The 144,179-nt window shown below is 46.8% G+C and overlaps 1 protein-coding gene across 2 annotated transcripts; it reads right to left on the minus strand.

Annotated features, from left to right (window-relative positions):
- Positions 1–8,988: 8,988 nt before the first annotated feature.
- Positions 8,989–116,185, minus strand: LOC132400003 (angiopoietin-4-like). 2 transcript variants are annotated; one of them, XM_059981045.1, is made up of 9 exons: positions 115,701–116,185; positions 84,330–84,485; positions 80,387–80,508; positions 67,638–67,867; positions 56,658–56,776; positions 55,155–55,256; positions 44,133–44,299; positions 36,654–36,784; positions 8,989–15,326 (listed from the first exon to the last, which is right to left on the minus strand). In XM_059981045.1, exons 1-9 carry the CDS (start codon positions 115,980–115,982, stop codon positions 15,235–15,237), a joined length of 1,401 nt encoding a protein of 466 aa, XP_059837028.1. In that variant the 5' UTR covers positions 115,983–116,185; the 3' UTR covers positions 8,989–15,234. The 2 variants fall into 2 exon arrangements, with proteins under 2 accessions (XP_059837028.1, XP_059837027.1); XM_059981044.1 differs by lacking the exon at positions 8,989–15,326 and adding an exon at positions 15,336–28,982.
- Between the last annotated feature and the right edge of the window lie 27,994 nt (positions 116,186–144,179).

Here is a 144,179-nt window from a genome sequence, read left to right on the forward strand (position 1 = left end):
ACCATCAAGGACACCCTCAAAAAGTGGACATCCATCAAGAAGGCGGCATCCAGTTCATGCCCTCTCTCACTGCTACCATTAGAGAGAAGGTACAGGAACGTTGAGACACACATTCAAGTGTTTTAGGAATAGTCTCTCCCTTCTGCCATCAGATTTCTGAACGGTCCATGAACCCCACCTCACAATTTTGCTCTCATTTTGTACTTTGAAACAGTATATTCTTATTTTAATGTATAGTAATTTTTTGGTATTACATTGCAAAACACCAAAATTCATGATGTAGAGCATGCCGGTGATAATGAACCTGATTCTGATTCTGCAGGTGCTGGAAATCCAGAGCAATACACACACAAAAATGCCGGAGGAACTCAGCAGGCCAGGCAGTGTCTATGGATGGAAATAAATAGTTAATGTTGAAGGCCAAGACTAGGAAGGAAAGGGGCAGAAGCCTGAATAAGAAGGTAAGGGAGGAGGGAAAAGAGTACAAGCTGGCAGGTGATAGTTGAAACCAGGTAAGGGGGTAAAGGTGGGTACGTGGGGGGGGGGAGGTGAAATAACAAGCTGGGATGTGGTAGGTGAAGAAGGAGGAATCTGATAGGAGAGGAGAGTGGACCATGGTAAAAGAGGAAGAAGGAGGGGTCCCAGAGGGAGGTGATAAATGGGCAAGGAGAAGAGAAGGGTTAAGAGGGTAACCAGAGTAAGGAATGAAAAAAGAGAGAAGGGGGAGTCGCGAGAAATGACCAGAAATTAGGGAATTCGATGTTCATGCCATCAGGTTGGAGGCTACCCAGACAGGTTATGAGGTGTTGCTTCTCCAACCTGAGTTAGGCCTCATCGTGGCAGTAGAGGAGGCCATGGACCAACATGTCAGAATGGGAGTGGGAAGTTGAATCGAAGTGAGTGGCTACTAGGTGATCCTGCTGTTTGTGGCGGACAGAGCAAAGGTCCTCAGCAAAGCAGTCCCTAATCTGCTTCGGGACTCGGGCCATTTACATCGGTGGCAGTGCACTGCCTTCTAAGCACTACTGGATTCTGTGATGTCAAGGACTTGGGAGGACCAGCAATTCTGATGTGCTGACAGTGCAGGAAAGGCTCAGGACAGCTCCAATAGCGGGCTTCCAAACTTTTTCTATGTCATGGACCAATACTGCTCAGCATGGGGTCTGTGAAGCCCAGGTTGAGAACCTCTGGACTAGAGTAATACACTTGTGTTAAGTATACTAAATTATGAGGGGTATAGACAGGGTTTTCAAACACAATCATGGTCAAAGACCATGATCACCCACATCATGGCACAAAATAATGATGATAGAGTAAGTGTATGTAGGCTTTTTTACATTGAAGTTGGATGACTCTAGAACTAGAGGTCATGAGTTAAGGGTGAAAGGTTAAAAGTTTAAGGGAACATGAGGGGGAGTTTCTTCACTCAGGGGTTGGCAAGAGTGTGGAACGAGCAGCCAGCAGAGTGGTGGATTTGGGTCTAATTGTAACATTTAAGAGGAGCTTTGATAAGTATCTGGATGGGAGGTTTATGGAGGGGTATGGCATGGGTGTAGGTCAATGGGAATAGGCAGATTAATAGTTCAGCATGGACTAGATGGGCCAAAGAGCCTGTTTCTGTGCTGTAGTGATCTATGACTATGACTCCCTATTGAGCCAAACACCTCTCTATTTTTATCTATGAGAAGAAAGCTGTAAATGACTTAATACATTTTGATGACAGAGAGAGTATGATTCTACCAGCTTTGATTTCACTCACAATGTGACTTTAGTATAACCACGCACTCTGTGGCCACTTTATTAGGTTCACCTATACATCTGCTCATTAATGTAAATATCTTATCAGCCAATCATGTGGCCAATATGGTCAAGAGGTTCAGTTGTTGTTCAGAATGGGGAAAAATGTGATCTAAGTGACTTTGACTGTGAATGATTGTTGGTGCCAGATGGGGTGGTCTGAGTATCTCAGAAGCTGCAGATCTCCTGGGATTTTCATGCACAACAGTCTCTAGAGTTTACAGAGAATGGTGCAGAAACAGTCTGGTGTCCTAGTTCTGATGAGCCTGTACCTCCTTCCCGAGACGGTAGTGAGTCAAAGCAACTGTGAGATGGGTGGTGGGATATCCTCAAATCTTTGGGCCCCTTACATTCCCGGTAAATGTCACAAATAGGTGGGAAGGGTGAACCCAGTGATCCTCTAGGTGGTTTTATTGTCCTCTGTCAGGTCTTGTGGTCTGATGCCTTGCAGCTTCTGTACCGCACAATGATGCAGGTAAGCAGGGCTCTCTCGATGGTGCTCTGTAGAAAATTGTTAGAATGGGGGCGGGAAGTCATGCGTGTCTCAGTCTCCTCAGAAAGTGTAGATGCTCAAATAACCACACGTTGCAACAGTGCAGAAGAACATTTCTGGAAATACAAAATCAAATCTTGAAATAGATGGGCCACAATCCACTTTGTTAGGACGTACCTAATAAAGTGGTCACTGTGTGAAGATTGTGTTTCCTTTTCAACTTCTCAGGGGAACCAATGAGGGTTAATTTCCCTTGAACCTCAGTCAGTCATGTTGGCACTGAGGGCTGTGACAGACACTGTGACCACCCACAGAAACTCGATGGGAGTCTGGTTCAAAGGAATGTGTTTCTAGAGCACCTCCCAGGCCCAGCATTTCTCCAAGCACTGCCAGGCCAGGGAACTCATCACCATTGTAGTGTGGGAAGCAGGAGGCAAGCCAGATAACTTGAGCACAACTAGCCTCCTACAAAGTGACGACGATCAGCTCACTGGAATCAGATTTCTTTGATATTGTGTAAAAGAAAAATTACTGGAGGAATTCAGCAGGTCAGGCAGCATCAGTGGAGGGAAATGAACAATCAACATTTTAGGTCAGGACATTTCGTTGAAGGGTCTGAGCCCAAATCATCATCTGTCCATTTTCCTCCACAATTCTGCCTGACCTGTTGAATTCCTTCAGCATTTAATTCAGACCATAAGACATAGGAGCAGAATTGGGCCATTTAGCCCATCGAGTCTGCTCCACCATTCCATCATGGCATGTTTATTATCCCTCTCAACCACATTCTCTTGTCTTCTCCCCGTAAGCTTTGACAACTTTACTATTCAAGAATCTAACAACCTCCGCTTTAAGTAAAACTAGTAACTTGGCATTAGCTGTCTGTGGCAATGAATTCCACAGGTACCTTATTCTCCTCATTTCTGCCATAAAGGGGCTTCCATCTATTCTTGGGTGTGCTGTTTGGTCCTAGACTCACCCACTATTGGAAAAATCACATCCACTCTATCTAGGCCTTTCAACATTCAATAGGTCCACCCCTCATTCTTCTAAACCACAATGAGTTCAGACCCAGAGCTATCAAATGCCTCTCATACATTAACCCTTTCATTCTCTGAATTATTCTTGTAAATCTCCCCTGGACCCTCTTGAAATGAATGCTAACACTGCATTTGCCTTCCTTATTACTGACTCAACTTGCCTTAGGGAATCCTGTGCGGGGTCTCCCAAGTCGCTCTCCTGCTAAGATAAAATGTGATCTTGACCTCACAATCTGCAGCATCATGACCTTGTACCTTATTTACTTACTTTTTCACTGAGATACAGCATGGAGTAGGTTCTTTTAGCCCTTGGACCAGTGCTGCCCAGCAATCCATCGATTTTAATCCTCACCTCGTCACGGGACAGTTTACAATGATCAATGAACCTACCATCCAGTACGCCTTCGGACCATGGCAGGAAAGTGGAGCTCACCGAGGAAACCCACGTGGTCACAGGGAGAAATACAAACTCCTTACAGGCAGCAGTGGGAATGGAACCTGGGTTGCCTGTACTGTAAAGCGTTGTGCTAACCACTAGGCTACCATGTCTCTCTGGTCTGCCTGCACTGAACTCTCACGGTGACAGTATCAATTTATTCTGTATTCTGTTCTGCTTTGTACTATCTCAATGCACTGATGTAAGGAATTGATCTGTGTGAACGGTGTGCCAGACAAGCTTTTAGAACTTAGAATGTAGAACAGTACCGCACAGGAACAGGCCCTTCAGCCCACAATGTTGTGCTGAGTAAATGCCTAACTAAACTACTGCTTACACAACGTCCATATCTTTCCATTTCCCTCACAGTAATACGCCTGTCTAAATGTCTCTTAAAAGTCTCTAATGCTTCTGTCTCTACCCCCAGCCCCAGGAGTGCACCCCGGACACCCACTGCTCTGTGTTTAAAAAAAAGACTTGTCCCTCACATATTCTTTAAAATAACTCCCCTCTCACCTTAATGCATGCTTTCTGGTACTGTATTAAACATTTAGACCCTGGAAAAAAAGATACTCCCTGTCTACTCTATCTATGCCTCTGATAAGCTTATAAACCTCTCATCAGATCTCCTCTCAGCCTCCACTGCTCCAGAGAAAACAACCCACGTTTGTTCAGCCTCTTGTTATAGCACATGCCCTCTAAACCTGGTAAACCTCGTCAGCATGTCCTTCATCTTCCAAAGACTCTTCAGCTAATGTTCCAGAAATTTATTGTTTATTTATTTATTATTTTTCTTTCTTTCTTTCTTTCTTTCTTTCTTTCTTTCTTTCTTTCTTTCTTTCTTTCTTTCTTTCTTTCTTTCTTTCTTTCTTTCTTTCTTTCTTTCTTTCTTTCTTTCTTTCTTTCTTTCTTTCTTTCCACAGTTTGGGTGATTGAACACCCAAGTTGGTACAGATTTTCATTCATTCTATTATGGTGACTATTCTATTATGGATGTGTTGAGTATTCTTGAGAGAAAATTAATCTCAAGGTTGTATATTGTGCTATATATATATATACACACACACACTTTGATAGTAAATTTAATTTGAGCACCCTCCCCAAAGTCTCAACAATCATCCTATAATTGGACGACCAGAAATGTATTTCAGTGTAATTTGTTACATATGACAATAATAAAACACTTCTCCAAATTTTCTATTTAATTGTTTATTATATGAGGAAGGGATTGTAAGTGCAAGGTGCTGTTACTTGCCATAAACAGCCTTGAGAACAGACTCGTGGCTTTCCAGCTGTCAACCAAAGTATTAAGTTGACAGGGAATGGGAACGATTTCGTTATGATCACCTGCACACTTTCTACACACGCACACTCTAGTGTTTATCCAAATAAGGCAAGTATTTAGTCACAGCAGAAGTAAAATTGAGCCTGAAGACTGATTCCTGGCAACAGGTGGGTAGTTTACATTGTGGGTGTCTCCGATCCAAGTACTTGCGTCAACGTCGCAGGGAGGTGATTGAGAGCTGACCTCTCTCTAGGGTTACGTAGTGTGTATGTTGTTAATTTATGAGACATGCATTCCACTGGTGATGAATGCTCTCAAAATAAAAACAAGATTTGGACAGCTTTGGATGGCTTTCAGTCCTCACTATCATTAGAATATGCAGTTAATGATGTTTGCCTTAGGGGTTCAGGAACATTTATTACCCCTCGACCATCAGGCTCCTGAACCAGAGTGGGTACATTCACTCACCACAACACTGAACTGATTCCACAACCTACAGACTCAGTGTCAAGGACTCAACAACTCACGTTCTCAGTATTACTATTTTTCTTTTTTTATTTGCAGTTTGTCTTCTGTTGCACATTGGTTGTTTGTCAGTCTTTATTTATGTACAGTTTTTTATGTCAAGTCTATTGTATTTCTTTATTTTTCTGTAAATCCCTGCAGGAAATTAATCTCAAGGTAGTATATGGGGACATATACAGTGCATACTTTGATAATAAATTTACTTTGAACTTTAACTTAAGAAAATTAATTGCATTCATTAGCTTTTACTTTTACTTTGTGCAATCAAAAACTGAGTTTTTTTTCCAGTGTGGAAGTAACCTTGGTTTCCAGGTTAATTAACAAACCTGAGCAGGTCTTGTTCCACAGTGTCCCACTTTCGATGTCCATGTCACTAATGCATGAGTATTCCCAGTGGTACAGGGGAGGTTGGAGCTGAATACGTGAGTCGGGAACTCCCAGGACAACAGGACAACAAAGACAGCATGATAGCATAGCAGTTAGTGTAAAACTTTCAAGTTCAAAAGAAGTCAAAGTAAATTTATTATCAAAAGTTCAAAGTTCAAAATAAATTTATTAGCAAAGTACACACATGTCTCCATATACTACCCTGAGATTCATTTTCTTGCAGACATACTCAGTAAACCTGCAATAGACTGGCAGCCATAATAGAATCAATAAAAGACCACACTAACTTGGGCGTTCAACCAGTGTGCAAAAGTCAACAAGTTATGCAAATACAAAAAGAAATTAATAATAATAATAATAATAATAATAATAATAATAATAATAATAATAATAATAATAATAATAATAATAATAATAATAATAATAATAATAATAATAATAAATACATAAGCAATAACTATGAAGAACATAAGATGAAGAATCCTTGAAAGTGAGTCCATAGGGTTGTGGAAACATTTCAATGATGGTGCGAGTGAAGTTAAGTGAAGGTTCGAGAGCCTGATGGTTGAGGGGTTATAACTGTTCCTGAACCTGGTGGTGGGAGTCCTGAGGCTCCTGTACCTTCTTCCTGACAGCATCAGTGAGAAGAGAGCACGACCTGTGTGGTGATATCACGTGCAATGATGTGCCAGTCCGTGATTGGGCAGACCACTGAGCGTGCGCAGGATTGCTAGAATGTTCCAGCACATTGCTGGGTTAAGGCGTGTTTGTTTATTACTGTAAATAAAAGTTCTCTAATTCTTCCAGAATTTGATTCTTCATTGTTAACCCATGGTACGTTTAAACAGAAGTAACATAACAACCTGTATGGTGAGGGTCCTTGATGATGGATACTGTGACAATGCTTCATGTAAATGTGCTCAAAAGTGGGGAGGGCTTTACCTGTGATGCATTGGGCTGTATCCATTACTTTATAGGGTCAATGATACATTTCAACTACATCTATCACATACAGTATGCATAAAAAACCTACAGTGAAATGCGTTGTTTATGTTATGTTAACAGTCAGCACAACCTAAAAGTAAACTGGATCAACCGAGACAGGCTGTTTGTAAGGAGTTTGTATGTTCTCCCCTTGATTGCATGGTTTTCCTCTGAGTGCTCTGGTTTCTTTGCACAGTCCAAAGATGTACGGGTTAGGATTAGTAAGTTGTGGACAAGCTATGGACACTTGCGAGCTGACCCCAGCACAATCTTCAGACTGTGTTGGTCATTGACACAAAAGATGCATTTCACTGTATGTTTCAATGTACAATTGACAAGTAAAGCTAAATCTTTCTTTCTCTTTTCTACATCGCTCCCCAGGGCCATACTTTTCATTGTGACAGACACCTACAGGTGTATAAGATGATGAGAGTCATTGATCGTGTGGATAATCAGAGGCTTTTTTCCAGGGCTGAAATGGTTGCCACAAGAGGACACATGTTTTAGGTGCTGGAGAGTAGGTACAGAGGAGATGTCAGGGGTATGTTTTTTACGCAGAGTGGTGAGTGTGTGGAATGGGCTGCCGGCATCAGTGGTGGAGGCGGATACGATAGGGTCTTTTGGATAGGTACATGGAGCTTAGAAAAATAGAGGGCTATGGGTAAGCCGAGTAATTTCTAAGGTAGGGACATGTTCGGCACAACTTTGTGGGCCAAAGGGCCTGTACAGTGCTGTAGGTTTACTATGTTTCTATGTTTACCCTGAATCATCTTCCCAAAGTTCAATAATTCACATTTATCAAAATTAAATTCCATTTGCCCTCTCTTGGCCCACTTAACCAGCTAATTAAGATCTCTCTGTAAATCCTGAAAGTCTTCTTCGCTGTCAATGACAGCACCCACTTCAGTGTCACCTGTGTTCTAATACCCCACTCTAAAGTCCTGAAACAGTATTTGGGATTCTCTGTCAAACTGGATCCTACTCCATCCCAGCAAGAAGAGTTCGAAGAGTGCGCAGAATCTCCCAGACCACAAAGATCAAAGATGATCTTTACATTCAATGTCCACTTTATTAGGTACATCTGTATGCCTGCTTATAAATGTAAATATCTAAACGACCAATCCGATGGCAGCAACTCATTGCGTAAAAGCCCTGGGCCCTAATGCGAACCATGACTTATGTTTGGACCATTGAAACACTACCCCAAATAGACTGGAGAGGCAGGGTTTTGGAACTGGAGGTGAGAGTCAGATCGATTTTGCTCACTTTCCCCTATATTTGCCCCTTTTGCCACTGCACTGAGGCTGTGAGGACACTTCAGCTGCTGTGCTTTGAGTCTGTGAGCTTTGGGCCTACTCTGGTTGCTCTGGTGACTTAGATCCAAGGACTCAATTTGGTTTAGAATGCTGTCGCTTGGTTTTGTTGTTTGTATAATTTGTGTTTTTTTTCTTTCTCTGCTCATTGGGTGTTGGTCTTTCTTTTTTTTAAACTGGGTTCATTTGGGTTTGCCTGTAAGCAGACAAATCTCGAGGCTGTATAATTTATACATATTTTGATAATAAATATACTTTGAATCTTTGAAAAGCATGCAGACATAGTCAAGAGGTTCAGTTGTTGCTCATCGGAATGGGGATGAAATGTGATCTACATGACTTTAATCGTGGAATGATTGTTGGTGCCAGATGGGGTGGTTTGAGTATCTCAGAAGCTACTGATCTCCTGGGATTTTTACACACAACAGTCTCTAGAGTTTACAGAGAATGGTGCAAAAAACAAAACAAAACAAAAATCCAGTGGGCAGCGGTTCTGTGGGTGAAAACGCCTTGTTAATGAGAGAGGTCAGAGGAGAATGGCCAGACTGGTTCAAGCTGACAGGAAGGCGATGGTATCTCAAATAACCACACGTTACAATGGTGGTGTTTAGAAGAGCACCTCTGAATGAAAAACACGTCAAACCTTGAAGTGGATGGGCTACAGTAGCAGAAGACTGTTAACATATGGTCAGTAAACACTTTATTTGGTACAGGAGGTTCCTAATAAATTGGCCACTGAGTGTATTTCAAACAAGAGAACATCTGCAGATGCTGGAAATCCAGAGCAATTCACACACGATGCTGGAGGTACTCAGCAGGTTGGGTAGCATCTATGGAAAAGAATAAACAGTTGACGTTTTGGGCTGAGACCCTTCATCAGGACTGAGTGCATTTGTCGCATCTACATCGAAGCATCAAAACATATAGTAAAATTCATTGCTTGCATCATGTCAGATCAGAAAGGATCGTGCTGAGGGCAGCCTGCAAGTTTCACCACGCCTCTGGCAGCAAAATTGCATGTCCACACCTTACTAACCCTCCCCCTGAACATACGTTAAAGTCAAAGTACATTTATCATCAAAACACTACTCTGAGATTCATTTTCTTCCAGGCATTTACAGGAAAATGAGCTCAAAGTTCAAAATAAATTTATTATCAAAGTACGTATCTGCCACCATATATTACCCTGAGATTCATTTTCTTGTGAGCATTCACTGTAGATACAAAAGAACACAAAAGTGTGAATGAAAAACTGCTCCAAAGATGGACAAACAACCAATGTGCAAAGGCAATAAGCTTCAAATACAAAAAGAAAAAAACAAATAAAATAATGATAACGATAAATACACCATAAATATCGAGAACATGAGATAAAGAGTGGTTGTGGGAGCACTTCATTGATGGGGTGAGTATAAGCTGAGTGAAGTTATAACCGCTGCTTCAGGAGCCTGATGTTTGAGGGGTAATAACTATTCCTGAATCTGGTGATGTGGGTCCTGAGGCTCTTGTACCTCTAGCAGAAAAGAGAGAGCATGGCCTGGATGGTGGGGGTGTTTGATGATGGACGCTGCTTTCCTACGACAACGCTCCTTGTAGATGTGCTCAACGGTGGGGAGGGCTTTACCTGTGATGCACTGGGCTGTATCCACTAATTTTAGACTTTTGTGTTTTGAATTGGGTTGACTATATTTCTTACATCCTTCACATACAAGGGGAGTAAAAATCTTTACATTTCATCTCCAATTAAATGTGCAATTTATAGTAATTTCTAATAAATAGTATGTACAACAGGACAGTTAATATAACATAGAAATACAATTGTACCAGCGTGAATTAATCAATCTGATGGCCTGGTGGAAGAAGCTGTCCCGGAATCTGTTGATCCTGGGTTTTGTGACTCGGGTCCCCAATGATTTTTTGGGACGTTTTTACGCATCTGTCTCTGTAAATGTCCTGAACAGTGGGAATAGTGGGAAGTTCACACCACTCTCTGAAGGGTCCTGCGATTAACGATGGTACAGTTCCCACACCAGGCAGTGATGCAGCCGGTCAGGATGGTCTCAATTGTACCCCTGTAGAAAGTCCTTGGGATTTGGGGACGCATGCTAAATTTCTTCAACCGTCTGAGGTGAAAGAGGTGCCGTTGTACTTTTTTCACCACACAGCCAGTATGTACAGACCATGTGAGATCCTCGGTGGTGTTTGTGCCGAGGAACTTAAACCCCTCATCCCCAGATCCATTGATGTCCACAGGGGTTAGTGTGTCTCCATCCCTCCTGTAGTCCACAACCAGCTCCTTTGTTTTTGCGACATTGAGGGAGAGGTTGTTTTCTTGACACTGCTGTGTCAGGGTGATGACTTCTTCTCTGTAGGCTGCCTCATTTTTATTTGAAGTAAGGCCAATCAGTGTAGTATTGTCAGCAAATTTAATTAGCAGATTGGAGATGTGGGTGGCAACACAGTCATGGATATACAGAGAGTAAAGGAGGGGGCTTAGGACACAGTCCTGAGGGGCACCTGTGTTGAAGGTCAGAGGGGTAGAGGTGAGGGAGTCCACTCTCACCACCTGCTGGTGATCTGCCAGGAAGTCCAGGATCCAGCTACTCAAGACAGGGCGAAGGCTGAGGTCTCTGAGCTTCTTGTTGAGCCTGGAGGGAATTGTGGTGTTGAATGCTGAACTGTAGTCCAAGAACAACATTCTCACATAAGCATCCTTCTTCTCCAGGTGTGTAAGAATGTTGTGTACAGGTGTGGCTATTGCGTCATCTGTTGATCGGTTGTGTCAGTAGGCGAGTTGTAGGGGGTCCAGTGTGGGTGGCAGTATGCTGCAGATGAAGTCCTTGACCAGCCTCTCAAAGCATTAGCTTATTATTGAGGTGAGTGTGACAGGACCCCAGTCGTTCAGACATGCTACTTGGTCTTTTTAGGTACAGAGACAATGGTGGATGTTTTGAAGTAGGAGAGCACTCTACACTGGGAGAGGGAGAGATTAAAACTGTCTGTAAACACACCTGCCAGTGTTGCTGCTCGCATCCTGAGGCCCACCCCGGGATGCTGTCCAGTTCTGCAGCCTTGTGACCGTCCACTCACTGGAAACACCTGTGTACTTCAGCCTCAGACATGACCAAGGTGCAGGTTTGCTTCAGCAGCTCTCCTCAGGGGCTCAGTGTTGGCAACATCCAACCAAGAGTAAAAAAAATTTAGCTTGTCTGGGAGAGAGGCTGTGATGTTGGAAACTCCACTGCATTTATCTTTGAAGTCTGCGATGGTGTGCAGCCTTAGCCGTAAGCTGCGTGTGTTGTTGGTGGAGAGTTGTGTCTGGATCTTGTCCCTGTATTGTCGTTTTGTTGCCTTGATGACCTTGTGCAGATCGAAGCTGCACTTCTTGAGTTCCTGTGGTTACCAGCAACATAAGCTCTGTCTCACATGGTAATTGCAGTACACACGGAATTATTGATCCAGGGTTTCTGGTTTGGATAGACCCTGACCGGTTTTTGGGGGACACTGACTTGATGCACTTTTGGATGAAGCTCGTGACCCCTCTGTGAACTCGGAGACATCCTCATCGCAAAAGATATTCTGGTTGATGTCATCAAATTCAAAAAATTTTTGAAATAGAATACAATTTATGAAAACTATAAATGACAAAGATTGGCAAACAATCAATGTGCAAGCATCTATGGGATGTGAGAGGACATGGAAACACTGTGAGGAAACTCACGCAGTCTCAAGGAGAACTCCTTGTGAACAGTGGCAGGAATCGAACCCTGGTTGCTGATTGTTGGTGCTGGTGGATCTGTGGAATTTGGTGCCACAGGCGGCTGTGGAGGTACTTAAGGCAGAGGTTGATATGTTCTTGATTGGTCGGGGCATGAGAAGATACGGAGGGAAGACAGGAAAATAAGGTCAAGGGGAAATAGATAAGCTGTGATGAAATGGGGGAGTAGACTCGATGGGCCGAATGGCCCAATTCTGCTCCTATATGTTATAGTCCAACAGGCACCTTTGATGGTGTCGCCTCACTATTTTACCTCCTGCATCCCTTCGATTCCAACCCCTCCCCCACTGAGTCTATGCTGTTTTTAAAATGCCAGTTTATTTATAATCTGCTGTGCTAGCAAGCAAAGGAAAGTCATTGGCATGGGACAGCTGAATAATTTGACAGGTGCCAGCGACTGGAAACAAAAAATGATAGCTCTTGATGTCAGAGATCGGATCATGGATACTGTTATATTTTCAAATCCTGTTCCTCCACAATAACGCATCTGGAAATGTACTCATCCAACTTACATTTCAACGTGCTGACTGGCTTATGATGTCGAGGTCAAGACAGGGGACGTGGTGTAGATTCACTGAACTCTGTATGTGGCAGGAAAGAAGGTGTTTGACCCATAGTCCATCTCCCGTGAGAGCTCCTTAGAAAAGCCGCACACTCCACACTCCCCGTCTCCTATCCGCAACCTACAGAGCCATCAGGCCCCTGATAACTTCACTCACCATAACTCTAAACCAATTCCACAACCTGCAGACTCAACGTCTCTACAGCCCAAGTTCTCACAATGGAGATGGGGAGGAATTTCTTTAACCAGTGTGATGAATCTGTGCAATTCATTGTCACAGGCAGCTGTGGAGGCCAAGTCATTGGGTGTACCTAGAGAAGAGGTTGATAGATCCTTGATTATTCAGGGCATGAAGGGATATGAGGAAAAGGGAGGAGACTGGGGCTGAGTGAGAAAATGGATCAGCCATGATGAAATGGTGGAGCAGACTCGATGGGCCAAATGGCCTAATTCTAGTCCTATATCTTATGTTCTTATTGTTTATTTGCATAATCTGTCTTCTTTTGCACATTGGTTGTTTGTCAGTCTTTGTCATTTATAGTTTTTCATGAATTCCATTGAATTTCTTTACTTTCCTGTAAATGTCTGCAGGAAAATGATTCTCAAGATAGTATATGGTAATGTATATGTACTTAGATAATATTTTTTAGATTGTTTAATTTTAATTTTTTATATCAAATAGCTATCTAATTTTCTAATTGTTAAATCTGCATCCATTGACTCTCCTGACCACTCATTCCAGAGAATAGCAGCTCAGCTGGGTGAAATTTCTTCTACTACTCTTGTTGCAAATGACACAAGTTCAAGTTTGTTGAACATGTTCATGTATACAGCAAAATGAAACAGTGTTCTTTCAGGGCCAAGGTATAAACCACGGTACCAACAGTCATACATCGTACACTGTTTGTTCATTATGTGCTGTGTTGTATGACAAGGATGATCATGGTCTCTTCGTGACCATCACTGTTTTGGCAAATTTTTCTGCAGAAGTGGTTTGCCATTGCCTTCTCCTGGGCAGTGTCTTTGCAAAATGGGTGACCTTAGCCATTATCAATACTCCTCAGGGATTTTCTTTTTTCCCAGCAGTTAGACACAACTGAATAGTTGTATTCAGAGAGCATTTAAGAGTCAACCACATTTCTGTGGGTCTGGAGTTACAAATTGGCCAGGTAAGGACGGCAGGATTTTCCTCTAAAGGACATTAGTCAACCAGATGGGTTTTTACAACAATCAACATGGTTTCATGGTCATCAGATATTTTTATTGAATTCAAATTCACCATCTGTCATGGTTGGATTTAAACTCATGTCCCCAGCGTATAACTGGGCCTCCAGGTTACTGATCCAGTGGTAATTACCACTACGCCAAATCTCCCCTCTGTTCCAGTACAGCTACAACACCAACATCCACCTGGCAATGTGGAAAATTGCCCAGGTATGTCCTGTACACACAAGAAACAGGACACCCAACCCAACTAATTACCGCCCTATCAGCCTACCCTCAATCATCAGCAAAGTAATGGAAGGGGTCATCAACAGTCTATCATGCAGCACCTACTTGACCAATAACCTGTTTACGATGCAGGTTCTGTCAAGGCCACTCAGCTCCTGACCTCATCACCTGCTTGGTCCAAACATGGACCAAAGAGCTAAATACCAGATGAAGTGAGTAAATACTTCAAGTTGATAGGGTGGTTAGGAAGGCATATGTGTGTTGGCCTTCATTAGTCTAGGGAAGGAGTTCAAGGTCTACAAGCTAACGTTGCAGCTCTGTAAAACTCTGGTTAAACCACACTTGGAGTATTGAGTTCAGTTCTGGTCACTTCATTATAGGAATGATGTGGAAGCTTTAGAGAGGATACAGAGGAGATTTACCAGGATGTTGCCTGGATTAGAAAGCACGTCTTATGAGGATATGTTGAGTGAGCCAGGAATTTTTTCTTTGGTACAATAGGTGATTTGAATAGACAAGATGACAAGAGACATACTGTGGACAGCCAGAGTCTTTTTCCCAGTGCACAAATGGCGAATATGAGGGGGTATAATTTTAAGCTGACTGGAGGAAAGCATAGGATGGATTGTCAGTTTTTTACACAGAGAGTGGTAAGTGCGTGGAACGTGCTGACAAGGGGTGATGATGGGGCAGATATATTAAGGACATTTAAAAGTCTTTTAATAGGCACATGAATGAAATAAAAATGGAGGGTTATCCAGAAGAGAATGGTTTGAATGATCTTGTGGTAGGTTAAAAGGTCAGCACAACATTGTGGGCCAAAGGGCCTATACTCTGTTCCATGTTCTATTTTAAATAGTGTATAACAGGTTGACCAGCAGATGGCAACGGAGTCGCAGCTACAAACAGCTTCATTTTAATTTTCTGGGAAACATCTTTAAAAGTGTGAGCAACCAATTGACATTAGCCCCTCTGAGTTTCTTTGGGACAATTCTTTAGATTAAGGTGCTAAGTAAACACACTTTATAGTGACTGTACTTTTCAATAGGACATACCATGCTCAGCAGGTTAGACATCTTGGGAGAGAGCAGCAGATTTAACATATGCAAACCTTTCTTAAGACCATAAGACCACAAAGCATAGAATTAGATTTAGGCCATTCAGCCCATCAAGTCTGCTCCATCATTCAATCATGGCTGCTTCATTGGAAGTCTGAATCTTGCGGGTTTTCTTCTGATGTCCACCACTGAATAACGAGCAGTCAGAAGAAGAAACTAAGAGGAAAAATTGTACTGTAGAGATCACTTGTATTAAACAGTTCAAAAATATGAGAAGAAATTAAGCACAGCAATGGGATGGAGGGATTGGAGGTGCATTCTGCTTCAACCAGCACCGTTCAGAGAACAGATCCAGAGACATCAAACTTTCTATCTAACCCTTTCATTCCCTGAATCATCCTTGTGAACCTCCTCTGCACACTCTTCAATGCCAGCACATCTTGTCTTAGATAAGGAGCCAAAAACTTTTCATAATTTTCAAGGTGAGGCCTTACCAGTGCCTTATAAAGCTTCAGCATCACATCCCTGCTCTTGTATTCTAGACTTCTTGAAATGAATGCTAACATGGCATTTGCCTTCCTCACCATCGACTCTACCTGCAAGTTAACCTTTAGGGTATTCTGCACAAGAACTCCAAAGTCCCTTTGCATCTCAGATCTTTGGATTTTCTCCCCGTTTAGAAAGTATTCTGCACATTTATTTCTACTACCAAAATGCATGACCTTGCATTTTCCAACATTGTATTTGATTTGCCACTTTTTTGCCCATTCTCCTAATTTGTCTAAGTCCTTCTGTAGCCTACCTGTTTCCTCAACATGACCTACCCCTCCACCAATCTTCATATCATCTACAAGCTTGGCAACAAAGCCGTCTATTCCATCATCTAAGTCATTGATATACATCATAAAAGAAGTGTCCCAACACCAACCCCTGTGAAACACAACTAGTCACTGGCAGCCAACCAGAAAAGGATTCTTCTATTTCCACTCGCTGCCTCCTTCCAATCGGCCAATGCTCTAAGTATACCACTACCTTTCCTATAATACCACGGGCTCTTTATTTGGTAAGCAGCATCATATGTAGCACCTTGTCAAAGACCCTCTGAAAGTCCAAATATACAACATTCACTGTATCCCCTTTATCTATCCTGCTTGTAAACTCCTCAAAGAATTCCAATAGGTTCATCAGGCAGGAATTTCCCTTCAGGAAACCTTGTTGACGTTGTCCTACCTTGTCCTGTCACCAAGTACTCTATAACCTCATCCTTAAAAACTGACTCCAACATCTTCCGAACCACTGAGGTCAGGCTAACTGGTCTATAATTTCCTTTCTGCTGCCTTTCTCCTTTCTTAAAGTGTGGAGTGACAATTACAATTTTCTAGTCCCCTGGCACCATGCTAGAGTCCAATAATTTTTGAAAGAACATTACTTATGCTCCCACAATCTCTAACGCTAGCATTCCTCTATCACACTCATCTCTCTTTTATTTTTTATATACTTGAAAAACTTTTACAATCCACTTTGATATTATTTGCTAGCTTGCTTTCATATTTCCCTCCTTTTCCCTCCTAATGATTCTTTTAGTTGCTCTCTGTGGATTTTTAAAGGCTCCCAGTCCCTTAACTATCTGCTAATTTTTGTTTTGTTGCATGCCCTCTCTTTTGCTTTTATATTAGCATAGACTTCTCTTGTCTGCCGTGGTTGTATTATTTTGCTATTTGAGTATTTCTTTGCTTTTAGAATACATCTGACCTGAACCTTCCTCATTTTTCCCAGAAACGCAAGCCATTGCTGCTCTGCTGACATCCCTGCCAGCAGCTCCTTCCAGTTTGCTTTGGCCAACTCCTCTCTCATACCACTGTAATTTCTCTTACTCCACTGAAATACTGCTACACCAGGCTTTACTTTCTCCCTATCAAATTTCAAGTTGAACTGAATCAAATCAAGATCATCAGGTCCTAAGGATTTTCTTTTTACCTTAAACTCCCTAATAGCCTCCAGTTCATTACGTCACACCCAACCTAGTATAACTGATCTCCTAGCAGGCTCAACGACAAACTGCTCTAAAAAGCCATCTCATAGGCATTCAACAAACTCACTCTCTTGAGATCCATTACCAACCTGATCTTCCCTTCTACCTGAATGATAAAATCTCCCACGACTATCATAACATTGCTCTTTTGGCATACCTTTTCTGTTCCCTGTTGTAATCTGTGGGCCACCTCCCAGCCACTGTTGGGAGGCCTGTATATAACTGCCATCAACGTCCTTTTACCCTTGCAGTTTCTTAACTCAACCCACAAGGATTCAACATCTTCCGATCCTATATCACAACTTTCTACTGATTTGATGCCAGTCTTTACCAGCAGAGCCACACCACCCCCTCTGCCTACTTTCCTATCCCTCCGATACAACACGTAACCTTGGGTATTCATCTCCCAGCTACAACCATCGTTCAACCACTCTTCAGTGATGGCAACAACATCATACCTGACAATCTGCAATAGTGCAACAAGATCATCCACTTTATTTCTTATACTCCGTGCATTGAGATATAACACTTTGAGTTCTGTAATTGCTACCCTTTTTGATTCTGCATCCCTAATGCACTGATACTCACCCTACTGGCTGCAATTTTGTCCTATCATCTGCCTGCCCTTCCTGACAATCTGACTGCACGCTATCTTTACTGTTTTACCATCCGCCCTATCCTGAGTCCCTTCATTCCAGTTCCCAACCCCCTGCCAAACTAGTTTAAACCCTCCCTAACAGCTCTAACAAACCTGCTCACAAGAATATTTGTCCTCCTCGGTTTCAGGTGTAACCCATCCCTTTCGTTCAGGTCATACCTCCCACAGAAGAGATCCCAATGAACCAGAAACCTGAAGCCCTTCCCCCTGCACCAGCTTCTCAGCCATGCTTTATCTGCCAAATCATCCTGTTTCTACTCTCATTAGCACGTGGCACAGGTAACAATCCAGAAATTTCTATCCTGGAGATCTTCCTTCTCAGCTTTCTGCCCAGCTGTCTAAATTATCTCTCCAGGACCACATGTCTTTTCCTTCCTATGGCATTGGTACCAATATGTACCAAGACATCTGGCTGCTCTCTCTCTCTCTCTAAAATGCTGTGGACACCGTCTGAGCCATCCCTGACCCCGACACCTGGGAGGCAACGTACCATCTGCATGTCCCGTTCACGCTCACAGAATCTCCTGTCTGTTCCTCTGACAATTGAGTCCCCTATCACTACTGCTCCCCTCTTCTCCCTCTTTCCCTTCTGCACCATGGACCCATGCTCAGTGCCTGTATCCTGGTCCCTGTGGCATTCCCCTGGGAGGACATCCTCCACAACACTATCCAAAGCAGTATACTTATCATTGAGGAGAATGGCCACGAGGGTGTTCTGCTGTAACTGCCATTCATATTTCCATTTCTCCTGACAATCACCCAGACACTTGCCTCCTGCAACTTGGGGGTGACTACTTCCCTGTAACTCTGATCGATTATCTCCTCTCTCTGCCGTACAAGCTGAAGGTCATCCAGCTGTGGTTCCAGATCCCTAACACGGTCTTCAGGGAGCTGCAGCTGGATGCACTTCATGCAGACGTAGTTCCCCGGGAGTCTCTAGGTCTCCCAGGACTCCAACATCTGACATGAAGAACACACAGCAGCCATTACCTCACTAAGCACAGTAAGAATTTTGAAAAATGGAAGCTTAACAGAAGTTTACCCAGGGCCAGTGCCTCTTCCAGGCCGAAGCCTCCTTTGCGCTAAAGCCTGACACTCCTACTCTCACCGTCATCTTCTCCCAACAATGGCTGCCCTGCTTGTCCCTTCTGTATTTTATTTAATTTACTGTGCTCCACTCCTGCTGCTGATTGAGCCTGCAGAATATCCAGACGCCTGCAAAGCTCTCCTTTTAAGCAAGCATCGCCGACCTGCGAGAAACCTCGTCGCTGCGCTCTGCTCCCGCCACTGACTGGGCCTCTGGAATATTTGAACATCCACAAATCCATAGGTTAATTTTAATATCAGAGAATGTAGACAGTAGACAACCTGAAATTCTTTCTCTTCGTATACATCCTCAAAGTAAGAAACCCCATAGATTGAATGATCGGAGTAATTGGAGTAAACGGAACTGTTTCATTTTATCAAAAGGATTTCTGTCTGTGTTTCTGTGCATCATGGGACAAAACCCAATTTTTTCTGGGGTGTTCTTATTACTTTCAGGACCTGGGTAAGAATCGCACAGGCCGATGCTGTCAACATCATCAGACCTACCAACCAAAATAAAATCAGTAACGCAAGAGCTTCTGCGGATGCTGGAAATCCAGAGCAACAAACACAAAAGGAGCTCAGCAGGTCAGGCAGCATCTATGGTGAGGAATAAACATTCAATGTTTTGGCTAGAAACGTGGGAGACACGGTAGCATGGAGTTTAGTGTAACACTAAACAGCACCAACAACCCAGGTCCAGTTCTGCTGCTGTCTGAATGGAGTTTGTATGTTCTCCTCAAGACCATGTGAGTTTCCTCTGGGTTCTCAGGTTTCTTCCCACATCCCAATACATACAGGTTAGGGTTAACGAGTTGTGGACAATACATACGGGTTAGGGTTAACGAGTTGTGGACAATACATACGGGTGAGGGTTAATGAGTTGTGGACAATATGTACGGGTTAGGGTTAATGAGTTGTGGACAATACGTATGGGTTAGGGTTAGGATTAATGAGTTGTGGACAATACGTATGGGTTAGGGTTAGGATTAATGAGTTGTGGACAATATGTACAGGCTAGGGTTAGGGTTAGTGAGTTGTGGACAATAAGTATGGGTTAGGGTTAGGATTAATGAGTTGTGGACAATACGTACAGGCTAGGGTTAGGGTTAGTGAGTTGTGGACAATAAGTATGGGTTAGGGTTAGGATTAATGAGTTGTGGACAATACGTACGGGTTAGGGTTAGGGTTAGGGTTAACGAGTTGTGGACAATATGTACAGGCTAGGGTTAGGGTTAGTGAGTTGTGGACAATTTTATGCTAACATCGGTTGCATGGTGATACTTGCGGGTTGCCTCGCCCAGCACGTCCTTGACTATGTTAGTTGTTAATGCAATCGACACAATTCACTGCTTCAATGTACATCGGACAAATAAATCTATTTTTTCTTTCTTTCTTTCTTTCGACCGACCATAAGACATAAGACATTAGGCCATTCATCGAGTCTGCTCTGCCATTCCGTCATGGCCAATCCCACTCACCCCCATACACCTGTCTTCTTGCCATAACCCATGGTGCCTTGACCAATCAGGAAATGATCAATCTTTGCTTTAAATATGCCCACGGTCTTCGCCTCCACAACTTCCTCTCTTTCTTTCTCAACCTATCCTCATAAGACATGCTCTCTGATCCAGACAGCATCCTAAGTAAATCTCCTTTGCCCCCTCTGTAAAGCTTCCACATCCTTCCTAAAATGAGCCAGCCAGAACTGAACACAATACTCCGAGTGTGGACTAACCAGAGTTTTATAGAGGAGCAACATTACCTCACGGCTCCTGAACTCAGTCCCCCGACTAATGAAAGCCAATCACACCATGTGTCTTCTTAACCACCCTATCAACTTTCTCAGTAACTTTGAGGGATCTATCAACATAGACCTGAAGGCCTGGTTCTATGCTCTAGTGCTCCATGACTCTGTTTCAGAACTCTATGCTCTATGACCATCGGGGAAGGAATGGATTGATCTTGGAGTGGGGTAAAAGGTCAGCACAGCAGCATGGGCTGAAGGGCCTCTACTGTGCTGTACTATGTTCTAAATCAGCTCACACTTGTCACTTGTTCTGGTAGAACTTTATCTCCTGAACCTGTGAGCCTTTCATCACCTGTCTGCACAAGTGCTTTTGGAATTCCTTCTGTAAAAATAGCAAATGCATTGAAAGTGCAGACAGGGGGCAGTGAACCTGTCTGTGCAGAATTATACATTTCCAGCTGTCAATGCACATTCCCTGAACCAGCTGCTTCTGCTGCTCTCCGGACTGATCAGGAACAACATGCAGATTCCCTCTCGATGGAGATGATAGATTGCTGAGCCAGGGGTTCGATCCAAGCTGGATGCTTAATCTGCCGGAGGATTTGGAGGTTACTGAGAGGGTACAAAAGAGACTTGATACAACTGATGTGGAAATTCAATGTTGGGCAGTAGGAAAGTGGGACAGCAAGCTTGTCAGACCAAATAGCCTTTCTCTCCTAGTTCTAAGGAAATTCTTTAATCATTGTACAGTGAGGAAGGCTATCAAAGCTTGCAGTGGGATCTGGAAAAATGGGCTGAGAAATGGCAGATGGAATTTAATGCAGCTAAGTGTGAGGGTCTCCACTTCGGGAGGACAAACCAGGGTAGGACTTACACAGAGAGCAGTAGGGCACTAAGATGTTTGGATGGACAGAGAGATCTGGGAATACAGGTCCATAGTTCCTTGAAAGTGGCTTCACAGGTATTTAGGGTCTTAAAGAAAGCTTTTTGGCCTTCATAAATGTACTGAGTACAGATGTTGACAGACAGACAGACAGACAGACAGACAGACATACTTTATTGATCCCGAGGGAAATTGGGTTTCGTTACAGTCGCACCAACCAAGAATAGTGTAGAAATATAGCAATATAAAACCATAAATAATTAAATAATAATAAGTAAATTATGATGAAATTGTATAAGATATTGGTGAGGCCCAGTTTGGAGTACTGTGTGCAGTTCTGGCCACCTACTGACAAGATATCAATAAGATTGAAAGAGTGCAGAGAAAATTTACAATGATGTTGCTGGGACTTGAGGACCTGAGTTATAGAGAATGGTGAATAGGTTCGGACTAGGAGGGCCGAGATGGCCTGTTTCCGTGCTGTGATTGTTCCGACTTCATTCCCTGGGCCGTAGGAGAATGAGGGGATATTTGACAGAGGTATACAAAATTACGAGGTCTATAGATTGTATAAATGCAGGAGGCTTTTTGAACTGAGGTTGTAGGAGTCTAGAACCAGTGATCATGGGTAAAGAGTGAAAGGTGAATTGTTTAAGGGGAACATGAGGGAGAACTTCACTCAGAGGGTGGTGAGAGTGTGGAACAAGCTGGAGGTGGTGGATGTGGGTTTGATTTCAACATCTGAGAGAGGTTTGGATAGGTACATGGATGGGAAGGGTAAGGAGGGCTATGGTCTGGGTGCAGGTAGATGAGATTAGGCAGCTTGAATGGTTCAGCTGGATGGGCCAAAGGGCCTGTTTCTGTGCTGTAGTGTTCTGCAACTCTATGACCCTGTGGTAGAACGTAGTGAGCAGTTCACTCAAATTGTTCATGTCATAGAGGGTTATCTAAGATTACCACCAAATGTAGACAAACTGGGAAGGAGACCAGGAATTGGCAGATGGAATTTAACTTGGATGTTGCATTTTGTCAAGTTAAACCAGGCCTTGGTCACACAGTAAAGTGTAGGACCCTGGAAAGTGTTGTCGAGCTGAGGAACTAGGAATGTGCGAGTACATGGCTCCCTAAAACTGGTGCTAGAGCTAGACGAGATGGGAAGTGCTTGCCTTCATCAATCAGGGCCATGAGTGTGAGAGTTGGGACGTCATGTTGTTGATGACACCATTCTGGCATGGTTCCGGAGCACTGGAAAATTGCAAATGTCACTCCATGCTTCAAGAAGGAAGGGTGACTGAAGAAAGGAAATTATCCGCCAGTGAAGTCTGACCTCATTATTAATAATGAGATCTCAGGGTACTTGCAGGCACATGATAAAAATTGGCATGGTTTCCTTAAGGGGAAATCTTGCCTGACAATTCTGTTGGAATTGTTTGAGAAAATATCAAGCAAGATAGACAAAGAGAATCGGTGGATATTGAGTACTTGGAGGATCAGAAGGCCTGTGACAAGGCGCTATTCATGAATCAGCTGAACAAGACAAGAGACCACGGTATTACAGGAAATATATGAGCATGGATAGAAGATTGGCTGATTAGCAGGAGGCAAAGGTGGGAATAAAGGGAGCCTTTTCTGGTTGGCTGCTGGTGATTAGCGGTGTTCTGCAGGGGTCGGTGTTGGGACCGCTTCTTTTTATGCTATATGTCAATGATTTGGATGATGGAATTGATGGCTTTGTGGCCAAGTTTGTAGACAATACGAAGATAAGTGGAGGAGCAGGTAGTGTTGAGGAAGCAGGAAGTCTGCAGAAGGACTTTGATAGATTAGGAGAAGTGGCAGATGGAATACAGTGTATGGTCATGCACTTTGGAAGAAGGAATAAAAGCGTAGACTATTTTCGAAATGGAGAAAATTTAAAAATACAAGGTGGAAAGAGACTTGGGAGTCCTTGTGCAGAATTCCCTAAAGGTTAATTTGCAGGTTGAGTCAGTGGTAAGGAAGTCAAATTCAATGCTGGCATTCATTGTGAGAGGATTAGAATATAAAAACAAGGATGTAATGCTGAGGCTTTATAAGGCACTGGTAAGGCCTCACTTGGAGGATTGTGAGAAGAAAGAGATGCACTGGAGGGGATTCAGTTGAAGTTCACGAGAATGACTCCAGGATTGACAGGGTTAATGTATGAGGAGCGTTTGATGGCTGTCGGCCTGCACTTGCAGGTGCTTAGAAAAGTAAGGGAGGGGGCAGGTGATCCCATTGAATATTGAAAGGCCTAGATAGAGTGGCTGTGGAGAGGAAGTTTCCTATAGTGGGTGAATCTAGCATCAGAGGGCACAGCCTCAGAATAGAGGGACAACCATTTAGAAAAGAGGTGAGGAAGAATTTCTTCAGCCAGAGGGTGATGAATCTGTGGAATTCATTGCTACAGAGGGCTGTGGATGCAGGTCATTGAGTGCATTTAAGGCAGAGGTTGGTAGGTTCTTGATTAGTCGGGGAAAGAACAGTTATGGCGAGCGAGCAGAAGGATGGGGTTGGGAGGAAAAATAGATCAGCTATGATGAAATGGCAGAGCAGACACAATGGGCTGAATGGCCTAATTTCTCTTATGTCCGATGGTCTTATGATCTTAAGCACAGGATGGACATCTTAGCCCGTATAGACTCAAAATCTTCCTGAATCTCTGTCTCCGCCCAGCTGTCTGGTCACTCATCCTCATATGGCTTGTTCTCGAGTGTTGCTGGGAACTGCCCACAGGAAGCAACTTCAGACCTTTTGCCACATGTAAAGTGCCCAAACAATAGTGATTGGCAGGGTTGGACTTTACCAGTTAGCAGCGTTGCACTTAAGCAGTTAGTAGCATTGTGTTTAACTAGTTAGAGGCTTTGGGCTTAACTGGTTAGAGGCATTGGGTTTAGTCAGTCTGCAGATTTAGGTTTAATTGGTTAGAGACACTGAGTTTATTTGAGTGACAGCACTGGATTTAACCAGTTAGCAGAATTCAGTTTGCAGCAGCATTGAGTTGCAATGCTGCAAACAGGTTAAAGGCACTGGATCTATCTGGATGACAGCATTGGATTTAATCGGTTAGCATCATTGGGTTTAACAGGCTTGTGACACCAGGCTTGACTGGTTAGAGGCATAGGGTTTATCCAGTTAGCAATATTGAGTTTAACTGATTAGAGGCACGGGGTTTATCCAGGCGACAGCACTGGGTTTAACTGGTTGATGTCCTGACTTGACGTTGAAAGAATGTTGCTCGTGTTTAGAGACCCACCCAACAGGAGCACACTGTTATCAATGTTTACACTTGTGCATCCAAATCAAAAGTTCAAAGTGCATTTTATTCTCAAAATATGTATCCTATATACACCCTTGAGATTCATCTCCTTACAGGCAGCCACAAAACAGATCGGCAGGTATGGTGTTGTAGGCATCACAGAATCATGGCTAAAAGAAGATTATAGCTGGGAGAGTAATGTCCAAACATACATGTATCAAAAGGACAGGCAGGAAGGCACAGGGGGTGGCGTGGCTTTGCTGGTAAAAAATGAAATCAAATCATTAGAAAGAGGTGACATAGAATCAGAAGGTATTGAATCATTGTGGATAGAGCTAAGGAACTGAAAGGGTAAAGCGACCCTGACGGGAGTTATATACAGACCTTCTAAACAGCAGTAAGAACGTGATCTACAAATTACAACAGGAGATAGAAAATGCATGCCAAAAGGGCAAAGTTACAATAGTCATGAGGGGTTTCAATCTGCAGGTAGATTGGGAAAATCAGGTTGGTGCTGGTTCCCAAAGAGGGGGAGTTTCTACAATGCCTACAGGAGGCTTTTTAGAGCAGCTCATGGTTAAGGCCACTAGGGGATCAGCTGTTCTGGATTGGGTACTGTGGAATGAACCAGAAATGATTAGACAGCTTAAGGACCCCTTAGGGGAAAGTGATCATAATATGATAAAATTCACGCTGCAATTTGAGAAGGAGAAGCTAAAGTCAGATGTATCAGTGTTACAGTGGAGTAAAGGGAATTACAGAGGCACGAGAGAGGAGCTGGCCAAAATTGATAGGGAAAGAATGCTGGCTGGAATGACAGCAGAGCAGCAATGACTGGAATTTCTGGAAGCAATTTGAAAGGTGCAGGTTATATACATCCCAAAGAGGAAAATGTATTTGAAAGGCAAGATGATAAACCATGGCTAACAAGAGAAGTCAAAACCAACATACAAGCCAAAGAGAGGGCATATAATAAAGCAAAAATTAGTGGGAAGTTAGATTGCGAAGCTTTTAAAGACCCACAGAAGGCAACTAAAAACTCATTAAGAATGAAAAGATGGAATATGAAGGTAAGCTAGACTTACAGATAACAAAAATTTCTTCAGATACTTAAAATGTGAAAGAGAGGTGAGAGTGGATATTGTACTGATGGAAGATGATACTGGAGAAGTAATTAGGTGGAACAACGAAATGGCAGATGAACTGAATAAGTATTTTGCATCAGTCTTCACCGTGGAAGACACGAGAAGTATGCCAGAAGTTCAAGAGTGTCAGGGAGCAGAAGTGAGTGAAATTGCCATTACTAGGGAGAAGGTTCTTGGGAAACTGAAAGGTCTGAAAGTAGATAAATCACATGTAGTAAATGGTCTACACCCTAGGGTTCTAAAAGACGTGGCTGAAGAGATTGTGGGGGCATTAGTAATGATCTTTCAAGAATCAATTGATTGGCAAGTTTCTGAATGGAATGTCAAATTGCAAATGTCACTCCACTTTTCAAGAAGGGAGAGAGGCAGAAGAAAGGAAATTATAGGCCAGTTAGCCTGATCTCAGTGGTTGGGAAGATGTTGGAGTTGATTATTAAGGATGAGGTCTCGGGTTACTTTGAGGCACATGATAAAAAAGGCCGTAGTCAGCATGGTTTCCTCAAGGGAAAATCTTGCCTGACTAATCTGTTGCAATTCTTTGAAGAAATAACAAGCAGGATAGACAAAGGAGAATTGGTTGATGTTGAGCACTTGGATTTTCAGAAGGTCTTTGACAAAGTGCCACACTTGAGGCTGCTTAACAAGCCAAGAGCCCGTGGTATTACAGGAAAGATTCTAGCATAGATAAAGCACTGGCTGATTGTCTGGAGGCAAAGAGAGGGACTAAGGGGCCTTTTCTGGTTGGCTGCTGGCAGCTAGTGGTGTTCCACAGGGATCTGTGCTGGGACCGTCTCATTTTACATTATATGTCAATGACTTAGATGATGGAATTGATAGCTTTGTGGCAAAGTTTGTGGATGATACAAAGATAGGTGGAGGGACAGATAGTTTTGAGGAAGTAGAGAGGCTACAGAAGGACTTAGACAGATTAGGAGAATGGGCAAAGAAGTGGCAGATGGAATACAATGTTGGGCATGTATGGTCATGCATTTTAGTAGAAGAAATAAAAGGGTAGTCTATTTTCCAAATGAAGAGAAAATTCAAAAATCTGAGGTGCAAAGGGATTTGGGAAACCTTGTGCAGGATTCCCCAAAGGTTGATTTGCAGATCTGAGTCGGTGGTGAGGAAGGCAAGAGTGATGTTTACATTTATTTCAAGAAGGCTAGAATATAAAAGCGAGGAGGTAATGTTCAGGCTTCATAAAGCACTGGTGAGACTTCACTTGGAGTATGGTGAGCAGTTTTGCTTCCCTTATTGGAGAAAGGGTGTGCTGACGTTGGAGAGGGTTCAAAGGAGGTTCACAAAAATGATTTCAGAATTGAAAGGCTCTGGGCCTATATTTATCAATGAAACCTATCGAATGTTGAAAGGCCTCAATAGAGTGGATGTGAAGAGAACGTTTTCAATGTGAGGGAGTCTAAGTCCAGAGGGCACAGCCTCAGGATACAAGGACATCCTCTTAGAATGGAGTTGAGGAGGAATTTCTTTAGTCAGAGAGTGGCGAGTCTGTGGAATTTGTTGCCACAGGGGGCTGTGAAGGCCAAGCCTTTACATGTATTTAAGGCAGAGGTTGATAGATTCTTGATTAGTCAGGGCATGAAGGGATAGAGGGAGAAGGCTGGAGAATGGGGCTGAGAGGAAAATTGGATCAGCCATGATGAAATGGCAGAGCAGACTTAAGGGGCCAAATGGCTTAATTCTGCCCCTTTGTCTTATGGTCTAAAACAAAGGAACTCAAAGAAACCCATTAAAAAAAAGACTGTCAAATGCCCAATGTGCAGAGAAAGGAAAACAAATAATGCAAACAATAAAAGTAAGCAAATGGCATTCAGAACTGAAGTTCACGACAGTGAGTCTGCAGACACAATGCCAGCAGCTGATTCAGGAGCCTGTTAGTTACCGGCCGCAGCCTTTCAGAGCTGTGAGCGGAACCGTCCGTCCCTCGCCTTCGACCCCAACACCCTGATACTTTCAATCTGGCCCAGCACTTAAATCGGCCAAACATTGGATTCGCCTCCAAGCCCACTCCAGCAATGCCAGACACAGCTGACATTTTAAATTGACAAGTGATTCATTGGTTGTGAATACCTAGTACACATTTGTATGATTAAGTGGATCTTAAAAGAAGAAAACACATGCTTAATGACGCTCATAACAGTTCAATAACAATCGTTCCTTTACAAGTCCTCCTGCAAATGCTAGTTCAACAGCACAGCACCCTCTGGAGGTAATTTGTAAAACCTTTACCACCTTTGAACTTCTAAGTACACCCCTTAATGAAAAGATCTGTCTGATATCTCCTTCCTCAAGTTGTCTCTGAACCATTACAAGATTAGATTGAAGTCTTTAAACAGAGGTGTGAAGAATTTCAAGGGGGTGGCAAGCTGCGATGTCCATTGAGGTTGGGGCTCAGACTTAGATTTTTTTTAACGTTCGTCCTGTTGGTTTTGGGGGCAGCACAGGGAGTCAGGGGGCAAGTTAGCGTTTAGGGACAGGGATGAGGGTGAGTTGGAGGCAGGGGCAATAAATGAAGAGTCTGGGACAGAAGCTGATGATCAGAGTCCAAGTCAACCAGAAATTAATGGACTTTGACCTTTGGAGTTTGCTGACTTCTGGGTATCGACTCCCGGAGTTACTGATCACAGGGCTTAGACCTCCAAGCCTCAACCTACAGACTCACCCAGGCTTTGACCCTGGGACTCACCGACCTGGTGGGTCACCAGCACTAAAGACAAATCCCCATGGACAAGGACTGGTGACCAGTTGCTCACACCCTTCCTCTACCTGCCATTGTTCCCCACCCATCGTCCCCATGCCCATGTCCAGAGAATATTGTCCTCAGGCACCCTTGACCTGGGCTCTGTGCCAGCCCCATACGTTCGATCAGAAGTCTGAGGGCCGGATCATCATGGTGCTGGCCCGCAGGGAGTAACTGGTGCTTCTGAAGTAATGCCACTTGATGCCGTTCAGCTTCCGTAAGTGATTGCGGGCTGGGTAGTACATCCCGTTGAGGTTGGACAGACCACAGGCGTCAAACCACCAGCCTGTTGGGGGGGGGGGAAGAGAGAGGCTCAAGATCAATGGTGATCCCAACTATCAAAGCATTGACTCAACCCCGAACCTCCTCCCTCATTGTTTAAATGGCTGAAGGAGATCTCACAGAGAGGGTATGACACATTGGGCTGATGACACAAAGGTTGGAGATGTTGTGGATAGTGTGGAGGGCTGTCAGAGGTTACAGCAGGACATTGATAGGTTGCAAAACTGAGCTATGAAGTGGCAGATGGAGTTCAGCCCAGATAAGTGTGAAGTGGTTCATTTTGGTAGGTCAATCATGATGGCAGAATATAGTATTAATGGTAAGACTCTTGGTAGTGTGGAGGATCAGAAGGATCTTGGGGTCCAATTCCATAGGACACTCAAAGCTGCTGCACAGATTGACTTTTTGGTTAAGAAGGCATACTGTGCATTGACCTTCATTAACCTTGGGACTGAGTTTAAGAGCTGAGAGGTAATGTTACAGTTTAATAGGACCCTGGTCAGACCCCACTTGGAGTATTGTGCTCAGTTCTAGTCACCTCATTACAGGAAGGATGTGGAAACTATAGCAAGGGTGCAGAGGAGACTTACAATGATGTTTCCTGGATTGGGGAGCATGCCTTATTAGAATAGGTTGAATGAACTCGGCCTTTTCTCCTTGGAGCGATGGAGGATGAGAGGTGACCTGATAGAGGCGTATAAGATGATGAGAGGCATTGATTGTGTGGATAGTCAGAGGCTTTTTCCCAGGCCTGAAATGGCTAACATGACAGGGCACAGTTTTAAGATGCTGGGGAGTAGGTACAGAGGAGATGCCGGGGGTAAGTTTTTTACACAGAGAGTGGTGAATGCGTGGAATGGGCTGCTGGCGATGGTGGTGGAGGTGGATACGATAGGGTCTTTTAAGAGCCTCCTGGATAAGTACATGGAGCTTAGAAAAGAAGAGGGCTATGGGAAGCCCCAGGTAATTTCTAAAGTAAGTACACATTCTGCACAGCATTGTGGGCCGAAGGGATTGTATTGTGCTGTGGGTTTTCTATGTGTCTATGTATCTACGTTTAGGGCCAGGAGAACACACAAAAGGTTGGAGGAACTCAACGGGTTAGGCAACATCTGTGAAGTGGAAAGAGCCGTTGATGCTTCAAGTCAAGTCACTTTTTATTGTCATTTTGACCATAACTGCTGGTACAGTACACAGTAAAAATGAGACAATGTTTTTCAGGACCATGGTGTTACATGAAACAGTACAAAAACTACACTGAACTACGTAAAAGCACCACAGAAGAAAAACTACACTAGACTGCAGACTTACCCAGGACTGCATAAAGTGCACAAAACAGTGCAGGCATTACAATACAGGCTTCCAGTCATGACGAGGGTATTAGGGTAACATAGTGGCACAGCATGTAGAACTGCCAACTCACAGCCCTGGAGACTTGGGTTCAATCACTGTCCGTGTGGAGTTTGCACGTTCTCTTTGTGACTGTGACAATTTCCTCTGGGCGCTCCAGTTCCTCCGGAATTCCAAATCCTGACCCAGAAGGTTAACAGACTCTAGCGATATTTAGAGCGGAGTTTGACAGGGTTTGTTTAGCAATGGAGTCAAAGCTTAGAGTGAGAATGGGGTTGAGAGGGATAATAAACAGCCATAATGGAACAAATGGCCTAATTCTCCTCCAGCATCTTATGGTCTTATGGTACGTTGCCCTTACTGTGTAGGTGGGTGGGAGGATCCAGGGAATTTAATAAAAAGATGGAACAATAAAATAGGATGAATGTTTAAATATTAAAGATTAGCTTTATTTATCACATGTGCATTGAAACTCTGGAACATACAGCAAAGCTGCAGTTTTCATCAAATCAAATCAGCAAGGATTGTGTTGGGCTGCCTATTATCAGACTTCCACCTCCCACAACTCACTAACCCTGACCTCTATGTCTTTAGAATGTCGGAAGAAACTGGAGCATGTGGAGGAAAGTCATGGGGAGAACGTACCAATTCTTTACAGACAGCAGTGGGATTTGAACCCTGAATGGTAACCACTGGCTTTGTAATAGTCAACACGTACAAACAAGCTGGATGAACTCAGCAGGTCGGGCAGCATCCGTTGAAAGGAGCAGTCAATGTTTCGGGTTGAGACCCTTCGTTAGGACTAAAGGGGGGGATGCAGGGGCCCTATAAAGAAGGTGGAGGAGGGTGGAAAACCAATCAGAGGAAAGATCAAGGGGTGGGGGAGGGGAAGCAGGGAGGGGATAGGCAGGAGAGGTGAAGAAGGAATCTAAGGGGAAAGCACTATGGATAGTAGAAGAAGGCAGAGTCATGAGAGGTGATAGGCAGCTAGAAGAGGAGGCAGAGTGAAGGTGGGATGGGGGAAGGGAGAAGGAGGGAATTACTGGAAGTTGGAGAATTCAATGCTCATACCAAGAGGCTGGAGACTACCCAGATGGTATATGAGATGTTCCTCCAGCCGAAGCTTGGTCTCATCATGGCAGTAGAGGAGGCCGTGTATGGACATATCCAAATGGATATCCTTTGTAATAGTGTTACATTAACCAGTACACTACCATGCTGCTTACATTGAGTGTTTGATTGTAGACCCAGTGTCATTTGGCTGAAGGGCTCATTTCTTTGCTGTAAGGTTCTCTGACACAGAGCTGATGATGTTTGGGCTGGGGTTAAACTGAAGTCCTGTCTACCCTCTCAAAAGTGTGTGGAAGGTCCCACTACACTGTTATGAAGAACAGGAGAGCTCCTCAGACTGTCTTCAGGCCGATAGTGATAGCATACCATCAACAGTTCAGATTACCTGGGTCACGATTCTGACTCCTATTCCCTTTCCTTTCCAGTCCTGATGAAGGGTCTTGGCCTGAAATGTCAGCTTGTTTATCTCCCTCCATAGAAGCTGCCTGACCTCCAGTTCCTCCAGTATTTCGTACATGTTACCTGGTCATTGGTACTTCTCTCCCCGTGGGATCTTGCTATGTACAAATTGGCCTCTGCATTTTCTACAAGAATGACTTCTCCTTATGGCCTGCCTCAGCAGCTGTTGCTATAGTTAGGGGTACAGTGACAGATGCGTAAGGTGCTACAGGAATGCAAGTCTTTCCTGTCCCAGATGAGCAGGATTGGAATGTAATTTGACACAGGTACTCTTAGTGACCACTTTATTAAGGAAGGCAAGTGCAATGTTAGCATTTATTTCGAGAAATTGAAAAAGCAAAGATGTAATACTGAGGCTTTATAAGGCATTGATCAGACTGCATTTGGAGTGTTGTGAGCGGTTTTGAGCTCCTTATCTAAGAAAAGATGTGATGGTATTGGAGAAGGTCCAGAGGAGGTTGACCAGAATGATTTTGGGAATGGAAGGGTTAATGTATGAGGAGTGTTTGATGGCGCTGGGATTGAACTCACTGGAGTTTAGAAGAATGGAGGGGATCTCATTGAAACCTACTGAATATTGAAAGGCCTAGATACAGTGGACATGGAGAGAATGTTTTGTACAGTGGGGGAGTCTAGGGCCCGGGTGGGGGGGGGGTGAGAGAAACAGCCTCAGATTAGTGGGTTGTCCATTTAAAACAGAGATGAAGAGGAGTTTCTTTAGTCAGAGAGTGGTGAATCTGTGGAATTTATTGCTTTGGATGGCTGTGGAGGCCAAGTCTTTGGGTATATTTAAAGTGGAGGTAGATAGGTTTTTGATTAGTCAGGGCATCAAGTTTTATGGAGTGGAATCAGGAAAATGGTGTTGAGAGGGATAATAAATCAGCCATGATGGACTGGTGGAGCAGACTCAATGGACTGATAAGCCAAATTCTGCTCCTATCTTTTATGGTTTTATTAGGTATGTAGCCGATTCACTTCAAGGTTCGATGTGTTGTGTGGTCAAAGATATTTTTCTGCACTTGTAACGTGTAGTTATTTAAGTTACTATCACCCTGCTGTCAGCTTGATCCAGGCTCCCCATTCTCCTCCGACCTCTCTCATTAACAAGGAGTTTTTGCCCACAGACCTGCCACTCTCACCATTCTCTGTAAACTCTAGAGATTGCTGTGCATGAAAATCCCAGGAAATCAGCGGGTTTCTGAGATATTTAAACCATCTGGTCTGGCACCAACAATCATTCCACTGTCAAATTCACTTAGATCACATTTCTCCACATTCTGATGTTTGGTCTGAACAACAACTGAGCCTCTTGACCATGTCCGCATGCTTTTGTGCATTGAGTTGCTGCCACATGATTGGCTGATTAGATATTTGCATTAATGAGCAAGAGCTAACCCTTCCCTCGCACATAGCCCTCCATTTTTCTATCATCCATGTGCCTATCTAAGAGTTTCTTAAACATCCCTAATGTTTTTGTCTCTTCCCCCACCCTGGCAGGACGTTCCAAGTGCGCACCATTCTCTGTGCAGGCCCTTTGCTCACAATGTTGTGCCAAACTTTTAACCCACGCTAGGATCAATCGAGTCCTTCCCTTCTACATCTCACATCACATGCCCTCCCCTGTGAAACTTGCAGCTTGTTTGATTAATTTCCTGGGCTCTCGTAACTGTCCGAGGAGCTGTACTGACCGCTGTTTAGAAGACCATAAGAGATGGCAGCAGATTAAGCCATTCTGCCCATCGAGTCTGCTCCACTGTTAAATCATGGCTGATTTATTATTCCTCTCAGCCCATTCTCTGCTTTCGCCCCGTAACTTTTGACAGACTTACTCACCAAGAACCGATTAACCTCCACTTTAAATATATCCAATGACTTGCCCTCCATCTGTGGCAAAGAATTCTACAGATTCACCACCCTCTGGCTAAAGAAATTCCTCCTCATCCCTGTTCTAAAAGAACACCTCTCTGTTCTGAGGCTGTTATCTACGGTCTTAGACTCTCCCACTATAGGAAACATCCTCTCCATCTCCACTCTATCTAGGTCTTTCAATATTCGATAGGTTTCAATGAGATCCCCCCCTGCATTCCTCTAAACTCCAGAGAGTACAGGCCCAGAGGCATCAAACACTCTTCATGTGTTAACCCTTTCATTCCTGGGATCATTCTCATGAACATCCTCCAGACCCTCTCCGATGCCCCCACATTCTTTGTTAGAAAAATAATATTTGGTTACCATTGCAGTTTTATTCCTAAATGTGCCATCTCCATGGCGACAGTAAATGATGTGCAGTACTCCGTTCAGTGTGAGCTGTGGACAGGGTTACAGGGTCACAGAGAGAAAGGCAACATGTGGAATTTAACTTGTACATTGCAAACTCCCACAAACGGCCCTGGATGCATGATAGAACTGAAGGGGAATTGAGAACGCAAGAATGGGATCAGGGTGAATGGGAGGATGATGGTTGGCAACGTACACAAAATGGTGGAGGAATTCAACAGCTCAGGCAGTATCTATGGAAATGAGTGAACAGTAGACAGTTTTGGGCCAAGAACCTTCTTCAGGAATAGAAAGGAAGGGGAAGGACGCCAAAATAAAACAGTGGGGGGGGGGAGGGGAAGGAGGATAGCTAGAAGGTGATAGGTGAAGCCAGGTGAGTGGGAAAAGTAAAGGACTGAAGATGAAGGAATCTAATAGGAGAAAAGAGTGGACCATAGGAGAAAGGGAAGGGAAGGGAGAGGTATAGGCAGCTGAGAGGAGGGAAGAAGTCTGAGTAGGGAATAGAAGAAGAGGGGAGGGGTGAGGGAATTTTTCTTTGCTGTAGGGAGAAATCAATATTCATACCATCAGGTTGGATGCTACCCATGTGAAATATAAGGCGCTGCTTCTCTACCATGAGGGTGGCCTCATCGTGGGTCAAGAGGAGGCCATGGACTGACATGTCGCAGTGGGAATGGGAATTAAAATGGTGGGCCACTGGGAAGTTCCACTTTTGGTAGATGGAGCAGTCCCCCAACTTCTGATGGGTCTCACCTTTGTAGATGAGGCTGCATCGGGAGCCTTGGATACAACAGATGACCCCAGCAGATCTGCCGGTGAAGTGTTGCCTCACCTGGAAGGACTGTTTGTGGTCCTGAGTTGTGGTGAGGGAGGAGGTGAATGGGCAGGTGTCACACTTGCTGGGAGGGAGATTAGTGAGCAGGGACGAATGGACAACGGATCACAAAGGGATCGATCCCTGCAGAAAGCAGAGAATGGGGGCAAAGTAAAGATGTGATGGGTGGTAGGATCCCTTTGGAGATGGTAGTAGTTGTGGAGAATGAGGTGCTGGATATGGAGTATCATGATGTGGTAGGTTAGGACAAGAGGAACTCTATCCCTGTTAAGGAGGCAAGAAGAAGCAGTGAGCGTGGATGCCTGGGAAATGGGGGAGATGTGGGTGAGGGCAGTATCAGTGTTGGAGGAAGGGAAACCCTGTACTTTGAAGAAGGAGGATACCTCTGATGTCTTGGAAAGGAAAGTCTCTTTCTGGAAAAAGATTGGCAGAGACACAGAAAAGGGAATAGCATTGATGGTTGGTGCAGATTAGATGGGTGATGGGCCTGTTTCCCTCTTGCACAAATATCCAAGGATAGGGTTAATTCAGTTTTTCCGTGGGTTATTGCCAAGAATTTCCTGGGTTTGGGAATGGTTCTCCTAGACTCTCCCACAATTAGAAGCATCCTATCCATGACTACTCTGTCTAGGCCTTTCAATATTCAATAATCTTTAACAAGATCCTTCCCTGTTCTTCTAAACTCCAGCGAGTACAGGCCCAGTGCTATCAAATGTGCCTCAAATGTTAACCCTTTTATTCCCAGCACCAAGCTCCTCTGGACCTTCTAGAATGCCAACACATCCTCTCTTAGATATGGTTTGGGTCAAGTGACCTGTTCCTGGAACTCGTGCCTGGTGGAACACAGTCAGTTAGAACTTTTGCAAGGGAATCGATAGGCAGAGGGAAAGACATGATGGAAAGGGGCTGATAGGATTGCTGTACTGATTGGTAAGTCCCCTATCTGTGGAGTATCTGGGTACTTTGTCATGATGATATCCCATTGAGGAAGTACCTGAGTGTATGGAACCAATTGCCCTCCCTGCAGCCCCCAAGGAAACGCTGACTGTGTTTCAATCCTCGTGGATGCAGCCTGACCTGCTGAGTATTTCCTGCAATTTGTTTAGATGTTTGTAGATCCCTCGGTTCTAGGGCATGGTAGCATAGCAGTTAGTGTTATGCTTTACAGTGCCAGTGATCAGAAGATCAGGGTTCAATACCCGCCGCTGTCTGTAAGGAGTTTGTATGTTCTCCCTGTGACCGTGTGGGTTTCCTCCGGATGTTCCAGTTTCCTCCCACATTCCCAAGATGTTTGAGTTAAGGTTAGTAAGTTGTGGGCATGTTATTTTGGCACCAGAAGTGTGGTGAGCTTTGCGGGCTGCCTCTCAGACTGTGTTGGTCATTGACACAAATGGCACATTTCACTGTATGTTTCAATGTACATGTGACAAATAAGGCTAATCTTTAAAAAAGAAGTATTTTACTTTATATTTTAGCTGAGAAAATGAACAAAGACAGGAGGAAGATGGAAAAGATACGAGACAAAGTGCCTCTTGGTAAGTATGTTTCAATATATGTGAACCAAATAAATCCAATCTTTAATGTCTATACGGTTAAGTGTACGGTGTTGGGCAGGTGTACTGGCACAGTGACTTGGCGGGAGGGTGCTCAGTGGAGGATTGGGTTCAAGCTCTCCCCACCTACCTCCGGTCAGCAGCCGCGCACACTTGCAGCGGCAGTTGTCGTTGTCGGCGTCGCTGGTGCTGAAGCGGACATCGTGCGCGGTCAGGCTGCTCTGCTCTCCCGCCGTCCCACTGTAGCCCCTTAGGTACAATCTGGAGGGAAGAAACGGCAAACCGTGAGATGCTCGAGGCGCTCGCTGAGGGAGAGGACCCTCGGCTGGGGAGGGTAGTCACTTGCAGCAAGCTGGCGGGCTAGCACTGTGTCAGATTGGCATACGATACAGATCTGGGCCTCTAGTACAACTCACCCATTCTGACCAAGGTGTCAGCCCCATTTGGCCCATATCCCTCTCCAGCTGAGTAGCTGTCCAAGCAACTTTTAAATGTTGATACTCAAGTCAAGTCAAATTCATTGTCATTTAACTACATACATGTATTAACGTATAGAACCATATAACGTATATAGAAATGAGAAAAAGTTTCTCTGAATCAGGGCATAAAGTACAGTAGTACACATAACACATGATAATGTATGAAGGTAAAGATAACATCTACAGAGGAATCACACATAAATTACAAACTGAAGTGCGTTAACATTAAACATTGTAAGGTATGGAACAGGTTAGCCAGTAACACTTTGAGTATGATGCAGCAGGGAGTTCAGAAGCCTAATGGCCTGGGGGATGTTTCTCATCCTGACCATTCTTGTCTTTATGCATTGCAGTCTCCTGCCTGATGGTAGAAAGTCAAAGAGGATGCTGGATGGATGGGTGGGATCCTGAATAATACTAAGGGCCCTGTATACACAACACTTCTGATATTGTACCTGTGTCAACCACTTCCTGTGACAGCTTGTTGCATATACCCACCAATCTTTGAGTGCTTGCCCCTCAAATCCTCTTTAAACCTTTCACCTCTCACCTTTAATCTGTGCCCTCTAGTTGTTGGTTCCCTTTCCCTGGGGAAAAGACTGAGTGCATTCACCCTGCGACCTTATACAACTCTACAAGGTCATAGAGTCATAGAGCACTTTGGCTGGTCCAGTTTGTGCTATACTATTATTCTGCCTAGTCCCATCGATCTTAACATGAACCATACCCCTCTAAAACCCTCCCATCCATGTACCTATCCAAACTTCTCCCTGGTCCCATCAACCCACACCCAGACCATAGACCCCATACCCCTCCCATCCATGTACCTATACAAACTGCTCTTAAATGCTGAAATTAAGCCTCCATTCTATCATTTCCATTGGCAGCTCATTCCACACTCTCACCACCCTCTGAGTGAAGAAGATCCCCCTCATGTTCCCCTTAAACTTCTCACCTTTCACCCTTAGCTCCTGACCTCTGGTTGTGGTTCCATTCAACTGCAGTGGAAAGAGCTTGCTTGCATTTACCCTATCTTTGCCCCTCATTATTTTGAAATCAAATATCTCCTCATATCACTACATTCCAAGGAATAAAGTACTAACCTATTCAACCTTTCCCTATAACTCAGTTCCTCAGATCCCAGCAACAGTTAATCACCTACATTCCAAAGATTAATGTCCTAGCCTGTCCAACCTTCCCCTATAACTCAGGCCCTCAAGTCCCGGCAATATTCTCGTAAATCTAATGGTAGAATTCCTGTGTTGTTAAGGATCCTGAGCTACTGACCTGCAGGCAAGATTTCAAATCCCATTACAGAAGCTGTCAAATTCAAATAAAACCAGGATTAGAGGTGACTGTGTTGTGTGAGTGAGAGAGAGGAAGGGCATGAGCCAGTGACTGAGACAGGTAGAGAGATTGGGCTTTGAGATTCTGACAAAGCTCTGAGAATTTTACAGCAGGGATCCTAAGGCAGATGAGGGAGGGTGACTAGAAGTGCTGGGGCGGGGGATGGCGGAGGCTTGAAACAAAGGCCATTGTCAGGAGAGTTTTAAGACCATAATACTGTAGGACAGCACCATAGCATGGTGGTTAGCATGATGTTTTACAGTACGGGTGATCTGGGTACAATTCCTGCCGCTGCCTGTAAGGAGTTTGTATGCTCTCCTCGTCATGGAGTGGGTTTCATTGGTGTGCTCCGGTTTCCTCCCACAGTCCAAAGACAAACCGGTTGGTATGTTTCAAGTCAAGACAAGTCAAGTCAACTTTTATTGTCGTCTCGACCGTAACTGCTGGTACAGTGCTAGTAAAAATGAGACAACGTTTTTCAGGACCATGGTGCTACATGACACAGTACAAAAACTAGACTGAGCTACGTAATTAAAAAAACAACACAGAGAAAGCTACACTAGACTACAGACCTACACTGGACTGCATAAAGTGTACAAAAACAGTGCAGACATTACAATAAATAATAAACAGGACAGTAGGGCAAGGTGTCAGTCCAGGCTTCGGATATTGAGGAGTCTGATAGCTTGGGGGAAGAAACTGTTGATTGGTCATTTTAAATTGTTGTGTGATTAGGCTATGATTAAATCGGGAGAACTGCTGGCCAGTGTGGCTCAGAGGGCCTATTCTGGGTTGTATCTCAATAATTGACTAAATAAATAAAAAGACAACAGGGAAGAATTATGCCATTTGGTCCATCGAGTCTGCTTTGCAATTGCTTCATAGCTGTTAAATCTCTTAACCCCATTATCCTGCGTATTCCCCATAACCTTTGACGCCCTGACTAATCAAGAACCTATCAATGTCTGCTTTAAATATAACTAATCACTTGGCCTCACAGCTGTCTATGGCAATGAACTCCACAGATTCAACACCCTCTGACTAAAGAAATTCCTCCTCATTTTGAGGAGTGTTTGGATGAATATTATTGGATAAACAGTTTGCTTGACTGGCCAGTGGGCCAATCACATTCAGTATGGTTACCTTAGTGACAGTACCACAGAGCTGAATGTCACATGCAGTTCAAAACCACGCTACTGTTTGCTTTGGCTCCAGCATCGAGGAAATGTTCTCCAAAATAACTCCCAGATTTATTTACCCTTGGCCTGTATGTGTTTTACATGTGGCAATGATTCTCCGAGTCACAATCACTGCCTTTGGTTCCATCTCTTTCAACTCTTCTCTAATTCCCTCTGCCTCTCCCTCTGTCTCCCACTCTCTCTCCCTTACTCAATGTTGCTACACCTCTGGTAATTATCTCACTGTTTCCCTCTCCATGTCACTCTCTCACACTCTGTGACCCTGTCTCACTCTCTGTGTCACTCTCTCACTCTCCATGACCCTCTCTCACTCTCTGTGACTCTCTCCATGACCCTCTCTCACTCTCTGTGACCCTCTCTCACTCTCAGTATCACTCTCTCACTCTCTGTGACCCTCTCCGTCACTCTCTCTCTTTCTGTGACCCTCTCTCACTCTCAGTATCACTCTCTCACTCTCTGTGACCCTCTCTATGTCACTCTCTCACTCTCTGTGACCCTCTCTCACTCTCTGTGACTCTCTCTGTGACCCTCTCTCACTCTCTGTGTCACTGTCTCATTCTCTGTGACCCTGTCTCACTCTCTGTGTAACTCTCTCACTCTCTGTGACCCTCTCTCACTCTCTGTGACTCTCTCTGTGACTCTCTCTGTGATCCTCTCTCACTCTCTGTGTCACTGTCTCATTCTCTGTGACCCTGTCTCACTCTCAGTATCACTCTCTCACTCTCTGTGACCCTCTCCATGTCACTCTCTCACTTTCTGTGACCCTCTCTATCTCATTGTTTCACTCCCTGTGACAATTTCTGTGACACTGTTTCACTCTCTGTGCCCATCTCTATCTGTCCATCTCAGTATTTCTGGCACTCACTGTTCCTCTCTCTGCCTGTGACTCAATTCCTGTAACTCATACAACAAGCTGGATGAATTCAGCAGGTCGGGCAGCATCCATGGATCCATCAATGTTTCGGGCCGAGACGGGCCGAGACGGGCCGAGACGTTTCGGGCCGGGAGGGGGCAGGGGCCCTAAAAAGAAGGTGGGGGGAGGGTGGGAAGGAGAAGGCTGGTAGGTGCCAGGTGAAAAACCAATCAGAGGAAAGATCAAGGGGAGGGGAGGCAGGGAGGGGATAGGCAGGAAAGGTGAAGAAGGAATGTAAGGGGAAAGCACTGTGTAGTAGAAGAAGGCAGAATCATGAGCGAGGTGATGGGCAGCTGGAGGAGGAGGCAGAGTGAAACTGGGATGGGGAAGGGAGAGGGAGGGAATTACTGGAAGTTGGAGGATTAAATTCTGCCTGTGCATCCCTACATGTTCTCTCTGCCTGTGTCTCACTTGTTGTACCTATCTCTGCTTGTCGTACATCTTGTTCCTCTCTCTGCCTGCATCTCTCTCCCTGTTCCTCTCTTTGTATGTCTCACTTGTTGTTCTTATCTCTTGTTGTCGCACACCCTGTTCTTCTCTCTGCCTGTATCTCACTCCCTGTTCCTCTCTTTGCCTGATTCACCCCTGTTCCTTTCTGCCTGTCACATACTCCCGGTTCTCCTGCCAGTGTCTCACTCAGTGAACCTCTTTCTGCCTGTGTCTCCCTCCTTTATCCTCTTTGCTATTGTCTCACCTCTTCTCTCTGCCTGTATCTCACTCCCTGTTCCTCTCTTTGCCTGATTCACCCCTGTTCCTTTCTGCCTGTCACATACTCCCGGTTCTCCTGCCAGTGTCTCACTCAGTGAACCTCTTTCTGCCTGTGTCTCCCTCCTTTATCCTCTTTGCTATTGTCTCACCTCTTCTCTCTGTCTGTGTCTCTCTCCCTGTACCTCTCTTTGCCTGTCTCTGAACCTTGTTCCTTCTCTGCCCTGTTCTACTCTCAGTTCCGCTCCTTCCTGTGTCTCACTCAGTGTTCCTCTTCCTGCTTGCGTCTCACTCCCTCTTCCACTCTCTGCCCGTGTCTCACTCTGTATTTCTCTGTCTGCCTGTGTCAGCATCCTATTTCCTCTTTCTGCCTGTCTCTCTCCCAGTTCCTCCCTCTGTCTGTATCTCACTCCCTGTTCCAATCTCTGCCTCTGTGTAACTCATTGTTCCACGCTTTGAGTGTGGGTCAATCCCTGTTACTCCCTCTGCCTGTATCTCACTCCCTGTTGCCATCTCTGTTTGTGTCTCAATCCTGGTTCCTCTCTCTGCCTGTATCTCACTCCCTGTTCCTCTCTCTCTCTCTCTCCCTGTATCTCACTCCCTGTTCCTCTCTCTCCCTGTATCTCACTCCCTGTCTCTCTCTCTCCCTGTCTCACTCCCTGTTCCTCTCTCTGCATGTATCTCACTCCCTGTTCCTCTCCCTGTATCTCATTCCCTGTTCCTCTCTCTGCCTGTGTCTCACTCCCTGTTCCTCTCCCTGTATCTCACCCCCTGTTCCTCTCTCTCCCTGTATCTCACTCCCTGTCCCTCTCTCTGCCTGTATCTCACTCCATGTTCCTCTCTCTCCCTGTGTCTCACTCCCTGTTCCTCTCTCTCCCTGTATCTCACTCCCTGTCTGTCTCTCCCTGTGTCTCACTCCCTGTTCCTCTCCCTGTATCTCACTCCCTGTTCCTCTTTCTGCCTGTATCTCACTCCCTGTTCCTCTCCCTGTATCTCACTCCCTGTTCCTCTCTCTGCCTGTGTCTCACTCCCTGTTCCTCTCCCTGTATCTCACTCCCTGTTCCTCTCTCTCCCTGTGTCTCACTCCCTGTTCCTCTCTCTCCCTGTGTCTCACTCCCTGTCCCTCTCTCTGTCTATATCTCACTCCCTGTTCCTCTCTCTCCCTGTATCTCACTCCCTGTCCCTCTCTCTCCCTGTATCTCACTCCCTGTTCCTCTCTCTCCCTGTGTCTCACTCCCTGTCTCTCTCTCCCTGTCTCTCTCTCTGTGTTCCTCTCTCGGCCTGTCTCACTCTGTTGCTTTTTCTGTCTGTCCTACTTCCTATTCATCTCTCTGCTTTTGTCTCAATCCATCTTCCTCTTTCTGCCTGTGTCTCGATCCCTGTTTCACTCCTTTCCTGTGTCTCACTATCTGTGCCCCTCTCTGTATTTGTCAGTCTTTGTGTCACTCTCTTTGTGACCATGCTTGAACAAGAACGGGCTTCACCTTCATTACACTGCCAGGATAGAGTTCATTTGGCCCCTCTGGTTTTTGCTAGCCCACTCCCACCTCAATCAGCATCACCTTCTCAGTCCTCCCTCACCCATCATACCATTGCTCTGTTAGTGACGTGAAGGAGCTGAAGGAACTCAGCAGGTCAGGCAGCATCTATGGAGGGGAATAAACAGTCAATGTTTCAGGTGGGGACTCTTCATCAGGACTGGAAAGGAAAGGACTAGAAGCCAGAATAGAAAGGTAGGAAGAGGGGAAGGAATACAAGCTGGCAGTTGATATGTGAAGCCAGGTGAGGGGATGGTGGGTGGGTGCAGGATGTGGATGAAGTAAGAAGCTGGGAGGTGATAGGTGGAAAAGGTAAAGCTGAAGAAGAAGAAGAAATCTGATAGGAGTAGAGAGGGGACCATAGAAGAAAAGGAAGGAGGAGGGGCTCCAGAGGGAGGTGATGGGCAGGCAAGGAAAATAGAAGGGAAGGGATGAGAGGGGAACCAGAATGAGGAATGGAAAGAGGGAGAAAGAGGCAAGGGGAGAAACCACTGGAAGTTAGAGAAATTGATGTCCATGCCATCAGGTTGGAGGCTCCCATGATTTCCATCATCTGCAGAATCTCTAGTGTTTAAGCTTTGTGTTAATTTGCTACAATTTATCTGGCTTCATTTGTCCCCATCTACCTAGAAGTTACATCAAGGTCATTCTGTGGAGAGATGTTTTACTAGACTTCCTCTTTGAATGGGCCTCCTAAAGGATTGTAACAAAGACAATAAATTGACTGGTTCCATCATTCACTGCTCCTAAGTTACACCGGCCACATTTGGAGAATGCCTGGCAATGGCTGACATGGGGAGTGTGCAGCCAAGTGCATTGTGATATCTCACAGCCTGAACCGTCCATTTCACTGTGGTAACTTTTACTGGGCCCTCACTGTCTGCTTCCAACCAAACCCACCACAGCACCTTCAATAAAAACAGAAAGCCTACAAAGGCCCAGTAGGTCAGGCAACATCTTTTAGGGGAAAGAGAGAGAAAGGGGAGTCAGAGAGAGAGTGAGAGTAAGAGAGTGAGAGTGAGAGTGATGCACCATCAATAACTCTCTCTGAGACGTAAAGGCGAGATATCGGCTTTTATTGACTGGAAGAAGGAACAAGCAGTGGTTGACCACCATACGACATCCTGGAGACAGAGAGGTTGGGCTCAGACCTCGATCTCCTTTATACAGGGGTCTGTGGGAGGAGCCACAGGAGCAGTCAGCAGGGGGCGTGTCCAGACAGACACACGTAGTTCACCACAGAGAGTGAGTGAGAGAGAGAGAGAGAGAGAGAGAGAGAGAGGGATAGAGAGAGATAAAGCGAGAGAGAGGGTGGGAAAAAACAAGAACGGAGGAGAGAGAGAATAGGAAGAGAAAAGGGGTGAGAGAGGAAGGAGAAGGGGAGAGGGAGATGGGGTTATTGTTTGGGGCTGGCAGACTCTGCAGTACCTGTATTTCTGCCTCTCACTGCTCAAGTGGAACTTCTCGTACAAGGCGTAGGCTTGGTTTTCATCCCAATCTCTCAGCTCAATCCGTAAGGAATGTGGCCGCTGATTAGTCAGCAGGTAGATGGCTTCGTTCCCCAGCCAGTGCTCAGCAGAGATGTCCCCGAAACCCTAGGAGTGAAACGGAACAGTGAGGCTGAGTGAGGGGCCACTAGGGTGCAATACTGGTGAAGAAATACAACGGAACTGATGTACAACACTGAACTGATTCCACAACCTACAGATTCACTGTCAAGGACTCGATAACTCGTCTTCTCAGTGTCATTTATTTGTCAGTTAGTTGTTTCTCACTCTTTGTGTGTGGTTTTTCATAAATTCTACTGTTTTTCTTTATTTCCTGTGAATGCCTGCAAGAAAGTGAATCTTGAGGTAGTATGTGGTGACATATATGTACAGTACTTTGATAACTTTTTACTTTGAGCTTTGAACAAGGAGGTAGTGGAGTGGCAGGTGAGATTAACACTGTCTCATGTTGATGGAGGTCTGGTCAGTTCTGACGCTGACTGCTGGGGTCTCGCAGTGTTAATAAACTGTGTATCTGTCCGAGAGCTGCTTTTGCTTTGCACAAGGCTTTCTGCTGGATTATAGACAATAGACAGTAGGTGCAGGAGTAGGCCATTCGGCCCTTCTAGCCAGCACCCCCATTCGCTGTGATCATGGCTGATCATACACAGTCAATACCCTGTTCCTGCCCTCTCCCCATATCCCGTGACCCCGCTATCTATAAGAGCTCCATCTAACTCTCTCTTGAATGCATCCAAAGACTTGGCCTCCACTGCCTTCTGGGCAGAGCATTCCACAGATCCACAACTCTCTGGGTGAAAAAGTTTTTTTCACATCTCTGTTCTAAATGGCCTACCCCTTATTCTTAAACTGTGGCCTCTAATTCTGGACTCACCCATCAGTGGGAACATGCTTCCTGCCTCCAGCGTGTCCAATCCCTTAATAATCTTATATGTTTCAATCAGATCCCCTCTCATCCTTTTGAATTCCGGTGTATACAAGCCCAGTTGCTCCAATCTTTAGATTGTTTTGGAACTTTATCAATATTGGCCCCCTGGAAAGGCCCAGGCTGTTTCTGAGCCAGGGAGAGAAGATCCCTCTTTCTGCTCCTCCTTCCCTCTGGCGCTGGGGAGAAGGGACGAGAGAGAAGATCAAGCAGGATGGTGGCTGAACGCAGATAAGTGGCTGCTACAAGTGAATAGCCAGGCAGAGTTTCTTCACATTCACTGAGGAATCCCGAGGGTTGACCCGGTTGTGGCCCTGTTTGGCGGAAGGCCTTATTTATTTATTTAGAGACACAGTAAACCATGCCCATCCACTGGCAAGCTAGGAAACCTTACATCAAATGCTCTGCTGGAGGAACTCAGTGTGTCAAACAGCACACTGCCGACCCGCTGAGCTCTCCCAGCAAATTGCTTGTTGCTTCACGTTTCAGCATGCATCTCCTCAGAAACCACAGTTTGCTCTCTCTGCCAAGTTATTGATGTAAATAGTAAACTATTGAGTGCCAAGAACTGATCCCTGAGGTACTCAAGTAGCAACATCCCTCCAGCCTTAAAAGGATCCATTTATTTCAACTCTCTATTTTCTACACGACGGCTGTTTTCAATCATCCCAACACACTTCCTCCAATTCCTTTGCCTCAATTGGTTTATTGAGATACAATGCAGAATAGGCCCTTCCGATTCTTCTAGCTGCCCCGCCCAGTAACCCCCAACTTAAACCTCGCCTAATCACAGGATATTTACAATGAATCTACCAACCCATTGGAATGTGGAGGAAACTGGAGCACCAGGAGGAAACCCGCGCATCATTGGAGAGGACATACAAATTCCTTGGAGATGACACCCAGAGCTGTAAATGCGTTGTGCTACTCTGGTGCCCCTTGTGGGTAAAACCAGAGCCAGAACCCCAAATGTCTCAAAAGCCACAAAGTAAAATCCCACAGCTGCAGAAAATCTGAGAATAAATATCACAAGTCAGAAGATTAACTGACCTCTGCAACTTACCAGTAGTGTAGGTGGGTGGCAGGGGAGTTGATGGTTGGATGAGAGAGGAGAGGATACAAGGGATGAGACTGATGGTTGCCCTCTATGGAGTTGCAGCTGGCATGAGGTCCATCTATGTTGACTTAGAAACACAGAAAACCTACAGCACAATACAGGCCCTTCGGCCCACAATGCTGTGCCGAACATGTACTTACTTTAGAAATTATCTCGGGTTACCCATAGCCCTCTATTTTTCTGAGCTCCATGTACCTATCCAGAAGTCTCTTAAAAGACCCTATCATATCTGCTTCCATCACCATCGCTGCACCATTCCATGCACTCACTACTCTCTGCGTAAAAAACTTACCCCTGACATCTCCTCTGTACCTACTTCCAAGCACCTTAAAACTGTGCCCTCTCGTGCTAGCCATTTCAGCCCTGGGAAAAAAGCCTCTGACTATCCACAGGATCAATGCCTCTCATCATCTGATGCTCCTCTATCAGGTCACCTCTCATCCTCCATCACTCCAAGGAGAAAAGGCCGAGTTCACTCAACCTATTCTCATAAGGTAAGCTCCCCAATTCAGGCAACATCCTTGTAAATCTTCTTTTTTATAGTTTCCACATCCTTCCTGTAGTGCGGTGACCAGCACTGAGTGGGGTCCTATAAATCTCGGCTCTTAAACTCAATCCCACGGTTGTTGAAGGCGAATGCACCATATGCCTTCTTAACCACACAGTGAAAATGGTTCTGTTCTGATCTACAATAAGAGGAACTCCACCACATATGTTCAGGAGCTCTCCCACTGGTTTCCATGTGTCATGTCACCTCATTCTCCTATCTCCCTTGAATGGCATTTGCAGCTGGCATTGGGACGATGGGCCAAGTCGCCTCTGTCAAAGTCGGGTAAGAATATTTGATAGGAATCAAGCTTACCCAAGCCCAGTTGGAAGATGATTGTACCCATTCCCAGCTCATTATTGAAAACGGAGGCAGCTGCCAGACTGAGAAGAAATCTTTAGCACATTACCAACATTTGGAGAGTAGTATAAGCTGGTCAGAAAGGATTACTTTAGTTAGCCATTCGATTACTAATTTAATTGGTTCAGCACAACATTGTGGGCTGAAGGGCCTGTTCTTGTGCTGTTCTGTTCTGAGTTCATTACACCCTATGGAGGGTCCAGGGCTGACAGAGTCAAAGGCCTTCGAGGGTATAAATGGAAATCCCAATCCAGCCCCAGAGGATGTAGGATGAATGAACTGAAACTTCACTGAAATTCCAAGAAGATTTTCCACAGCATATCCAGTCACACTGAGCTTAATGAAACTTTTAGCAGCTTATACAGGCATTCTTTTATTATTGTCACGGGTACCGAAATATTGTGAGAAGCTGGTCTTGCGCACTGTTCATACGGTTCCGATCACTGATCTGGAACAAAGAGCTTACTGGTTTCTGGGAAGATGCTTGGTAAAATCATTTGCCCCTTAAATGGCAACCACTCAGAGCCTCATCGTTCTGAGGCTTTTTATGGAAACCGATCCCATTGTTGAATTGAGATATGAAAAACTCACAGAACGAAGAACGCTACAGCAGAGTGCAGGCACTGTAGGCCACAATGTTGCAGCAACCTATCAACCTGCTCTAAATCAATCTTACCCTTCCCTCCCTCATTGCCTCCTTTTTTCCATCATTGTGGTAAACCATGTACCTGGGTTATCTGTCTGGACATGTCTGGACATGCCTCTCTGCTGACTGCTCCTGTGGCTCCTCCCACAGACCCCTGGATAAAGGTGATTGTGTCACTGCTCCTCCCACAGTCCAGGACGGACATACAGCATGGACGTGGATCCATTTTACTGCTAATAAAAGCCTTTCGGCATTTACTCTACTTCCAGTCTTTTGGAGTAATTGATAGTGCATCAATCATCTATGTGCCCTTCCTTTTTGTTGTTCCTGTTCCTTCCTTCCTTTCCTGTTTTCTACACCGTACACATCTTTTTACACACATTTTTATTACTTTTGTACTTGCACAGTTTGGTTGTTGCCCTGTTGGTGGGGTCTTCCACTGTTTCTATTGTAGTTCTGGGATTTACTGAGTATGCTCACAAGAAAATGAATCTTAGGTGTGCATATAGTGACATATATGTACTTTGATAATAAATTTACTTTTGAACTTTGAACTTTTAAAGTTAATTTCTCATTACCTCTCTCCCAAAACTTTCTACTTCTCCTTGCATCCAACACATCTGCACCCCAGTTTACAGTATCCCCTCCTCCTACCTGGACCAAACAACAGCCCTCACCCACCCAAATGACCTGGCTTTTGCCCACTCATATTTGCACACCTTCTCAATAATGCTCCCCTCCAAGACCAAGCCTCCTCAAGATCTCTGCCTCACACGTCCCTAATTGACCCAGACAGTGACCCTCATTGCTACATTCCTGAGAGCCCACACTGCATTCAATAAAACCCAGAGGTTGCTGTTATTTTTAAACTTGCTCTGACTCTCCTGGGCTGAAATCTGTCAGTGTAATTGGAGATCATTCCCACACAAGCACATCCAGTCACACGCTGTTTATCCCAGAACAGGGGCAGCGAGCTGGCCCAGTCATGGAGGGATGCTGTTTAAAAGCACGTCCAATCAAACCTCCCCATTGTCCCCAGCATTGGCCTCAGACTTCAAACTCTGAGAAACACAAGGACAAATCCTCACCTCCATATCACTGCTGCCAGGGGAGGTTATCCAGAGCTGGAGTCCCTAAGGCAGTCCTTTGTTGAGTTCATCACTGACTGGCAACTCCTGAGACACCACTGGTGCTAAACTGTATCTACCTCTGCCGATCCTCTGGATTCATCAGCCACATGGAGAGGGGAAGTTTAAAACATGGGCTACACCTTGCTCCCTGTATGATACTGCCCTGGCTTGCATGTCTAGACAGCTCGGATGCAACATCCATGGTCAACCCTGACCAGAGGAGGGGTCAAACGGAGATGATCTCAGCCCAAGGGCTGTTGGAACTGAATCCTTCTAAGGTGACAATGAGGGGAAGCTTGCAAAGGCAAGGCAAGTCTGAGTTAAATCTCCTCCCAATTGTATTCAGTCATGTTGAAAATCCAGAAATATAAAGCGATCATCAATAATTCCAACCAAGATTCTGTGAGAGATTTCTTTCCCTCGAGTTTCTGTGGATATATAAATGGGAAGAAAGTGGCTAAGGTAGATGTGGGACCTCTGGTGAATGAGATTGATGAACTAATATTAGGGGTGGTGGTAGAGACAGATGCATTAGGAACATTTAAGAGACTCTTAGATAGGCCCATGGGAAAGGAAGGGCTATGTGAGAGGGAAGCATTAGATTGATCTTAGAGTAAGTTAAGAGGTCAGCACAACATTGTAGGCTGAAGGGCCTGAACTGTGCTGTTATGTTTTTTAAAATTATTTATTGAGATAGAGCGTGGAACGGGCCCTTCCGGCCTTTCGAGCTGTGTTGCCTAGCAACTCCCAATTTATCTCTAGCCTAAACATGGGACAATTTACAATGACCAATTAACCTACCAACCAGTGCTTCTCTGGTCTATGGGAGGAAACTGGAGCACCTGGAGGAAATCCATGCATTCACAGGGAGAACTTCTTACTGACAGTAGCGGGATATGAAACAAAAAACTGGGCGATACGTCAAATCATTTTTTTGCATCAGTCTTCCTCATGGATGACTTAAGATGATAGAAGGCCCATGTTCAGATATCAGGGAGGAACTTGTCAATATTGCAATCACAAGAGATAAGGGTTTGGAGGCTGACAGGGGGCCAAAGATGCACAAATAGGTAAGATCCGATGGTCTACACCCAAAGGATTGGGTTGCAGACGTTCTCCTGGAATGCTCTGCCAAGGGTGGAGGAGGAATCCAATACAACAGAGCTGTTTAAGAGGCTCTTAGATAGAGAGGGAAGACGGAAGTGTGTGGGAAGAAGAGTGTTGTTTGGTAAGCTTTTAAGTGTCTACTTCGATTAGTTCAACAAAATATTGTAGGCCAAAGGTTCTGTTCCTGGGCTGTGTTTTTCTATATTCTATGTTCTACATATATAGACCCACTGATTAAAGTTTTTCAGAGTTTGCTAAATTCCAGGAGGGTCCCAGAGATTGAAAACAGCCAATGTGACTCCAAAGTTCATCAAGGGAGGAAGTCAGGAGGCAGGAATTATTTCGAGGCACAGTGGGGAAACAGGCCCTCCCAGCTCCATAAGCCCAAGCCACCCAATTACATCCATACGACCCATTAACCTACATGTCTTTAGAGGAAACCCACATGGTCACGGGGAGAATGTACGAGCAGAATGTACAGACAGTGTGGGTTTGAACCTTTGTCAGCGGTACTGTAAAATCATTATGCTAACCACCACACTACCATGCTGTCCTGACCGTAGGCCAATCAGTTTAATATCTATTGTTGACAAGATCCTAGAGTCCGATATAAAAGCTGAATATAATAAAACCTAGTCAACACCTTTTTATGAAATCATTTTTCATTAATTTGCCTGAATTCTCAGAAAGTAACTGGGAGGATTGACAGAGGGGAGCAGAATTAGACCATTTGGCCCATCGAGTCTGCTCTGTCATTTCATCATGTCTGATCCAGTTTCCCTCTTAGCCTCATTCTCCTGCCTTCTTCCTGTATCCCTTCATGCCCTGTCCAATCAAGAATCTATCAACCTCTGCCTACATATACCCAATGACTCAGCCTGCGGCAATGAATCCCACAGATCCACCGATCTCTGGCTAAAGAAATTCCTCCTCATCTCCCTTCTAAGAGGACCCTCCTCTACTCTGAGCCTGTGTCTTCTGGTCTTAGGCTCCCCCCACCGCAGGAAACATCCTTTCCACCGATGTAATATATTTATGTGTAAAGGGGGTTTCTTTTTTTTCTTTGTTACTGTTGGGAAAGGGTTTCCTTTTGTTAACTAGCAGGAATGCTAATTTACTGATAACGAGAATGGTATTCCTTTGTAAACCAAATGGGGATTAATGTTCTTTCTTCTGAGTCTGTAAGCTTTTGTTGACGGGCTTTTGGGCAGATCGGCGCGAGGGGGTCGAGAGAGAGGACGCAATGCTCTAAGCTGGGCGAGGATCGGACCCCAAAGGGGGGTCCGAGGCCGGGAGATTCTCCGGGGGGGGGGGGATGAAGCTAGATGTGCTTGGTTGACCACTCGGAGGGTCCTGAGCTGTTTGGAGAGTCGAGGAGTTCGGAGGGGATCGAATGGTGGCCAGAAGACTTCAGTAATTGAGCTCCAACGGCTGTGCACGAAGTGGTTTGGACTTTGATAAGTTTGGCGCCTTTTCTTTAATTTTCTCTTCATACATACTGTATCGTTATTAATCACTTAGTTATAGTAACCTTTATAAATTGTACTCATTTAATCGCATATGGTGTACTGTCTGTTTTTGGGCGAGGCGGGGACATCACACAGCATCCACACCAGTTGATTACCCAGTTTGGCGGGGCCGAAGGCTGCTCCCCCTAGACGAGAACGAGCTGAGCGAGCCTGAGGCGACCCAGGGGGTTACATATATTTTCAAAGTCATTTGACAAGGTGCAACGTAAGAGGTCAGTGCCATAATAGTGTAGAGTGTATTGTGCTGTAGGTTTTCTATGTTAGTACGGTGCTATTACTGCTTTGGACATTGGAGATTGGAGTTCAATTCTGATGTCACCTGTAAGGAGTTTCTATATCCTCTCCATGGAATGCATGGGTTTTGTCCAGGTGCTCTGATTTCCTTTGACAGTCCAAAGACATACCAGTAGGTTAATTGGTCATTGTAAATTGTGCCTGATTAGGCTAGGTTTAAATTGGGGGTTGCTGGGCGGCTCATCTCAAAGGGGTGGAAAGGCCTGTTCTGTGCTGTGTCTTAATTAATAAATAAACAAAATAAATAAATAAATAGCCAGCGATATTGGAGGAAGTGTGTTGGGATGATTGAAAACAGCCGTCGTGTAGAAAATAGAGAGTTGAAATAAATGGATCCTTTTAAGGCTGGAGGGATGTTGCTACTTGAGTACCTCAGGGACCAGTTCTTGGCACTCAATAGTTTACTATTTACATCAATAACTTGGCAGAGAGAGAAAACTGTGGTTTCCAAGGAGATGCATGCTGAAACGTGAAGCAACAATCAATCTGCTGGGGGAGCTTAGCGTGCTGTTTGACACACTGAGTTCCTCCAGTAGATCGTTTGATGTAAGGTTTCCAAATTTTCCAATGGTACAGAAATAGGTGGATTGACATGTTATGATGAGGGTAATCAACTCTGCAACGGGATATAGAGCGGGTGAAAAACATGTCAAATGTTTTTTAATATGGGGCAAATGTTAGGTCATGCGCTTCGGTACGGAAAATCAAAAGATGAATTATTATCTAAATGGGAAAGAGACAGACAGACAGATAGAGAGACAGAGAAGGAGAGAGGAGAGAGAGGCAGACAGAGAGGGAGAGAGAGAGAGTGACAGATAGAGAGACAGAGAAGGAGAGAGGAGAGAGAGGCAGACAGAGAGGGAGAGAGAGAGAGAGTGACAGATAGAGAGACAGAGAGGCAGACAGAGAGGGAGAGAGAGAGAGTGACAGATAGAGAGACAGAGAAGGAGAGAGGAGAGAGAGGCAGACAGAGAGGGAGAGAGAGACATTGAGAGAGCACAAACAAATGTTCAGTGGATCAAGTGCATGAATAACCAATCAGCAGGCAGGTCCTCCAGCTAGGTAACAAGGCAGGCAGCATCTTGAAGGGTCTCAGCCCGAAACGTTGACTGCTCATTTCAACGGATGCTACCCGACCTACTGAGTTCATCCAGTTTGTTTGTAAGCATTTTAGCCTAATGTATGGTTAATTTCCTCAGCCATTAACAACTGTAGGCATCTCCACCAACCTAGAAAGCCCATAACCTTTGACAAAACTGAAGACCAACCACAACCTCTGCCCAGACCACTAGCAAGCTTGCTTACCATAGTGACTGACTGGTTCCCTGACTTCATTGCATCATTATCAATGAAGCCAGACGTGGTCATTCTGTCTGAAACCTTGAAGTAGGTGGTCATGGTAGAACTGACAGTGCCTTGGAAAGAGCAATTGAGTAGGTATTCGAGTACAAGCTGGTAGATCAGTGCCAGAGACAGGGGCAGAGGGCATGTTGTAATCCTTTGGGGGGGATTGTAGAAGTTTTGCGGGCTGCTCACTCTGCACAACCTACTCTCTCCTTGGCATTATGGGGGCTGCAAAGAGATGAGCCACCAAGACCATCACAGACACAAAAGTACAGTGTAGACGCTGTGGTCAAAGCAACACGAGGCTGTTGAATGTGCCTCCAGATGACTATGGAATAGGAGGTCTGACCCATAGACTAACGCTGTTGGGACACAAGCTGAGACCTGACAGTCCTGGCTGGATCACCTGTGGTGGAGTGTCTGATGTTGAAAGACCCAAATCACCCGATGAGCCCAGGTCCCATCACTGATGATGTTTCCCAGCAAGCCAAGGAGGTATCTCAGCGTAATGGTAATTGAATTTGCTGTTAACTTTTATTTGTCATGTTGATAACGTTCTGTGCTGCTGCTGCAGGCAGCTAATTTCATGGTCTTTACACCCTGGGTATGTATGCCCACATCTGCAACAATATACTTGAACTATTGCACAGTGGCTGAAGCTTCAGAACAGGGTGGTTGTATTCCAGTTGTTCTGCGTGTGGATGAGGTCACACGTGGAATATTGGGAATAGGTTTGATCAGCTTACCTGTAAGAAAGGATGCACTAACTTCCAGAGGAGATTCGCTGGCTTAACTCCTGGGATGAGAGGGTTGTGTTATTTAGGGTGCCTCAGAAAGATGGTGTCCATGATTAAGGACCCTCTCCATCTGGGGCCTGCTCTCTTCTCATGACTACCATCAGAAAGGAGACACAAGAGCATGAAGACCCACACCCAATGTTTCAAAAACAGCTGCTTCCCTTCCACCATCAGATTTCTGAACGGTTCATGAACCCAAGAACACTACTTCACCAATCCTCTTGCTATTTTATTCTTATTGTAACTTAGAGTAATGTTTTTAGTCTTTCATTGTACTGCTGCCACAAAGCAACAAATTTCATAATGTATGTCAGTTATATTAAATCTGATCATGATTCTGAGAGGCCAGGCACTTTGGGTCTGTATTCCTTGCAGTCTAGGATGACTTTATTCAGAATCATAATCAAACATAAAATCCCAAGGTAAATGTTGAGATATTTTCACTAGAACATAGAACATGGAACAGATTTCTTAACCTGGCATCCACTGACCTCTCGGTTAATGGTAAGACTCCATGGCATAAAAGAGGTTGGGAATGCGTGGCACAGCACAGTATAGGCTCTTTGGCCTACAATGTTGTGCCAACCTTTTAATCTACTCTAAGATCAATCGAAAGTTTCCCTCCCACTCATACCCCTCCAGTTTTCTTTCATTCTTGTGCCTCTCTAAGAGAATCTTGAATGTATCTGATGAATGTAATTTTAAAAGATATAGATAAGATAGAAGCAGGAAAGTTGTTTCTACCGGCAGGTAAGACTGGGATGAGGAGATAGAGCCTCAGGATCTGGGAGAGTAGATTTAGGATGGAGGTGAGAAGATGCTTTTCTTAGAAAGTAGTGTATCTGTGGAATTCTCTGCCCAGGGAACTAGCGGAGGCTCCCACATTAAATATATTTAAGGCTCCCATTATTTTTGCAAAGCAGGGGAATTAAGGGTTTTGGGTAAAAAGGCAGGTGGGTGAAGCTGAGTCCAGGGCCAGATCAGCCATGGTCTTGTTGAATGGCGGAGCAGGCTCTGCGGGCCCGATGGCTGACAGCTGTTTTTGTTTCTAATGTTTTAATGTTCATTACTTACACCTGTCATGACATGCTTTAGGATGTCCTAAAAGGGCTGTAGAAATTGAAGTATTATGTCCTTTTTACTCACCAGTTTGTATTCCTTCCAGTTTCTCTGGAAGTTAAGGCTGCCATTAAATCTCCTCTGTATCACTGTCCACCCCCCTCCACTCGTCTCCATGTCACAGTAAACCTGCAGAGGATCGCAGAGAGAGGGTAGAACATTAGTGGGAATTGCACAAGGTAGCAGAGGATTGCAGAGAGAGGGTAGAACATTAGTGGGAATTGCACAAGGTAGCAGAGGAACCCATTGGTCCAGGCAGCATCTAAAAGAGAGAAGTGGACAGTCAACGTTTTGGGTCGAGAACCTTCTGCTGGACTGAAAGATCGAAGTGAATTAGCTGGTATAAAAAAGTGGATGAGTAAGAGCTGGCAGGTGATGGGTGGATCCAGGTGAGGAGGGATCATAGGCAGATGGACGAGGGGGGAATGGAAATAGTGACTGATACTGGGAGGTGATAGGATGAATTGATAAAGGACCGAAGGGTTGGTGAGGCTGCATTTGGAATCTGGGATGCTACTGACCCAGCATATTGTGAATAAGATGTGGAGGGTCTGCAGAGAGATATAGATAGGTTAAGTGAGTGGGCAAGATTCTGGTAAATGGAGTACAATGTTGGTAAATAAAGTGTCACCCACTTGGGAAGGGAAAATAAAATTTCAGATTATTATTTAAATGGTGAAAATTGCAGCATTGTGCTGTGCAGAGGGACTTGGGAGTGCTTGTGCATGAATCACAGAAGGTTGGTTCACAGGTGCAGCAGGCTGTCAAGAAGGCAAATGGAATGTTGGCCTTCGTTGCTCGAGGGATTGAATTTAAGAGCAGGAGCTGGAGTACTGTGTACATACAGTTCTGGCCTCTTAAGAAAAGATACAGTGACTTTGGAGGAGGTGAGGAAGAGGTTTAGCTGGTTGATTTCAGAGATGAGGAAATGAGTCTCTGAGGAAAGATAAGTCATCTGGGACTGTATTCATTGGAATTCAGAAGAATATATATATATATTTAAAGATTAGCTTTATTTGTCACATGTATGTTGAAACTGTGAAATGCATCGTTTACATCGATGACCAGCACAGTCCCAAGGATGTGCTAGGGACAGTCCACAAATATCAAGGCGCCCCCAGTGCCAACACAGCATGCCCACAACTCACTAACCCTAACCCATACATCACTGGAATGTGGGAGGAAACCAGAGCACCCAGAGGAGACCTACATGGTCACAGGGAGAACGTACGATCATTTTACAGACAACGGCAGGAATTGAACCTGGACCTTTTGATTCCTGGCGTTGAAAAATGTTACTCTCACCACTACACTACTAGGCTGCCCTGTGAACGAGAGGGATTTTATAGAAACATGTAAAGTTATGAAAGGCATAGATAATATAGAGGCAGGAGAGTTGTTTCCACTGGTAGTTGAGAGTAGAACGAGGGGACACAGCCTCAGGATTTGGGGAATAGATTTAGAACAGAGGTGAGGAAGAACTGCTTTTCCCCGAGAGTAGTGAATCTGTGGAATTCTCTGATACATTACCTTCCAGTGCTCTGTTGTATTCTCTATACGTATGGTATAAATGCCGCTCACACTGGCACCAGATGCTGAGGCCTCTGCACAGTCTCTGTAGATCTTCTCATCTTTCTTCTCGGCTGCTGCTTGATAAAGAGAAGGAGGAAAATGGGACAGGAGAAAAAGGAGGACAATAGGAGAAAAGGAAGGAGAGGACAAAGGGCATAGTAGAAGAAAAGGATGAAGAGAAGCAAGGATGTAGAGGAGAGAAGGAAGAAGAGAAGGTAGGAGAGGAGAAATAAGTGGAAGGAGAGGGAGATGAAAAGATAAAGGTAAAAAGGAAAGAGAAAGAAGGAAGAAGAAAAGGAAGGAGAAATGAAGGAAGTGGAGGGAGAGATGAAGGAGGTGGAAATAGAGAGGGAAGAAGAGAAGGAGAGGAAAGAAAGAAGGACATAGAAAGTGAGCATTGAGGTGGAAGGACAGAAGGAAGAAGAGGAAGGAGAGAAAGAAAGATGTAGAATGAGAGAAGGAAGAAGGAAGGAGAGAAGGAAAGAGGTGGAAGGAGAGGAAGATGAAAGGACAAAGGTTTGAAGGAAAGATGAAAGGAGTGGAGAGAAGGAATGAAGAGGGAAGAAAGAAAAGAATAAAAAGTCAATAATAAGCTGGCAAAACAAAAAGAGAATAGAAAAATGACGCAAGAAAATGGCTGAAAAAATACAAAGGTGGTTGAAGGGAAGGCAGTCATGGTCTGAGGCAGGTGTGTGAATAAGTCACCCCAGAATTTTCCTCCTGAATGGTCTGTTGTGCCATATGGAAGCTCGCATGAAGGGCAGACTCGTCATCATAGACTGGCTTTTTGCTCCCTGTTGTGGAGACAGAGGCTTACAGATAGCAGGACAGCTCAGTCAAGTTAAGAAGACCTACGGAATGCTTTCCTTTATAATATCTAGGTAAAGATTATAAAGGTTCTGCGTGTCATCGGCCTGAAATGTCAAATTGTTTCTCTTTCTACAGATGTGGCTTGGCTGGCTGAGTTCTTCTAGCTGATCTGTTTTGGTCAAAGATTAAACAAGTGGGGAAGTCAGGCAAATATTTTACATAAGGTAGATACTGTGGAAGACGGATTGAGATGGAAAGCGTGCAGAAGAGTTTCTGGTTTTGATTATTCCAGGACATAGAGTTAAAGAAACTTGTGGACAGATTAGAAGAAACTGAGGAAATTATTTTCATACAGGAGGAATGGGGGTCTGGAACTCAATGCCAGAAAGGGGGATAGATACAGGAATACCTCCCCAACCAGATTGAAATGTCACCCAGATTAGCACGCAAGGAAACGTAATGGACCAAAATCTGGAAAAAGAAATTGTCCAATTCAGAGTCAGCATTATGTCCCATGTTGTATGTGGTGGGTGATCATGGTCTGTGCTTGAACATGATGGCTGTTGGCAAATTTTTCCACAGAAGTGGGTTGTCATTGCCTTCTTCAAGGCAGTGCCTTTACAAGATGAGTGACCCAGCTATTATCAATATTTTTCAGAGATTGTCTGCCTGGTGTCAGTGGTCACATAACCAGGACTTGTGACATGCACCAGCTGCTCATACAACCATCCACCTCCTGCTCCCATGACTTCATGTGACCCCGATTGGGTGCTAAGCAGGTGTTACATCTTGCCCAAGGGTGACCTTCAGGCTAGCGGAGGGAAGGAGCATCTTACAGCTCCTTTGGTAGAGACGTATCTCCACCTCACCACCCCCATAGAGTAATACAGCACAGAAACAGACCCTTTGGCCCAACTGGTCCATGCTGCCCAAACTGCCTATATGAACTAGACCCATTTGCTTGCATTTGGTTATACCCCTCTAATCTTTTCCTCCCCGCCAAATGCTCTTTGTATATCAGAATTGTACCCCCCTCATCACTTCCTCTGGCAGCTCGATCCATATACCCCCACCTTCTGTGCAAAAATGTTGCCCCTCAAAGTGTCTTTTTAGATCTTTCCCCTCTCATCTTAAAGCTATGCCCACTGGTTTTGGATTCTCCTTCCTTGGGGAAAAATAATTAGCCAATTCACCTGAACTATACTCCTCATTTATTTTATAACCCTCTGTAAGCTCACCCCTCAGTCTCCTACAGTCCAGGGGAAAAAGTCTGAGCCTATCCAGCCTCTGGTTATAATACAAACCCTTCAATCCTGTAAACATCCACATAAATCTTCTTATCCTATACCGTTTCCAACACCATGAGGAGGAATTTCTTTAGCCAAAGGGTAGTGAAGCTATTGAATCCGTAGCCATAGACAGCTATGGAGGCCATCACTGGGTATATTTAAAGCAGAGGTTGACAGGTTCTTGATCATTCAGGGTGCCAGAGGTTACGTGGAGGAGGCAGGAGAGAGAAGTTGTGAGGGAAATTATATCAGCCATGAGGGATTGGCAGAACAGACTCGATGGGCCAAATGGCCCAATCCTGCTCCTATGACTTATGGTCTCATTACTACCATCAGGGAGGAGGTATAGAACCTCATTTTTTAGGAACAGTTTCTTCTCCTCTGCCATCAGCTTTCTGAATCTCCATGAACCTATGAACACTACCTCACTATTTTGCTCTCTTTTTGCACAAACTATTTTCAAAACATTTCTTACTATAACTTATAGTAATTTCTTTGACTTGCACTGTACTGCTGCCAAAAAACAACACATTTGAGTGTGTCAGTGACAATAAATCTGATTCTGATGGTCTTCCTATATCAGAGCAAACCTAAGTGTGTGCACATAGCTCTCGTAGTTGGCAGGAGACGTAGCAATCTGTGCCAAAGATTTCTAACGTTCTGTGATGTAATTTTCTAAGAAATTGGAGAAGGAAACGCAAAGCAAACAGGGAACAAATCCCCTCTGAACACTTAGGCCCCTGACCCTAGCTCTAGGAGCTGAAGGTTGCCAAGTTTTATTTGTGAAGATCTTCCAACAAAGGGAAACATAAATAGCTGATCTAAAAGAAACATTGATCATACAACAGTACAGCATTGGACTGGCCATTCAGTCCACAACGTCAGTGCCAATTTATACTGAATATCTCTCCATTCCTTCCTTGGACTCTGTCTACACTTCTCACTGCCTCAATAAATCAAAGACCCCATCCACCTTGGACATTCTCTCTTCTCCCCTTTCCCACTGGCCAGAAGATACAAAAGCCTACATACCCCCATTCTCAAGTATAGCTTCCACACTATTGTTATAAAACTATTGAATGGTCCCCCAGTACAATAATGGATCACAGTCTACCTTTTATTTCACTGTCTGCCTGCACTGCACTTTCTCTGTAACTGTTACACTTTATTCTGCATACTGTTACTGTTTTACCTTGTACTATCTGAACACTCTGATGTAATGGATTGATCTGTATGAATGTTTTATCAATAAACTTTTGTACATGTGACAATAAGAAACCCATTTTCAATATAGAACATAAGAAATTGGAGAGCAAGTAGGCCATCTGGCCCATAGAGCCTGCTCTGCCATTCAATAAGATCATGGCTGATCTGGCCATGGACTCATCTCCACCTACCTGCCTTTTCCCCATAACCCTTAATTCCCCTACTTCACAAAAACCTATCCAACCTTGTCTTAAATGTATTCACTGAACTAGCCTCTACTGCTTCATGGGCAGAGAATTCCACAGATTCACCACACTCTGGGAAAAGCCTTTCCTTCTCTTCTCCGTCCTAAATCTACTCACCTGAATCTTGAAGTTATGTCTCCTAGTTCTAGTCTCACCTACCAGTGGAAACAACTTTCCTGCCTCTACCTTATCTATCCCTTTCATCATTTGATTAACTTTTATAAGATCTCCTCTCATTCTTCCGAATTTCCGCAAGTACAGTCCTAAGGCGACTCAATGTCTCCTCATAGTCTGATCCCCTCATCTCAGGTTATATTTGTACGTCTATTGGGAAGCCTCTTAAATGCCACCAAACAATCATCTACCCTATCTCAATCGTTCGTTCATTATGTGCTGTGTCGTATGACGTGGGTGATCGTGCTCTTTCCATGACCATGATTATTCTTGACAACTACCCTATTTATGCCTCTCGTAATGTAACAACCTCTATCAGGTCTCCCCTCAGCCTCCAATGCTCTGTAGAGAGAAAAAAAACAAGTTTGTCCAACCTTCACTTATACTCTCTAATCAAGGCATACCTCTCCTGTACCCACTACACAGTCTCCACATCTCCATGCTTATCTGATGATGGGCATCTATCCTCGGCATTTATAAGACAAGGGAGCAGAATTAGGCCATTTGGCCCATCGAATCTGCTCCACGATTCAATCACGGCTGATCTTTTCCTCCCCTCCTCAACCCCACTCCCTGGCCTTCTCCCTGTAACCTTTGATGCCATATCCAATCAAGAAGCTGTCAATATAACCTTTCACCTGATCCTCCAGTCTTTCCCCGCACTGCTGGAAAGCTTGACAGCAACTCCAAGCTGGAGGGAAAGCAGCTGAACACACTCAGGGCAATATAGTTTGAAAGTGAGGGGAAAGTCTCAGAGCTGAGGGGCAACACTTTTACATGGAGGATGGTGCTTGTAAGGAATGAGCTGCCAGGGGAGGGTACCATGATGACATTTTACAGAGAACTCCATGCCTATAACAGATAAAGATGAGCTCTGTCGCGTACATTGAAAGGTGCAGTGAAATGCATCGTTTGTGTTAAATCAAACCAGCAAGGATTGTGCTGAGCAGCCCGTAAGTGTGGCCAGGGACTACGGGCATGAGAATCTGGAGCGCCATAGCGCAGCAGTTAGCGTAACACTAGTAGAGCGCCAGCGACACGATTTCAGTTCCTGCACTGCCCTTAAGGAGTCAGTAAGTTCTCGCTATGACTGTGTGAGTTTCCTCTGGGTGCCTCGGGTACTTCCCACATTCCAGAGACATATGGGTCAGGGTTACTGAGCTGGAGGCGTATTATGTTGGCATCAGAAGCATGGCGGTACTTGTGGGTTGCCCCCAGCACATCCACAAATGATGCATTTTATTATATGTTTTGATGCAGACATGACAAATAAACTTGAATCTTGACAGACTCAACTAGCCTGAACACCCGCAGCTCTGTAGTGAGGCTCCTTAAGGTGATGCCCTGCATGAGGGAGTCCTTAGATTTCATGTTAGCCCACTGGGACAGAACCATAGCCACATCTCAATAGCAGGCATGTTGCTGAAGTTTATATGTTCTGTTTATCTTTAACAAATCATTTGTTATGTGATGGTTGTGAAGAAATTCCTTGCAAACGACATCTCTCTCTTGAGCCAAACCCCGAGACATTTGCTGAGTGCATTGCTGGGCTTGACCCCTGACCAGATTAAACATTGTTGCTCAAGAAACCGCTGAGGCCTCAGTTCCATTTTTGGTAGAAAGCTAGGCATCTGGCCTCAAGTCTACAAAGGATTGTGAGCACTGCTGAGGGGACGTTCAACGTCTCTATTTGAGAGATACTGACCAGGAGCACTGCATATGCAGGGGCCTTTAGCATTGTCAAAGATCCCTCCCATCTAGATGGGAGGTCTCTTTGACCTCCTATCAGCAGGCAGAAGGTACCTCTGCAACAGGACATGAGTTGTTAGGATGGGAAACGGCTTCTTTCCCCAGGCTGTGAGACTACTGAACTCTCCGCCACCACCCAGATCTCATCCTGTATGAAGCACCAGTAGTGTTATACTGTTTATTTTTTTACTGTTACACTGTATATGCATCTTGTTATTTGATAATTTATTTGTGGTAAACTAGGAGAAGGAAAATGATGATCTCAAACATCTGCTGCCTTGCAGCTATACTTACTCATGGGAGGCTTCAGGCTAAACCCCCGAGGGAAAAATCCAGAGCTGGAGTCCCCGAGGCCGTCTTACGTTGAGCTCAACGCTGAGTGGCAATTCCTGTGATGCTGCTAGTGCCGAACTGTATCAGTCTCTGCCTTTCCTTTGGGTTCATCAGAAGCATGGAGAGGGGGAGCTTGCTCCATGGGCAACAGCTTCCTCTCCATATCGTACTGCCCTAGCTTGCATATCTAGACAGCTAGGATGCAACATCCATGGTTGACCCTGACCAACGGAGGCCTCAGATGTGTGTGGTAATATTATTTTATGTGTTGTGTGAGTTCTCTGTGCTGTGTTGTGCACCTTGGTCTGGAGGAATGTTGTTTTGTTTGGCAGTGTACATGTGAATGACAATGAACTGAAATTGAACTTGAACATTAAAGTGTTTCTGCACTTTTCCCCCATCAGCATTCTCTAGATGGAAGATGGGAGATGATGTAAACTTGAGCTGTCTCTCCTGTTGTAATAGGGTCATGGAGTTATTCCACACTTTATCAGGCCCTTTGGCCTAAATTGACTATCTCGAGCAAAATGCCTACCTCAGCTGGTCCCCTTTGCCCCTGTTAGGCCCGCTTCCCTGTGAGCAATTCCTGTTCGAATATCTTTTAGATGTAAATGTGTTTTTGTGCACAATGGTTGTTTGTCCATTTTTGTTTGAGGGAGTTTTTTTATTGATTCTATTGTGTTTCTTTTTATTTACTGCAGATGCCCATAAGAAAATGAATCTCAGGGTTGAATATGGTAACAAATATGTGCCTTGATAATAAATTCATTTAGAACTTTGCCACTTCCATCTCCTCTGGCAGCTCATTCCATATAGTTATCACCCACTGTCACATTTAAATCTTTCCCCTCTCACCTTAAACCTTTCCAATCCGGTTTTAGACTCAAAGAATGTGGAGAGATCTCACTGAGAAATTCAAAATTCAGAGGGGAACACTGAGATGTTTCCTTCATGGGGGCTTCTGAATACAGAGGCGCCCACTGCAGACAAAGGGGAGGAGAGTAGACTTCCTACCACGGAGAAGTCCTTGGAGAAATCCAAGTGCAAAGGGACTTGGGAGTCCTCGTGCAGGGTTTCCTAAAGGTTAACTTGCAGGTTGAGTTGTTGGTAGGAAGACAAATGCAGTGTTAGCATTCACTTGCAGAGGACTGGAATATAAAAGCAGTGCCGATGCTGAGGCTTCATAAGGCTTTGGTCAGACCACACTTTGAGTATTGAGAACAGTTTTGGGCCCCATCTGTGAAAGGATGTGCTAAAATGGGAGAGGGTTCAAAGGAAGTTTACAAGAATGTTACCTTGGAATGAAAGGATAAATGCCTCAGGACACTTGATAACTCAGGGCTTGTACTGGCTGGAGGTTAGAAGAATGAGGGGGGATTTTATTGAAACCTGCTGAATATTGAAAGGCCGAGATAGAGTGGACATGGAGAGGATGTTTCCTAATGTGCGGGAGTCTAGGGCCAGAGGGCAGAGCCTCAGAATAGAAACATGTCTTCTTAGAACAGAGATGAGGAGGAATTTCTTGAGACAGAGGGTAGTGAATCTGGGGAATTCATTGGCACCGATGGCTGCATAGGCCAAGTCACTGAGTATATTTAAAGCAGAGGTTGATAGATTTAGTAAACACATCAAAGGGTACGGGTAGAAAGCAGGAGAATGGGGTTGAGAGTGAAAAGAAATCAGCAATGATGGAATGGTGTAGCAGACAGACAGGCAGGCAGACAGACAGACAGACAGACATACTTTATTGATCCCGAGGGAAATTGGGTTTTGTTACAGCCGCACCAACCAAGAATAGTGAAGAAATATAGCAATATAAACCCATAAATAATTAAATAATAATAAGTTAATCATGCCAAGTGGAAATAAGTCCAGGACCAGCCTATTGGCTCAGGGTGTCTGACACTCTGAGGGAGGAGTTGTAAAGTTTGATGGCCACAGGCAGGAATGACTTCCTATGACGCTCAGTGTTACATCTCGGTGGAATGAGTCTCTGGCTGAATGTACTCCTGTGCCTAACCAGTACATTATGGAGTGGATGGGAGTCATTGTCCAAGATGGCATGCAACTTGGACAGCATCCTCTTTTCAGACACCACTGTCAGAGAGTCCAGTTCCACCCCCACAACATCACTGGCCTTACGAATGAGTTTGTTGATTCTGTTGGTGTCCGCTACCCTCAGCCTGCTGCCCCAGCACACAACAGCAAACGTGATAGCACTGGCCACCACAGCCTCGTAGAACATCCTCAGCATTGTCCGGCAGATGTTAAAGGATCTCAGTCTCCTCAGGAAATAGAGACAGCTCTGACCCTTCTTATAGACAGCCTCAGTGTTCTTTGATCAGTCCAGTTTATTGTCCATTCGTATCCCCAGGTATTTGTAATCCTCTACTATATCCACACTGACCCCTTGGATGGAAACAGGGGTCACCGGTGCCTTAGCCTTCCTCAGGTCCACTACCAGCTCCTTAGTCTTTTTCACATTAAGCTGCAGATGATTCTGCTCGCACCATGTGACAAAGTTTCCCACCGTAGCCCTGTACTCAGCCTCATCTCCCTTGCTGATGCATCCAACTATGGCAGAGTCATCAGAAAACTTCTGAAGATGACAAGACTCTGTGCAGTAGTTGAAGTCCGAGGTGTAGATGGTGAAGAGAAAGGGAGACAGGACAGTCCCCTGTGAAGCCCCAGTGCTGCTGACCACTCTGTCTGACACACAGTGTTGCAAGCGCACATACTGTGGTCTGCCAGACTTGATGGGCTAAATGGCCTAATTCAGCTCCTGTGGTCTAATGGTCTAACTGAAGCTGCTTAGTTATAGAGCGTATTCAAGTTTGAGATAAGACCATAAAACATAGGAGTAGGATTAGGTATTTGGCTCATCCAGTCTGTTCCACCATTCAATCATGGCTGATCCTTTTTCCCCTCCTCAGCCCCACTCCCTGGTCTTCTTCCCGTAACCTTTCATGCCATAACGAATCAAGAACTTAACAATTTCTACCTTAAATACACCCAACGACCTGAACTCCACAGCTGCCTGTGGTAATAAATTCTACAAATTCACCACCCTTTGGTTAAAGAAATTTCTCTGCATCTCTGTTTTAAATGGACACCCATCTATCCCGAGGCAGTGCCCTCTTGTCCTAGACTCTCCCACCATGGGAAACATACTTTTCACATCTACTAATTTCTAGGCCTTTCAATTATTCAAAAGGTTTCAACGAGATTCTCCCTCATCCTTCTAAACTCCAGTGAGTACAGACCCAGAGCAATCAAACATTCCTTGTATGATAACCTGGAATTCCTGGAATCATCCTTGTGAACCACCTCTGAACCCTCTCCAATGCCAGCACATCTTTTCCTAGATGAGGAGCCCAAAACTGTTCATGATGCTCAAGTTGAGGCCTCACCAGTGCCTTATAAAGCCTCAGCATCACATCTCTGCTCTTGTATTCTAGACCTCTTGAAATGAATGCCAACATTGCATTTGCCTTCCTCACCACTGACTCTGCCTGGTAAGCAGCCTCATGTATGGCACATTGTCAAAGGCCTTCTGAAAGTCCAAATGTACAACATCCACTGTATCCCCTTTATCTATCCTACATGTAATGTACTCAAAGAATTCCAACAGGTTTGTCAGGCAAGATTTTCCCTTAAGGAGACCATGTTGATTTTGTCCTATCTTGTCCTCTGTCACAAAGTAGTCCATAACTTTATCCTTAACAATTGACTCCAACAACTTCGCAACCACTGAGTTTAGGCTAACTGGTCTATACTTTCCTTTCTGCTGCCTTCCTCCTTTCTTAAGGAGTGGAGCGACATTTGCAATTTTCCAGTCCTCTGGTACCATGCCAGAGTCCAAAGATTTCTGAAAGATCTTTTCCAATACCTCCACAGTCTCTACTGCTACCTCTTTCAGAACCTTAGGGTGCAGTTAATTTTTTTCCTGGGTGGCTTCTGTACCCTTAGGTCTTTCAGCTTTTTGAGCACCTTCTCCCCTGTAACAGTAACTGCACTCACTTCTCTTTCCTCACACCCTTCAACATCTGGCACACAGTGTCTTCCACAGTGCAGACTGATGCAAGATACTCATTTAGTTCAGCTGCCATCTCCTTGTCTCCTGTTATTATTTCTCCTTTTTCATTTTCTAGCGGTCCTCTATCCACTCTCATCTCTTTTATATTTTACATACTTGAAAAAGCTTTTATTATCCACTTTGATATTGTTTGCTAGCTTGCTTTCATATTTCATCTTTTCCCTCCTAATGATTCTTTTACTTGCTCTCTGTAGGGTTCTAAAAGCTTTCCAGTCCTCCATCTTCCTGCTAATTTTTGCTTTGTTGCATGCTCTCTCTTTTGCTTTTACATTAATTTGACTTCCCTTGTACTATTTGAGTATTTCTTTATTTTTGGAATACATCTATCCTGAACCTTCCTCATTTTCCCCAGAAACACACGCCATTGCTGCTCTGCTGTCTTCCCTGCCAGCATCTCCTTCCAATTCACTTTGGCCAACTCCTCTCTCATGCCACTGTAATTTCCTTTACTGCACTGAAATACTGCTACATCAGATTTACTTTTTCTGTATTAAATTTCAAGTTGAACTATTGTGATCACTGGCTCCTAAGGGTTCTTAAGCTCTCTAATCGCCTCCGGATCATTACATTACACCCAATCCAGTGTAGCTGATCCCCTAGTAGGCTCAACAACAAACTGCTCTAAAAAGCCGTCTCTTCAGCATTCAACAAACTCACTCTTTGGGGATCTATTTCCAACCTGATTTTCCCAATCGACCTGCATGTTAAAATCTCCTATGATTATAATAACATTGCCCTTTTGACTTGACTTTTCTATTTCCTGTTGTAACCTGTGGTCTACATCCCAGCTACTGCTAGGAGGCCTGTATATACCTGCCATCAGGGTCCTTTTACCCTTGCAGTTTGTTAACTCAGCTCACAAGGATTCAACATCTTCTGAGATGGGGAGATACTCTGGGAAGGATGGAGGGGAAAGTGCTTGAGGAACATGATCAGGTCTGAGAGACTCCCTTGCCTATTTCAAACGAGTTGCCATAGCAACCAGCTGCCCTCTCCTCCTCAGCCTCAGTGGACAACCCCAGTACTGGTCCCTTACCTTTGCCCTGGGAGACCAGGGTGACGAGGTGCTGTATGTTGTCCTTGAGTAGCAGCTGCTGGTGCTGGAGGTCACTGGTGCTGCTGCTGGCCTCCTGCAGCCGTAACTCCAGCTCCCGTACGGCGCTGACCTGCTGGGCTAGGAACTGCTGAAGAAGCTCCCTCTCCCTCTTGATAGAGCTCACATTCCGATACCTGGCCTCCAGGTTGAACACCTTCCTCTCTAAAAGGCTGAAGTGGGTGAGGGAAGAGGGAAGATTTAGAAATCAATGGATGGCTGGAGATTACAGAAGGACTAAGGTGTTAGCACAGTGCGAATGTGAATGGATCTTGGCCTGAGTTAGTGGAGTTTTGATTGAGTGCAGAGTTTATAAAGATTGACAATTGGCGGAGGGGTATTTTGATTTGTGCTGGAATAGCTGAGTGTGGGACTGGGTTTCTCTGGGTTATAGAACATAGAAAATAGGACAGGACAGTACAGCACAGGAACAGGCTATTCAGCCCACAAACCAACTCAATATGCAATGAAATGGCCAACTAAACTTATCTCTGCTATCAACACTATGTCCACATCCTGACATTTCACTCAAATTCATGTGCCTATCTAAACATCTCTTAAAAGTCCTTACTATCTCTGCCTCTACCATACCCCCAGGCTGTGCATTCCAGGCACCCACCTCTCACATCTCGTCTGAAATTATCCCCTCTCATTTTAACCCAGGGAAAAAGGCTGTCTGCTCTGTCTATGCCTCTCATAATCTGATAAACCTTGATCAGATCTCCCCCTCAGTCTCTGCTGCTGAGATTTATGTCCAAAAAAATCTATCTGAACTCATATCTACCTTTTTCCCAGGGTGGAAATAGCTAACATGGGGGGGGGGCATACTTTTAGTGTGATTGGAGGAAAATATAGAGGTGATGTCAGAGATAGGTTTTTTTACACACAGAGTGGTGGATGTGTGGAATGCTCTGTCAGGGTTGATGGTTGAGGCAGATACATTAGGAACATTTAAGAGACTCTTAGATAGCCACATGGATGAAAGAAAAATGGAGGGTAATGTGGGAAGAATTGATCTTCGACTAGGTTAAAAGGTCAGCACAACATTGTGGGCTGAAGGGCCTGTACTATCCTGTGTTCTGTGCTCTTTGTCCAGGCACTCCAGTTAAAGTCAGCACGCCTCTGGACTCTTATTAAGTTTAACAGCATATAATACAAATATCATCATCATTATGTGCCGTTTGTATGATGTGGGTGATCGTGGTCTTGACCATGATTGTTCTTGGCAAATTTTTCTACGGAAGTGGTTTGCCATTGCCTTCTTCTGGGCAGTGTCTTTACAAGATGGGTGACCCCAGTCATTATCAATACTCTTCAGAGATTGCCTGCCTGGTGTCAGTGATATGCACCAGTTGTTCATATGACCATCCACCACCTGCTCCTGTGGCTTAAAGTGACCTTGATCAGGGCACTAACAGGTGCTGCACCTTGCCCAAGGGTGGCCTACAGGCTAGTGGAGAGAAGGTGCACCTCTCATCTCCTTTGGTAGAGAAACCCTGCCACCCACAATATCATTTAAGATCTTCCATTAGATAAATGGAAGAGATTCTGCACATGCTAGAAATTCTAAGCAAATCCTAATGCTGGAGGAACTCTGCAGGTCAGGCAGCACCTATGGAGGCTGAGACCCTTCATCAGGACAGAAGATCATCTTCCATTTAGATAGCACCCTTAACCTGCTATGAGTTGTCAGATCTCAAGGACAAGCTCCTACCCTACTGTTATTAAAAGGTACCCTAGTATGATAAGATGGATCTTGACCTCACAATCTATGATCTTATTTACCTCACTGCACTTTCTCTGTAGCTGTTACACTTCATTCTGCATTGTTGGTGTTTAACCTAGTTCTACCTCAATGCACTGTATAATGATCTGACCTGCATTATCAACTATGCATGACAAGATTTTCACTGCATCCCTGTGCATAGGACAATAATAATCCAATCCAAAATGGTCCTGTGGGCATATTTATCATCCATTGGATATTTTCTCAACTAATACATTACCATATGCTTAATTCACATTGCTTTCAACATTACACAACACAGGTCAGAATCAGAATCAGAACCAGGTTTAATATCAATGGAATATGTTGTGAAATTTGTTGTCTTTACAGCAGCAATTAAGTAGTGCAAAAAGTGGAAATAAAAATGTAGTGAGGTAGTATTCACGGGTTCAATGTCCATTCAGAAATCTGATGGCAGAGGGGAAGAAGCTGTTCCTGAATCTCGAGCCTGTGCCTTCAGGCTCCTGTCCCTCCTCCCTCCCTGATGGTAGCAATGAAAAGGGGGAATAACTTGGGAGATGGGGGCCCTTAATGATAGATGCTGACTTTTTGAGGCATCACTCCTTGCAGATGTCCTGGATACTGTGGCTAGTGACCATGATGGAGATGACTAAGTTTACAACTCTCTGCAGCTTATTTTGATCCTGTGCAGTAGGCACCCCCCCACCCCCCAACTTGCCAGATGGTGATGCAGCCAGTTAGAATGCTCTTCATGATACATCAGTAGAAATTTGAGCATTTCTTTGGTGACATACCAAATCTCCTCAAACTCCTAATGAAATCTAGCCACTGTCTTGCCTTCTTTGTGGTTGCATCGATATGTTGGGTCCAGGATAGATCCTAAGAGACATTGACACCGAAGAACTTGAAATTGCTCACCCTTTGATCCCTCTGTGAGGATTGGTGTGTGTTCCAACGTCTTACCCTTTCAGAAGTCCACAATCAGTCCTTTGGTCTTAGTGGCGTTGAATGGTGCAGTACTGCAGCAGTTAGCGTAACCCTTTACAGAGAGGGAATCAATTCCCACCACTGTTTGTAAGGAATTTGTATGTTCTCTCTGTGTGCTCAGGTTTCCTCCCACATTCCAAAGACGTATGGGTTAGGGTTAGTGAGTTAGTATTTTGGCACCAGAAACATGGTGACGTTTGCAGGGATCCTCCCAGTACATCCGCAATGCAAACTATGCATTTCACTGTATATTTCAATGTTTCAGTCTACAGGTACAGTGAAGGAAACTTCCTCAACAACCAGGTGACTTTGAAGGGATCTTGGGAAGTGAGAACTCAATAGGTCAGGCAGCATCTATAGAGAGGAATAATGAGTCAATTTTTCAACACTTTATTCCACTCCTGCTGAAGGGTCTTGGCCTGAAACGTTGACGGTTTATTCCCCTCCATAGATACAGCCTGGCCTGCAGGGTTCCTCCAGCACTTTGTGTGTGTTACTCTGCATTTCCAGTGTTGGCAGAATCTCTTGAGTTTGGGAAATGATGTCTTGGTGTGCGAAAGGAGAAGTGGGAATGGGGCCTGATGCATAGAGAGAGGTGGACTGGGGTGGGAGCTCAGTAGTCAGCATCCACTGAGTCAGTTGTCAAACCATTAGGATTTCCGGACTGTTGGATAGGAGACAACAAGAGCAGAATTAGGCAATTTGGCCCATCAAATGTGCTCTGCCATTTCATCATGGCTGGCTTATTGCCATTCTCAACCCCATTCTCCTGCCTTCTCCCTGTAATCTTTGACATGCTTGCTAATCAAGAACTTATCAATCTCTGCTTTAAATATACACAAAGACTTGGCCTGTGCAGATGATTTGATCAGGATTGTCAGAGTTTTACTGCATTGTACTTGGGCAAGCTTGGTCACACAGCAAGGTATTAAATAAACCTCACAGAGGGTCAGTAAAGACTTTTTCTAAATTATTCATTTTTCAGGATCAGGATATCACTCGTAACACCAGCATTTATTGTCCATTCCTACTCTCCTCTTTACATCTAACTGGCTTGCTTGGCCATATCCGAGGGCAACTAAGAGGGCACTTTTTTGTATTTCTCTTATTGTAGTTTATAGTTTTTTATGTGTTGCAATGTACTGCTGCTGTAAAACACCAATTTCAGGACAATAAACCTGATTCTGATCCTGATTTAGAATACGATGACTACTTCTATGCGACAAGAGAGGAGGTGTGGGGGAAAGGGACTAATTGGTCTTTCATTGAGCCGGCACAAATGCAATGAGCTGAATGGTCTCCAGTTCTGTGTCACTCAGCAGTTCTGTGTTGGTTCACTGCCTTCCACCATGCTTTCTCTGCATGTGAGTGGCTTTAATTCTACGCATGGGAAACAATTGAGGGTTTGGGAGATTGGCAGATGGATTACATTACAGCCTCAGGTCACAGGTCAACGATACAATCAGTGACCCAGCAGTTCCTGTGAGATGCTGGCCTGTGTCCCATTCTGCTGAATGGGTTCTGACTCCTTGGTCCTGACTGATCCCTCACACAGCTCCCCCATTAATCAGACCCCTTTCCCTCCCTCAGCTCAGTCAACGCATCTCTGCTGGAGCTTAAGGTCATGCAAATATTCAGGGAGTTCATGCATGTCAAGTTGATGGATGGATTTTCACCTTTGCTCCACCAGCTCTTGTATACAGAGCCCCAGTCTGAAACCTGCAGTTTTCATAAGATCTTATCAGATGTTCAACAAATTGAACCATTTGGATCACTGGTTATTCTATCTCTGTTGTGCTCAGAGCCAAAACAGGCACAGAGAGTCCTGTGAGTGTGCAGGACAGAGAAATGGGCCTTGCAGAACTGGTATTCAGGCCAAAAAAGGCACAGAGAGTCATGTGAGTGTGCAGGATAGAGAAGTGGGCCTTGTAGAACTGGCATTCAGGCCAAAAAAAGCAAACCAACTAGCTAATCTAAATTTTGAGCAAAATAGCACTGATTACTGATGACCCAGTTGTGACTTAGTGCCTTAAATTGCCCACATGTACAAATACATTTCTCCATGCACAAACACATCCAAGCTTACATAAGTACATACACATTAGAATGTACACAAGTCTCCATGCACACATTAAAGTACACATATACAAACATATGCACACAGCTACATCATACACATTGAAGCACCCACACATTTACATACTCATGTATACACACAGACTCAAGCACTCATAAAAACACGCACACATTCAATAGTCAAAGAGCACTACAGAGCAGAAACAGTCCTTCAGCCCATCTAGTCTAGTTATTCTGCCCTGTCCCTTTAACCCACGCCTGGATCATAGCCCTTCATACCCTCCCACCCAGGTATCTACTGTATCTAAACTTCTTTTGTGGGCAGCTGCCAGCCCATCCTCAGGCTGAGTTCTTTTGTGAGGCAAATGACGTATTTCACTGTGTATTCCGATGCACGTGTGACAAATAATGAATCTGAATCAGTGTCAATGGTTCTCGTTGTTCTTCCCTGGGAGGATCCGGCCTCTGAGACAGAGGGTAGTGGGTCCGAGATCCACTGCAGACTCCTGAGCACAGATGCACCATTCTGGTACTGAGGAGAATGTTTTGATGGTGCTGCCCCGTAGAGGTAAAACATCCCACAGTGTTTACTCACGAAGAGCAGTGAAGTTCTTTATTAAAGGCAGGAGTGAAGAAACCTTCAGCATGTTTAAAATGTCCTTAGATGTGTACTTGAAGGCTGTCACTGTGGGTCCAGTACCTCTTTTTTAGACGTTTGTGCAGATTTGGCACGTCACCTAAAACTTTATGTCTTTACTATTACAGTAATATTTGAATAATACTGTAAATTTATTGTTTGATTAAGCACTCATTGTTGGTTACATATTACATTGTGCATTATATGTAAAAGCATGTAAATGGCATACAATATCACGCCACCACACCACACATCCACGCTTAAAGTAAAAATGAGGTTAGACTCACATTCTGGACTTTCCATGTTTTTCTTTTAAATTGTTTTTATGTTTTGTAGTTACAAAATGTGACTGAGAATATCCTAACTGTTTGCATCATGGCCTGGTATGGAAACACCAATGCCCAGAAATGGAAAAGAAATGGTACAAAGTGGTGGGCACAGCCCAGTCCATTGCAGGCAAAGCCTTCTCCACTATATTTACATGAAGTGCTGCCACAAGAAAGCAGCATCCATCATCCAGGCCATGCTCTCTTCTCACTACTACCAGCAGGCAGGAGGTACTGGAGCCTTAGGTCCCACTCCACCAGGCTTGGGAACTGTTATTACCCTACAGCCATCAGGCTTCTGAACCTTAAGACTGAACTGATTCCCCAACCTACAGGATCACTTTTAATAACTCTGCAACTTATGTTCTCAGCATTATTTATATTTTTATTTACACAATTTGTCTTCTTTCTCAGTCTTTTTTATAAATTCTATTGTATTGCCTGATTTTCTGCAAGAGAATGAGTCTCATCGTGAAGGATCCCTCCTAGCCTGCTCATGGACTAGATTAAATACAATGACCAATAACCTACTAATTGGTCCGTCTTTGTCCCACTCCCATCAGGGAGGAGGCTACTTGGCATCCACGCCAGGATCACCAGACTCAAGAACAGTTATTTTCCCCAAGCAGTGAGGCTGATCAACACCTCCACCCACTAATCCACTCCTCCACTACTTTATCATTTCCTGTCAGTCACCTTATGTACAGACACTCCTGTACATTGTCGCTTTATGGACATACAATCAATCTATGTATACAAACTATCTTATTTACTTGTATTTATTGTGCTTTTTTGTGCTGCATTGGATCTGTAGTAGCAACTATTTAGTTCTCCTTTACACTTGTATACTGGAAATGATGGTAAGCAATCTTGAACCTTGAATCTCGGGATAGTATATAGAGATCTATATGGAGGCCACCGGAACTGAAATCTGAACTCTGAACTCTGATGCTCCAAGCTGTAATAGTGTTGCACTAACCTTGGTGCCCAGGGTATCTGGTTAATTGCACATTTTGGGAGTTTGCTTTGCCAAGAATGGCTATAAGAAAACTTGCCCTCAGAGGGGAGGTTGAGAATCGAGGGTATTTATTATGAGAAATACTTGAGTGATTAACCAAAATGAATCAAAGTAAACTCGTTCCATTTGTACTGCACAGTGTCTGTACTGAGTCACATCATTCAGCACATTTGCTGTCTTTATTATCTCGGTAAAGTGAGAGCTGTTTCTAAGTCCAGATCTCAGTGTGTATTATAGCCAGGGCTTTGCAGTGGATATTTCAGCTGGTTTTTGCTTGTTTAACTAATGGCTATTTTTATCCACTAAGCTGGACTGATACTCCCACTGCCAATTGACTAATGATTTACAGGATGGCTGGAATAAACAGTGCAGATTAGAGATCTTGCTGGATCCCTAAGAGTGTGTCTGCCAGGGCAAGGCTGAGTTCAATGTGAATTGCTAAAAGACCATACCTGTGTGGCGCTGTCTAAACAGATTCAAGATTGTTTAATAATGGGTTGAAGTGGCAGATGGAGTTCAACCCAGATAAGTGTGAAGCGGTTCATTTTGGTAGGTCAAATATGATGGCAAAATATAGCATTAATGGTAAGACTCTTGGCAGTGTGGAGGATCAGAGGGATCTTGGGGTCCGAGTCCATAGGACGCTCAAAGCAGCTGTGCAGGTTGACTCTGTGGTTAAGAAGGCATACACTATATTGGCCTTCATCAATCGTGGAATTGAATTTAGGAGCCAAGAGATAATGTTGCAGCTATATAGAACCCTGGTCAGACCCCACTTGGAGTACTGTGCTCAGTTCTGGTCGCCTCACTACAGGAAGGATGTGGAAGTCATAGAAAGGGTGCAGAGGAGATTTACAAGGATGTTGCCTGGATTGGGGAGCATGCCTTATGAGAATAGGTCGAGTGTACTTGGCCTTTTCTCCTTGGAGCGACGGAGGATGAGAGGTGACCTGATAGAGTTGTATAAGATGATGAGAGGCATTGATTGTGTGGATAGTCAGAGGCTTTTTCCTAGGGCTGAAATGGTTGCCACAAGAGGACACAGGTTTAAGGTACTGGGGAGTAAGTACAGAGGAGATGTCAAGGGTAAATGTTTTACGCAGAGAGTAGTGAGTGCGTGGAATGGGATGCTGGCAATGGTGGTGGAGGTGGAAACTATAGGGTCTTTTAAAAGACTTTTGGATAGGTACATGGATCTTAGAAAAATAGAGGGCTATAGGTAAGCCTAGTAATTTCTAAGGTAGGGACGTGTTTGGCACAGCTTTGTGGGCTGAAGGGCTTGTATTGTGCTGTAGGTTTTCTCTGTTTCTATGTTTGTAATAACATTTCCTGTACACAAGTGTAAAGGAGAACAGAAAAACACAATAAGGAACGTGATAATAATGAAAAAAAATGCAACACAAGTAAGTACGTAGTTAAATTGATTGTATTGATGCTAGGTAGGGGAGTGTCAGTTCATTAGTGTGACTGAAAGGAAATGATAAAGTAGGAGTGGTGGAGGTGTGTAGGGGTGGGTTAGTGGCTGGAGGTGTTGATCAGCCTCACTGCTTGGGGAGAGGAACTGATTTTGAGTCTGGTGGTCCTGGCGTGGATGCTGCATGGCCTCCTTCCTGATGTTGGACTAGTGACAAGATCTTAGGCAGGCAGTGCTCACTCGATGGACCAGTCTCTCCGACTTCCAGGTGACGTTACTGGCACGGAGCTCAGAACTCCAGAAACATCCTGCCCTCTCGTGCTGACTATGTGACGTTTACCTGTTTTCCTTCTGACCATCCTCCGGGTGCTCTGCTTTCTTCCACATCCCAAAAGCAGAGGGCAGTGAACCTGTGGAATTTGTTGCCACAGGCCATAAGACCATAAGATGTAGGAGCAGAATTAGGCCATTCGGCCCATCGACTCTGCTCTGCCACTCCATAATGGCTGATTTATTATCTCTCTCAGCCCCATTCTCTGGCCTTCTCCCTGTAACCCTTGAAGCCCTTACTAATCAAGAACTTGTGAACCTCTGCTTTAAGAATACCCAATGACTTCACCTCCACAGTTGCCTGTGGCAATAAATTCTACAGATTCACCACTCTCTGGCTGAAAGGATTCCTCCTCATCTCTGTTATAGAAGGACATACCTCTACACTCCTCTGGAACTAGACTCTCCTCCCATAGGAAACATCCTCTGCACAGACGCCAAATCATTGGATGTGTTTAAAGTGGAAGGTGTAGACGGTGTAATGCTATTATGTCGTCTGTGTTCTGTGTCAGTTCCGTTGCTGTCTGTAAGGAGTTTGTACATTCTCTATGTGACTGGATTGCTTTTCTTGGGTGCTCCAGTTTCCTCCCACATTCCAAAGATGTACCGTTATGGTTCATAAGCTGTGGGCATGCTGGTTTGGCATCGGAAGTGCAGTGACATTTGTGGGCTGACTCCAGCACAATCTTGCTCGTTGATACAAACGACTGCTTGTTGTTTTTTCACTGTATGGTTTGATGTTTCAATGTACGTGTGACAAATAAAGCTAATCCTTCTTTTTAATCTTTGATAGGTTCTTGATTAGCAAGGGCATCAAAAGCTACAGTGAGAAGGCAGGAGAATGGGGCTGAGAGGGAGAAAATCAGCCATGGCCGAATGGTAGAACAGACTCAAGGGTCTACATTCTGCTCCTATCTCTTGTGGTCTCACAGCCGTATGAGCTGGGAGGAGAATTGGCCTCTGCAGTATAATGAGTCTCCAGTTAGGTGTGTGACAGGAGAATAAGTGGGGGAAGGACAGTTGACGGGGATTTGAGAGTAACATTGAGAGATCAGTGTAAAATTTGTGTTTGAAGATTAGCTTTATTTGTCACGTGTTTCAAAACATTGAAACGTACAGTGAAACACGTCATTGGGTCAACAGCCAACATGGTCCAAGGATGTGGTGGGGGCAGCCCACAAGTGTCGCCATGCTTCTGGCACCAATGTAGCAGGCCCACAACTCACGAACCCTAATCGGCACATCTTTGGAATGTGGGAGGAAACCAGAGCACCCGGAAGAAACCCATGCGGTCATGGAGAGAATGTACAAACTCCTCACAGGCAGAGGTGGGAATCAAACCCATTGTCACTAGTACTGTAATAGCGTTGTACTAACCGCTGTGTTACTATGCCACCCCCGTAGCAGTAACAAAAAAAAAACAGCTGAAGGTGCTCAGCAAGTCGGGCAGCATCTGTGGGGGTGGCAGGGAATAGTCAGTCAACATTTAGGGTACACACAAGGTACACTGCAGATGCTGTGGTCAAATCAAGATGTACAAAAAAGCTGGATGAACTCAGCAGGTCGGGCAGCATCCGTTGAAAGGAGCAGTCAACCTTTTGGGTCGAGACCCATCGTCAGGACTAAAGAAGGAGGGGGCAGGGGCCCTATAAAGAAGGTGGGGGGAGGGTGGAAAACCAATCAGAGGAAAGATCAAGGGGTGGGGGAGGGGAGGCAGGGAGGGGATAGGCAGGAAAGGAATCTAAGGGGAAAGCACTATGTGTAGTAGAAGAAGGCAGAGTCATGAGAGGTGATAGGCAGCTGGAAGAGGAGACAGAGTGAAGGTGAGATGGGGGAAGGGAGAGGGAGGGAATTACCAGAAGTTGGAGAATTCGATGTTCATACCAAGGGGCCGGAGACTACCCAGATAGTATATGAGATGTTGTTCCTCCAGCCGAAGTTTGGTCTCATCATGGCAGTAGACTCACAAGTGAAGTGTTGCCTCACCTGGAAGGACTGTTTGGGACCTTGAATGGTGGTAAGAGAGGAGGTGTAGGGACAGGTGTAGCACTTACGCTTGCAGGGATAAGTGGCAGGTGGGGGATCTGTGGGGAGGGACGTGTGGACCAGGCAGTCGTGGAGGGAATGATCCCTGCGAAAAGCAGAGAGGGGTAGAGGGGGAAAGATGTCCTTAGTGGTGGGGTCCTGTTGAAGGTGGCAGAAGTTGCGGAGAATAATATGCTGGATCCGGAGGCTGGTGGGGTGATAGGTGAGGACAAGGGGGACACAGTCCCTGTTGTGGTGACGGGAGGACGGGGTGAGGCCTGAAGTGCAGGAAATGGAGGAGATGCAGGTGAGGGCATCATTGATGACGGCAGAAGGGAAACCACGATTCTTAAAGAAAGAGGCCATTTGGGATGTCCTGGAATGGAAAGCCTCATCCTTGGAGCAGATGCGGCGGAGACGGAGGAACTGGGAATAGGAAATAGAATTTTTGCATTTGGCAGGGTGGGAATTAAAATTTAAAAAATTTAATTAAATGTAAATGTAATTTACACTTAGGGTAAAGTAACTGCTTCAGTTCAGTTGCTGGTCACTGGGGTGAGGTGGAAAGTTTGAAGATTCTGAGATTATGTGAAAATCTTCTCATCCAAGTAAAATTTATTATCAAAGTACATGTATGTCACCATATACGATCCCATTCATTTTCATGCAGACAATCACAGGAATATAAAGAAATACAGTAGAATTATGAAAAAAACTATACATAAACTGTTTGGGTTGTTAAGAAGGTGGATAGTGTTGGTGTTCATTAGTTAGGGGATTGAGCTCTGGAGCCACAAGGTAATGTTACAGCACTATAAAACTCCAGTCAGACCACACTTGGAATATTAAACCATAAGACATAGGAGCAGAATTAGTCCATTTGGCCCATCGAGTTCACTCCACCGTTCAATCATGGCTGATCCTTTTTCCCCTCCTCAGCCCCACTCCCCGTCCTTCTCCCCATAACTTCTGATGCTGTGTCCAATCAAGGACCTATCAAGGTAATGTTACAGCTATATAGGACCCTGGTCAGATCCCATTTGGAGTACTGTGCTCAGTTCTGGTCGCCTCACTACAGGAAGGATGTGGAAACCATAGAAATGGTGCAGAGGAGATTTACAAGGATGTTGCCTGGATTGGGGAGCATGCCTTATGAAAACAGGTTGAGTGAACTCGGCCTTTTCTCCTTGGAGCGACGGCGGATGAGGGGTGACCTGATAGAGGTGTATAAGATGATGAGAGGCATTGATCGTGTGGATAGTCAGAGCCTTTCTCCCAGAGCTGAAATGCCTAACACGAGAGGGCACAGTTTTAAGGTGCTTGGAAGTAGGCACAGAGGAGATGTCAGGGGTAAGTTTTTTACGCAGAGAGTGGTGAGTGCGTGGAACGGGCTGCTGGCAACATTGGTGGAGATGGATATGATAGGGCCTTTTGAGAGACTCCTGGGTAGGTACATGGAGCTTAGAAGGATAGAGGACTATGGGTAACCCTAGGTAATTTCTAAAGTAAGTACATGTTCGGCACAGCATTGTGGGCTGAAGGGCCTGTATTGTGTTGTAGGTTTTCTATGTTTTTATGTTTCTGCATTGCATTTGCCTTCCTCACCATTGGCTCTACCTGCAAGTTAACCTTTAGAGTGTCTGCACAAGGACTCCCAAGTCCCTTTGCATCTCAGATTTTTGGATTTTCTCCCCACTAGAAAATAGTCTGCACATTTATTTTCTATTTAGTTCTATGTTTTATGTAAACATCATGCATTTGTGCACGGACACCCTCCCAAACAGCTCAGCAGGGTTTCTACCAACACAAGTGGCCAGCCCAGCAAAGGCAGTGTATGAACAAAAACCCCTGCTGAAAGATGCCCGATAGAGACTTGGGGATGTCGTGGGTCGTGGCAGGTGAAGAGCGCAAACTCATTGGGGATCCTGTGGACTGCAGCAGGTGATGGAACAGGAACCCACCAGGGATCCCAAGGATCACAGCAGGTGAAGGAGTGGGACTCATTGGGATCTCACGGACTACAGCAGGTGAAGGAGTGGGACTCATTGGGATCTCACGGACTACAGCAGGTGAAGGAATGGGAACTGATTGGGATCTCACGGACTACAGCAGGAGAAAGAATGGGCTCTCACCGATTACACTCTTGCATTTTGCTGATCTCGTTGGTTTGGACTATCAGCTGTTTCTGCAGCTTGTTGGTGAAAAGGGAGTTCTCCCAGAGCCGAATCTCCATGCTTGACGTCTGGTTCAAAACCTGTGGAGCAGAGGACATGGGTCAAGACTCAGCTCTGTGGATGGGGAGGGCAGGGGAGGGGAATGGTGTTTGTGGGAGCTGAGGGAGCAGTGAGACAGAGAACATGGAAAGGGTGGGATGTGGTGGGTATGAGGGTTGAGATGGTAGGGAGGGGCAAATGAGGACATTAAAGACATGCAATATTGGCGCCAGAAGCAAGACAATACTTGTGGGCTGCCCCCAGAATATCCTTGGACTGTGTTGGTCATTAATTCAAATGATCCATTTCACTAACATGAGAGGTTCTGTAAATACTGGAATTCCAAAGCAATACACACAAAATGTTGGAGGAACTCAGCAGGTCTGGTATCATCTATGGAGATGAACAATTCAAGCTGAGACTCTTCATCAGGTCTTGGCCTGAAACATCAACTGTCTATTTACTCCTCTCCATAGATGCCACCTGACCTGTTGAGTTCTCCAGCATTCTGTGTTTGTATGTTGCTATAAATTGCAGGAATGGGTTCATGGACCATCAGAAGTCTGACAGCGGAGGTACCTTTCTCGTTATGTTAGCAATTACACTACTGTGCCACCTTTCGTCCCACCTCTCCCCAAATCCCTCTTCCGCCATGCAAATATCCCTGGACATTTCCTGAAATGCTGGTTCCCCCTCCACCCCTTTACAGGAATGTAGGTGGAATTGGAGCCCAGAGAACCAGCAGGGTCAGGGAGCATTGCTGTTCTTTGGCTGGAATTCACCGAATTCCCACAAGGTCCCGTTGGACCCATCTCAGCAGAACGCGAAGGCTGGAATGATTAAAGCAGTCACACTAAAGGCCATTGGCTGATAGTGAACTGCAGCAGGGTCCTGTCCCCAATGAATGTAACAGCCTCCATACCTGCAGACACAGCAAGGACAGTGTCCCAGCGTGGACCGGGTTGGTGCTGTTTGATGGTCTGGGCCTGTACTCGCTGGAGTTTAGAAGAATGAGGGTGGATCTCTGTTGCATATTTAAAAGCCCTAGTTAGACTGGATGTGGAGAGAATGTTTCCTATAGTGGGCCCGAGGACACAGACAGACTGGATGTGGAGAGAATGTTTCCTATAGTAGGAGAGTCTAGGACCCGAGGACACAGCCTTAGAATAGAAGAACATTCATTTAGCTCAGAGCAGAGGAGGAATTTCTTTAGCCAGATGGCTGTGGAGGCCAGGTCATTGAGAATATTTAAAGCAGAAGTTGATAGGTTATTGATTAAACAGGGTGCCTAAGGTTTCAGGGAGAAGGCAGGAGAACCGGGTTGAGAGGGAAAATAAATAAGCCATAATTGAATGGCAGAGCAGACTTGATGGGCTGAATGGCCTAATTCTGCTCCTGTGTCTTAGGAGTCTTGTATTGTGACTGTCATTTACTCTCACTAACGACACAGCAGGGAGAATCTCCCAACCCATATAGAAGGGGGAGGTTGTAGATTTGGCCTCAATTCGGCAGATAATGGAGAGGCTACTCGATGCCTCTGGGAGGTTTCTTGGACATCTTGTATCTAAAGTCCATTTACCCACGACTTCTTTAAATTCAACAGCCAATAAAATTCTGTCCACCCCATTTTCACTACTATCTGTCCTCCAGCCTTCTGGGGGCTAGCAAATTCCTGACTTGCATAACCTCTCGTATGCTCCCTGCACGGATCTCCCTACAACATGGCAATGCTCACTTATTCTGAACTCCTGCCAATTAAGAAAATAGTGTCCATCTCCTCAACTCTACTTACAGATCCCCTCTTCTACCTGCCCCTCCTCGAACATCTTCACCTCCCCCTCCCATACATCCACACACTCTTAATGGTTGTCCGAGTTACTGTCACCTTCCTGTCAGCTTGAACCAGTCTGGCCACTCTCCTCTGACCCTCTCTCATTAACAAGGCAGTTTCAACCACAGAACTGCCACTTACTGAATGTTTTTGTTTTTCACACAATTCTCTGTAAACTCTAGAGACTGTTGTGCATGAAAATCCCAGGAGATCAGCAGTTTCTGAAATACTCAAACCACTCTTTCTAGCACCACCAATCATTCCACAATCAAAGTCACTTAGATCACATTTCCTCCCCATTCTGATGTTTGGTCTGAACAAGATCTGAACCTCTTGACCATGTCTGCAAGCTTTCATACATTGAGTTGCTGCCACATGATTGGCTGATTAGCTATTTGCATTAACGAGCAGGAGCACATTTGTACCTAATAAAGTGGTCAGTGAGTGTAGATCAGCATGTCGAGAGGTGGTGAGGTTTGCGGAGACTTCAGGGCCTTGAGCCCAGATGGCTGTCAGTAACCGGAGCATTCAAAAGGCTAGAACTGGAAGTTCACAGAGATCTCAGTGGAAGTCATGAAACGAGGGAGAAATAAGATCAAGAAAGGCGTTCTATGCCAAGAAACTGTCAGGCCACAGCCTAAACTTGTCTTGAAAATGGGAAGAAGTCTGAAACTCTCTCTCAGTTAAAGCTGTGGATGCTGGGCTGAGTTAGACCATAAGCCCATAAGACATAGGAGCAGAATTAGACACTTACTAATCCTATCAATCTCTGCTTTAAATATACTCAATGATTTGGGCTCCATAGCCGTCTATGGTGATGAATTCCACAGATTCATTACCCTCTGGTTAAAGAAATTCCTCCCCATCTCCGTTCTAAATGGATGTCCCCCTATTCTGAGGCTGTGCCCTTTGGTCCAAAACTCCCCCACCATAGGAAACGTCCTCTCCATGTCCACTCTATCTCAGCCTTTTAAAATGTGATGGGTTTCAATAAGATCCCCCCACCTGCATTCTTCAGCTTTTTTCAAGAAATGACCAGGAGTCATGAAACGCTGCTCATACATTAACCTTTTCATTTCTGGGATGATTCGTGTGAACCTCCTCTGTCCCTAACCACATCTAGAGTTGAAATGTTAAGGAGTGAGATTATTCTTTTATCAGTGGTGGTGGGTAGGGGTGAATGATAAAGCCGGGCCTGGAGCCAATGGGTGGCAATGGGTGTGGGTTGGGACATTGGTGCAGTATGGTACAGTCAGGTGGTATGGTAGCATAGGGGCTAGTGTAATGCTTTACAGCGCCTGTCATATAATCAGGGTTCAATTCCCTCCGCTGCCTGTAAGGAGTTTTGTATGTTCTCCCCATGACTGTGGGTTTCCTCCAGGTGTTCTGGTTTCCTCCAAAGATGTATGGGTTAGTTAACAGGAGTTGTGGGCATGCTATGTTGGCACTGGAAACGTGGTGATACACGTGGAAAGCCCCCAGCATATTTGTGACACAAACAATGCATTTCACTGGTTGCTTCAATGTTTAGATGCACGTGACAAATAAAGCTAATCTTTAAGTCTGCAGATGCCGGCAACCTTGGGCAACGCACACAAAATGCCCCAGGTCAGGCAGAGTCGGTGCTGGGGAAAAACAGTTGATGTTTCGGTCTTAGATGGAAAGGAAGTGGGCAGAAGCCAGATTAAGAAGGTGGGGGGAAGGGGAAGAAGTATAAGATGACAGTGAGAGTTGAGAGCAGGTGAGGGGGAAGATGGGTGGATGGGTGGGGGAATGCAGGGAGCAAATTAAGTGAGAAGCTGGGAGGGGAATGGTGGAAAAGTTAAAGGGCTGAAGAAGAAGAAGATAATGAGAGGACAGTGGACCATGGAGGAAGGAAAAGGAGGAGGGGAATCAAAGAGAGGTGATGAGCAGGTGAGCAGGGAACCAGACTGGAAAGAGAGAGAACAGGGAAGGGGGAAAATTTACCATGTCTTTCTCTTTCTCGTTCGGAGATCTGAAGGCAGCGGGCAGAACATACACACACCTCACCTGTGCTTCAATGTCAGTCAGCCTGCGGGTCTGCTGCACCGTCCGGCTCAGCAGGTCGGAACTAATCTCCAGCATGGTCACTGTGTGGTTCCGTACCACGCTCTGTTGTAGCTGGACCATCTCCAGCTGGATGCTGTCCTGCAGGTAGCTTTCAAGCTGCAAGAGAGTTAAAACAAGGGTGACTGAAGTGGTGACCAATGGTGTGCCGCAGGGATCGGCGCTGGGTCAGTCGTGACGTCATCTACAGTGCATCGATGATAATGTGGTAAACTAGATCTGCAAATTTGTGAGCGACACCAGGATTGGGGGTGTAGTGGATAGACGTGGACTAAGTATAGTCAGCATGGTCTCATGCATGGTAAGTAGTGTCTAACCAATCTTGTAGAGTTTTGTGAGGAAGTTACCAGGAAAATTGATGAAGACAAGGCAGTGGATGTTGATAACACGGACTTTAGTAAGGCACTTGACAAGATCCTGTATGGCAGGTAGGCGAAGAAGCGTCAGTTGATCGGCATTCAAAATGAGGTAGTAAATTGGATTAGATATTGGCTTTGTGGGAGAAGCCAGAGAGTGGTAGTGATGGCTGCCTCTCTGACCGGAGGCCAGTGACTCTGACTGCAGCTGTTTACAATATACGTTAATGATTTAGATGAAGGGATTAAAAAACACTGCCACCCAGCTTAGTATCATCAGCAAACTTGCTGATGTTATTCTCAATGCCTTCATCTAAATCGTTGATGTAAATTGTAAACAGCTGTGGTCCCAATACCGAGCCCTGTGGCACCCCACTAGTCACCACCTGCCATTCCGAGAAACACCCATTCACCGTTACCCTTTGCTTTCTATCTGCCAACCAATTTTCTATCCATGTCAATATCTTCCCTCCAATGCCATGAGCTCTGATTTTACCCACCAATCTCCTATGTGGAACCTTATCAAATGCCTTCTGAAAATCGAGGTACACTACATCCACTGGATCTCCCTTGTCTAACTTCCTGGTTACATCCTCGAAAACCTCCAATAAATTAGTCAAGCATGATTTGCCCTTGATAAATCCATGCTGGCTTGGCTCAATCCTATCACTGCTATCTAGATATACCACTATTTCATCTTTAATAATGGACTCTAGCATCTTCCCCACTACTGATGTTAGGCTGACAGGACGATAGTTCTCTGTTTTCTCCCTCCCTCCTTTCTTAAAAAGTGGGATAACATTAGCCATTCTCCAATCCTCAGGAACTGATCCTGAATCTAAGGAACATTGGAAAATGATTACCAATGCATCCACAATTTCCAGGGCCACCTCCTTTAGTACCCTAGGATGCAGACCATCTGGACCTGGGGATTTGACAGCCTTCAGTCCCATCAGTCTACTCATCACTGTTTCCTTCCTAAGGTCAATCTGTTTCATTTCCTCTGTTACCCTATGTCCTTGGCCCATCCATACATCTGGGAGATTGCTTGTGTCTTCCCTAGTGAAGACAGATCTAAAGTACCTATTAAATTCTTCTGCCATTTCTCTTTCCCATAACAATTTCACCCAATTCATTCTTCAAGGGCCCAACATTGTTCTTAACTATCTTCTTTCTCTTCACATACCTAAAAAAGCTTTTGCTACCCTCCTTTATATTCCTGGCTAGCTTGCATTCGTACCTCATTTTTTCTCCCCGTATTGCCTTTTTAGTTAAGTTCTGTTGTTCCTTAAAAATTTCCCAATCATCTGTCCTCCCACTCACCTTAGCTCTGTCATACTTCCTTTTTTTTTAATGCTATGCAAACTCTGACTTCCTTTGTCAACCACTGTGACCCCTTTCCCCCCCTTTGAATCCTTCCTTCTCCGGGGGATGAACTGATTTTGCACCTTGTGCATTATTCCCAAGAATACCTGCCATTGCTGTTCCACTGTCTTTTCTGCTAGGATATCCATCCAGTTAACTTTGGCCAGCTCCTCCCTCATGGCTCCATAGTCTCCTTTGTTCAACTGCAACACTGACACCTCCGAGCTGCCCTTATCCTTCTCAAATTGCAGATAAAAACTTATCATATTATGATCACTACCTCCTAATGGCTCCTTTACTTCAGGATCGCTTATCAAATCCTGTTCATTACACAAGACTAAATCCAGAATAGTCTTGTCTCTGGTCGGCTCTCGTACAAGCTGTTCCAAGAATGCATCCCTTAGGCACTCTACAAACTCCCTATCCTGGGGTACAGCACCAACCTGATTCTCCCAATTCACCTGCATGTTGAAATCCCCCATAACTACTGTGACATTACCTTTGCCACATGCCAATGCTAACTCCCTATTTAACTTGCACCCAATATCCATGCTACTGTTTGGTAGCCTGTAGACAACACCCATTTGGGTCCTTTTGCCCTTACTGTTCCTCAGTTCTATCCACACAGACTCTACTTCTCCTGATCCTATGTCCCCCCTTGCAAAGGACTGAATCTCATTCCTCACCAACAGGGCCACCCCACCCCCTCTGCCCACATTTCTGTCCCTACGATAGCACGTATACCCTTGTACATTCATTTCCCAGGTCTGATCTCCCTGCAGCCATGTCTCCATTATCCCAACAACATCATAGTTACCCATTCGCACCTGAGCTTCAAGCTCATCTGCCTTATTTCTGACACTTCGTGCATTCAGATATAGAATTTTTTGCCCATTTCTCCTCTCTCTGTTTAAATCGCTGCCTATTGTGCTTAACCCAGCTCCCCAAACTCCCATCGGGCTATACACCCCTTGAATTTTGTTGTCCTTCCTAAATTTACTTATTCTTTCTGCACATTTAACTTCATGTTCTGTCAGACCATCCCTCTGTACATGTGTCCTCCTTATCACTTGTTCCGCCTCACCTTTCTCTACTGCACACTTAATATTCCGGAACCGTGTAGTCCCCACCTGTCCTTTATTCTTCATCTCGCTATCCTCTCTCGCATTCTGGATCCCTGCTCTCTGCAAATTTAGTTTAAACCCTCCCCCCCCCGAGAAGCACTAGCGAACTTTCCTGCAAGAATGTTAGTACCAGTCCAGTTCAGGTGTAAACCGTCCCTTCGGAACAGATCCCACCTTCCCTGGAACAAAGCCCAATTATCTAAAAACCTGAAGCCCTCTCTCCTGCACCATCCTCTCAGCCACATATTAATCTGTATAAACCTTCTGTTCCTTGCCTCACTCGTTCGTGGCACAGGTAGCAATCCTGAGATTGTTACCCTGGAGGTCCTGCCCTTCAGCTTCGCACCTAACTCCCTGAACTCCCCACGCAGGACCCCCTTACTCATCCTACCCACGTTGTTGGTCCCGACATGGACCACAACATCTGGGTTCTTGCCCTCCCTCTCGAGAATAACCTGCACCCGATCTGAGATGTCCCGGACCCCGGCACCAGGGGGGCAACATACCATCCGAGACTCCCGATCTTCCCCACAAAATCTCCTATCCACCCCCCGACTATAGAATTCCCTATCACTACCACTCTCTTCTCTTCCCTCCTCCCCTTCCTAGTCGAGGGTCCAACCTCAGTGCCAGAGACAGGACCACAGCAACTTGTTCCTGGTAGGTCATCCCCACCAACAGTATCCAAAATGGTATACTTATTGTTGATGGGAACGGACACAGGGGTGCTCTGCTGTCTCTGTCTGCCTCCCCTGCCTCTCTTGACTGTCACCCATTTGTCTACCTCCTGTCTTTTCGGTGTGACTACCTCCCGATAACTCTTATCTATCTCTGCCTCTGCCTCCTGAATGATCTATTTCAAGGATGTGCCATTATCCTGGCCAACCCAGCAGATGAAGCATTGTTCTGTATCAACCTAGTGAGTAACTTTATTGTTTACTCATAACTGCAGAACAGCACAATCTCCAGAGTGAGCTGAAGAATGAGCCCAACACTGGGAACCGGATAAACCCCTTCTCATGGTCTAATAACCTCGAGTTAACAACGGGACATTTGAAGAAATACTTGTAGGTCTGTGCTTTCGATTGATATCAGGCCCTATAACTGTAACCAGATGGTAGGTGCACTTCCAATCAAAACCACCATCACTAACTCTCCCAAGTCAATTCTAACAGTTCACTGAACTGTCTGATAACATAGAGAGGCAGTCAGCCAATGATTGAGGAAGTCAGTAGATCCAGCAACTTGAGACGCCAGTAATAAGCGGCCAAACTGATAAAAGTTTGGAATTCCTTACAAAGTTCTGGAACTCCACTATGGACAGTGCCAAGCCTGCCTGCGAAAGGAGGAGGGTTGGCTATGGGGCTAGCAGCCCCATCCCTTAAAAAGCCAGAGCTACAGAAACACCACAGGGTCTCTAAGGGCATCACCCTTGCGAGGGCGGAGGAATCTTTGACTGATTGGGCTACATCAGGGCCACTGGTAAGGTGCTGTCAGAGGCTTGTGCCTTAATATGGATGTTGAGCTTAAGAAGAAGATAAAATTCTAGAGCTAGGGGTTAGGGATTCAGATTCAGGCTCAATTATTTATCACAGGTACATCAAAAGAGTTTTTCATCATAGAGTCATAAGAGAAGAAACAGGCCCTTCAGACCATCTAGTCCATGCCAAAACCATTGAAGCTGCCTACTTCCATCGACCTGCACCGGGACACAGCCCTCCATAGCCCTACCATCCACGTGCCCATCCAAACCTCTCTTAAGCATTGAAATCGACCTCGCGTGCATCATCTGCACTGGGAGCTCGTTCCACACTCTCATGCCAATCTGACTGAAGATGTTTCTAGAAACTTCTCAGTTTCCAGCAGCAGGTGTCACATCGTTTGAATCTGTCTATTTTATAGATTAATTGTTATCACTGGGATGTTGTTATCTCTAGTCTGAGTATGAGATGACCACAACTGCTTTTTCCTTTGTCTTTGTTCTTTGTTCATGTAATACTTAATAAAATTGCTGGCAATAAGTTTTGTGTCTCATCCTTGACTTCTGAATCGCAGAAGCATCAGTATCCAACACTAACTTCAAACTTCAGTCCACCTTAATCCTTCAGCTTTCAGTTGTTCAGATTTTCCCAACAGGTACATACTCAGTGACACCATTGCCCACCCGCTTCTTCTCCATTCCTTTCCAGTCCTGATGCAGAGTCTCAGCCCAGAAAACATCGACTGTTTCCAGACACTGGCAAATTTCTACAGAAGTACCAAGGGGAGCATTCTAACCAGCTGCCTCACCATCTGGTATGGGGACAGGGGGGCACTGCACAGAATCAAAATAAACTGCAGAGATTTGTAAATTCAGACAGCTCCATCATTCCCAGCATCCAGGACACCTTCAAGGAGCAATGCCTCAAAAAGGCAACAGCCATCGTTAACACCCATCACCCAGGATATGTCTTCTTCTTCTTGCTACCAACAGGGAGGAGGTACAGGAGCCTGAAGACACACACTCAGTGGTTCAGGAAAAGCTTCTTCCCCTCTGCCAGTAGAATTTTCAATGGACATTGAACCCATGAAGACTACCTCACTATGTTTTTGCACTATTTATTTAATGTGTGTGTATATATAGTCATTTACAGTTTTTATATTATGTATTGCATTGTACTGCTGTTGCATAACACCAAATTTCACGTCATATGCTGGTGATATTAAACTGATTCTTATTCTTTATTCCTCTCTTTGTACTGCCCTTGTAGCCAAAGTATTGTATGGGATATCTACAAACACAAGGGCTTCTCACATTGTAAAACGGGACATTCAATATAAATTTATTGGAGTGGAAATTTGTGAATTTCAGCAGAAGCATTTCAGTACCTATGTTGCCTGATCATTTATCTCAGGGCTGTTTGTTGGAGTTTGCATGTACAACCTACTGTCGATAGCACACTTCATCTTTCTCTTGGTAACCCTATCCACAGCTCAGACTGAACAGAGCATAGCGCATCATTTACTGTCACCATGGAGATGGCCGTTTTGGAATAAACTGGATTGGTAACCAATAGTAACCGTTATGTATTTAAGTACTGGGCATTTATCTGTCAGAAACCCCCAGGGAAGCAGGAGTGGTGAGAAAGAGTTCATAACTGTGCCGAAATGCAAACTAAAGGGAAAAGTTGAATAGTTTAGGACTTTATTCCCTGGGGTGTAGAAGATTGAGGGGGGTTTGATAGAGGTACACACAATTATGAGGGGTATAGATAGAGTAAATGTAAGCTGGCTTTTTCCACTGTGGTTGCGTGAGACTAGATCTAGAGGTCATAAGTTAAGGGTGAAAAGTGAAATATTTAAGGGGAACCTGAGGGGGAAGTTCTTTACTCAGAGGGAGGTGAGAGTGTGGGATGAGCTGCCAGTGGAAGTGGGTTTGATTTCAACGCTTAAGTGAAGTTTGGATAAGAACATATATGGGGAGGTAGGAAGGACTATAGTCCACGTGCAGGTCAATGGGACTAGCCAGATAACTGTTTGGCACAGACTAGATGGGCCAAAGGGCCTATTTCTATGCCGTAATGCACTATGACTCTATGATTCTATAACTGAAAGTGGCAGGGTGATATTATCGTGACTCCCCCACGATAAGAAACGTCCTCTCTATGTCCACTCAATCTAGGCTTTTCAATATTCAGTAAGTTGGAATGAGATTCTCCCTCATTCTTCTAAACTTCAGTGAGTACAGGCCCAGAGCCATCAAACGTTCCTTAAATATTAACCCTTCCATTCCCAGACTCATTCCTGTGAACCTCCTCTGGACCCTCTCCAATGCCAGCACATCTTCTCTTAGATAAAGGACCCAAAACTGACCAATGTCTTATAAAACCTCAGCATTACATCCTTGCTTTTATATTCCAGTCCTCTTGAAATGTATGCTAACATTGCAGTTACTTTCCTTACCACTGATTCAACCTGCAAGTGAACCTTTGGGAATTCCTGCAGAAGGACTCCCAAGTCCCTTTGCACCTCTGATTTCAGAATCTGCTCCCCATTTAGAAAATAGTCTACCACCAAAGTGTATGACCATACACTTCCCTATACTGTATTCCATCTGTCACTTCTTTGCCCATTCTTCTAATCTGTCTAAGACCTTCTAGACTCTGTTTCCTCAACACTTTCGGCCCCTCCAGCTATCCTTGTGACATCCAGAAACCCTACCACAAAGCCATCAGCTCCACCATCCAGATGACATTGGAAATGACCTCTGAACTCTGATGCCTGAGCTGTAATATGCGTTGTGCTAACCGCTACACCACCATAGCGTGATTTGTTTTAGTGATGACTGGATGTGGTGGTGGAGATGGACTCTGGTGACAACTGTCTGACTCTTCTTGGAGGAACACAACATCATTTACATCCACCTGAGAGAGAAGATAGGCCTTCCATTTAACATTGGTGGTACCTCTGACAGAGTGACTGTCCTTCACGCTAACCCAGAGTGTTGTCCTGCACTCAGTTTCTAGATCAAAGAAAACATAGCACAGTAAAGCACAGTACGGGCTCTTTGGCTCACAATGTTGTGCTAACATGTTAACCTCCTCTAAGGTCAATCTAACCCTTCCCTCCTACATAGTTCTCCATTTTTCTATCATCCACATTATAGAGTCATAGAAAAGTACAACACAGAAACAGGCCCTTTGGCCCATCTAGTCTGTGGAAACCATGTACCTAGCGAAGAGTCTCTTAAATGCTCCTAATAAATCTGCCTCTACCACCAACCCAGGCAGGGTGTTCCATGCACCCACCACTCTGTGTAAAAAATCTAGCTCTAACATTCCCCCCCCCCCCATACTCTGCTCCAATCACCTTAATATGATGCCCCCTTATATTAACTGTTTCTGGTCTGGGAAAGATTCTCTGGCTATCCACTCTGTCTATGCTGCCAGAAGATGATGACACATCACAATGGCGGAGAAGGGAGGAAGACTGCAGCAGTGAAGTGTCCCCAGTCATCTTGCACTCCATGCCACTGGGCCCTGAATCTGATATGTCAAGGACTGCGTAGTGACTGCCTCCCCATGTGAAACAAAGTCACACACATTAAGAGAATCCACCCTAAATGAACAACCAGAAGACCCAAGCACTAACCACAGCCTCCTCTTATCCTTGCCCACACTGCAAGAGAACATGTGGATCCCAGTATGGCCTCTACAGTCAGCAAAGGACCCACCTTTAGACAACCCCTTACAATTGAATTGAATTGACTTTATTTCTTACATCCTTCACATACATGAGGAGTAAAAATCTTTACATTACGTCTCCCTCTAAATGTGCAATCATAGTAATTTATAATAAATAAAGCAGTCAATGTAACATAGAAATACACTCAAATCAACATGAGTTAATCAGTCTGATGGCCTGGTGGAGAAGCTGTCCTGGAGTCTGTTGGTCCTGGGTTTTATGCTGCGGTACCATTTCCCAGATAGTAGCAGTTGGAATAGATTGTGGTTGGGTCCCCAATGATCATACGGGATCTTTGTAAGTGTCCTGAATCATGGGAAGTTCACAACTACAGATGCGCTGGGCTGTCCGTACCACTCTCTGCAGAGTCCTGTGATTGAGGGAAGTACAGTTCCCATACCAGGCAGTGATGTAGTCAGTCAGGATGCTCTCAATTGTGCTGCTGTAGAAAGTTCTTAGGATTTGGGTACCCACACCAAACTTTTTCAACCGTCTGAGGTGAAAGAGACGCTGTTGTGCCTTTTTCACCACACAACCGGTGTGTACAGACCACGTGAGATCCTCGGTGATGTTTATGCTGAGGAACTTAAAGCTGTTCACCCTCTCAACCCCAGATCCATTGATGTCAATAGTGGTTAGTGTGTCTCCATCCTCCTGTAATCTACAACCAGCTCCTTTGTTTTTTGCAACATTGAGGGAGAGGTTGTTCTCTTGACACCACTGTGTCAGGGTGATGACTTCTTCCCTGTTGGAGGACACCAGATCGAGTGATCGCACAACTTTTACTATTACTGCTATTACTATGCTTCTTATCATCTTCTACACCTCTGTCAAATCACCTCTCATCCTCCTTTGCTACAAAGAGAAAAGCTCAATCTATTCTTATAAAGCACCCTCTCTAATCCAGGCAGCATCCTGGTAAATCTCCTCTGCACCCTCTCTAATCCAGGCAGCACCCTGGTAAATCTCCTCTGCACCCTCTCTAATCCAGGCAGCATCCTGGCAAATCTCCTCCGCACCCTCTCTAATCCAGGCAGCACCCTGGTAAATCTCCTCTGCACCCTCTCTAATCCAGGCAGCATCCTGGTAAATCTCCTCCGCACCCTCTCTAATCCAGGCAGCATCCTGGTAAATCTCCTCCGCACCCTCTCTAATCCAGGCAGCAACATGGTAAATCTCCTCTGCGCCCTCTCTAATCCAGGCAGCAACATGGTAAATCTCCTCTGCACCCTCTCTAATCCAGGCAGCATCCTGGTAAATCTCCTCTGCACCCTCTCTAATCCAGGCAGCATCCTGGTAAATCTCCTCTGCGCCCTCTCTAATCCAGGCAGCAACATGGTAAATCTCCTCTGCACCCTCTCTAATCCAGGCAGCATCCTGGTAAATCTCCTCTGCACCCTCTCTAATCCAGGCAGCATCCTGGTAAATCTCCTCGGCACCCTCTCTAATCCAGACAGCAACATGGTAAATCTCCTCGGCACCCTCTCTAATCCAGACAGCATCCTGGTAAATCTCCTCCGCACCCTCTCTAATCCAGGCAACAACATGGTGAATCTCCTCTGCGCCCTCTCTAACGCTTGGGATTATTCACAATGTTCGAGGAGGGCTGGGTAGCCTTCCTGGAGATCTTGCTAGCAGTTCTTACAACCTCCAAGAGTCAGGACAATACCACAGTCATGTAAACTGCATCCAAAAATAGACCTTTATATGGATTGAGTGTGTCAGTGTGGAGCCAATGGTCCCCGTTAAACAGTGACAATGCAATGCAAGTTAAGATGAATGCTGCTTGCTTATTGTGTGTACATTCCTCCTGCTTCTCCTCACCCTGTGCCCCACAGATCTGCTTCCCATGTGGCCGATGTCCTTAACAACCACAGCAGAATTCAATCAAGCACAAACGAGTCAGCACGACTGATTCAAAGTGCTGTGGAAATAAAACCCTACATTTACCAATCACACGAGGAAATCTGCAGATGCTGGAAATTCAAACAACACACACAGAATGATGGAGGAACTCAGCAGTGCAGGCAGCATCTAAGGAAAAGGGTAAAGTTGAAGTTTTGGGCCAAGACCCTTCATCAGGACTCTTTCCCATAGATGCTGCCTGGCCCACTGAGTTCCTCCAGAATTCTGTGTGTATTACTTCAGCTTCCAGCATCTTCTCTTGCTTTAGATTAGATTATCTTTACTTGCCACAGATATATTGAAACATACAGTGAAATGTGTCATTTGCATTAATGACTAATATAGTTGTGCTGGGGGCAGCACGCAAGTTTTGGCATGCTTCCTATATAGCGTGCCCAAGACCTAATAACCCTTACTAACCCACACAAACTGCTGGTGGAACACAGCAGGCCAGGCAGCATCTATAAGGAGAAGCACTGCCGACGTTTCGGGCCGACACCCTTCGTCAGGACTAACTGAAAGGAAAGATAGTAAGAGATTTGAAAGTAGTGGGGGGAGGAGGAAATGCGAAATGATAGGAGAAGACCGGAGGGGGTGGGATGAAGCTAAGAGCTAGAAAGGTGATTGGCGAAAGTGATACAGAGCTGGAGAAGAGAAAGGATCATGGGATGGGAGGCCTTGGGAGAAAGAAAGGGGGGGAAGCGCTAGAGGGAGATGGAGAACAGGCAAACAACAGAATGGGAATGGGACGTGGTGCCACCATTCAGAGCCCCAGACAGTCCTTCCAGGTGAGGCGACACTTCACCTGTGAGTCGACTGGTGTGGTATACTGCGTCCGGTGCTCCCGGTGTGGCCTTTTATATATTGGTGAGACTCGATGAAGACTGGGAGATCATTTCGCTGAACACCTACGCTCTGTCCATCAGAGAAAACAGGATCTCCCAGTGGCCACACATTTTAATTCCACATCCCATTCCCATTCTGATATGTCTATCCATGGCCTCCTCTACTGTCAAAATGAAGCCACACTCAGGTTGGAGGAACAACACCTTATATACCAGCTGGGTAACCTCCAACCTGATGGCATGAACATTGACTTCTCTAACTTCCGTTAATGCCCCTCCTCCCCTTAACCCATCCCTAACATATTTAGTTGTTTGCCTGTTCTCCATCTCCCTCTAGTGCTCCCCCACCTCCTTTCTTTCTCCCGAGGCCTCCCATCCCATGATCCTTTCTCTTCTCCAGCTCTGTATCCCTTTTGCCTATCACCTTTCCAGCTCTTAGCTTCATCCAACCCCCTCCGGTCTTCTCCTATCATTTCGCATTTCCCCCTCCCCCCACTACTTTCAAATCTCTTACTATCTTTCCTTTCGGTTAGTCCTGATGAAGGGTCTCAGCCCGAAAACATTGACAGTGCTTCTCCCTATAGATGCTGCCTGGCCTGCTGTGTTCCGTCAGCATTTTGTGTGTGTTGTTTACCAATCACAACCTGGTCCATTATATTGCCGCAGAATATAAAGTTCCTCCCAGTGCCAGGGAATCCAGCATCATTACAGAGCCTTGCCATCCAACAAATTCTCTCTTTTTATTACTACCATCATATGGTGCACATCTGAACATCTGGACACACACACTCAACAAATTAGTAACAGTTTCTTCCCTCTGCCATTGGATTTCAAACAGACCACAAACCCATACAAAAGAGTAGTACAGAACTTTATTGTCATTGCTCAAGACAATGTGATTTGTGCTAAACAGATGTTTATAATTCATGTAGTATGGCTTAATTTTTTTAAAAATTCCATGTTACAAGTGGCTTCAATAGTCCACAACACTCCAAGGCCATTGGCAAGCCGGGGTGTGGCATTATTCAGCTGCACAACAGCCCTCAGCAAGAAGCTGTTTTTCACTCTTACTGTCTTGGCCAAGATGCTTCTGTATCTCCTGCCAGAGGCAGGAGACTGAATGGACAGTGTCCAGGATGGGATGGGTCTTTATCAATGTTGCGAGAATGCTGTAGGCATTGAGAGGTGTAGATCGTCTCCAGGTCAGGTAATTGAGTTTCAACAATGTGCTAAGCTGTCCTGATCACCTATTGGAGAGCTTTGTGATCTGAATAACTACAACTTGAGCCCCACACTGTCATCCTGTATGTCAGTATGCTCTCTATCACAAATCAGTGAATGTTGGCCTGCAATTTTTGAGGCAGATTAGCTTGTCAATCATCTCAGGTGGTATAATCGCTGTTGTGCCTTCCCTACTATCGAGGTTGTGTTGGCAGACCAAGAGAGCTCCTCAGTGATGTTCATCCCCAAAAACCACTTCCCTTTTTGCTCTCCCTTTGCAGTGCTTTTTTCATATTTCTTATTGTAACTTGGCATACTTTCCACATATTGCACTGTACTGATGCTACAAAACAAGTTTCACAACATATGATCCTGATTCTGGATTTAGAGGTAATGCCAAACCCTTGCCATGTTTGATATATCCCCTTTGACCCTCACTAATTGTTATTGATGCACTCCAGAATGCCTCCTATCTGGACGCACCATGGCTTGTTATGACCATATAACAATTACAGCACAGTAACAGGCCATCTCGGCCCTTCTAGTCCATGCTGAACGCTTACTCTCACCTAGTCCCACTGACCTGCACTCAGTCCATAACTGTTGTAATTGTTGTAGCAACTGCCCTGTCACATGACAATAGAATGCAGAAATCATAACCACAAGAGATTCTGCAGATGCTGGAAACCCGAAGGTACTCAAAGTGCTGGAGGAACTCAGCAAGTCAGGCAGCATCTATGGGGAGGAATAAACAGTCAATATTTCAGGCCAAGACCAGTCATCAGAACTGGAAAGGAAGGGGGAATAAGCCAGAGAGTTGTGGGCACAGCTCAGCATATCATGGAAACAGCCTCCCCTCCATGGACTCTATGTACACTTCCACCGCCTCAGTAAATACATCACCCACTCCAGATATCCCCTCTTCTGCCCTCCCATATCAGGCAGGAGATACAAAAGCCTGAAAGCCAATACCATCAGGCTGAAAGATGGCTTCTATCTGATGGTTATAAAACCATAAGACTATTCAACAATCCCTTTGAATGATAGGATAGACTCCTGACCTCACAATCTACCTTGCCATGGAGCTTGAATCTTATGGCCTGCCTGCACCACACTGTCTCTGTCACTGTAACGCTTCATTCTACATTCGGTTATCGTTTCCCCTCATACTACCTAAGTGACCTGTGAGAGTGAAATGTGAAACACAGTTTTTCACCTCGTGTGACAACGTTAACCCGATTTCCCAATTTGCTGCCTGTAAGGAGCTAGTACATTCTCCCTGTGACTGCTTGGGTTTCCTCTGGGTGCTCCTGTTCACTCCCACATCCCAAAGACATACCGGCTGGTTGGCTAACTGGTCATTGAAAATTACCCCGTAATTAGGCTAGGGTTAAATCGGAGGCTGCTGGGCAGCAAGACTCAGAAAACTGGAAGGGCCCATTACATACTATATCTCAAATAATAAATAAATACCCTTAGAGTAGGGCTTCCCAAACTTGTTGGTGTCATGGACGATTAAGCAAGGAGTCCGTAGACCCAGGTTGGGTACCCTGCCGAAGAGGTTACACCAGTCTGTGGGGTAGCAACCAGTTGATTTTTATCCTTTCTTCTCCAGTAATGTTCCAGGCAATTTCTATTTGTAGATTATTGTTGTTGTGATTGCTAAACTGAAAAGCAGAGTGGTCCAAAATTAATTGAACATGAATTGCCAGGGGGCTGGTATGATTGAGCACATTGATTTAGTGAATGGATAGCAGTTACCATTTAAAGGTTTGTTTTAACAATTGATTTAAATGCATATGGTTACACTTAGTACTAATGACAACACCCATTTTGTCCTAAAGTTTTATAAACATAACAATTATCCCAAGGGCCCACTCAGAAACAATTATCCAACAGAAAAATTTGAAAAGATTAGTGAAGAAAGAGAGCCGTGTTTATGGGTTTGTTTATTTAGGTAGAGCGTGAAACAGGCCCTTGGAGCTGCGCTACCCAGCAACCCCCAATTTAACCCCAGTCTAATCATGGGACAATTCACAACGACCAACCAAGCAACCGGTCGGTACGTCTTTGGACAGTGGGAGAAAACTGGAGCACCCGCAGGAAAGCTGCACGTTGATGGGAGTTCAATTCCTCCCGATGGCTGTACTGTAAAGCATTGTGCTAACCACCATGCTACCTGCTGCCTGTTCATCGGCTGTTCAGAAATCTGATGGCGGAGGGGAAGAAGCTGATCCTGGATCATTGAGTGTGTGTCTTCAGGCTCCCTCATGGTAGTAATGAGAAGAAATTTCGAAGCGGGCAGGAAATTCCAAGTTGGAATGGGAATGGGGAGTAGAATTAAAGAAATACTGCATGTTAAGGATGTTGCAAAGTGGGGGAGGGGAGAGAGAGGGGGGAGAGAGAGTGGGGAAGGAGCGAGAGAGGGGGGAGAGAAGGAGAGTGGGGAGAGAGAATGGGGAGAGAGAAAGGGGAGGGGGAGAGAAGGAGAGAGAGACAGAGAGAGAGAGGGGAGGGGGAGAGAGAGAGGGGAGAGAAGGAGAGAGGGGAATTGAGAGTGGGGAGAGTGAGACAGAGAGAGAGGGGGAAGGGGCAGAGAGGGGGGGAGAGAGAGGGGGCAGAGAGAGAGAGAGAGAGAGAGAGGGAGAGAGATACCATGCCTGGTTAACTGTTCTGGTGGCAACAAGGGCTTCACCATGGTGACAACAACAACTGAGGGTGGGGCTGAGTTGTAAATCAGTGAGTTGGTTTATTACTGTCACATGTACCAAGATACAGAGAAAAGTTGTACCTTGTATACATAGAGAATGGGGACTGGAATTAAGATAATAAGCCATCAGGAAATCTTGTTGGTGTGGATGGAGCGAAGGTGTTCGACAGAAGTCACCCAGTCTATGCTAGCTCCCACTGATGTAGAGTGGCCACACTGGAACACCAGATACAGTAGATGACCCACCAGGCTCACAGAAGAAGTATTTCCTCCCCTGGAAGGACTGTTTGGGGGTGTGGGTTCTGAATGGAAGGAGGTGTATGGACAGGGCAGGTGCCAGGAGGGAGATTAGTGGACAAAGGCTTCACTGAGAGAGCAATCCTTGTAGAAATTTGAGAGTGGGAAGTTGGATGGGAAGGCGTTTGGTGGTGGGGTTCTTTTGGAGACGGCAGACATCGTGGAGAATGAGGTAGTGGATATGCTTTATTCTACTTCATTTCATTTAACACTCACTGGACAATACAGACAGCACAGCGGCACCAGTATTAGAGTCGCTAGTTCAATCCTGACCTTGGGTTCTGTCTGTGTGGAGCTTGAATGCTTTGCTGTGACCGTGTGGCAGGCCAGGGCTCTGATGTGTACCTGGCAGGTCATCAGAAACCTGTGCCAACCAGCTGGCTGGAGTGTTCAAACACTTCTTTAATCTCTCACTGCTGCGGGCAGAGATTCCCACCTGCTTCAAATATTCCTCTCACTGTCGAGGTAAAGGAGCCTCGCTGATTGGAGTACTGCGTGGATGTAACAGGAGCGCTCCTGCACAGGTCCGACAAAGATTTTTGATGGGAAACCCAGTCTCTGGATGCACGGAGTAAAAGAAATAAAGTGGATAAGCTTGAGGCTCAGTTGGAAATTGGCAAGTATGATGTTGTAGGAATAACAGAGACATGGCTGCAAGAGGACCAGGGCTGGGAAATGAACATTCAAGGGTATACATCCTATCGAAAGGATAGACAGGTGGGCAGAGGGGGTGGAGTGGCTCTGCTGGTGAGGAATGAAATTCAGTCCCTTGCGAGGAGTGACATAGAATCAGGAGATGTAGAGTCAGTATGGATAGAACTGAGAAATTGTAAGGGCAAAGAGACCCTAATGGAAATTATCTACAGGCCCCCAAATAGTAGCCTGGATATAGGGTGCAAGTTGAATCAAGAGCTAAAATTAGCTTGTCGTAAATGTAATACTGCAGTTGTAATGGGGGATTTCAACATGCAGGTAGACGGGGAAAATCAGGTTGGTACTGGACCCCAAGAAAGGGAGTTTGTGGAGTGCCTCCGAGATGATTCTTAGAACAGCTTGTACTGGAGCCTACCAGGGAGAAGGCAATTCTGGATCTAGTGTTGTGTAATGAACCAGATTTGATAAGGGAACTCGAGGTAAAGGAGCCATTAGGAGGTAGTGACCATAATATGATAACTTTTAAACTACAATTTGAGAAGGAGAAGGGAAAATCAGAAGTGTCAGTATTACAGTTGAACAAAGGGAACTATGGAGCCATGAGGGAGGAACTAGCCAAAGTTGACTAGAAGGATACCCTAGCAAGGATGACAGTGGAACAACAATGGCAGGTATTTCTGGGAATAATGCAGAAGGTGCAGGATCATTTCATTCCAAAAGAGGTAGAAAGATTCTAAAGGGGAGTAAGGGGCGACTGTGGCTGACAAGAGAAGTCAAGGACAGTAGAAAAATAAAAAAGAAGTATAACATAGCAAAGAGGAGCAGGAAGCCAGAGGATTGGGAAACATTTAAAGAGCAACAGAAGATAACTAAAAAGGCAATGCGGGGAGAAAAGATGAGGTACGAAGGTAAGCTAGCTAAAAATATAAAAGAGACTAGTAAAAGCTTCTTTAGGTATGTGAAGAGGAAAAAATTAGTTGAGACCAAAGGGAAGAAGGAAGAAACAGGTGAATTTATTATGGGGAACAAGGAAATGGCAGATGAGTTGAACAGATACTTTGAATCTGTCTTCACTAGGGAAGACACAAACAATCTCCCAGATGTAATAGTGGCCAGAGGACCTAGCGTAATGGAGGAACTGAAGGAAATTCACATTCGGCGGAAAATGGTGTTGATGGGACTGTTGGGTCTGAAGGTTGATAAGTCCCCAGGACCTGATGGTCTGCATCCCAGGGCACTTAAGGAGGTGGCTCTAGAAATCATGGACGCATTGGTAATTATTTTCCAATGTTCTATAGATTCAGAATCAGTTCCTGAGGATTGGAAGATAGCTAATGTTATCACACTTTTCAAGAAAGGAGGGAGAGAGAAAACAGGGAATTATAGATCAGTTAGCCTGACATCAGTGGTGGGGAAGGTGCTGGAGTCAATTATGAAAGATGAAATAGCGGCACATTTGGATAGCAGTAACAGGATCGGTCTGAGTCAGAATGAATTTACGAAGCGGAAATCATGCTTGACTAATCTTCTGGAATTTTTTGAGGATGTAACTATGAAAATGGACAAGGGAGAGCCAGTGGATGTAGTGTACCTGGACTTCCAGAAAGCCTTTGATAAGGTCCCATATAGGAGATCAGTGGGCAAAATTAGAGCACATGGTATTGGGGGTAGGGTACTGACATGGATAGAAAATTGGTTGGCAGACAGGAAACAAAGAGTAGGGATTAACGGGTCCTTTTCAGAATGGCAGGCAGTGACTAGTGGGGTACCGCAAGGCTCGGTGCTGGGACCGCAGCTATTTACAATATACATTAATGATTTAGATGAAGGGATTAAAAGCAACATTAGCAAATTTGCAGATGATACATAGCAGTGTGGCAGTGTGAAATATGAGGAGGATGTTAGGAGAATGCAGGGTGACTTGGACAGGTTGGGTGAGTGGGCAGATGCAGTTTAATGTGGATAAATGTGAGGTTATCCACTTTGGTGGCAAGAACGGGAAGGCAGATTACTATCTGAATGGTGTCAAGTTAGGAAAAGGGGAAGTACAATGAGATCTAGGTGTCCTTCTTCATCAGTCACTGAAAGTAAGCATGCAGGTACAGCAGGCAGTGAAGAAAACTAATGGCATATTGGCCTTCATAACAAGGGGAGTTGAGTATAGGAGCAAAGAGGTCCTTCTGCAGTTGTACAGGGCCCTGGTGAGACCACGCCTGGAGTATTGTGTTCAGATTTGGTCTCCAAATTTGAGGAAGGACATTCTTGCTATTGAGGGAGTGCAGTGTAGGTTCACGAGGTTGATTCCCGGGATGGCGGGACTATCATATGTTGAAAGATTGGAGCGACTGGGCTTGTATACACTGGTATTTAGAAGGATGAGAGGGGATCTGATTGAAACATATAAGATTATTAAGGGATTGGACACGCTAGAGGCAGGAAACATGTTCCCAATGTTGGGGGAGTCCAGAACTAGAGGCCACAGTTTAAGAATAAGGGGTGGGCCATTTAGAACGGAGTTCAGGAAGAACTTTTTCACCCAGAGAGTTGTGGATCTATGGAATGCTCTGCCCCAGAAGGCAGTGGAGGCCAATTCTCTGGATGCTTTCAAGAAAGAGTTAGATAGACCTCAAAGATAGCGGAGTCAAGGGATATGGGGAGAAGACAGGAATGGGGTACTGATTGTGGATGATCAGCCATGATCACAGTGAATGGTGGTGCTGGCTCGAAGGGCCAAATGGCCTACTCCTGCACCTATTGTCTATTGTCTATAAAAGAGGGATGCCACCTGGCAGATCAGTCATCGTGGGAGCATTCGGAGTAGTCTGAGGCAGAGTATGAAGACATTGTCTCAAACAGGACTTTGGCGAGAATAGGCAGAGGCTAGGTAAATTCATTCCTTATTTCCTTTGCTAGCGTTCTGCAATGTGGGATTTTCAGACTACCAGCCTCCCCGATGGCCACACCTGCACCAAGTGCATCGAGCTGCAGCTCGCTGATCTTTGGCTTGTTAAGGAAAGTGAGGAGGTGATAAACTGGAGCTACAAAGCTACAGGAGAAAGATAAATAGGTGACTGTCAGGAGAAGGAAGGGGGAACATAGTGGAAAGCATCCCCGTGGCCGTCCCACTCAACAATAAGTACTCCACTTTGAGTATTGTTGGGGGGGAGATCTTACCTGGGGGAAGCAACAGTGGTCATACCTCTAGCATTGAGTCTGACACTGCAGCTCAGAAAGGTAGGGAACTAAAGAGGATGGCAGCAGTAATCAGAGACTCTATAGTCAGGAGGACAGATAGAGGATCTGTGGATGCCAAAAGGAAACACGGATGGTAGTTTGCCAGGGTCTGAGATGTTTCTGGACGTGTCCACAATATCCTGCAAAGGAACGGTGAGCTGCCAGGAGTCATGATATGTATTGGCACAAATGACATAGGAAGAAAGAGGCAGGAGGTGCTGATAAAAGAATGTAGGGAGTTAGGAAGAAAGCTGAGAAGCAGAACCTCAAAGATAGTAGTCTCGGGATTACTGCCTGTGCTACGTGACAGTGAGGATAGGAATACAATGAGGTTGTGGATAAATAGATGACTGAAGAATTGGAGCAGGGGCCAGGGATTCCGATTTCTGGATAATCGGGACCTCTTCTGGGGCGGGTGTACAAAAGGAACAGGTTGCCCTTGAGTCCGAGGGGGACCAATATTCTTGCAGACAGGTTTACTAGAGCAGCTGGGAGTGGTTTAAACTAATATGGCAGGGGGATGGGAACCAGGATGATAGAGCTGAGGATCAGCCAGCAGGTTTACAAGTAGATGATGGGTGTAACATGAATGTAAGCAGGGACAAGCCAATGACTGGGAGCAAATGCAGACAGAGTAAGGAGTGAAATTGTACCATGGGGTAAAATTCAAAAGGGTGAAGAATGCAGGACTGAAGGTGCTCTATTTAAATGTACTTGGCATTTGGAATAAGGTGGATGAACTCGTGGTGCAATTAAAGATTGGTTTGTATGTGGGCTTCACTGAGTCGAGGCTGAAAGAAGGTCATAGTTGGGAGCTTAACATCAAAGGATATATTTTGTACTGAAAGGACAGGCTGGAAGGCATAGGTGGTGGTGTGGCTCTGTTGGTAAGAGATGGAATTACATCTTTAGAAACAGGTAACATAGGGTCAGAGAATGTTGAACCTTTGTGGGTGGAGTTAGGAAATTGCAAGGGTAAAATAAAGCATTATAGGCCTCCAAATAGTAGCTATGATGTGGGGTTAAGATTGCAAAGGGAGCTGGAATGATGTGTAATAAGGGTAATAGCACAATTGTAATGGAGGACACTAATATGCAGGGGCATTGGGAAAATCAGGTTGGTGTCGGATCGCAAAAGAGGGAAATTGTTGAATGCCTACAAGATGGCTGTTTAGAGCAGTTTGTGTTTGAGCCTACGTGGGGAAAAGCCATCTTAGATTGGGTGTTGTGTAATAACCTAGATCTTATTAGGGAGCTTAATGTAAAGGAACACTTAGGAGACAGCGATCATAATATGATTGAATTCATACTGCAATTTGAGAGGAAGGAGTGTAACTCATATGTATCAGTATTATAATGAAATAAAGGGAATTACAGAGGCATGAGAGAGGAGCTTGACCAGGTGGATTGAGTGAACTCGGCCGTTTCTCCCTGGAGCGACGGAGGATGAGAGGTGACCTGATAAAAGTGTATAAGATGATGAGGGGCATCGATTGTTTGGATAACCAGAGGCTTTTCCCAAGGCTGAAATGGCTAACATGAGGGGGATTAGTTTTAAGATGCTTGGAAATAGGTACCGATGGACTGTCAGGGGTAAGTTTTTCACATAGAGAGTGGTGGGTGCGTGGAATGCACTGCCGGTGGTGGTGGTGGTGTAAGTGGATACAATAGGGTCTTTTAAGAGCCTCTTAGATAGGGCGGTAGGGAAATTCTAGGCGGATTCTAGAGTCGGTCACATGGTCGGCACAACATTGTGGGCTGAAGGGTCTGTAATATGCTGTAGATTTCTATGTTCAATGTTCTATGGATTGGAGGGGGATCCTGGTGGGGATGATGGCAGAGCAGAGATGGCTGAAGTTTCTGGAAATAGTTCATCAAGCACAGGATAGATATGTCCCACAGAGGAATAAGTTCTCAAATGGCAGGGGTCGGCAACTGCGGCTGACAAGGGAAGTTAAAGACTGCATAAAAGCCAAAGGAAGGGCATGTAAGTTGGCAAAAAGTGAATGAGAAGTTGGATGATTGGGAAGTTTTTAAAATCCAACAAAAGATAACTAAAAAAGCTATAAGAATGGAAAAGATGAGATATGAGGACAAACTGGCCAATAATATAAAGCAAGATACCAAAAGATTTTTCAGTTATATAAAGAGTAAAAGGCAGGTGAGAATTGATATTGGATCACTGGAAAATGCTGCTGGTGAGGTTGTAATGGGAGACAAAGAAATGGCAGATTAACTTAATGAGTACTTTTCATCTGTCTTCACTGTGGAAGACTCTAGCAGTGTGCCAGAGGTCCATGAAGTTTCAGGGATCAGGAGTGAGTGCCATTGCTATTATACAGGAAAAAGTGCTGGGCAAACTGAAAGGTCTTAAGGTGGATCAGTCACCTGGACCCGATGGACGACATGCCAGAGTCCTGAGAGAGGTTGCTGAAGAGATAACAGACGCATTGGTCATGATCTTTCAAGAATCACTTGATTCTGGCATGGTCCCGGAGGACTGAAAGATTGCAAATGTCACTCCACTCTTTAAGAAGGGAGGAAGGCAAAAGAAAGGAAATTATAGGCCAGTTAGCCCAACCTCATGGTGGGGAAGGTTTTAGGGTCTATTATTAAGTATGAGGTTTCAGGGGACTCGGAGAGTAATGATAAAGTAAGTCAAAGTCAGCATGATTTCTGTGAAGGGAAATCTTGCCTGAGAAATCTTTTAGAGTTCTTTGAAGAAGTAACAAGCAGGGTGGACAAAGGAGAGGTAGTGGATGTCATTTACTTGGATTTTCAGAAGGCGTTTGATGAGCCTCACATATGAGGCTGCTCAACAAGATGAGTTACAGGAAAGGTGCTACAGGAAAGATACTGGCATGGGTAGGGGAATGGCTGACAGGCGGGAGGCAGTGAGTGGGAATAAAAGGGGCCTTTTCTGGTTGGCTGCCTGTGACTAGTGGTGTTCCTCAGGGGTCAGTATTGGGATCACTACTTTTCACATTGCTTGTCAGTGATTTGGATTATGGAACTGATGGCTTTGTGGCAAAGTTTGTGGATGATACAAAGATTGGTGGAGAGGAAGGTAGTGCTGAGGAAGCAATGCGATTGCAGCAGGACTTAGACAAACTAACAGAAGGACTTGGGCAAAAGAAAGGTGGCAGATGGAATACAGTGTTGGGAAATGTATGATGATGCATTTTGGTAAAAGGATCAATAGTGCAGATTATTATCTAAATGGGGAGAAGGTTCAAACATCAGAGGTACAGAGGGACTTAGGAGTTCTGGTGCAATACTCCCAGAAGGTTAATTTACAAGTTGATTCAGTGGTGAAGAAGGCAAATGCAATGTTGCTATTTATTTCAAGGAGTATAGAATATAAAAGCAGGAAGGTAACACTGAGCCTTTATGAGACACCAGTCAGGCCGCACTTGGAGTATTGTCAACAGTTTTGGGCCCCATATCTCAGAAAGGATGTGTTGTCATTAGAGAGAGTCCAGAGGTTCACGAGGATGATTCCAGGAATGAAGTGGTCAACATATGTGGCAGCTTTGGGTCTGTACTCGCTGGAATTTAGAAGAATGCACAGGGATCTCATTGCAACCTACCAAATATTGAAAGGATTAGATAGGGTGGATGTGGAGAAAATGTCTCCTATGGCGGGGGGTATCCAGAACTAGAGGGCACAGCCTCAAAACTGAGGGATGACCTTTCAGAACAGAGGTGAGGAGGAATTTTTTAGCCAGTGAGTAGTGAATCTGTGGAATGCTCTGCCACAGACTGTGACGGAGGCCAAGACCGTGGGTATATTTAAGGTGGAAGTTGATTGTTTCCTTATCAGTCAGGGCATCAAAGGATATGGCAAGAAGGCAGGTGTATGGGGTTGAGTGGGATCCCGGATCGGCCATGATGGAATGGCAGAGCAGACTCGATAGGGTAAAGGGCCTAATTCTGCTCCTATGTCTTATGGTCTTATGACACACTCAACATTTCAGGAACAGCTTCTTCCCCACTACCATTGGATCTCTGGACAGACCACCTCATGATTTGTTCTCTTTTTGCACTATTTGTTTATTTATTTTATATTTTTATTGTAATATATACAGTGATATTCTGTATTCCACTATACTCCTCCTATATCTGTTGGCTTTATGGAACTCCGAAAATAACCAACAGCAGACCCAACCTAATTCAATAAACCCCATCATTGGAAAGACATGCTCAAGCTGGAGAGGGATCTACAAGGCGGCTGCCTAGGCTGGAGGATTTGAGCTATAGGGAGAGGTTGGCCACATCGGATCTGTATTTCTTGGAGTGTCAGAGAATGCGGAGTCACCTCATAGAAGTTGATAAAATCATGAGGGGTATTGATAAGGTGAACAGTCACAGTCTTTTTCCCCAGGGTGGGAGTCAAAATGCACAGACGCAAGATAAAAGGGGAGAAATTTAAAAGAGACCAGAGAAGTAACTTCATTACTCTAAGCATGGTTAGCATCTGGAACGAACTGCCAGAGGAAGTGGTTGAGGTGGGTACATTTGCAACATTTAAGAGGCATTTGGAGAGGTACATGGAGGGGAGAGGCTTGGAGGGTTATGGGTTGATCATGGGCAACTGGGACTCGCAAGGAGGATGCTGTGGGCAGCATGGACCAGTTGGGCCGAAGGCCCTGTTTCCATGCTGTATTACTCTATGGGGGTGGTGGGGGGAGATACATCTCTACAAAGTAGGTGTAAGGTGCTCCTTCCCTCCACTAGCCTGCAGGTCACCCTTGGGCAAGGTGCAGCCCCTGCTTAGACCCCAAACTGGGGCACATGAAGCCACGGGAGTAGGTGGTGGATGGTCGTTTGAGAAGCTGGTGCAGATCACAAATCCTGGTCATGCGACCACTGATGCCAGGCAGACAATCTCTGAAGAGTATTGATAATGGCTGGGGCCACCCGCCTTGTAAAGACACTGCCCGAAAGAAGGCAATGGCAAACGACTTTGATTACTCTATGACTTTATAATTCAGGATAACTTCTCATGCCTCTCTCTCTTAATACCCCCAGAAATCCCCCTCTGTGATTGATTGGCCACTGTGGTACTGAACTCCAAAACTCCATTCACGTCCATGTCACTCCATTTCCTCCTTAAGTTCAATTTCAAGTTTAATTGTCATTCAACCATAACCATGAATACAGCCCAATGAAATAGCGTTCCTTCAACACAGCACAACACAGCACCCAGCAGACACTCATATAGTACATATAATTATAAGAGCAGAGGTGACTTAAGTTACACCTTAAAATGTTTCTCTTTGAGCAAACTTTTGGTCACCAATCCTATCAACTCATCAGAAAACATTGCTGAGGAGCAATTGATGATGTGAGACAATAAGTCAGTTTCCTCCTCTGCAGATGCTGTCTGACCTGCTCTATGCCACTACCATTTTATGTCTTTATCTCAGATTCACAGCATCTGCAATATTTTAATATCGTGCAGATAGAGTTCAACCCAGAAAAAATGTGAAATACTTCTCTTTGAACGGTCAAACTTGAAGGCATAGTATAAGGTGAGTGACAGGACTCTTAACAGTGTTGAGGAGCAAAGGGATCTGGATGTTTACATCCATAGAGCTCTCAAAATTGCCAGGCAAGTTGATAGAGTGGTTAAGAAGGTGTGTGGTTTATTGTCCTTCATTAGTTGGGGGACTGCGTTCGAGAGCCACAAGGTAATATTGCAACTTTATAAAACCCTGGTTAGACCACACTTGGGAAATTGTGTTTCAGTTTAGGAAGGATGTGGAGGCTCTAGAGGGGGTGCAGAGGAGATTTACCAGGATGCTGCCCAGATTAGAGAGTGTGTTTTATGAGGAGATGTTGACTGAGTAATGGCTTTTCCATTTGGAGCGAAAGAGGATGAGAGGTGACTTAACACAGGTGTATGTGATGCTAAGAGGCACAGATCGTGTGGAGAGAGAAACGTTTTCCCAGAATGTCAATGGCAAATATGAGAAGGTGTAATTTTAAGGTCATTAGAGGAATGTATAAGGTGAATCTCAGAGGTAGGTTGTTACACAGAGAGTGGTGGGAATACACTGCCATGGATATTGGCAGAGGCAGATGTGTTGGGGGCATTTAAGAGACTCTTAGATAGGCACTTGGATGAAAGAACAATGGAGAACAAAGTGCGAGGAAAGGGTTAGAATGATTTTAGAGTAGGTTAAAAGGCCAGTACAACATTGTAGGCTGAAGGGCCTGTATTGTGCTACACTGTTCTATGTTCTAAATATTCTGTTGTGCAAGCCTCTATCAGCTTCATATGTTAACCCTCCTGTTCAGTGCACTGGGATGTTGGTGTTACAATAAAGGCATTATAAATGAAATCGTGCCTGGTGGCATCAATGATCCACTGCCTGGAGTTAATCTGGCTTTGCTATTGGTCACCCAGCCTGTCCATCCGAATGACCTCACATCCAGTTCCCTCTGTTATTGGTCACCTGCCTATTTGATGTCCCATCTCTCTCACTTTAGCAAAGGAAGGAGTCTTTGTAAACAAGGCATGTTGTTGGGGTCAGGGTCTGCACAACACTGATTAACCCCAGCTACTAAAACAGCCACAGTACAATATATCTGTGCAGAGAGACCCAGGAGGGTCTGGAAGTTGTAATGGTGTCATCATTGTGTCTAAACACCATGGGGAAGCGATTAAACCAGATATCTGTGATTTATTTGTTCATCACCAGCCCACAGACACTGCCAAGGCGGCGAAAACACAGCCACAGAGATCCCAAGCATGAAGCAACAATAATTTGAGACCAAATATGCAACCTTTGTACCATAAAATGGACCCTGGTCTTCACACTCTACTGCAGTGTGGCCTTGCACCTTATTGTCTCCCTGCTCTGTGCTTTCAGTGTAACTGTAACACTTTATGCTGCATTCTGTTACTTTTTTACCCAGTACTACCCTAATACACTGTCGTAATAAAATGATCTACATTCACATTATATAAGACAGGTTAAACACTGTGCTTTGGCACATGTGACGATAAACCAATTCACCGATTTACAACTGTACCCCCACCTTCATCAGCCGCTATTGCCAATTGCTACCTCTGGAACAGTGGGCTGGATGATGGGATCAGCAGTAAAGTTGCAGCTTCATGTCTGTAATCCTCTAAAAACAGCTACTCTCCTTTCCACTCTCTCGGTCTCTTGCTTTGATATATCTGAAACAGGCAGGAATTCCCAGTGGCTAACCATTTTACCTGCCATCCCCATTCCCATTCTGACACACTAACCCATGGCATTTGAGCTATGATGGGGCCACTCTCAGGTTGGAGCAGCAACACCTCATATTCTGTATGGGTGGCCCCCAACATGACAGCATGAACGTCCATTCAGCTTCTGGGGATTTCTCCCCCTCCCCCTTCTCTCTTTTTCCAGTCACCAACAACGATACAGAAAGGAGGAGGAAGAACTTGAGGCCTGGTGTAAAGAAAATAACCCCTTTCATGTCAACAAGACAAAGGAGATGTTTACGACCCAGGAGAACTTGCATCACTCACAACCCTCTTCACATCAGTGGCACGGTAGAGAAAACAGCAAGTAGTTACAAACTTCTGGGAGTGCACATCGCCCACAACCTCTCGTGGTCCCAGAACACATCCTACACAGTGAAGAAATCTCACCAACTCCTCTGCTTTCCGAGGAGGCTGAAGAAAGCTGGACTTCACACATCCATACGCACATCATTCTACAGATGTACAGTAGAGAGCATCCTGACAGGCCGCTTCACTGTGCGGTACGGAAACCGCACTGCAGCAACAGGAAGGCTCCACAATGGGTGGTCAAAACTGCCCATCGTTGGCACCAGCCCACCTACTGTCAAGGACACGAATACAGAAAGGTGCCAGAAACGGGCCAGTAACACCATAAAGACTCCACTTATGCTGCTCATGGACTGTTTGTCCCACTCCCATCAGGGAAGAGGCTATGTAGGCATCCAAACCAGGACCACCTAACTCAAAAATATTTCCTTTCCCCAAGCCGGAAGGCTGATCAACACCTCCACCCATTAACTCCACTATTGCTTTTTATCAATTCTTGTCAGAGTTACCTAGTGTGCAGACACTCCTGTGCCTACCATCACTTTAGGGACATACAATCAATCTATGTATATAAGCTATCCTGTGGATTCAGAATTATTATTGTGTTTTTTTTGTGCTGCATCAGATCTGGGTAACAGTTATTTTGTTCTCCTTTTCACTTGGGTGCAGGAAATGACCGTGACTCAATCTTGTATTCCTGTTTCTCTCTCACCCTTCCCTTCCCCTCACCTGCCCATCTCATCTCTAGTACCCCTTTCTCCTTCCCTTTCTCCCATGGTCCTCTGCCCTCTCCTATCGGATTCCTTCTATTTACCCTTTCCACCTATCACCTCACGGCTTCTTACTTCACCACCCCCCCTCCCCACCACCTATCTTCCCCCTCACCTGGTCTCACCTCCCACTGCCAGCGTGTCTTCATTCCTCCACCCTCTTATTCTGGCTTCTCCCACGCGTAACTCTCCAGTCCTGATGAAGGGTCTCAGCCCAAAATTTCCACTCTCGATTCCCCTCCGATAGCTGTACCCTGACGCACTGAGTTCCGCCAACATTCTGAAAGTGTTCTTTGAGAAAATCAGGGGCTGTCTGTATTTGTGCAGCTTGATGAAGGAAGCCCCCGCCTGGACAGTTTTTGATCCGGATTCGAACACTCCCTGGCTGAATTACTTGTGGAAAGTTTACCGCGGAGTGCGCTGCCGCTGCTTCCCACCCCTGGTGCCTTCTCCTCTTTCCACATCAGATCTCACGGCCGGACACGACCCCTCACGGGGTACCTTACGACCAATCTCGGATGGAACTGCGCCCTGCGGGGCCGGTATAAAGCGGAAGCCGGAGTTGAATGGGCGGCTTTTAACGGGAACCGAGCTCCTGAGGTGCGGGAGACATCAACATCTTCAGAAAACATCACTCCAGTTTAAATAAAAAATAAGGACTTTCCTGAAGGGCAATATTCTTCACGGGTTACAAGAGAGAGACATACACCCCACCATCAGACTTCTAATGGTCACGAACCCATTTCTGTAACTGATATTAACACACACAATGCTGGAGAAACTCGGCAGGTCAGGAGGGGAACAAACAGACAGTGGACATTTTGGGCCGAGACCTGATGGAGGGTCACGGCTCGAAACGCCGACTGTTTTATTCCTCTCGATAGATGCTATTGACTTCCTCCAGCATTTTGTGTATGTTGCTCTGGATTTCCAGCATCTGAAGATTCTCCTGTGTTTGTAATCTATTGTTTATTTTATGTCTTAGAACATAGAAACCCACTGCACATTACAGGCCCTTCGGCCCACAGTGTCGTGCCGACCATCTAAACTACTCTAGAGACTGCCAAGAATTACCCTACCGCATTGCCCCCATGTTTCTAAGTTCCATATACCTATCTAAGGTGCTCTTGTATCCGCCTCCACCGCCGCCGGCAGTGCATTCCACGCACTCACCACTGTGTGTGTGAAAACCCTACCCCTGACATCCCCCTCTGTACCTACTTCCAAGCCGTGCCCTCTCGTGTTAGCCATTTCAGCCCTGGGAAAAAGCCTCTAATTATCCACACGTTCAATGTCTCTTATCATCTTATACACCTCTGTCAGGTCACCTCTCATCCTCCGTCACTCCAAGGAGAAAAGGCCAAGTTCACTCAACCTATTCTCATTAGGTGCTCCCTCCAATCCAGGAAACATCCTTGTAAATCTCCTCTGCACCCTCTCAATCTCTTCTCCCTCCTGCCGTCTGGGAAAAGGCACCGAAGCATTCGGGCTCGCACGACCAGACGACTTAAGTTTCTTCCCCCAGGCTATCAGACTCCTCAATATCCGAAGCCTGGACTGACTCCTTGCCCTATTGTCCTGTTTATTATTTATTGTAATGCCTGCACTGTTTTTGCGCACTTTATGCAGTCCCGTGTAGGTCTGTAGTCTAGTGTAGCTTTCTCTGTGTTGTTTTTTACCTAGTTTTTGTACTGTCATGTAAACCATGGTCCTGAAAAACGTTGTCTCATTTTTACTATGTACTGTACCAGCAGTTATGGTCGAAATGACAATAAAAGTGACAATAATAAAATAATAAATAAATAATAGTATCCACATTCTTCCTGTAGTGAGGTGACGCGATCTGGACACAGTCTGATATAGCTGTATTTATTGTCTTGCATGGCTCTGCTGGCGCAAGACAATAAATTTCACGACAGTGACAATAAACCTGACTCTGATTGTGTTTTCATCCAGTATCCTATCTGACCGACTAAGTCAGAAAGTAAAGTCACGAAGTGCCGCGCCGTACTGCCGAGGGAGACACCAGGCTTTGAGGATTTATCAGAACAGACCTCGGGCTCCAGCCCTGAAGTTATGAGGAAAGGAAATTCTCTGGAATCAAAGGGTTAAAGGGATTGCAGTTTCCAAGTCATGTAAGTGAATTGATGTGCAAAGGCATTGAGAAACTATTTCCGCTGGTTGGGGAGAGCGGGAGTCGAGTCTCGGGCTGAGAGATGCGAGGACTCACTTCTACAGGCAGGGGCGCTGGGGAATTTCTCATCTCTTCCGCAAAGGGCAATTACCGCTGCGCTAGTAAACAGCTTCTTACCCCAGGCCGTGAGATTACTGAACTCCCTACACCACCCAGCTCTCATCACGTCCGAAGTGCCACTGTTTACTTTTTAACTTGTCATAAATGCGCCTGATGCTAAATGTCAATCTTTTAGAATATATTTTATTATTTGTTAATTTATTTGCGGTAATACGTGTTACTCACGTGTTGTACGGTGTTTTTATTTGTCCTGTGCTGTGCACCTTGGTCCAGAGGAACGTTGTTTCGTTTGGCGGTGTACACACACACACACACACACTCACACACACACACACTCACACTCACACTCACACACACACACACACACACACACACACACACACACACACACACACACACACACTCACACACACACTCACACTCACACACACACACACACACACACACACTCACACACACACACACACTCACGCACACACACACACTCACACTCACACTCACACACACACACACACTCACACTCACACTCACACACACACACACACATACACACTCACACACACACACACACACTCACTCACACACTCACACACACACAGACACACACACACACTCACACACACACACTCACACACACACACTCACACACACACACACTCACACACACACTCACTCACACACACATACTCACTCACACACACACACACACTCACACACACACACGCTCACACACACGCTCACACACACACACACTCACACACGCTCTCTCTCTCACACACACACTCACACACACACACACACACGCTCACACACACACACACACACGCTCACACACACACACACACACACTCACACACGCTCTCTCACACACACACACACACACTCACTCACGCACACACACACTCACACACGCACTCACACACAATCTCTCTCTCTTTCTCTCTCTCTCTCACACACACACACACACACACACACACACACACACACACACACACACGCGCGCGCGCGCGCTTGAACGGCAATAAACTTGAACTTCAATTATTCATTTTAAGTCTGCGTCTGGTAATTCTCCTGTCCACCAAAAATGATGAGGACATTGGAAAAAGTGCATAGATCAAGTGCATAGTGTATTATCAGAGTAGATGCGTGTGACCATGCTCCACTTCGAGAATCATTTTCTGGCAGGAATACACAGGAAAATAAAGACATACAATAGAATTTAGGAAAATGTTAAGACACAGGACTGCCACATGCTCGAGTCACCAAATGGGTCCGCTGCTCCTGAGCGCCCTTGGGTGGGCTGGGAATTAACCAGATTCGGCCACGGGAACAGAAAGGGAGGAAAGTAGAGAATCAGAGAGTCAACCACAGTGTGGGGTGTGGGTGGGGGACGAGGAGTGACCCGCAGAGGCGAGGTGGAAACAGGAGGAAGCTGTGGGCTTGTTAAGGCCAGGGAGATACGCTGCGGGCCATTCAGGAAAGGTTTTCTTCCGTCCTCACCTATCCTGACTTCCTGACTCTACACATGACTCCCCTACCCCGCGCCGGCCAGCTGCCCAACTTCTTGACCAGACCCTGAGAATGACCTCCTTCAGCATTTCGGCCCAGTTATTGGGTGACCACCGGATGGGTGGAGAGGTGATGGGTGCTATCCTGGGTGGTAGGTGGTGGTCACTCTGCAGGAATGGGTGCCACTCTGGTAAGTTGATACATGCCATCCTGGGTAGGTAATGGATGTCACCCTAAAGTGACAGGCATCCCCGTGGACATTGTGTGTCCTTACCTTCTGCAGCCACTGCGTGTTGTTCCCTGTCGCCGTCTCCAGCCGCCGGAGGGTCTGCGCCGAGCTGTCTGCCTTGCCAGTCGCGGCGTCCCGTTGCAGGGGGTCGGCCCCGCGCCCCTCGGCCGCACCGCACGCTTCGACGCCGGGCAGCAGGAAGGTGAAGCTGCAGTGGCCGCGCTGTGCCCGGTGGGCTCGCCTCGCCGCCCCCCGCCGCTTGGCCCCGTACCCGGGCACCAGCATCCAGGCGAGCATCAGCGGCAGTGCGAGAGCACGCACCCTCATCCCGACCCTGACGGCGCACACCCACCCCCGGGTCTAGCTGTCACCCCGGCAATGAGCGCCGGACACTGCGCTCCAGTCCCGTAGCTGAACCCCCATACCAGACTCTGAACCCCAGACGTCCCTGGACCCCCTAGTCCCAACGCTGGCACGATTCTCTGTTGATGCCCGTGCTCCTCATCTCCGCTCACGCCCCCGCTCTCGCGTTTACATACTCCCTCTCCACACCCCCCGCCCGTGAATCTGTCACTCTTGACTCTTTCCGCCCCCTCTGCCCCTTCTTTCAGATTGTTTTTGTTTCTCTTTCTGTTTCTATCTCTGTCTGCCTCTTTCTGTCTCACTGTTGCTGTCTCTTTATTTCTGCTCTTTCTCTCTCTTCTTTCTATTTCTTTGGCTTCTTTACCTCTCTTCTGCCATCTGCCCCTCTCTAATTTATTCCTCCTCTCTACCCTCCTTTCTCTACCTATCACTCTATTTTTCAGTCCCTTTCTCTATTTTCCCTTCTATCCCTCCTTTAGCTATCCCTGTCAATCCCTCTCTCTATTTGCCCCACTCTCTTCCCCTCCCTCTCTATCTGCTGTCTGCCTATCTTCTATCCTCTTCTGTCTATCCCCCTCTCTTCCTCTCTCTCTCTCCCTCTCCCGCTCCCTCTCTCCCTCTCCCGCTCCCTTTATCTCCCTCTCCCGCTCCCTCTCCCTCCCTCTTCCGCTCCCTCACTCCCGCTCCCTCTCCCTCTCCCGCTCCCTCTCCCTCTCCCTCTCTCCCTCTCCCTCTCCCGCTCCCTCTCTCCCTCTCTCCCGCTCCCTCTCTCCCTCTCCCGCTACCTCTCCCGCTCCCTTTATCTCCCTCTCCCGCTCCCTCCCTCTCGCTCCCTCCCTCCCTCTCTCCCTCTCTCCCTCTCCCGCTCCCTCTCCCTCTCCCGCTCCCTCTCCCTCTCCCGCTCCCTCTCCCGCTCCCTCTCTCTCCCTCTCCCGCTCCCTCTCTCCCCCTCTCCCGCTCCCTCTCTCTCCCTCTCCCGCTCCCTCTCCCTCTCTCCCGCTCCCTTTCCCGCTCCCTCTCCCTCTCCCGCTCCCTCTCCCTCTCCCGCTCCCGCTCCCTTTCTCCCTCTCCCGCTCCCGCTCCCTCTCTCCCTTTCCCGCTCCCTCTCCCTCTCCCTCTACCGCTCCCGCTCCCTCTCCCTCTCCCTCTACCGCTCCCGCTCCCTCTCCCTCTCCCTCTCTCCCGCTCCCGCTCCCGCTCCCTCTCTCTCCCTCTCCCTCTCCCGCTCCCTCTCCCTCTCCCTTTCCCTCTCCCTCTCCCTTTCCCTCTCCCTCTCCCTCTCCCGCTCCCTCTCTCCCTCTCCCGCTCCCTCTCTCCCCCTCTCCCGCTCCCTCTCCCTCTCCCGCTCCCTCCCTCTCCCTCTCCCTCTCCCTCTCCCTCTCCCGCTCTTTCCCGCTCCCTCTCCCTCTCCCTGCCACACCAGGAGACGTGGTTGCTGGAGTCGAGCTGCGATTCTAGGCCGACCCCCGGTGGGTGCTGTCATCCTGCTCAGGCGGAGAGAAGGGAGCAGAGTTGGGGGGCACAGATGTATCCGAACAGGGAGCACCCCTTTCAACCGCCACCAAAGTAAATTCAAAGTTCAAAGTAAATTTATTATCGAAGTACCTGTATGTCACCATATACAACACAGATACATTTTTTTGCGGGCATACTCAATACATCCAATAACCGCAATAGAATCAATGGAAGACCTCACACAAAGAGCTTGACCAGCAGCTAATCCGGACATCAGGAGTTTGGAGAGGAGGGGACTTCAGTCATTTCCGTTGCCCGCGTACTAAAAGGCAGCAACAGTTCGCTACAACGCAAAAGAGCTTTGACCAGTGACAAATGGGCATCTGAGATTGATTGGCAAGAGCAAATTAAAGGAAGTTGGGGCAATCGCAGCAGGTGTTGTCTGAGTGGACAGAGTCAGAGAGGTGATCTTGAGGCTTCAGCGAAGAGAGGCTTCTCTCAGAGACAGCAAAAGAAAAGATTTGGCCAATTGAGCCATTTCATCATGGCTGATCCAGTTTTCCTCTCATTCTCGTGTCTTCTCCTGAATCCCTTCATGCATTAACCCAGCAAGAACCTATCAACCTCTGCCTTAACTAAATGTAAAGACTTGGCCTCCACAATTGTTTGTGTCAAAGCATTCCACAGATTTACCACCCTCTGGCTAAAGAAATTCCTTCTCATCTCTGTTTTCAAAGGATGCTCCTCCATTCTCAGGCTGTGTCCTCTGGTTTTAGACTCTCCCGCCATAGAAAAGATCCTCTCCACATCCACTCGAGTCTTACCATATATTCTACCATCATATTTGCCCTACCAAAATGAACCACCTCACACTTAACTGGGTTGAACTCCATTTGCCACTTCTCAGCCCAGTTTTGCATCCTATTGATGTCCCGCTGTAACCTCTGACAGCCCTCCACTCTATCCACAACACCCCCAACCTTTGTGTCATCAGCAAATTTACTAACTCATCCCTCCACACCCTCATCCAGGACATTTATAAAAATCATGAAGAGTAGGGGTTCCAGAACAGATCCCTGAGGCACTCCTCTGGTGACTGCCCTCCATGCAGAATATGACCCATCTACAACCACTTTTTGCCTTCTGTGGGCAAGCCAATTCTGGATCCACAAAGCAATGTCCCCTTGGATCCCATGCCTCCTTACTTTCTCAATAACCCTTGCATGGGGTACCTTATCAAATGCCTTGCTGAAATCCATATACACTACATCTACTGCTCTACCTTCAACAATGTGTTTAGTTACATCCTCAGAAAATTCAATCAGTCTCATAAGGCACAACCTGCCCTTGACAAAGCCATGCTGACTATTCCTAATCATATTATGCCTCTCCAAATGTTCATAAATCCTGCCTCTCAGGATCTTCTCCATCAACTTACCAACCACTGAAGTAAGACTCACTGGCCTATAATTTCTTGGGCTATCTCTACTCCCTTTCTTGGATAAGGGAACAAAATCCACAACCCTCCAATCCTCTGGAACGTCTCCTGTCTCCCTTCCGGCTCTCCTAATTTCATCCTTAAGCTCCTTCCTGCTAGCCTTATAATCTTCTAGATCTCTATCATTACTTAGTTTTTTGAAGCCTTTCTTCTTGATTAGATTTTCAACAGCCTTTGTACACCACTGTTCCTGTTATCCTACCATCCTTTCCCTGTCTCATTGAAACAGATCTATGCAGAATGCCACACAAATATCCCCTAAACATTTGCCATATTTCTGCCATAAATTTCTCTGAGTACATCTGTTCCCAATTTATACTTCGAAATCCCTGCCTGATAGCTTCATATTTCCCCTTACTCCAGTTAAACACTTTCCTAACTTGTCTGTTCCTATCCCTCTCCAACACTATGGTAAAAGAGATAGAATTGTGATCACTGTCTCCAAGATGCTCTCCCACTGAGAGACCTGACTCCTGACCAGGTTCACTTCCCAATACCAGATCAAGTACAGCCTCTCCTCTTGTAGGCTTATCTACATATTGTGTTAGAAAATCTTCCTGAACATACCTAACAAACTCCACCCGATCTCAACCCCTTGCTCTAGGGATTTGCCAATTAATATTTGGGAAATTAGAATCTCCCACCACAACAATCCTGTTATTATTACAGCTTTTCAGAATCTGTCTCCCTAACTGCTCATCAATGTCCCTGTTACTATTGGTGGTCTATTAAAAACGCCCAGAAGAGTTATTGACCCCTTCCTTTTCCCAGCTTCCACCCACAGAGACTCCGTAGACAATCCCTCCATGACTTTCTCCTTTTCTGCAGCCGTGACACTATCTCTGCTCAGCAGTGCCACACTCCCACCTCTCTTGTCTCTCTCCCTGACTTTCTGAAATATTTAAAGCCTGGTGCTCTAAATAACTATTCCTGCCCCTGAGCCATCCAAGTCTCTGTAATGGCCACAACACCATAGCACCAAGTACTGATCCACGCTCTAAGCTCATCCGCTTTGTTCATAGTACACCTTGCATTAAAATAGACACATCTCAAACCATAGGTCTGAGCGCATCCCTTCTCTATCACCTGCCTATCCTCCCGCTTGCACTGTCTCCAAGCTTTCTCTATTTGTGAGCCAACTGCCCCTTCCACCATCTCTTCAGTTTGGTTCCCACCCCCAGTGATTCTAGTTTAAACTCTCCCCAATAACCTTAGCAAACCTCCCTGCCAGGATATTGGTCCCTTTGGATTCAAGTGAAACCTGTCCTTTTTGTACAGGTCACACCTGTCCCAAAAGAGGTCTCAATGATCCAGAAATCTGAATCCATGCCTCCTGCTCCCCTCCCTCAGCCACGTATTTATCCTCAACAACACTCTATTCCTATAGTCACTGTCACGTGGCACAGGCAGTAATCCCGAGATTACTACCTTTCTGGTCCTGCTTCTCAACTTCCTTCCTAACTTCCTGTACACAGTACAGACTCAGCCTGTAAATTAACCTTTAGGGAATCCTGCACAAGGACTCTCAAGTCTCTCTGCACCTCAGGAGTTTTTTGTATTTTCTCTCCATTTAGAAAATAATCAACCCTTTCATTTCTTCCACCCAAGTGCAAGACCATTGACATCTCAACAATATATTTCATCCGCCATTTCTTTGTCCATTTTCCTAATTTGTCGAAGTCCTTCTGTAGCCTCTCAACTTCCTCCCATCTGTCTTCATATCATCTGCATACTTTGCAACAAAGCCATTAATTCCATCATCCAAATCATTGGCATATAATGTGGAAAGAATTGGTCCCAACACAGAACCCTATGGAACACCACTAGACCCTGGCAGCCAGCAAGAAAAGGCTCCCTTTATTTCCTCTCATTGCCTCCTGCTATGTTCTTTTCTGGGTGACTACCCCAGTAGAGGTGAATTACAACATTGGGAATAAAGAGCTGCTCACGGTCAAGTTTGCTCTGCAGGAGTGGCATCACCTCTCCCAGTACACATCTGACTCTTCCCAATGCACATCCAACTCTTCCCAATGCACATCCAACTCTTCCCAATACACATCCAACTCTTCCCAATGCACATCCAGCTCTTCCCAATGCACATCCAACTCTTCCCAATGCACATCCAGCTCTTCCCAATACACATCCAACTCTTCCCAGTACACATCCAACTCTTCCCAGTACACATCCAACTCTTCCCAATACACATCCAACTCTTCCCAATGCACATCCAACTCTTCCCAGTACACATCCAACTCTTCCCAATACACATCCAACTCTTCCCAATGCACATCCAACTCTTCCCAGTACACATCCAACTCTTCCCAGTACACATCCAACTCTTCCCAGTACACATCCAACTCTTCCCAATACACATCCAACGCTTCCCAGTACACATCCAACTCTTCCCAGTACACATCCAACTCTTCCCAATACACATCCAACTCTTCCCAATGCACATCCAGCTCTTCCCAATACACATCCAACTCTTCCCAATACACATCCAACTCTTCCCAATGCACATCCAAATCTTCCCAGTACACATCCAACTCTTCCCAGTACACATCCAACTCTTCCCAATGCACATCCAACTCTTCCCAATACACATCCAACTCTTCCCAGTACACATCCAACTCTTCCCAATACACATCCAACTCTTCCCAATGCACATCCAAATCTTCCCAATACACATCCAACTCCTCCCAATACACACACACACACACACGCACGCACGCACGCACACACACACAACATGTTAAGGAAAATTATTATGACATGTTAAACCATTTTTACTGATGGATCAAAAGATAATTTTTCAGAATCAGAATCAGGTTTATTATCACCGGCAAGGGACGTGAAATTTGTTAACTTAGCAGCAGCAGTTCAATGCAATACATAATCTAACAGAGATAAATAAAGTAATAATAATAAATAAAATAAAACTTAATAAATAAACAAGTAAATCAATTGTATATTGAATAGATTATTAAAAATGTGCAAAAACAGAAATACTGTATATTAAAAAAGTGAGGTCGTGTCCAAAGCTTCAAAGTCCATTTAGGAATCGGATGGCAGAGGGGAAGAAGCTGTTCCTGAATTGCTGAGTGTGTGCCTTCAGGCTTCTGTGTCTCCTACCTGATGGTAACAGTGAGAAAAGGGCATGCCCTGGGTGCTGGAGGTCCTTAATAATGGACACTTCCTTTCTGAGACACCGCTCCCTGAAGATGTCCTGGGTATTTTGTAGGCTAGTACCCAAGATGGAGCTGGACTAGATTTACAACTTTCTGCAGCTTCTTTCGGTCCTGTGCACTAGCCCCCCTCCCCCCCACCCCACCATACCAGACAGTGATGCAGCCTGTCAGAATGCTCTCCATGGTACATCTATAGAATGCAATTGGGAATGTTGGTGTGGCTGCTTTTGTGCCTGAATTACAGGTAACATCTTACCTACCATCTATCAGTACAGTATATACAGCAGAATTGGTTGCCATTATTTGAGCTTGCAGAGGGTGGAGGAAATTTGCCCTTGCAAAATTGTAAATTGTTCAGATTCTTTTTTGGTTTTGACTAGTAATAGGTCAGATTTACTACTGGAAGTTCTTCAAACTTTATTTCATATTCAAAGTGTTGGTTTACCTGTCTCTTCTCATAAGCCCCTGCACATAGAGACATTGAGGGGAATGAGCAGGATGATGGTTTGGCCAAAAAACTGTTAGAAGTTCAACTGCGGATATAGACCTTCCACTGGGGGTTGATGGGGCTAAGAATTGGGGGGGATTATGGCAAGACTTGTGGGATAATTGGGCATAAGGACACTCAGCTTTACAGAATACAGAAAACTGTTGGATTGATGGGAGAAGGGGGTAAAACAAGAAGGGGAGGAATTATATTGACTCACTTAGAATTGGGCATAATATGCTTAATTATTCCTTATAGCTTGTAGGAAAACGTCACTCTGGGATGTGTAGGTGTTGTCATCATTATGAAACAGTTGAACACATTCTATTACAAAGTGAAACATATAAGGTTGAAGAAAAGCAAATGCACTACAGTCTTTGGGGGTTGTTAGTTTTCATTTAAAAAACTTTCCTAACTTATGGAAGTGACTTTAATTTAATTCACAATATTGTCTTACAATCTACGGGGCATTTTTGGGGGTAATTTAGTTTTCATTTGAAAAGAACTCGTTTTATTTCCGAACTCGCTGCACCACACTCCAATCCTGTTGGTGGCGGTATTGCATCTTTAAGTTGGACTGCCATTAAAAGTCAGTAGAAGATGGTCCAGTGCTCACTTGTGATTTCACCGAGTGTTTGTTTTCTGCTCAGATTCTTGATCCAGTTTGAAGCCATGTCTGCATCCTAGCCTTCATATATTCCAGCGTTTGGATCCAAGCTGTTCTCATCAGGAACTCTTATTACAGAACGATTTAGCCAGTGTGGACCCGGAGGGGTATCAGAGGCTTTGATCTGCCCTGACCAGTCATAGTGAAGATATTTCCCGACAGAGCCATTGGTCAACTTCTGCAAGGGTGAGCCTGAGCCACTTGGGAAAACCAGTCTGCCCACTCCAGAGCCAGCGCATCTTCCAACCCAGAGAGATTTGATGGCGACCTGGGTCCTTGCGTGGTTTCCTCATCCAGTGCTTGTCAGCGTTTAGGCTCCAGCCGTCCCGGTTCCCTTCCGAGCGCGGAAAGGTGGTCGTTAATATCTCCCTTTTGACTGGGAGAGCCCTGGCCTGGGCCACTACGCACTGGGAACACAGGTTGGAGATTTGATGGGTCTCGGAGGAATTCACCCCTGCCATGAAGGAGGTGTTTCATCACCACGCTAGAGCAAGCCGAGCCTCAGACCTGGGGGGTTGGGGTGGAGCGGTTAGCGGCTGGCTACGTGATTGAGTTGTATTTCAGACCTTGGCCCAGAAGAGCGGTTGGAATGGGGAGTCTTTAGCCATACTATACTGCTATGGACTCCGAGATAAACTGAAGGATTCTCTTGCCTTGGGAGAGCTAGCAGCTAGAGGTTCTCATTGACCAGGCCATCCATCTCAATTATCATCTGGCAGAGCGTAAGTGGGACCGCATCCTGAGGTCAAAGAGGGCTAACCCAAGCCCGGACTCAGCACTTCGCAGTTCCGCTCCCCATCCTCGGACCAGGACCCGCCCTTACCTGCTTAGGATCCGGTTGAACCCCCGCAGGTCAGTTGCACTTGCCTCTCCGCTGATGAGAGGTCCCGGGGCCGGAGTCGAGGTTGCTGCTTTTACCGCGGGGAAGCAGGCCACTTGCAGGCTGAGTGTCTGAAGCTGCAGCCACCTGGGAGTCGGTAAGGCCTCCAGCGTTGGGAGGACTATGACGGTAGCAACCCTACTCTCGACACCACGGATTCTGGTTTCGTGCTGAAGGCCGAGTTCACCTGGGATAAGAACCCGGGGCAGGCGAAGGCTTTTGTGAACTCCGGGGCAGCGGGTAATATTCTAGACAGAGGAACCACCAGTCAGTTGCGAAAGTTGAGTCAGTCCTTGCCTGCAACTTTCTTGAACAGCACCCGCGAGGAAATCTGCAGATGCTGGAAATTCAAGCAACACACACAAAATGCTGCTGGAACACAGTAGGCCAGGCAGCATCTATAGGGAGAAGCTCTGTCGAAGTTCGTTAGGACTAACTGAAAGGAAAGATAGTAAGAGATTTGAAAGTAGGAGGGGGAGGGGAAAATGCAAAATGATAGGAGAAGACCGGAGGGCGTGGGATGAAGCTAAGAGCTGGAAAGGTGATTGGCGAAAGTGATACAGAGCTGGAGAAGGGAAAGGATCATGGGATGGGAGGCTTATGGAGAAAGAAAGGGGGAGGGAGCACCAGAGGGAGATGGAGAACAGGCAGAGTGATGGGCAGAGAAAGAAAGGAAAACAGACACACAGACAGACAGACATACTTTATTGATCCCGAGGGGAAATTGGGTTTCATTACAGCCGCACCAACCAAGAATAGTGAAGGAATATAGCAATATAAAACCATAAATAATTAAATAATAATAATTTAATTATGCCAAGTGGAAATAAGTCCAGGACCAGCCTATTGGCTCAGGGTGTCTGACACTCCGAGGGAGGAGTTGTAAAGTTTGTTGGCCACAGGCAGGAATGACTTCCTACGACGCTCAGTGTTACATCTCGGTGGAATGAGTCTCTGGCTGAATGTACTCCTGTGCCTAACCAGTACATTATGGAGTGGATGGGAGTCATTGTCCAAAATGGCATGCAATTTGGACAGCATCCTCTTTGCAGACACCACTGTCAGAGAGTCCAGTTTCACCCCCACAACATCACTGGCCTTACGAATGAGTTTGTTGATTCTTTTGGTGTCTGCTACTCTCAGCCTGCTGCCCCAGCACACAACAGCAAACATGATAACACTGGCCACCACAGACTCGTAGAACATCTGGCAGATGTTAAAGGACCTCAGTCTCCTCAGGAAATAGAGACGGCTCTGACCCTTCTTGTAGACAGCCTCAGTGTTCTTTGACCAGTCCAGTTTATTGTCCATTCATATCCCCAGGTATTTGTAAACCTCCACCATGTCCACACTGACAAGAACTAAATATATCAGGGATGGGGTGAGAAGGGTAGGAGGGGCATTAACGGAAGTTAGAGAAGACAATGTTCATGCCATTAGGTTGGAGCCTACCCAGCCGCTATATAAGGTGTTGTTCCTCCAACCTGAGTGTGGCTTCATCTTGACAGTAGAGGAGGCCATGGATAGACATATCAGAATGGGAATGGGACGTGGAATTAAAATGTGTGGCCACTGGGAGATCCTGCTTTCTCTGGCGGACAGAGCGTAGGTGTTCAGCGAAACGGTCTCCCAGTCTGCGTTGGGTCTCACCAATATATAAAAGACACACCAACTGTCTCGACTTCACCACACCCTGTTCCAATTCCAACCTAACGCTCTGCTCTCTGCTCCCTCCGCACCAATCCCAACTTCACTATAAAACCCGCTGATAAGGGGGGAGCTGTTGTTGTCTGGCGTGCTGACCTCTACCTGGCTGAGGCACAGCAACAACTCTCTGATACCTCCTCTTATTAACCCCTTGATTATGACCCCACTAAGGAGCACCAGGATACTGTCTCCTATACCATCACCAACCTTATCAGCTCTGGGGATCTCCCATCCACTGCCACCAACCTCATAGTTCCCACACCCCGCACTTCTACCTCCTACCCAAGATCCACAAACCTGCCTGTCCAGGTAGACCCATTGTCTCAGCTTGCTCCTGCCCCACTGAACTCATTTCTGCATACCTTGACACTGTTTTATCCCCCTTGTTCAATCCCTTCCCACCTATGTTCGTGACACTTCTCACACTTTGAATTTTTTCAAAGATTTTAAGTTCCCTGGCCCCCACCGCCTTATTTTCACCATGGATGTCCAGTCCCTATATACCTCCATCCCCCACCAGGACAGTGTCAAAGCTCTCTGCTTCTTTTTGGATTCCAGACCTAACCAATTCCCCTCTACCACAACTCTCCTCCGTCTAGCCGAATTAGTTCTTACTCTCAATAATTTTTCCTTTGGCTCTTCCCACTTCCTCCAAAACAAAGGTGTAGCCATGGGCACCCGTATGGGTCCCAGTTATGCTTGCCTTTTTGTTGGCTTTGTGGAACAGTCCATGTTCCAAGTCTCTACCGGTATCCATCCCCCTCTTTTCCTTCGCTACATCGACGACTGCATTGGCGCTGCCTCTTGCACGCATGCTGAGCTCGTCGACTTCATTAACTTTGCCTCCAACTTTTACCCTGCCCTCAAATTTACCTGGTACATTTCCAACACCTCCCTCCCCTTTCTTGATCTTTCTGTCTCCATCTCGGGAGACGGCTTATCTACTGATATCTACTTTAAACCTACAGACTCCCACAGCTACCTGGACTATTCCTCTTCCCACCCTGTCTCTTGCAAAAATGCCATCCCCTTCTCACAATTCCTCAGTCTCCGCCGCATCTGCTCTCAGGATGAGGCTTTTCATTCCAGGACGAAGGAGGTGTCTTCCTTTTTTAAACAAAGGGGCTTCCCTTCTTCCACCATCAACTCTGCTCTCAAACGCATCTCTCCCATTTCCCACACATCTGCCCTCACCCCATCCACCCGCCACCCCACTCGGAATAGGGTCCCCCTTGTCTTCACTTACCACCCCACCAGCCTCCAGATCCAAAATATAATTCTCCGTAACTTCCGCCACCTCCAACAGGATCCCACTACCCAGCACATCTTTGCCTCCCCCCCTCTTTCTGCTTTCAGCAGGGATCGCTCCCTACGTGACTCCCTTGTCCATTCATCCCCCCCCATCCCTTCCCACCGATCTCCCTCCTGGCACTTATCCTTGTAAACGGAACAAGTGCTACACCTGCCCTTACACTTCCTCCCTCATCACCATTCAGGGCCCCAGACAGTCCTTCCAGGTGAGGCGACACTTCACCTGTGAGTCGGCTGGTGTGGTATACTGCGTCTGGTGCTCCTGGTGTGGCCTTTTATATATTGGCGAGACCCGACGCAGACTGGGAGACCATTTTGCTGAACACCTACGCTCTGTCCGCCAGAGAAAGCAGGATCTCCCAGTGGCCACACATTTTAATCCCACGTCCCATTCCCATTCTGATATGTCTATCCATGGCCTCCTCTACTGTCAAGGTGAATTCACACTCAGGTTGGAGGAACAACACCTTATATAGCGGCTGGGTAGCCTCCAACCTAATGGCATGAACATTGACTTCTCTAACTTCCGTTAATGCCCCTCCTCCCCTTCTTACCCCATCCCTGATGTATTTAGTTTTTTTCCCCTCCCTTTTTTTTCTTTCTCTCCCTGCCCATCACTCTGCCTGTTCTCCATCTGCCTCTGGTGCTCCCCTCCCCCTTTCTTTCTCCCTAGGCCTCCTGTCCCATGATCCTTTCCCTTCTCCAGCTCTGTATCCCTTTTCCAATCACCTGTCTGGCTCTCAGCTTCATCCCACCCCCTCTGGTCTTCTATCATTTCGAATTTTCCCCTCCCCCTCCCACTTTCAAATCTCTTACTAGATACTTCCTTTCAGTTAGTCCTGATGAAGGGTCTCGGCCCGAAACATCGACATCGCTTCTCTCTATTGATGCTGCCTGGCCTGCTGCGTTCCACCAGCATTTTGTGTGTGTTGTTTGAACAGCACCTGCTAGGTTCCAGGCAGATCCAGCAAGACTGTGGTGTTGCCGATGAGGATAGGGGATCATGTGAAAGACATCAGTTTCTACACAAGTGACTTGCGGGTACCCTTGGCTGTCTCGGCATAACCAGAGGGAGGGGAGGACCTGCTTGGTCCAGCCCTTGTAAGAGGCTTGATGTTCCAGCCCCCAGACTCTCCCGAGTCCAACAGCTAATGAGGGGACAGACTTCTGCTCAGGGTGACCGGGAGCCTTCAGGAAACCCAGTTTCTACGTTCAAAGGAAGCCAAGCCTGCTCCAGCTAATAGGCCCGTGCGAATCCAAACCCAGTCCAGTCAGGAACATGCTGGAACGAGATTTCTAGTTCAGGAGCAAACCAAGGAGGCATTCAAGCCATCTGCAACTCTGGTAGCTAAGCCAAATGACTCCAGTCACCAGGTCCCATCTATGGAGAAGGGGCCAAAGCGGAGATCCTTAGAACTTTGTCCTAGGAGCACAAGGATGATGTCTGAGGAGATGGACGAGGATTTGAACTATGATTTGGTTTCTGTTTTCACTAAAGGCTCTGTTGGACCTATATGTGGGGGGGGGGGGAACGGGGGGACTCTGGGGTCTGCCGAAGCACCCCCGCTACAGACGGAGTCTCAGAAGTCATCCCCGGAGGAAGATTCGGGGATAATTGCAGCACCTAAGCCAGTACAATCCCTTCTGTTTACAAGGATTTGGAAGATGTCTTCAGTAAGGGAAAGGCCTGGAATCTTACCGAGCACCGACTCTACGACTGTGCAATACAGCTACTGCCTGGTACTTGTCCTCTGTGGAGTCGATCATACGCGCTCTTGGCCCAGAGAGAGGCACTAGGGAGGAGTGTATTAAGGAAGCTCTTCCCTGGTATTCAATTGACCCTCCATCTCTCCGGCTGGCGCTGGCTTCTTCTTCCCACAGAAGAAGGATGGAGGTCTGTGGCTTTGCATTGATGATAGGGATTTAATCGCACAATGGTCTAGAATCCTTGCCCTCTTCCACTCATGAACACGGCTTATGAGATCCTCCAAGGGTGGAGAATGTTCTGGAAGTTAGACTAGTGAAGTGACGAGGGTGACGAGTGGAAGGCGACAGGGCGTGGCGGTCTTGCCCTTCGGCCTTGTGAATGTGCCAGCAGTTTCCCGGGCCTTTATAAACCACCTTCTCTGAAATTCTCTCCACAAGTTCAACTTTGTCTACTTGGATGACATCCTAATGCTCTGGGTCCAGGGAGGACCACGCCGCTCACGTCAGAAATATCCTAAAGAGGTATCTGGATCATGGACTTCTTGCAAAGCTGTGTAAGTCTGAATTTCACGTAACCACCGTCTTTTTTGGGCTTTATCAACTCTCAGGGCAAACTCCAGATGGACCCTAGCAGGGTCGGAGATTGGCCACAACTAGCCAGAGTGAAGCAAGTCCAATTTGCCAACTTTTACCGAAGGTTTTTCAGGAACTTCCAGCTCAATGTCAGCTCAGCTGATGGCATGAATCAAGAGATCCAAGGGCCCTTTTGTTTGGACTGTCGAGGCAGGGGCTTATTTTCTAAAGCTCGAACAGTGGTTCAGGACAGCTCCCATTTTGGTTGCAACTAACACGGACCTTCCCATCATCTTGAGTGAGCGCCTCGGACATGGAGTGGGTGCAGTGTTGTCTCAATGGACGCCTTCGGACAATAAGCGTTCCTGTCCCGGTGACTATCCCTGGCAGAGGGAATTATGATAACGGCTGTGTTGGCTCTGCAGGAGTGGCATCCCTGGCTCGAAGGAGCTGAGAGCTCTTTTATCACATGGACAGATCACCAGAACCTGGTTTATACTCAGGAGGCTGAGAGACAGAATTCCGGGCAGGCCGGTTGATCTCTTTAGCCGCTTTAATTTCACCCTGGTCCACCGAACGGGATCTAAGAAGGGCTAGGGTTAAGATCCACATCTCCCCAATACACACCCCGCTCTCCCGATTACACACCCCGTTCGCCCGAATACACACCCCGCTCTCCCGTATACACACCCCGTTCGCCCGAATACACACCCCGCTCTCCCGTATACACACCCTGTTCGCCCAAATACACACCCCGCTTTCCCGTATACACACCCTGTTCGCCCAAATACACACCCTGCTCTCCCGTATACACACCCCGTTCGCCCGAATACACACCCCGCTCTCCCGATTACACACCCCGTTCGCCCGAATACACACCCCGCTCTCCCGATTACACACCCCGTTCTCCCGAATACACACCCCGCTCTCCCGATTACACACCCCGTTCGCCCGAATACACACCCCGCTCTCCCGATTACACACCCCGTTCGCCCGAATACACACCCCGCTCTCCCGATTACACACCCCGTTCGCCCGAATACACACCCCGCTCTCCCGATTACACACCCCGTTCGCCCGAATACACACCCCGCTCTCCCGATTACACACCCCGTTCGCCCGAATACACACCCCGCTCTCCCGATTACACACCCCGTTCGCCCGAATACACACCCCGCTCTCCCGATTACACACCCCGTTCGCCCGAATACACACCCCGCTCTCCCGATTACACACCCCGTTCGCCCGAATACACACCCCGCTCTCCCGATTACACACCCCGTTCGCCCGAATACACACCCCGCTCTCCCGATTACACACCCCGTTCGCCCGAATACACACCCCGCTCTCCCGATTACACACCCCGTTCGCCCGAATACACACCCCGCTCTCCCGATTACACACCCCGTTCGCCCGAATACACACCCCGCTCTCCCGAATACACACCCCGCTCTCCCGTATACACACCCCGCTGTCCCAAATACACACCCCGCTCTCCCGTATACACACCCCACTCTCCCGTATACACACCCCACTCTCCCGAATACACACCCCGCTCTCCACAATACACACCCCACTCTCCCGAATACACACCCCGCTCTCCCGTCTACACAACCCCGCTCTCCCGTATACACACCCTGTTTGCCCAAATACACACCCCGCTCTCCCGTATACACACCCTGTTTGCCCAAATACACACCCTGCTCTCCTGTATACACACCCCGTTCGCCCAAATACACACCCCGCTCTCCCGTATACACACCCCGTTCTCCACAATACACACCCCACTCTCCCGAATACACACCCCGCTCTCCCGTCTACACAACCCCGCTCTCCCAAATACACACCCCGCTCTCCACAATACACACCCCACTCTCCCGAATACACACCCCGCTCTCCCGTATACACACCCCGCTCTCCCGAATACACAACCCCACTCTCCCGAATACACAACCCGCTCTCCCGAATACACACCCTGGTCTCCCGAATACACACCCCGCTCTCCCGAATACACAACCCCGCTCTCCCGTATACACACCCCGCTCTCCCGAATACACACCCCGCTCTCCCGAATACACAACCCCGCTCTCCTGTATACGCACCCCGCTCTCCCGAATACGCACCCCGCTCTCCCGTATACACAACCCCGCTCTGCCGTATACACACACCGCTCTGCCGTATACACAACCCCGCTCTGCCGTATACACACCCCGCTCTCCCGTCTACACAACCCCGCTCTCCCGAATACACAACCCCGCTCTCCCAAATACACACCCCGCTCTCCCGAATACACACCCCCCTCTCCTGTCTACACAACCCCGCTCTCCCGAATACACACCCCGCTCTCCCGTATACACACCCCGCTCTCCCGAATACACACCCCGTTCGCCCAAATACACACCCCGCTCTCCCGAATACACAACCCCGCGCTCCCGTATACACAACCCCGCTCTCCCGTATACACACCCCGTTCGCCCAAATACACACCCCGCTCTCCTGAATACACAACCCCGCTCTCCCGAATACACACGCCGCTCTCCCAAATACAAACCCCGCTCTCCCGTATACACACCCCGCTCTCCCGAATACACACCCCGCTCTCCCGAATACACACCCCGCTCTCCCGAATACACACCCCACTCTCCGAATACACACCCCGCTCTCCCGAATATACACCCCGCTCTCCCGAATACACACCCCGCTCTCCCGAATACAGACCCCGCTCTCCCGAATACACACCCCGCTCTCCCGAATACAGACCCCGCTCTCCCGAATACACACCCCGCTCTCCCGAATACACACCCCGCTCTTCCGAATACACACCCCGCTCTCCCGAATACACACCCCGCTCTCCCGAATACACACCCCGCTCTCCGAATACACACCCCGCTCTCCCGAATACACACCCCGCTCTCCCGAATACAGACCCCGCTCTCCCGAATACACACCCCGCTCTCCCGAATACACACCCCGCTCTCCCGAATACAGACCCCGCTCTCCCGAATACACACCCCGCTCTCCCGAATACAGACCCCGCTCTCCCGAATACACACCCCGCTCTCCCGAATACACACCCCGCTCTCCCGAATACAAACCCCGCTCTCCCGTATACACAACCCCGCTCTCCCGAATACACACCCCGCTCTCCCGTCTACACACCCCGCTCTCCCGAATACACACCCCGCTCTCCCAATTACACACCCCGCTCTCCCGAATACACACCCCGCTCTTCCGAATACACACCCCGCTCTCCCGAATACACACCACGCTCTCCCGAATACAGACCCCGCTCTCCCGAATACACACCCCGCTCTCCGAATACAGACCCCGCTCTCCTGAATACACACCCCGCTCTCCGAATACACACCCCGCTCTCCGAATACACACCCTGCTCTCGGGAATACACACCCCGCCGAATACACACCCCGCTCTCCCGAATACACACCCCGCTCTCCGAATACACACCCCGCTCTCCCGAATACACACCCCGCTCTCCCGAATACACACCCCGCTCTGCCGTATACACACCCCGCTCTCCCGAATACACACCCCGCTCTCCCGAATACACACCCCGCTCTCCGAATACACACCCCGCTCTCCCGAATACACACCCCGCTCTCCCGAATACACACCCCGCTCTCCCGAATACACACCCCGCTCTCCGAATACACACCCCGCTCTCCCGAATACACACCCCGCTCTGCCGTATACACACCCCGCTCTCCCGTATACACACCCCGCTCTCCCGAATACACACCACGCTCTCCCGAATACAGACCCCGCTCTCCCGAATACACACCCCGCTCTCCGAATACACACCCCGCTCTCCCGAATACACACCCCGCTCTCCGAATACACACCCCGCTCTCCCGAATACACAACCCGCTCTCCGAATACACAACCCGCTCTCCCGAATACACAACCCGCTCTCCGAATACACACCCCGCTCTCCCGAATACACACCCTGGTCTCCCGAATACAGACCCCGCTCTCCTGAATACACACCCCGCTCTCCGAATACACACTCCGCTCTCCTGAATACACACCCCGCTCTCCCAATTACACACCCCGCTCTCCCGAATACACACCCCGCTCTTCCGAATACACACCCCGCTCTCCCGAATACACACCACGCTCTCCCGAATACAGACCCCGCTCTCCCGAATACACACCCCGCTCTCCGAATACAGACCCCGCTCTCCTGAATACACACCCCGCTCTCCGAATACACACCCCGCTCTCCGAATACACACCCTGCTCTCCTGAATACACACCCCGCCGAATACACACCCCGCTCTCCCGAATACACACCCCGCTCTCCGAATACACACCCCGCTCTCCCGAATACACACCCCGCTCTCCCGAATACACACCCCGCTCTGCCGTATACACACCCCGCTCTCCCGAATACACACCCCGCTCTCCCGAATACACACCCCGCTCTCCCGAATACACAACCCCGCTCTCCCGTATACACACCCCGCTCTCCCGAATACACACCCCGCTCTCCCGAATACACAACCCCGCTCTCCTGTATACGCACCCCGCTCTCCCGAATACGCACCCCGCTCTCCCGTATACACAACCCCGCTCTGCCGTATACACACACCGCTCTGCCGTATACACAACCCCGCTCTGCCGTATACACACCCCGCTCTCCCGTCTACACAACCCCGCTCTCCCGAATACACAACCCCGCTCTCCCAAATACACACCCCGCTCTCCCGAATACACACCCCCCTCTCCTGTCTACACAACCCCGCTCTCCCGAATACACACCCCGCTCTCCCGTATACACACCCCGCTCTCCCGAATACACACCCCGTTCGCCCAAATACACACCCCGCTCTCCCGAATACACAACCCCGCGCTCCCGTATACACAACCCCGCTCTCCCGTATACACACCCCGTTCGCCCAAATACACACCCCGCTCTCCTGAATACACAACCCCGCTCTCCCGAATACACACGCCGCTCTCCCAAATACAAACCCCGCTCTCCCGTATACACACCCCGCTCTCCCGAATACACACCCCGCTCTCCCGAATACACACCCCGCTCTCCCGAATACACACCCCACTCTCCGAATACACACCCCGCTCTCCCGAATATACACCCCGCTCTCCCGAATACACACCCCGCTCTCCCGAATACAGACCCCGCTCTCCCGAATACACACCCCGCTCTCCCGAATACAGACCCCGCTCTCCCGAATACACACCCCGCTCTCCCGAATACACACCCCGCTCTTCCGAATACACACCCCGCTCTCCCGAATACACACCCCGCTCTCCCGAATACACACCCCGCTCTCCGAATACACACCCCGCTCTCCCGAATACACACCCCGCTCTCCCGAATACAGACCCCGCTCTCCCGAATACACACCCCGCTCTCCCGAATACACACCCCGCTCTCCCGAATACAGACCCCGCTCTCCCGAATACACACCCCGCTCTCCCGAATACAGACCCCGCTCTCCCGAATACACACCCCGCTCTCCCGAATACACACCCCACTCTCCCGAATACAAACCCCGCTCTCCCGTATACACAACCCCGCTCTCCCAAATACACACCCCGCTCTCCCGTCTACACACCCCGCTCTCCCGAATACACACCCCGCTCTCCCAATTACACACCCCGCTCTCCCGAATACACACCCCGCTCTTCCGAATACACACCCCGCTCTCCCGAATACACACCACGCTCTCCCGAATACAGACCCCGCTCTCCCGAATACACACCCCGCTCTCCGAATACAGACCCCGCTCTCCTGAATACACACCCCGCTCTCCGAATACACACCCCGCTCTCCGAATACACACCCTGCTCTCCTGAATACACACCCCGCCGAATACACACCCCGCTCTCCCGAATACACACCCCGCTCTCCGAATACACACCCCGCTCTCCCGAATACACACCCCGCTCTCCCGAATACACACCCCGCTCTGCCGTATACACACCCCGCTCTCCCGAATACACACCCCGCTCTCCCGAATACACACCCCGCTCTCCCAATTACACACCCCGCTCTCCCGAATACACACCCCGCTCTTCCGAATACACACCCCGCTCTCCCGAATACACACCACGCTCTCCCGAATACAGACCCCGCTCTCCCGAATACACACCCCGCTCTCCGAATACAGACCCCGCTCTCCTGAATACACACCCCGCTCTCCGAATACACACCCCGCTCTCCGAATACACACCCTGCTCTCCTGAATACACACCCCGCCGAATACACACCCCGCTCTCCCGAATACACACCCCGCTCTCCGAATACACACCCCGCTCTCCCGAATACACACCCCGCTCTCCCGAATACACACCCCGCTCTGCCGTATACACACCCCGCTCTCCCGAATACACACCCCGCTCTCCCGAATACACACCCCGCTCTCCGAATACACACCCCGCTCTCCCGAATACACACCCCGCTCTCCCGAATACACACCCCGCTCTCCCGAATACACACCCCGCTCTCCGAATACACACCCCGCTCTCCCGAATACACACCCCGCTCTGCCGTATACACACCCCGCTCTCCCGTATACACACCCCGCTCTCCCGAATACACACCACGCTCTCCCGAATACAGACCCCGCTCTCCCGAATACACACCCCGCTCTCCGAATACACACCCCGCTCTCCCGAATACACACCCCGCTCTCCGAATACACACCCCGCTCTCCCGAATACACAACCCGCTCTCCGAATACACAACCCGCTCTCCCGAATACACAACCCGCTCTCCGAATACACACCCCGCTCTCCCGAATACACACCCTGGTCTCCCGAATACAGACCCCGCTCTCCTGAATACACACCCCGCTCTCCGAATACACACTCCGCTCTCCTGAATACACACCCCGCTCTCCCAATTACACACCCCGCTCTCCCGAATACACACCCCGCTCTTCCGAATACACACCCCGCTCTCCCGAATACACACCACGCTCTCCCGAATACAGACCCCGCTCTCCCGAATACACACCCCGCTCTCCGAATACAGACCCCGCTCTCCTGAATACACACCCCGCTCTCCGAATACACACCCCGCTCTCCGAATACACACCCTGCTCTCCTGAATACACACCCCGCCGAATACACACCCCGCTCTCCCGAATACACACCCCGCTCTCCGAATACACACCCCGCTCTCCCGAATACACACCCCGCTCTCCCGAATACACACCCCGCTCTGCCGTATACACACCCCGCTCTCCCGAATACACACCCCGCTCTCCCGAATACACACCCCGCTCTCCGAATACACACCCCGCTCTCCCGAATACACACCCCGCTCTCCCGAATACACACCCCGCTCTCCCGAATACACACCCCGCTCTCCGAATACACACCCCGCTCTCCCGAATACACACCCCGCTCTGCCGTATACACACCCCGCTCTCCCGTATACACACCCCGCTCTCCCGAATACACACCACGCTCTCCCGAATACAGACCCCGCTCTCCCGAATACACACCCCGCTCTCCGAATACACACCCCGCTCTCCCGAATACACACCCCGCTCTCCGAATACACACCCCGCTCTCCCGAATACACAACCCGCTCTCCGAATACACAACCCGCTCTCCCGAATACACAACCCGCTCTCCGAATACACACCCCGCTCTCCCGAATACACACCCTGGTCTCCCGAATACAGACCCCGCTCTCCTGAATACACACCCCGCTCTCCGAATACACACTCCGCTCTCCTGAATACACACCCCGCTCTCCGAATACACACCCCGCTCTCCGAATACACACCCTGCTCTCCTGAATACACACCCCGCTCTCCCGAATACACACCCCGCCGAATACACACCCCGCTCTCCCGAATACACACCCCGCTCTCCGAATACACACCCCGCTCTCCCGAATACACACCCCGCTCTCCCGAATACACACCCCGCTCTGCCGTATACACACCCCGCTCTCCCGAATACACACCCCGCTCTCCCGAATACACACCCCGCTCTCCCGAATACACACCCCGCTCTCCGAATACACACCCCGCTCTCCCGAATACACACCCCGCTCTCCCGAATACACACCCCGCTCTCCGAATACACACCCCGCTCTCCCGAATACAGACCCCGCTCTCCCGAATACACACCCCGCTCTCCCGTATACACACCCCGCTCTCCCGAATACACACCCCGCTCTCCTGTATACGCACCCCGCTCTCCCGAATACGCACCCCGCTCTCCCGTATACACAACCCCGCTCTGCCGTATACACACACCGCTCTGCCGTATACACAACCCCGCTCTGCCGTATACACACCCCGCTCTCCCGTCTACACAACCCCGCTCTCCCGAATACACAACCCCGCTCTCCCAAATACACACCCCGCTCTCCCGAATACACACCCCCCTCTCCTGTCTACACAACCCCGCTCTCCCGAATACACACCCCGCTCTCCCGTATACACACCCCGCTCTCCCGAATACACACCCCGTTCGCCCAAATACACACCCCGCTCTCCCGAATACACAACCCCGCTCTCCCGTATACACAACCCCGCTCTCCCGTATACACACCCCGTTCGCCCAAATACACACCCCGCTCTCCTGAATACACAACCCCGCTCTCCCGAATACACACGCCGCTCTCCCAAATACAAACCCCGCTCTCCCGTATACACACCCCGCTCTCCCGAATACACACCCCGCTCTCCCGAATACACACCCCGCTCTCCCGAATACACACCCCACTCTCCGAATACACACCCCGCTCTCCCGAATACACACCCCGCTCTCCGAATACACACCCCGCTCTCCGAATACACACCCCGCTCTCCCGAATACACACCCCGCTCTGCCGTATACCCACCCCGCTCTCCCGAATACACACCCCGCTCTCCGAATACACACCCCGCTCTCCCGAATACACACCCCGCTCTCCCGAATACACACCCCGCTCTCCCCAATACAGACCCCGCTCTCCCGAATACACACCCCGCTCTCCCCAATACAGACCCCGCTCTCCCGAATACACACCCCGTTCTCCGAATACACACCCCGCTCTCCCGAATACACAACCCGCTCTCCGAACACACACCCCGCTCTGCCGTATACACACCCCGCTCTCCCGAATACACACCACGCTCTCCCGAATACAGACCCCACTCTCCCGAATACACACCCCGCTCTGCGAATACAGACCCCGCTCTCCCGAATACACACCCCGCTCTCCGAATACACACCCCGCTCTCCCGAATACACAACCCGCTCTCCGAATACACACCCCGCTCTCCCGAATACACAACCCGCTCTCCGAATACACACCCCGCTCTCCCGAATACACAACCCGCTCTCCGAATACACACCCCGCTCTCCCGAATACACACCCCGCTCTCCGAATACACACCCCGCTCTCCCGAATACACACCCCGCTCTGCCGTATACACACCCCGCTCTCCCGTATACACACCCCGCTCTCCCGAATACACACCACGCTCTCCCGAATACAGACCCCGCTCTCCCGAATACACACCCCGCTCTCCGAATACACACCCCGCTCTCCCGAATACACACCCCGCTCTCCGAATACACACCCCGCTCTCCCGAATACACAACCCGCTCTCCGAATACACAACCCGCTCTCCCGAATACACAACCCGCTCTCCGAATACACACCCCGCTCTCCCGAATACACACCCTGGTCTCCCGAATACAGACCCCGCTCTCCTGAATACACACCCCGCTCTCCGAATACACACTCCGCTCTCCTGAATACACACCCCGCTCTCCCAATTACACACCCCGCTCTCCCGAATACACACCCCGCTCTTCCGAATACACACCCCGCTCTCCCGAATACACACCACGCTCTCCCGAATACAGACCCCGCTCTCCCGAATACACACCCCGCTCTCCGAATACAGACCCCGCTCTCCTGAATACACACCCCGCTCTCCGAATACACACCCCGCTCTCCGAATACACACCCTGCTCTCCTGAATACACACCCCGCCGAATACACACCCCGCTCTCCCGAATACACACCCCGCTCTCCGAATACACACCCCGCTCTCCCGAATACACACCCCGCTCTCCCGAATACACACCCCGCTCTGCCGTATACACACCCCGCTCTCCCGAATACACACCCCGCTCTCCCGAATACACACCCCGCTCTCCGAATACACACCCCGCTCTCCCGAATACACACCCCGCTCTCCCGAATACACACCCCGCTCTCCCGAATACACACCCCGCTCTCCGAATACACACCCCGCTCTCCCGAATACACACCCCGCTCTGCCGTATACACACCCCGCTCTCCCGTATACACACCCCGCTCTCCCGAATACAGACCCCGCTCTCCCGAATACACACCCCGCTCTCCCGTATACACACCCCGCTCTCCCGAATACACACCCCGCTCTCCCGAATACACAACCCCGCTCTCCTGTATACGCACCCCGCTCTCCCGAATACGCACCCCGCTCTCCCGTATACACAACCCCGCTCTGCCGTATACACACACCGCTCTGCCGTATACACAACCCCGCTCTGCCGTATACACACCCCGCTCTCCCGTCTACACAACCCCGCTCTCCCGAATACACAACCCCGCTCTCCCAAATACACACCCCGCTCTCCCGAATACACACCCCCCTCTCCTGTCTACACAACCCCGCTCTCCCGAATACACACCCCGCTCTCCCGTATACACACCCCGCTCTCCCGAATACACACCCCGTTCGCCCAAATACACACCCCGCTCTCCCGAATACACAACCCCGCTCTCCCGTATACACAACCCCGCTCTCCCGTATACACACCCCGTTCGCCCAAATACACACCCCGCTCTCCTGAATACACAACCCCGCTCTCCCGAATACACACGCCGCTCTCCCAAATACAAACCCCGCTCTCCCGTATACACACCCCGCTCTCCCGAATACACACCCCGCTCTCCCGAATACACACCCCGCTCTCCCGAATACACACCCCACTCTCCGAATACACACCCCGCTCTCCCGAATACACACCCCGCTCTCCGAATACACACCCCGCTCTCCGAATACACACCCCGCTCTCCCGAATACACACCCCGCTCTGCCGTATACCCACCCCGCTCTCCCGAATACACACCCCGCTCTCCGAATACACACCCCGCTCTCCCGAATACACACCCCGCTCTCCCGAATACACACCCCGCTCTCCCCAATACAGACCCCGCTCTCCCGAATACACACCCCGCTCTCCCCAATACAGACCCCGCTCTCCCGAATACACACCCCGTTCTCCGAATACACACCCCGCTCTCCCGAATACACAACCCGCTCTCCGAACACACACCCCGCTCTGCCGTATACACACCCCGCTCTCCCGAATACACACCACGCTCTCCCGAATACAGACCCCACTCTCCCGAATACACACCCCGCTCTGCGAATACAGACCCCGCTCTCCCGAATACACACCCCGCTCTCCGAATACACACCCCGCTCTCCCGAATACACAACCCGCTCTCCGAATACACACCCCGCTCTCCCGAATACACAACCCGCTCTCCGAATACACACCCCGCTCTCCCGAATACACAACCCGCTCTCCGAATACACACCCCGCTCTCCGGAATACACACCCCGGTCTCCCGAATACACACCCCGCTCTCCCAAATACACACCCCGGTCTCCCGAATACATACCCCGCTCTCCGAATGCACACCCCGCTCTCCGAATACACACCCCGCTCTCCGAATACACCGCCGCCTCCTACCCAATAGGTGGGTATTGGTGGTGGTAAGCAGGTGCTGCACCTTGCACAGGGGTGACCAGCAGACTAGTGGGGCAAAGGGGTGCCTTACACTTGCTTTGTAGAGATACCCCACCACCCAAAAGCCATCAACGGCATTTAAACGACTCTTAGATAGGCACATGGATGACGGGAAAATCGAGGAAAGGGTTGGAATGATTTGAGAGTAGGTTAAAAGGTCGGCACAACATCGTGGGCCGAAGGGCCTGAACGGTGCTGTAATGTTCTGTATGACACCTTCTCTGGGACTTTGGCAGCGTGGTCACTCTCCCTGGATAATCGGTTGTTGCTGATCACAATTAAATTAGGGGAGATGTGTGAAAATAGGGGAACAAAAGCGAGGCTCTGAGTGTGAGAGATTGAGTCAATGTAAAGAAATAAGCGAGGAAGTGTGGGCTGAGTGAGCGTGAAGAGAGAATGAGTGGATACTATGAGTAAGAGAGGACTGAGTGCGATAGGTGAGTGTGGACTGAGTGTGAGGGGTTGTGGATGGAGTGTGGGGAGGTGAGAGGGTGTGGACTGAGTGTGAGAAAGTGAGTGTAAGACAGTGAGTGTGAATGGTGTGATTAACTGTGAGAGAGTGTGTGAGGGGGGTGCACATTAAGACAGGAGGCAAGTGTGAGCGGGTGAGTGTGAAGGGTGTGAAACGAGTGTGAGTGGCTGTGGGGAGGTGAGTGTGAGTGGGTGTGTGAGGTGGTGTGGACTGAGTGGGTCAGCACGGCCGAGGTCAGTGTCCGGGCCCGGGCAGTCTCCACACCGCGGCCGGAGCTCCGCTGTCCCCGGAAGGTGGATCCGGAGACTCTTGGACCGTGTAGAGGGAGCGGGGAAACGGCCTCGGCCTGTCAAGTGTCCGGGGCTACTGCACCTTTTCCCTGCCTCTAGTTGTACTGAGCAACCGATCTCACAGCAAACTCCAGCGCTGAGATTCCCATCGTCGGGAATGTTGACTGGGACAGACGGACGGAGAGCGCCACCTGGTGGACTCACTGGAACGGCACTTGGTGGCCAGGACGAGGGAATCATGAACTTAGGAACATGGAAACATAGAAAACCTACAACACAATACAGGCCCTTCGGCCCATAAAGTTGTGCCGAACACGTCCCTAACTTACCAGGCTTAACCATAGCCCTCTGTTTTTCTAAGCTCCATGTACTTATCCAAAAGCCTTTTAAGGGACCCTATCCTATCCACCTCCACCACTGTTGCCAGCTGCCCATTCCCTGCACTCACCACTCTCTACGTAAAAAGTTACTCCTGACATCTCCTCTGTACCTGTTCTCTAGGATCTTAAACCTGTGTCCTCTTGTGGCAACCATTTCAGCCCTGGGGAAAAGCCTCTGACTATCCACACAATCAATGCCTCTCATCATCTGATACTCCTCTATCAGGTCACCTCTCATCCTCCATCGCTCCAAGGAGAAAAGGCCAAGTTCACTCAACCTGCTCTCATAAGGCATGCTCCCCAATCCAGGCAACATCCTTGTAAATCTCCTCTGCACCCTTTCTATGGCTTTCACATCCTTCCTGTAGTGAGGCGACCAGAACTGAGCACAGTACTCCAAGTGGGGTCTGACCCGGGTCCTATATAGCTGTAACATTATCTCTTGGCTCTTAAATTCAATTCCACGATTGATGAAGGCTAATACACGGTACACCTTCTTAACCACAGAGTCAACCTGCGCAGCTGCTTTGAGTGTCCTGTGGACTCAGACCCCAAGATCCCTCTGATCCTCCACACTGCCAAGAGTCTTACCATTAATGCTATATTCTACCATCATATTTGACCTACCAAAATGAACCACTTCACACTTATCTGTGTTGAACTCCATCTGCCACTTCTCAGCCCAGTTTTGCATCCTATCAATGTCCCACTGTAACCTCTGACAACCCTCCACACTATCCACAACATCTCCAACCTTTGTGTCATCAGCAAACTTACTAATCCATCCCTCCACTTCCTCATCCAGGTCATTTATAGAAATCATGAAGAGTAAGGGTCCAAGAACAGATCCCTGAGGCACACCACTGGTCACTGACCTCCATGCAGAATATGATCTGTCTACAACCACTCTTTGTTTTCTGTGGGCAAGGCAGTTCTGGATCCACAAAGCAATGTCCCTTTGGATCCCATGCCCCCTTACTTTCTCAATAACCCTTGCATGGGGTACCTTATCAAATGCCTTGCTGAAATCCATATACACTACATCTACTGTTCTACCTTCATCAATGTGTTTAGTCACATCCTCAAAAAATTCAATCAGTCTCGTAAGGCACGACCTGCCCTTGACAAAGCCATGCTGACTATTCCTAATCATATTATACCTCTCCAAATGTTCATAAATCCTTCCTCTCAGGATCTTTTCCATCAACTTACCAACCGCTGAGGTAAGACTCACTGGTCTATAATTTCCTGGGCTATACCTACTCCCTTTCTGAAATAAAGGAACAACATCCACAACCCTCCAATCCTCTGAAACGTCTCCTGTCCTCATTGTTGATGCAAAGATCATCGCCAGAGGCTCAGCAATCTCCTTCCTCACCTCCCACGATAGCCTGGGTTACATCTCATCCGGTCCCGGTGACTTATCCAACTTGATGCTTTCCAAAAGCTCCAGCATCCTCTTTCTCAATGTCTACATGCTCAAGCTTTTCAGTCTAATCTAAACAGAATCATCCCCATCTCCTTTACTGCAGCTTTCACAATATATCTGTGTGCTCTAATTCAGTCTTGACAGTGAACCCGTGTGCTCTAATTCATAATCAGAATCAGGTTTAATATCAGCGGCATATACTGTGATATCTGTTGTCTTTGTGGCAATACATAATAATAGAAAAAACACCGTAAATGACAGTAGGTATGGCGATGTAAAATAGTTCCTGGTTTCAATGTCTATTCAAAA

The sequence above is a fragment of the Hypanus sabinus genome, chromosome 9, assembly GCF_030144855.1.
Source record: "Hypanus sabinus isolate sHypSab1 chromosome 9, sHypSab1.hap1, whole genome shotgun sequence".
Classification (NCBI taxonomy): Eukaryota; Metazoa; Chordata; class Chondrichthyes; order Myliobatiformes; family Dasyatidae; genus Hypanus; species Hypanus sabinus.

Excerpts from the sequence above, each read along its gene's own strand:
- LOC132400003 (XM_059981044.1), bottom strand. The coding sequence starts at position 115,982 with ATGAGGGTGCGTGCTCTCGCACTGCCGCTGATGCTCGCCTGGATGCTG. Across the intron at positions 80,509-84,329 it reads TGACTGACATTGAAGCACAG|GTTTTGAACCAGACGTCAAG; the intron begins GTGAGGTGTGTG and ends TCTGCTCCACAG. Across the intron at positions 67,868-80,386 it reads AAAATGCAAGAGTGTAATCG|CCTTTTAGAGAGGAAGGTGT; the intron begins GTGAGAGCCCAT and ends CACCCACTTCAG.